Source organism: Vulpes lagopus, chromosome 14 (assembly GCF_018345385.1).
Source record: "Vulpes lagopus strain Blue_001 chromosome 14, ASM1834538v1, whole genome shotgun sequence".
Classification (NCBI taxonomy): Eukaryota; Metazoa; Chordata; class Mammalia; order Carnivora; family Canidae; genus Vulpes; species Vulpes lagopus.
The window spans coordinates 18,446,184-18,580,098 of NC_054837.1; the positions used below are offsets into that span (position 1 = coordinate 18,446,184).

The 133,915-nt window shown below is 45.4% G+C and overlaps 5 protein-coding genes across 8 annotated transcripts in view; 1 reads left to right on the plus strand and 4 right to left on the minus strand.

The window, feature by feature from the left end:
- TMEM119 (transmembrane protein 119) overlaps positions 1 to 6,010 on the minus strand; it is a 17,088-nt gene extending 11,078 nt beyond the window's left edge. Inside the window, exons 1-2 of one of the 2 annotated variants that reach the window (XM_041729230.1) lie at positions 5,860 to 6,010; positions 1,175 to 3,205 (exon numbers count right to left, since the gene is read on the minus strand). The gene's annotated coding sequence lies outside the window, so the exon portion shown is untranslated. The remainder of the gene's footprint in view (positions 1 to 1,174; positions 3,206 to 5,859) is intronic. The other variant, XM_041729231.1, reaches the window with a different exon arrangement.
- Positions 6,011 to 11,626: 5,616 nt separating this feature from the next.
- Positions 11,627 to 24,852, minus strand: SELPLG (selectin P ligand). Its single transcript, XM_041728778.1, has 3 exons — positions 24,641 to 24,852; positions 21,760 to 21,904; positions 11,627 to 13,835 (listed from the first exon to the last, which is right to left on the minus strand). Exons 2-3 carry the CDS (start codon positions 21,767 to 21,769, stop codon positions 12,496 to 12,498), a joined length of 1,350 nt encoding a protein of 449 aa, XP_041584712.1. The 5' UTR covers positions 21,770 to 21,904; positions 24,641 to 24,852; the 3' UTR covers positions 11,627 to 12,495.
- A 9,432-nt stretch (positions 24,853 to 34,284) lies between these two features.
- CORO1C (coronin 1C) lies at positions 34,285 to 108,575 on the minus strand. 3 transcript variants are annotated; one of them, XM_041728775.1, is made up of 11 exons: positions 108,426 to 108,575; positions 81,714 to 81,913; positions 61,259 to 61,381; positions 47,699 to 47,828; positions 44,871 to 45,052; positions 43,623 to 43,742; positions 42,553 to 42,657; positions 40,455 to 40,600; positions 38,247 to 38,304; positions 37,902 to 38,147; positions 34,285 to 36,718 (listed from the first exon to the last, which is right to left on the minus strand). In XM_041728775.1, exons 2-11 carry the CDS (start codon positions 81,906 to 81,908, stop codon positions 36,599 to 36,601), a joined length of 1,425 nt encoding a protein of 474 aa, XP_041584709.1. In that variant the 5' UTR covers positions 81,909 to 81,913; positions 108,426 to 108,575; the 3' UTR covers positions 34,285 to 36,598. The 3 variants fall into 3 exon arrangements, with proteins under 3 accessions (XP_041584709.1, XP_041584710.1, XP_041584711.1); XM_041728776.1 differs by lacking the exon at positions 108,426 to 108,575 and adding an exon at positions 107,687 to 107,807; XM_041728777.1 differs by lacking the exon at positions 108,426 to 108,575 and adding an exon at positions 85,698 to 85,721.
- A 1,795-nt stretch (positions 108,576 to 110,370) lies between these two features.
- LOC121475302 (cytochrome c oxidase subunit 8A, mitochondrial-like) lies at positions 110,371 to 110,665 on the plus strand. The gene has a single exon (XM_041728489.1). It carries the CDS (start codon positions 110,371 to 110,373, stop codon positions 110,578 to 110,580), a length of 210 nt encoding a protein of 69 aa, XP_041584423.1. The 3' UTR covers positions 110,581 to 110,665.
- Positions 110,666 to 117,229: 6,564 nt separating this feature from the next.
- Positions 117,230 to 118,804, minus strand: LOC121475590 (actin-related protein 2/3 complex subunit 2-like). The gene is given in 3 exon segments (XM_041728975.1): positions 117,230 to 117,712; positions 117,933 to 118,552; positions 118,555 to 118,804. Coding segments are annotated over 3 exon segments (900 nt in total). The 5' UTR covers positions 118,796 to 118,804; the 3' UTR covers positions 117,230 to 117,673.
- Positions 118,805 to 133,915: the final 15,111 nt, after the last annotated feature.

Sequence of the window (133,915 nt, forward strand, 5' to 3'; positions counted from 1 at the left end):
CAAGGAGGCAGAGTGGGCCTCGTCTGGGCAAGCCAGAGCTCTGGGTGGGCTGTGAAACCTCCCTGGGCCTCAGTTTCCCCACCCGTAAACTAGAGAGGCTCACCCACTCCCCAGCTCTTTACTGGGCACCTCCTTGTGCCAGGATCTGTGCCAGCCACAGAGAGCTGTGAGACAGACACTGCCACCTTTGCTTGGGCCGTCCCCTCTGCCTGGTGCATTGTCTTCGACACACACCCCCCCTTGCCTGACCACACCCCTGCATATCTCATAGCTTGGTCATCACCACCTCCGGGAAGGCCTCCCTGATCCCATCCCCTGGAGCGGGAGCTCAGCAGCCTCCTCCGTGTCCACTAGGCTCCCCACTCAGAGCGCTGAGAACACTGGGCCCTCATGGCCTATCAACACCGGACTCTAGACTGTCAGCTTCTCAGGTCCAGAATCAGGGCCCTCTTCTGTGAAGGTATCCCCGATACCTGTGTCTGGACACAGCAGATGCTCAAAAAATGCCATCCACTGGCTGAATGACTTTAGCAATCTGCCCATGTTACAGATGTGGAAACTGAGGCCCACACTGACTTTGCACCAGCTCGTGCATGGGAACAAGAGAGACACCAGACCCCTGCCTGGGAACTCCTAGTAGGGGACACAGATGAGGCACAAGTCAACTGGCAAATCAGAAAGATAACCCACCCCTGTAGGATGCTATCAGGGAGACAGAAAGGAAACAGAGTAGCTTAGAAGCAGGTGAGGGCATGTGGCTGGGCAGCTATTTTAGCAACGGGGGTCAGAGACAGCCTCCGCGAAGAGGTTTCTGAACTGAAGCCTGCAGGGTAAGAGAAAGTAGGCACTCGGGGTGCAGGAGGAAGAGCTCCCCGGGTCAAAGGAACAGCAAGTGCAAAGGCCCTGAGGCAGGGAAGGGCGTGGCATGAGGCCTCTTCCAGGAAAACAAGACTAGGTCCTGATCTGAAAAGACCAGGCAGTAGTTAGAGCTTGGAAATTGGGGAACCTGCATCAGCTCCTGGCTCTGCCCCCCACACACTGTGTGACTCGGGCCTCAGTTTCCCTTCCTGGATCAGGAAGGAGCAGTGGAGGCTCCCCCAGGCTCTGCCATTCAGTGATCCTAGGTAAATTTTCCACTTGTTTGCACGCCCCCAGCAAACAAGCGGACGCTCACCCACTACGGATGGGAGAGAAATGGCACAGCCTCTTTGGAGAACCGTCTGGCAGTTTGTACCGAGTTCACCGTCCGCGTCCCGGCCGGCCCAGCAAGCCCTTCCGTAGGTACCTGCCCAACAGAAATAAAGACACGCAGCCACACAAAGACCAAAATGCCCGGAAGTGCTCTAATCCATCAGAGCAAACAAATCTGGAAACAACCCCGATGTCCACCAACAGAGAAACGGATGCCCAGCCCGTGGAGCCTCCGACGGGGGCGCTTCTCAGCAGCGAACGGAGAGGCCGGAGACCCAGCGCCAGGAGAGGCCCCGTCGACAGGCCCAGCGGAAGAACTGGACCCCAGAGAACACACTCAGGGTGATGCCATTTACGTGAAATTCTGGAACAAATGCAAAACCAAGCTATGGGAACAGGAGTCAGCGGGGCAGTTAGTTATCCTTGGCGATGGAAGTTTCTGGGGCTGGAAATGTACACTGTCTAGACCCGGGGGGTGGTTGCCTGGGTGCATGTGTTTGGAAAAATCAAGGTGCACGCTTCAGATTTGTGTCTTTTGTGGGGGTGATAAGTCAATTAAAAGTTTTTTTTTAAAAAAGGCCTCTGTATCCCTCTTTTTTTTGAGGGGGGCGGCGGGAGCCCATAGGATCTCGGGCTTCCTGTGGCCGTGGTGGCCCCGCCAGCTGCACGCGGCCTTGTAAACATTTACATTTCCCCACACGGTGCAAGGAGCAGCTTCGTTAGCCCCACATGGAACCCATCCCGGAGCGCAGGAATGTAAACACCCGCTGCCATGCTGCAGACCTGGTCCCCCTCTCCCCGTCCGCACGGCCCACTGGGTGCCCTCGGGGGCTCCCTCCCCAGGAGGCCCGCGGCCCCCGCCCCACCCGCTCCCCCATCATGGGGAGGAATCCGGGGATGCTTCTGGATTCCTCCTCAGCACTGTTGGACTGACTTTGAGCAGAGGGGTGCTGGCTGAGAGGGAGAAGTGGGGAGGGCTGTGGCTGAACTTCAGGGGGTCCTGAGTCACCCAAACATCAGTCCATCACCCCGCACGTCTTCTGCTTTCTTTCTGCACCTCTTGCTTTACACTAGGACCTTCTGTTCCATCTTCCTTCTCTCTCTCCTTTCCTCTTTTTCTCCCTCCTCTCCTCCTTCCTTTCCTCCCTCCTTCCTCTCTCTCTCTCTCTCTCTCTCATTTTCCCTCTCTCAACATTTATTGAGCACATACTATGTGCTCATACTACGCTTTCCAAGCACTAGGGCTACAGCAGAGAACAACACAGATAAAAATCCTTGTCTGCCTGGAGCTCACATCTGGTGGGACCAGCAGGACAATTAAAGCGATAACTTATATAATGTATATATGGTGTGGCATGAAGAAAAGTCAGGGAAGGGTGACATTCCAGTAAAGTAAAGCCCTGAGGGTGAGAGAGAGTGGGTCAGAGATGATGAGAGGAAGAGCATTCATTCCAGGCAGCGCGAAGAGCAAGTGCAAAGGTCCTGAGGTAGGGGACACCTGGCATTTTCAAAGAGTGGAAAAGAAAAGTGTGGCCAGAACACAGAGAGTGAGGGGATGGTGAGAGGAAGTGAGGCCACAGGGCACCGGGGCCAGATCATGCGGGGGCCCCGCAGGTATTGGCAAGTGTTTGGGCTTTTATTGTAGGTGAAGACGGCCAGCCATGGGTCCCTGTGTGTGCAAAACCCTCCACCACTTCTCTCCTTGCACCAAACCCTTCTTCTCTTTACCCACCCCCAACGCTCTCTCTCTCCAGGACTCTGACCAAAAGATGGTTCTAGATCTCATCTCTGGGGAAGAGAAGGGGCTCTGTATGAGGCCCCCACAGAAGCCACACAGATCCCCAGCCCTTCCCGTGGCTCCTTCCACCCTGACCACCAGCTTCTGACTCAGCTGGGACCAGAAACTTGGCTGTGGGCACTGCTGAGAGCCTCCTCCTCCCGGCAGCCGCCAGTCTTCTGCAGCTGGGCCTAGGGACATCCTCACAGAGACGGTCTTCTCGACATCCAGATCCACCTGCCAAGTGGAAAAGCCCCACATGCGGGTGAAAGCGAGGAGGTAAACCCCACCTGCCCTTCAGGGACCTCTGGGTCCTGTTGCTTTGAAGCTGGGTGACCTGGGGCTAGGTTACTCAATCACTCTGGGCCTCAGTTTCCTCATCTGTAAAATGGGAGTAATGATAACACCTGGATCCCCGAGTTATCATGAGAAATCCATGAGCCTTGGCACCTGGCACTAAATAAATATGCTGATGATAATAATAACAGCAACCAAGTGACACAGGGACTGAGAATGTTAACACACCATCTGGACAGCAGTGAGCACAGAAGCCTGGCATACAGCAGGCGCTCCATCAGGCTACCGGATGGAAAGGGGCAGGGCGATTAGTCCCCCCACCCACCCTCCAGCAGGTGAGTCGGCAAGGGGGGCCCCCCATCCTAGGAGGGGTGTGCGCACCGACCCAGGGCTCCCCTCCACACCCCTGCACCCGCCACGCAGCGGGGGCTCCTGGGTTCGGGTGGTGGGTTCCTCTCCCCCGGGGTTAATTCAGCCCTCCCAGGGCAGGGACACAGGCAGGCGCTGGCTGGGGGAGATGGGCCCCGACAGCTGGAAACATCTGGTTTGAATTGTCGGTTGGAAGCACTGACCAGGGAGCCAAGGAATTTGTGAGCTAATTTTAGGCCAAAAGAGAGCTCAGCAGGGTGGGGGTTTGCTCCCCAAACCACAGGGACGGGGCTTCGAAGCTTGGGGGGCAGGGAGGCCTGCATGGGGCTGCTCAGGTGGCCCTGGTCTATCCCGAAGCCAGGGACCATCTCTCCCCACCCAAATGAGCCATAGCTGGGTGCCTACGACGTGCCAGCCACATGCGTGGCCACATCCCACGGCCTCACGGTTAGCAAGGACTCCTCCCCCCAATTCACAGGTGTGGAAGCCGAGGGCCCCAGAAATTAGAGAGCTGCCCACCATCCTGCAACAGGGAAGCAGGGGAACAGGATTCGAACCACGGCTGCCTGGCCCCAAGCCTTACACACACACACACACACACACACACACACACACACACACACACACGGCTCCGTTGGTCTCCGCCCCCCTGTGCTTACACTCTTGTGGGTCCCCTTGCTTTGTCTTCCTCCCCACGTCCTCACAGAGCCTCCCTTGCTTTTTTTTGCTCATTCAGTAAATGTCCCCTGAAACTCTACTGTGAGCCAGGCTCCGGGCAGTGACGAGGGGAGACAACGAACGTGAGGGACAGGGACCCCTGCCCTTGCACAGCAAAAACTGGCATCTCAACATTATCCCACAGTCATCGGTGCCTTGAAGGGAAAAGGGGATTGTTGGTGGGATGCCTGGGTGGCTCAGTGGTTGAGCATCTGTCTTTGGCTCAGGTTGTGATCCCAGGATCCTGGGATCAAGTCCCACTTTGGGTTCCCCGAGAGGAGCCTGCTTCTCCCTCTGCCTGTGTCTTCTGACTTTCTCTGTGTATCTCTCATGAATAAATAAATAAAACCTTAAAAAAAAAAGAGCAGGGGGATTGTTGGAACAAAGACCTGTGGGCAGGGCTGCAGAGAAGGCCTCTCTGAAGACTGACATCAAGCTGGGACCAAAAGGATGAGACAGTGCCAGCCAGGAGGACATCTGGGAAGAGAACATCGGGTAGGGGAAACAGCAGGTGCAAAGGTCCTGAGGCAGGAGCATGTGGAGAAGAAAAAGCAAGAAGGATGGGGCCAGAGCACAGTGAGAGGGAGAATACGGTCCTTTGTGGTCATTTGTACCCAGCGACTGGCTGAGGCACAGCCGAAACTCCGCAGGAAATCACTTGAAGCCTCTCCCTCCTGGGGGCGCCCAGCAGCTGGACGACAGGGTCTCTGCAAAGAACTACCCCAAGTGGGCAGGGGGACAGCCCGGAACCAGAGCTGAGACTGGAGGGGAGTGTGGTTCACCAGCACATGGCTTCCCTGGGAGGGTTCTTGTGCCTTGAAAGGGGTCTGCATCTGTGCCCCTTTGGCACCTCTGTCTGGCACGGGACGTCAGGAGGCCCATTTCTCTCTCCTTTCTTGAGAAAAGCAGCCCTGAGCCCGACCCACCCAGAACTCAGCAATGGCATTCTCATTCCTCCGACCTTGGGCATGGGGGTGTTCCGCAGGCTTGGGGGGGCAGGCCAGGGGGCCAGCTGGGGCTACAGCCTTCCAACCCCCAGGACGTGTGGGACACACATAGCAGTGTGCACTCGGCACTGCTGGCCTTGCGTTCCAGACACTTCGGGCTGGGGGGTCTGCCCTGCGTGCTGCAGAGGGTTAGCAGCAGCCCCGACCACCTGCTAGATGCCAGGGGTGCCACCAAAGTATCCGCTGCCGTGGCCAATGTCCTGCGGAGGGCAGAGGCGCCCCCAGGTGAGGACCATGGGCTCAGAGCCTTCGTGTGCAGGCAGCAACAAGCACTGAGCGAGGGGCTCCCGGGGGGCTCAGTGCTTGAGCGTCTGCCTTCGGCCCAGGGTGTGATCCCGGGGTCCTGGGATCGAGTCCGGCATCGGGCTCCCTGCATGGAGCCTGCTTCTCCCTCTGCCTGTGTCTCTGCCTCTCTCTCTCTCCCTCTCTGTGTTTCTCATAAATAAATAAATAAATAAAATCTTAAAAAAAAAAAAAAGTATAGAAGGACGGTTTACTCACCAGCCGGAGATTCTGGGCCCCAGAAAAGTCTGAAAGAAGCCAATAAAGCTCCCCTACGAGCGCACACCGGGGGGCGCCCCTCTCAGCCATCGTGGGCTTCCTTCTAAGCTTCCCACCTCCGCAGCCCTAATAGCAGCCCTTCCTCTCTTCCAGCCTCGCCTCCGTCACCCTCCCGACGCCCCCACCCACCCCGCTATTGCGCCATTTCGCGGAGGCGGAGACCAGAGGCTGAGAGTCCGGGTGACCAGGCCGCCCTTCGGAAACACTCTCATGCCCATTTCCAGCCGTGGGGACAGTCCCCGAAGGCTGGCAGGTCACCTGCCGGGTCACCTGCCCGGGGACATGCTGGAGGCGGAGGCGCTATCCCCACCCCCTCACCCCCCCCACTCCCCCCACCCCCGCAAGCAGGCCCGCATCCCCCGAGCAGGAGCCCAGGGGCGCCCACAGCTGTCTTCTGGGCAATCTCGGTGCAGCCCAGCTTCAGGCCGCACCTCCAGGCAGATATGCCCGCGCCGCCTCAGGCCCTCTGGCTCCCCAGCTGCCTGGGGGTGCCCTCACTGCCCACCAGGTCATCCAGGGCCGCTCCCCACCCCATCTGCTTCCTGCCCTCGGAGTTGTCCCTCCGGCCAGGAGCTAGTACAGGTGCTCCCACTTTACAGATGGGAAAATCGGGTCTCAGAGCCGAGTCCGGGCTGGGGCTGAATTAGGGAGGACCTCTGTGCTCACGGATCCCCCGCCCCAGCACGGCCCCTGCAGCCCCTGGCTCTGCGTGGGCACCGAGGAGCAGAGCCCAGGGGCTGCTTCCCAGCACAGGGTGCCCTCCACCGTGGCTGGCGTGGGTGCCCAGCGGCCCCCCCGGAGGACTCCGCTCTGTCCCCGAGGGGCGGTCGGGTGAGGCGTGTGGCTCAGAGCAGTGGAGATCATGGGGGAGCTCCTGGAGGAGCCGGCCTCTCGGTGCGCCAGGGCAAGTCTAAGGGCTAACCCCAGATCTGTGGTTTTTCAAGCTGCGTGGCCTCAGGCAAAGCCACCGAACCTCTCTGAGCCTCAGTTTGTTCATCTGTAAAACAGGGTTACAGAGAGGCCCTACGTCCCAGGGCGAGGATGAAACCAGCAAAGGGAGACAACAAATCTAGCACAGAGTAAGTCAAGGTTGGCCCCCCAGGAGTGAGCGGCGCCCCCACTTCCCTGCCCCTGCGAAGGCTAACAGGCCCTTACTGTCCGCGGTTCCTTGGGGTGCTATGACCATGCCTGTGCTGCAGATGAGGACTGGGAGGCTCCGAGAGGCACGCGGCAAAGACCGGGGGAGCACCTCTGACCTCTGACTCCTTCCTGAGCCTTCTAGGGCCTGAAAGGTCTCGCCGGGCCCTGCCTCATGCAGCTCCCACCTGAGCGGGAGGAACAGGGACGTGAACAGTGGCTGCTCGGGCACGAGCAGACACGCGGACACCCAGCTTCCCGATGGAGAGACGGAGGCTGGGAGTGGAGAACAACCAGAAGTTATCTTTTGGTCAGCCAGCCTGGGCTCAGGGCGAAGAACCAGGAAGAGGAGGGGACAGCACACAGGGAGCCCAGAGGCATGGCTGGGTCACCCGGAGCTCAGCAAGGCCTCCAGGGCTGGGGTCGCTGTGCCCCAGAGAGAGGGAGCAGAAGGGGGCGATGACTCGGGCAGGAAACGTGTGTGAGAGTGAGGAGTGATGAGGTCAGTCTGTCCGGCCCCTGAAACGTTTAGGTCAACAGGCAGCAAATGACAAGACTGGAAACTTCTTTGGTCCTCGGGCACCAGGGAGTCATATATATATTTTTTTTCACCAGGGAGTCACGGATGGTGTCTGAGCACAGGAGCAGCCAGCCGCTGCAGGAAAGGAGGGCTGCATCGAGGCAGGATCCGGGTGGGGATGCGGCCCAGGAGACCTGGCCTGTCCCCGCCGCCCCAGGACAGATGCCCCAGCCCCCCACCGTCACACACGCTCCTTCCCTGGAGCAGACCCGCAGACATGCCAGGCTCAGCAGCCCCCCTGCCTGCTGCACCTTCCCTCACAGTAGAACGAGAGCGGTTGAGTGAGCTCCGGGGGACGACGAGCTCGTGTGACCAGCACCCACACCAAGGTCAAGCATGTTCCCATCACCCCGGAAGCCTCCTTCCAGCCCCCTCCTCCATCATCCCCAGCGACGGTAACCACTGATCTGATCCCCACCACTATAGATTGGTTTTGCCTCTTTCTGGACTTTTTACCATCGAAGCCACAGAGTAGACGAGTAGCCCTTCGGGTGTGGCCTCTAACTCCGCGTGCCTTTGGGAGTCATCCACGCTGGTGCCTGTGTCACCTGTCCACGCCTTTTTATTCTGAGGAGTGTCCCATTGTTCACTGGCCCGTTCGTTTCCTGCTTTTTGGCCATCATGAATAGAGCGGCCGCGAGCATCGCGTTCGGGTCTTTGTACGGACGCACGTCTTCATTCTCTTGCGGAAATACCTAGGGAAGGGAAGTCGGAGTTGCCTGCGTGTGCGACGTGGTGCGATCGTGCAATACGGTGAATACGCGGCTAACTTTATAAGAAACAGCCACGCTGGCTTCCAAGGTGGCTGTGCCTGTTGCACCCCCACCAGCACGTGTGCGTGTGCCGGCTTCTCCGCATCCTCGTCAGCACGCGGTAGGCTGGGCCTTGAACTGTAGTCCTTCTGGCGGCGCAGGGTGACATCTCAGGGTGGCCGACATTTGCATCTCCCCGATGGCTAATGTCGGGGAGCATCTTTGCCAGCAGCCTCCTGACGCTTCCGCCCGGAGACTGAACAGGCCCTGGAGACTCTTCACGGCCGAAGCCCATCCCACCACCCGGCCTGCTTCTTCCACCGATGACACCCACGTAGGAAATGGGATTTCAGGTTTTTTCCGCCTCGTCATCACCCTGCCAAGGCATCACCAACTCCAACGCTTCCTCCTTCCCAGTTCTCTCTCTATTCCTCCCCTCTTGCACCCTCCACTCTGGCCCAGGCTCTCTTATCCTCACACAGGCCACCTCCCTGAAGCCTCGCTGGCTCCCTCCCGCTGCCCCAGCCTTGTCCTTTCTCCCAATGCCCCCACCCTGTTCTCTACACTGTTCTCCATGCCTGGAACATTCTCTTCTCCACACCCACCCTCAACAACTCTGCACCTTTTCCAGCCTCCAACATTTTCCTGACTCCTCCCGCGGCCCCAAGGTCTGGCCACATTGCACAGACTCAGAGTCCCCCAGACCCCCACCCCTCCTTTTGGGCTCCGGGTCCAGCCACGATCTCCTATTTTTCTGGGTGATCGTTTGGTGAATCTCTTGCTGTCCCTCCAGGCCCTGAGCCTCAACAGGCATCCCCGGGCCCCTCTTGCCCACATGGCATCCTGGGACCTAGCACGGTGGGCCTGGCACAGGATGGACACACTGTGACACTCAAGTTATGTGGCCTGGCTGAGCGGAGGTGGGGTGGGATATAGAGGGCAAGCCTGAGGAGCCTCTGCCCAGATCAGCCTTCAGGTGAACCCCCACAGGGCTGGCAACCCAGCCCGGAAGACACAAGAGAACTTAGTATGCATCCCCTCCCACTGCCACCCCCACCTCCATTTCCTGATGTCCTGTCTACCCTCCTTCCTTCCCCACCAACAGAGCTGAAGTCAGCAGAGTCTGCTTTCTCAGCAGAGCAATGTGCTAGAGCAAGTGACCCAGCCTCCTGAACCTCAGTTTCCCCAACAGTAAAATGGGATAATAAGTATACCCACGTCCCAGGGTGGCTGTGAGGCCTGATAGATCTTGCAGATGAAGTGCTGGGTGTGCGCTGGATGTGCACTCACTGCCCAGTACATGCCGGCTCCGTGCCCCCCTCCCCTCACCATTTCTCTTTGTTGGACCCCAGCATTACCACGTCCTGCTCTCTGCAAGGAGGGGAGCTGGCTTCGACCCTGTCACCTTCCCAAGTACCAGTGCCTTCCCTCCGCCACTGGAGCCACAGTGTGACTGATGGGGACTTCCAGGCACCAGGACAGGTCAGCAGCAGGGAGAGTTTGGGGCATGGCATTCTCCCAGAACCCCCACAGGGGCCGCAAGGGCAGCATGACATTGTGGTAGCAACATGGTTTTCTGCTCCAAGGCTGGATTCCAGTTCCAGATCCTGTGTGTCTCCTAAGACAGGTGACTTCGCCTCTCTGTGCCTGTTTCTTCTGCAAAACGAGGAGAATCTGAGTCCTCCTTCCCAGGCTGTTGGAGGGGCAGGGAGGGAGATGTTGCAGATGCTTGCGCTTGGAATAGATGTGCTGAATGGATGAATGAGCGATTCAGGCAGGGGTTCAAGGCTGAGAGGAGGTCGGGGCAGGAGGAGGGCCCAGGGGTGCACAGGAGCCAGCCTATAGCCATCTCCCAGGGCCAACTGTTAGATTTTCAGAATTCTGTAAGCCAGTTGTGCCATAAGTTAAATTATATATATATATATATATACACCTCTAATACTCAAAACTCATCACTTCCTAATTATTTTACTACATTCTGCTCCTATGTTCTTGAGATTATTTACGTCTGTTGTCGCATTTACTGTGTACATAGCTGGCTGCTCAAAAATCAGCCCTGGGAGTATTTACACCAGCGACATTGGCAAGCACCGGGCGGCTGGGGTACCAGGCCACCAGGGAGCCGGTTGCTCCGCCCTCGCCAGCCCCCCCCCCCCCCCCAGCCCCGGCCTCTCACGGCCCCAAGAGCTGGTGGCGGGCGCCCCCTGGTGGCTGCTTCGAGCACCCGTCTTCCTTCCCGAGCCTTGGAGCGCGAGCCGGGGAGGGCAGGCCCTTGGGGGGGTCTCAGTGTCCTCCAGCGGCGAGGGGGGGTGGGGCTGGGGACGTGCTCCCTGCCCAGAGGATGGGATGACAAGACCCCACGGAGGCTACTCAGATGTCCCCCAAGTCCTTCAGGCTTCGTAATATCGAGCCCCTCCCTTCCCCCCACGTCGTCGTCCCCCCCCCACCCCGCATGATTTTTCTCATCACTTGCAAAGAGCAAGCAAACCCATGTTTCTCATAATGTGCAATCCCGCCTTTTGCAGGGTCAGCTGTCCCGGCCCAGGGTGGGCACCCGTCTCCCACCAAATCACCTTGATCACCTTGCTCGTGGGTCACACTCGTTCTAGAGCGTCAGGGGGCGGGGCCGACATCCCTGCACCTCTCTGACTCTGCCCTGTTGGCCCAACGCCTGCCACCTTGCCTCCTGCCTGTCCCCGGGTGTCCCCTCTCCAGCTGCAGCCCACACCTACCAGGACTCAGCCCTGTCTTTGAACTCTCCGCAGGCCACAACCCAAAGTGAAGGGGTCCCTTGGCTCCCCAACAGGCCACAGAGGTATTTTTCTAGAAGAGAGAAAGTCCTGCAAGGTGAGCTGCATTCCTCTCCCAGAAGGTTGAACCGTGTGCCTGAAGCCTCCCGTCCTTCTCCTGATACCAAAGTGACAGAAAAGCATCGGGAGGTGGAAGATCCCGGGTCTGAATCCCGGCTTGGCCACTGGGGAAGCCACTAGGGAAGCCTTGACTTTCGGATCTGCCCCTTGGGATCAGTGTGGGTCCAACTGCGTAAGGTGGGCACACGGTGAGTGTTGCTTGAATAGGGCGGCGGACTGTCCCCATTTGCTGGGGCTGAAGAGTTTCCCCCAACCCGGGGCTCCCAGCATTAAAATCACACAAAGTCCCACACAAACCGGACCATCTGGTCCCCCAGTGCTTAAATCAGGGGTCAGCAAACACAGAGCCTAATCCAGCCGGCTGCCTGTTTGGAAATCAAGTTTTATTAGAACCCAGCCAACCCCTTCTTCGTTTGTGACACATTGTCCCATCACCACATTCCACCTACGAGGACCCGTGGGGCTGAGAAGTTGCAGCTGAGACCACGTGGTCTGCAAAGCGTACAATATGTTCGGCCATTTAAGGAAAAGTCTGTGGGCCCCAAAGGACCAGCTCCCCACCAGGAGGAGTCACCCCGATACCCTGAAACTTTCTGCCATCATTTGTTCATCAAAGATTTATTGAGGGTCTGTGCCAGGCCCTGGGCTGGGGAGTGAGCAAGTCAGAGTCCACCTTAAAATGTGGACACAGGAGCAGTTGAGAGAGGGCAGGATGGGGGTTACTCCTGAAGGAAGCCCATTGGTACACATGGTCCCAAAGAAGGATAGAGCCCTGGGCTCTCCAAGCCCACCCCAGACCCCATGGGCTAGGATCTCACCCTGGGTTCCCTTGAGAGATACCCAAGAAAACCCAAACTGCCTCCCAGTGGGGGGCAGGGGTGACCAGGAATGGCCTCAGGAACCTGGCACTTCTCCCCCCAAAGCCTCCTTCCTGTATGGTGACCACAGCCACCAGAAGACTCTGGGTCTTCCTTGGTGCACCGGGACGAGACCTCAGCGGCGGAGGCCCTAGAGGGAGCCCGGCCAGGCGTGAGCCAGGGAGGCAGGAGGGAGAGCAAGGTGGCTCGCCCACCGCTCACCGGTCCTGCTTTGGCTGTGGGAGTTCAGCTGCTTCACGTCCTGGGGGGCAACCGCCCTGTCCTAAAGCTCCCAGGTTCTGCTCCCTCAACGGTGGCCCGGAGGGGGCCTGGGAAGGCTGCAGAGGCCAGGGGGCGCTTGGGTGGTGGAGGTGGAGGCCTTAAGGGAGGAAGCTCTGCAAGGTGAGGTCGTCCCCATCCCGGCCCTCCCTGGGCTCCGCCCTCAGGCCCTGGCTCTTGGCGTTGGGCAGGCCCCCGTTGGCCGCCGCAGTGGGCGCTTCGCCCCCCTCGGGCAGCAGGGATGAGATGCAGACCATCTCGGTGGGGGAGTAACCGCGCACGGGGTACATGTGAGTCTTGCGGGAGAGGCGGACGGCCAGCACTACGGTGCACACGAGGAAGGTCGTGGCGACCAGGGCCAGGACGAGGATGGCCAGCAGGCACTGCTTCACGGGGATGCGGTCCGGGCCCTCCGCGGGGGGCGGCACCGCGGAGCTCTGGGGGGGCAGGCCCTGACTATTTTTCCATCGTTTGATGAAGGCATCAGACAAATCGCCTCCTGTCACATTAGTGCTGTTTTGAGGATCAGAGGGCACAAGGACTGTGGTTAGGTGCCCTGTGGAGGCAGGTGCCGTGGACGGGCCCTTCATGGTGGCTGGATCTGTGGACGGGGCCTTTGTGGCAGCGGGCTCTGTGGACAGGGCGTCTGTGGCTTCTGGCCCCGTGGACAGGGTCCCCATGACAATAGGCTCCATGGACTGGGCCTCCGTGGCTACGGGTTGCGTGGTCAGGGCCTCCGTGACTTCTGGCCCCGTGGACAGGGTCCCCATGACAATAGGCTCCATGGACTGGGCCTCCGTGGCTACGGGTTGCGTGGTCAGGGCCTCCGTGACTTCTGGCCCCGTGGACAGGGTCCCCATGACTATAGGCTCCATGGACTGGGCCTCCGTGGCCGCCGGTTGCGTGGTCAGTGCCTCTGTGGCTGCTGGCTCTGTGGACAGGACCTCAGTGGTGGCCAGCTCTGTGGTTGGAGCCCCCTCTGTGAGTGGAGTCTCCGTGGTGGGAAGCAGTGTAGTGGCCGGTTCTTCGGTCAGAAAGTCCAGTGTGACAGGAATCCCCTGTGTGGCCACTTCCATGCTCAGGTTCCCCATGGTCACCCCTCCTGCGTCCAGGCCAGCAGAGTCCCCTGTGGCCGCCTCCAGAGTGGCTGGCTCTGGAGTTCCATGCCCCGTAGAATTCCTCTGCCCCAACATTGCCATCTCAGCCAGAAGTTTAGGGGTCAGGGGCACAGACTCAGGGGTGAGAAACTCTGGGGCGTCTGTGCCTACTATGGCGTAGTCATATACGTCCAGTTCTAGCTCCTCATCCACTTGCCTCCTGCCCCGGGCAAGCAGGAGCTCTGGGGCCTCCTCCGTCCCACTCCGCTGTATCTCCCACGGCTGGAGGCTGTCGCCAGAGCCCAGCAAAACCAGAAGCAGGAGGACTTGCAGAGGCATGGCACCTGGAGGGAGACACGGACAGAAGGACATCAGGACAGCTTCCCCCCGGGCCTGCCAAGCACCCTCTACTGCAATCCTGGACTATGTCTGATCTGGGGCAGGCACTTAGCGTTCAGCACCCTCCTGACCCAGTGCACAGTAGCTCCCCAGCAAACAGCAGCTGTTATTGTTTCTCCACATGAATAGATCCATCCAGAGGGCTCTGCAACTCTCCTTTTACGGTGCATAGACATAGTTTTTGCCTTCCTCTCCTTTTTGATTAAAACTTTAAAATTGTGGGCAAGGCAGGCCACTGGGGTATAGAAAGAAACTCTTAGAGCTTCGAGTTATATTGTTATGTCACCCCTTTGCGATTTCAATTTTTGCACACATTTCTAATCTATCATGAGCCCAGCGGTACCTGCTTACAATTCATAGATAGATCAATGTACATGCGTTGTCCACCGATGGGGTCCATGAGCCAAAGAGTTTGGAGACCACAAGTCTACAGGATAAAGCTGCTTGTTTGGACACTTGAGGCCTTTGGAGTCCGTTCCTGACCCATCTCTCCGTGTCCCTCTGCTCTGCTTTCCTTCGTCTTGGCTCCCACCCTATGTGGCAGCCTATCTGGCCTGTTCCTCAGATTCTCAGTTTTTCCCATCCTCTCTCGGTGTCTCTGCTTGGTCTGTCCCCTTCTGTCCTCTCTTACACAACTCGGATGACAGTACCTACCTCATAGTTTATTGTGAGGTTGAAGCAGGTAATGCCTACCTACGGAGCCCTTCAAACTTTGTTCCCATTGCAAGCCCCAGCAAAGGGCAGCTACTTTGGCTCCATCAGTAAGCCTCTCCTGTAAGTCCTCCAGGGCCCAGAGCCATCAGCTATACCATCCACAGCCAGGAGAAACCTCTCACCTCTTCAGACCAGTCCTGCCCTCAGGGAGTTGGCAGTCATCTCACCCGCCTGGGGGCCATTCTGCTGTGACCCTTCAGCCCCTTGACCAGCAGCCAGAGAGGGCAGAGCCACTCCCTGCAGTCATCTCCTTGGTCCTTCTTCCTGGCATTGCGAGCGCCCCTGCTTTTTTGATGGCTCTCCCTCTTCTTATGCTCCCCCTGGCCCTGGTTGGTTGTTCATGGGATTCAGAATCATGCACTTAAGGATCCTGTGGTGAGTGACAGCTGTGTTCTGGGCCAGGATTCGGGTATTCCTGGTTTCCTCGGACATAACAGACCCAGCAGCATGCAATCCCACTCTGTCGGGGGCAGAGCCCAGATCATTTCCCATACTTTTCCTTGTACTTCACATAATTCAGAGCAGAGACCAGTTGCTCATCAGTGCTTGAGTGACTATAACTTACTCGTAAGCCCCTGAATTTCTAGGCTCAACTCAATCCCCAGTCTGATCATGTCCTAAAATAATTTTTAATATTTTATTTATTTAATTGAGAGAGAGAGAGAAAGCACAAGAGGTTGTAGTGGCAGAGGGAGAGGGAGAAACAGACTCCCCACCGAGCAGGGAGCCTGATGTGGGTCTTGATACCAGGACCTGAGGATAATGACCTGAGCCAAAAGCAGATGCTCAACTGATTGAGCCACCGGGCATCCCTTAAAATAATTTCTTAAGCCAAACTTTATGATATTTGCACCAGACACATCAGGCCTTTACGATTATCTTCATTTTACTATGGAGGGATAAGGCTCAGAGAAGTAAAGCAACTTGCCTGAAGGCACACAGCTGGCAAGTGGCAGAGATCAGACTGGAACCCAATGACAATTCAGGAAGACTTTGTGGAGAAACCTGACCTGGCTGAGGGGGCAGAGGGAGCAAAGCCTTGGAAGAGATCTTCGCTTATTGTGTCTGTGGCTGGGGACCCAGATGAGAGAAGGAAGGCAGAGTAAGAACAAAGAGGACCTTAAGGCACCTGGGTGAAAACCTCTTGGGGTCTTCCTTTTTGCATACCTGTATTAAGCTCTTTATTCCACTAGTGAGTTTTTGAAATTGACAAATACACTAAAAATTAATCTCAGGCTCTGCTGTTTGAGCTGAAGTCTGTTGTGTTTTCTCCTTCTGCAGGTCTGCCCTTTTTCTTTCTTGTTGGAAAATAGTATATTTATGAGAAAAACACTTTTTAAAAAAAGTAAAAGAAATAGTTATCCAAAAATCACCATGGAGGGGTCCCTGGGTTGCTCTGTTGGTTAAGTGTCTGCCTTTGGCTCAAGTCATGATCTCAAGGTTCTGGGATCGAGTTCTGCGTCACGCTGGGCTCCCTGCTCAGTGAGGAGTCTGCTTCTCCCTCTGCCCCTCCCCCCGTTCTTTCTCTCTCTCTTTCTCTGTATCAAATAAAGAAAAAAATCATGGGTGGCTTGGTCGGTTAAGCATCTGACTCTTGGTTTTGGGTCATGTCATGACCTCAGGGTCCTGGGATGGAGCCCTGTGTCAGCTCCGAGTTCAGGGGGGAGTCTGCTTGAGATTTTCTCTCCCCCTCTCTTTGCCCCTCCCCCCTCAAATAAACAAGTAAATCTAAAAAAAAAAAAAAATACCTTGAAAGCTATCTCATCCAGAAAGGTCAGTCCCATTTGTACCAGGTGCTATTCAGGGCATGGGATTGAGAACACAGTCCTTGGGGTGAGACACAAAGATGTTCAGGTCCTAGCTCTGTTCCTTGTAAGCTGTAGGACCTTGAATTTCTCAGCCTCAATTTTCTCATCTGTAAAGTGGGGATAACTATCTGCCTCTATCTCATCCAGCTGTTAAGGAAATGCAACAAGATGATGGACTTGAATGTCCAGGCTTGCAGTAGGTGCTTAATAAATGCATCACAGACACACACACACACACACACACACACATTCTTTGCCTCCCAACCTGCCTTTAGGAGGCAGAGTGTCTTTGCACACGGGTGGAGTTCCTGCTTGGGGGTAACCTTGGCCCTGCTTTCCTGGGGGAGGAGCAGGGTGGATTTTAAGAAGAAGCCACCAGGTTGGGTCCGTATTTCAAAATCATGAAGACTTATACCCACCACCCCCACTGAGGCAGTTCTCGGTTCCTGGAAGGCAGAGCCCTCAGCACTTCCTGGAAACAGGGAGGGTGGGGACGAGAACAAAGGCCCCACCCACTGGTTCCTGGCTGAAGGAGGCACCTTGATGATTCAGGACCTTTTTATTTTTTAAAGATTTTTATTTATTTATTCATGAGAGACAGAGAGAGAGAGGAAGAGGCAGAGACAGGCAGAGGAAGAGGTAGGCTCCCCGCGGAGCAGGGAGCATGACGTGGGGCTTGATTCTGGGACCCTGGGACCACGACCTGAGCTGAAGGCAGAAGCTTACCCCCACCCCCAGCCACCCAGGTACCCAGGACCTGACTTTCTGCAGCCCAGAGGCTGGGAAGGAAGGCATGGAAGGGGCTCTCCCCAGTGACTGCCCTCTCCCTGTGCGCGTCCCCACCATCCCCTGCATGCAGAGGCAGCTTGGAGGAGAGACCACTCAGCAGCTGTGTTTGTAACCTGAGCAGGTTGCCTCAGTTTCCCTATCTGTAAAATGGACGGCCTTGCTTCAAAGTCTGGTCCTGAGAATCAAATTACATGCTGCAGGGAAGGTCCCCCATAGCTGGCACCCAGCAGGGGGTGTTTTACTGGGGGAGTCTTTTCGGGGCTGTGGACAGAGATGCAGAGGAATGAGCTCAGAGTCGGGGAGGTGGATGCGACAGCCTCCCTACCTCCCCCTCCTGCCAGGAGCAGTGAGGATGCTGCAGGACCTGAGTGAGAGCAGAGACCCCCCCTCCACTGTGTGTTGAGATAAGACAGGGCACCCCAGGAAAGCCCCATCTCCCAGCCCAGGTCTATTTAGGGAGACCGTCTCGCCCAGGATGTTCCTGTTGTTAAGTGCTGAAAACCTCTCAGCCCCATACCTGGGCGCCAGGCAAGCCAGGCCGGCCGGTCACCCCAGCCTGGTGGCTGTCATCTCACGGGCTTCAGGGAAGAAGGACCACAGACCCCACGGCCACGAGCCAGGCTGCGCAGGTGGCAGGGAGAGGGGCGAGCGCTGTGTCCCGCAGGTGGCAGGGAGCCTCAGTATCTGCTGAGACAAGTGTGTGACCCAGTGAGGGCAGCGAGGTGGACCCTTCCCCACGGCCATGGCCACCGTGCGGGGCAGGACAGCGAGGCCCAGAAGGGTGAAGCCGCCTCCTCTTATGCCTTTCTGCCCCCAGAGCAGGAACAGTCACTCCCCACAGGAGAGGGGCGCTGGGAGAGGGGCAGAGAGCTGCTACATCGCATCTGTCTTCCTGCTTGCCTAACACGGTAGGTCAGATGCGGCTCATTTCCTGTCCCTTAGCCTAAAACCAGGTTGCTCTGCCCTTGCGCCACCCAGGCCGCTGTACCCTGCTCCAGACAGGGAGCCCGCGGCCGCCCCGGGACGCCCAGGAAAGACACCAGGGCGCTCCAAGAAGCTTGGGACCCCCATTCAGAATCTTGGATCCGGGAATCCCGGCATTCAAGGGTTTGGAAGCAGAGGATCAGAAGGACTGAGCATCAGGGCACCTGGGTGGCTCGGTCAGCTAAGCATCTGCCTTCAGCTCACGTCGTGATGGTGATCGGATCCCCGAGTCCTGGGATCCAGGCCATGGTGGGCTTTCTGCTCAGCGGGGAGTCTGCTCCTCCCTCTGCCTCTGCCCCTCCCCTCCCCTCCCCTCTGCTCGGCACTCTCTCTCCCTCTCACATAAATGAATAAAATCTTAAAAAAAAAAGAAAAAGAGAGAGAGAGAGAAAGAGAGAGAGAGAGAAAGAAAAAGAAAGAAAGAAAGAAAGAAAGAAAGAAAGAAAGAAAGAAAGAAAGAAAGAAAAGAAAGAAAGAGGGATCCCTGGCTGGCGCAGCGGTTTGGCACCTGCCTTTGGCCCAGGGCTCGATCCTGGAGACCCGGGATCGAGTCCCACGTCGGGCTCCCGGTGCATGGAGCCTGCTTCTCCCTCTGCCTATGTCTCTGACTCTCTCTCTCTCTGTGTGACTATCATAAATAAATAAAATTTAAAAAAAAAGAAACATATCCAAGAAATCATTACCAGCCCAAAGTTAATAAGCTTTCCCCCTATATTAAAAAAAAAAAAGAAAGAAGAAAGAAAGAAAGAAAGAAAGAAGAAGAAAGAAAGAAAGAAAGAAAGAAAGAAAGAAAGAAAGACTGAGCATCTCAGGGCATGGGGTTGAGCTGCCAGCCAAGAGAAGAGGAGGCTCCAAATCAATAAGTAGGTCAAACCGAGGCCCAGGTGTACCCCAGGGCTCCAGGGCAGTTCTCGGCCCAACTGATCCAGTATCAAACCAGATCCAGGCCCAGGTCTGGCACGCACAAGCTGTGTGACCTGGGGCAGCTGAACTCCCCTCTCTGGGCCACAGATTCCTCATCTGGGATCAAAGGACAATCATAGCCCATACACTTCGTGGGGTGGCTGTGGGTTGAAGTGAGCTGGTTCAGGTTGAGTGTTTAGCACGGTAAGTGCTCAATAATGGCCATGTGTTATCTTTGTCCTTCTGCATTCAGGGCCATATCCCTGAAAAATCCCCCACCCTGGAATAGCTTTGACACGCTTCTAATCTTGACAGTCAGAGAAGGCCGGAATGGAGAGTCCTAAAAAACCATCTCCACAGCAAGCCCCAGGCCATCCCTGGTTTGCAAACCACAGGTATCAAGTGTAGACCATGTTCCAGAGACTGATCTAAGAGCTATGCATGAATCATTAGTTCAGTCAGGCCCTACCACCTCCTCTGTGACCCGCATGTGAAAGATGGGGAAACCGAGACCCTCTTGGCATCTAGAGTCACGTACCCAGTAAGCGAGGGCTCAGGAACTTGAATCTGGGTGCTCTCGCTCCAGATGCACCTCACAGTCACAGCCTTCTATTTCATCCATTCTCCAGAGCTGAGCAAATAGGCACCTTCTCCAAGAAGCCATCCTGGGTTGCTCAGGCACTACTAGTCATTCCCATTGTTTAAACCGCTTAAAGTATTGTTTACTGTCTAAAACTTCATTCCCATTGGACCCTCAACTTCAAAAGGACAGAACCACAGATGTCTTGCTGCTCACACCCCATGTCCAGGGCTTAGCGGACAGGCACTTAGCTGGCATTGTGACATTTGCCCAGTGGAGCGCAGGCTCTGTGGCTGCCCACTGCAAGCTTTTACAGGGCACAGTCTCAACTGGGTCCCCAGCACCCTTGGGAGCTCATGAAAGGCCTGTTGCAGGAGGGGACCTGTGAATGGGAGACAAGCAACCAACCCGCAAGTGCACAGGACATGCGCCTTAGAGCTTCTTGCACTGGGCCTGCCATCCTGCACATCCCGAGCTTTTCTCATCATTTCCCTGACCCCCATCAAGGAGCCCTTTGAGATTGTTTTTTGTTTTTGTTTTTGTTCTTTACCTAGTGACCACCCGTCCCCACACATTTTAATACCGCAGATACACCTGTTTACTGTTCCATAGCTCTTTGCAGGAGCACAAGCCACAGTGATGGCTAAGATTTTTTTCTGCTCCCTCCTCATCAAAATAACCCTCACCAACTTTCACCTTCTCAACCCCAAATTTCCCAGCCTGGTACAGAGGAGGCAAGATAATTTACACAAATGAATTTAAAGAGAACTACACCTGGTTTTAGTTTAACACCTGATGCTTGTCTGAAGAATTGTCTGTGTAGACAGGCAGACGGACAAGCACACAGACACACAGACACACTGCAGCCGTCCTATGTCCTTCCAGCCTGAGCCCCATGCCCCACCACCAACTTCTTGCTCAGGTTCAGCAAAGGGGACCAAGGGACCTGGACCGGGGTCAGGCTGGGGTCACGCTGGGCCCCACGAGGGTCCTGCAGCCAGATGGGGCCGCCGCAAGTCCAAGCTCAGCCACCTCCCAGCCAGGCCACGATGGGCAGCTGCTTTTCCCTTCTGAGCCTCGATTTTCTCATCTGCGAAAAGGGGGCACAGCATTCTTGGAAGATTCCCCAGCCCCTCTGAAGGCCCTGCTCCTGCCTGGCCAGGCTTCCCAGGGGGTGCTCAGCCTGGCAGTCCAGCCCCTTCTGCCCTCTGGGTTTCAGTCTGCCCTGGCTGCTGGCCAGGTCTGATGAGGGAGGCATCTACCATCTCGGGTGTGGCCAGGCAAGCCCCGGAGGAAGCCACGGAGGGGTCTGGGGCCAGGAGAATCACCTCCTGAGTTCCCCGCCCGCCGAGAGGCCTGGTCTTGGGGCTGGGACTGGAAGTCAGAGATGGGAAAGGAAGAGAGTCCAGGAAGGAGGAAGAGAATTCGAGGCGACTGGAGCCCTGATCATTGTCTATGGGTGTTGATGGGTGTAGCACAAGCAGGGGGAGTGGCATGGGGAGATGGAGAAGCAGGCTCTCCACTGAGCAGGGACTCTGACTTGAGGCTCAATCCCAGGACCCCAGGATCATGACCCCAGCCAAAGGCAGCCGCTTAACCGACTGAGCCACCCAGGCACCCCTCGACTTTTTAAAAAGTGTGAAGAACGTAACTTTGGAGACAATATTGTTGTGGATCTGTAGCTACGAGGCTTCGACACATCCTGCACCAGCTCACCCTTTCGAGAATCGCCTGGACCCAACCCCAGCACCGCTCTGAGCAAATCTCTTCACCTCCCTGTGCCCCACATGAGAGGAGGGGGTAGCATGATTTCTAGAGAAATGTTCCTGATTTCTCTGATTTTTCAAATTGATAAATCCCCCCTCCTCAGGCAGGGGCTGCGGGCAAACCTGATGGGGATGGTGGGGAGGCTGGAAGTCGAGGTAGCAGAATCCAGAAGAGATGGCAGCAGAATAAGGCCACCATGTTGATCCGGAGCCCCCGGGGCCCTAGTTCGGAGTTCGGGTCCTGCCCTGGCCTGCCCCATGCTGTCACGCAGGCCTGCTGGTCCCAGGGCCACCACCCAGTGTGGTTTTGCGAGCCAGTACTTACCGTGCTCCATGCTCCGCAGAGCATGGGACAGCTGCCTCTGGGCCCCGGAGAAGCAGCTTCTCTGCCTTGGCGACAGGGACCAGGCCCAGATTGTCCGAGCACTGCTGTGGCACCCCGGCCGTAGTCCCCGCCAACCCTCAACGGCCTGCACCAAAGGAGGAAGCGAGAATGTGGTTACTCAGACACAACCACGTGACGGCCCACACCCCCTTGTTTGTGACAACTCAGTGACAGTGTGGATTGAAATGGAGCGGGTAGTGGGACACAGGGCCCTGCTGGGCCCAACATCACTCTTGGGTTCCGGTAATCAGGTGCACGCTGAAAACCACACGGCAGCTTTCTGCTGGGAGAGGGGTGGGGGGGCTGGGTGAAGAGGCATGACGCCACGGCCATAGAGTCGAGGTGAGGGGCCCCCACCCTGGAAGGAAGGGAGTGACTGCATGCAGATAAGGATGGTTCTAGGTTCTTGTCCAAGAAGGGAATCAGGGGGGTGGGTGGGGGGAGAAGCCACGGAACACAGATCTTCCTGAGGTCTGCAAATATGACGTGGCCATTCCTTCAAGATCCATCTCTAGGTGCACAGGTGGTCCTTTTCGCCACAATCAGTGACTGGAGCTACATTGCAAATTCCACTGGGGCAAGACCTGCTTTTTTTTTTTTTTTTTTTAATTATTTATTATTCGGGATCCCTGGGTGGCGCAGCGGTTTGGCGCCTGCCATTGGCCCAGGGCGCGATCCTGGAGACCCGGGATCGAATCCCACGTCGGGCTCCTGGTGCATGGAGCCTGCTTTTCCCTCTGCCTATGTCTCTGCCTCTCTCTCTGTGTGTGTGTGACTATCATAAATAAATAAAAAAAATTAAAAAAAAAGATTATTTATTATTCATGAGAGACACAGAGAAAGGCAGAGACATAGAGGAAGAAGAAGGCTGTCTGTAGGGAGCCCGATGCAGAACTCGATCCCAGGACCCCGGGATCACGACCTGAGCCACAGGCAGATGCTCAACCACTGAGCCACCCAGGTGCCCCAAGATCTGCTTATTTTGTTTCTCTATCCTGACTCTGGTTGTGCCAATTCTAGTATCCCGGGCTGGATGCTCTGAGGTCCAAAAGGCAAGCAGTTCCAGGCTCTGGCCCTCCCTTCCTCTGGCAGGGAAGCCAGCAGGTGAACAAGTAAACAGATCATGAGGCATCGTAATGTCACCCTGTGGTGAGCCAAGGAGGGGCCCCTGACCCACCCTGGTAGGGGAGGGAGCCGGCAAGAGAACCTTCCAAGAAGTGGGTACATGAGATGACAAGTAGGGGTGCACTACCCAGGAGGGTGGGCAGCCCAGGAGGAAGCTAAAGCCATCCCAGGCAGACAGCACAGACCAAAGGCCAAGAGATGTGAGAAAGCACAGGGCTCTCAGGGGAGTGAAGGAAGGCGTCATCTCCCAGGGTCTGGCCTGTGGCTTCGTACAAGGTGGGATGCAGGACATATGCAGAAAGGGGTTCACACCCTGCCTTACACACAGGTTGTTCTAAAATGATAATGGGGGACACCTGAGTGGCTCAGTGGTTGAGCGTCTGTCTGCCTCTGGCCCAGGGGGTGATCCCGGAGTCCCAGGATCAAGCTCCTTATCAGGCTCCCTGCAGGGAGCCTGCTTCTCCCTCTGCCTCACTCTCTGTGTCTCTCATGAATAAATAAATAAAATCTTTTAAAAATATATAAGTAAAATGATAATGGGGATGGGGCACCTGGGTGGCTCAGTCAGTTGGGCGTCTGCCTTCAGCTCAGGTCATGATCCTGGGGTCTTGAGATCGAGTCCCACATGGGGCTCCCTGCGTGGAGCCTGCTTCTCCCTCTGCCTCTGCCTGCCACTCTGCCTGCTTGTGTTCTCTCTCTCTCTGTCAAATAAATACAAACTTTAAGAAAAAAATAAAATAGTAATGGGGAGACTGTGTGGGTGTACACCATGACAGAACTTCTGTTTCAGGGGTGCCTGGGGTGGGTGGGTTGGCCATGCGGGGGTGGTGCAGATGCAGAGCCCCACATCCTGCAGATGCATCCCTTTCTCCCCGCGTCAGATGCAGCCACAAGCTGCGTCTCAGGAGGGCCGGGCACAGCCTGCGGAAAAGGAAACTGCACCACAGACCCACCCCTGGTCCTGTACGCCATCTGTGAGCTCTGAAAACCATCCAGGAGCAGGGCCCTACGGGAGACAACCTGCAAGGCCAGAGGCCTGATAACTGGCCTCCCACCAGCTGTGAGACTGTGGGCAGGTCGCTTCTCCGGAGCCTCGGCTTCCTCGCCTGCAAAGCTTCGTAATACAGACGCTTAGCATTGCCTTGGCTCCCGCACACGCCAGGTGCTGTGCATCAGATCAGCTCACGTAACGCTCAGAGCAGTCTTGGGGGGAAGCTGAGACCCAAGGCGAGGCTGTGCCTTGCTCAAGGTCACACAGAGTAGGTGGCAGAGGCAGGTCCAGGTGGCCGGAAGATAAGCCCCTATCTCAAGGCCTGGCCTGTGTGGTGCCGGCTGAGCGCCCGCATGCAGGGAGTCTTCCCTGCATTCTAGCAAGTGCTCTGTGTAAGGGGAAGGGGTGACTCCGTGGCGGGGAAGCAACTTCAAGGTAAGGCCTGCGCGGCTGGATGTGCCTCACAGAAGAGCAAAGATCGCTAAGAGGATCCGGACTCGTGTCGTCCACGAGAAGACCGTAAAACCACATCTCGTGACACCTAACACCTGTGGGACTCAAGCATTCAAAGCGAGCGGGTTTCTACTTCTACAGGCGGGAACCGCCCCCCCCAATGCTCCAAAGATGCCTTCAGAGCTCAAAGCGATGATACTCAATGTGAGAGAAACACTGGAAAAAACATCCAAGTGCCATCCTAATGGAAACCTGCTGCTCGGAGTGTGACACAGACGTGAAAGCCGCACGTATGTTGAATGCACACGCAGCACTCGTGCCTCGAGAGCGGAAAAGCAGGTGTAGAGATGCATAAACAGGTACGCCCAGCTGCGTGCGGTTCCCGGAGGACGCGCTGCCAGAAATGCTCACAGAGCTTGTCTCTGCGTGGCCCTTCCCTTTCTCATACGTCCTCCTCGGTATCTTTAAATAGAAAAATGCGTGTGATATGTCAGCTTATTATCAGGAAATAGGTATTTTAAGCAGCGCAAGGACTTTGTAGATACCCTAGATTTCAGGATGACTAGACTTACCCCTCTGTCGGTCCCCACCCTTCTGGGGTGTTCGGGGACTGCCCCTCCCAAGCCCCAACCCTGTGTTTCTCAGTGCTTCTAAGTACGGTTTCCCAAGGCCCAGTGGCCACAGTGGTGGGGCCAGTCACATCACTTCCTCAAGTGCTCCTCAGTCTGGTTCTGGAGGGTTCTCTGGAGGCGTTTAGGAACCTACTCAGACATCGTAGACTAACGGCCTGAGGGCAACTCCTTCCCTAGAATAGGACCAAGGAGCTTTTTCTGTAAAGGGCCAGAGATTGAATCCTTTCAGCTTTGTGGATCTGTCCCAAATACCCAACTGCGCGGTGATAACCTGGGAACAGCCATAGTCTATATGCAATAAATGGGTGTGGCTGTGAGCCAATAACATTTTCATTGCAAAAAATAGGCAGTGGGTCAGATTTGACTTACTGGCTAAAGTTTACTGGCCCCTGACCTAGAAAAACGAGAGACACTGGCAGTAAGGGGAACCAAATTGCAATAAGAAGCGACCCACCAGGTCCCCACGAATGGGCAGAATGAAACATGGGTCCCCTTAAGACTATGCCACTGGCTTTCTCAATGAACGACACGTGTACTGAGCCCTGAGCGCCAGGCACTGGGATGAGCCGCACACAAGACACACTCTGTCCTTGCCTCTGGGCGCCTATAGATTAGTGGCCAGGGCAAACGCCACCATCCAAGGCCATTGAACGTAGCCAGGTAGAAAAATACAGGTCTGAGAACGAGAATTGGATCCTTGCCTCAGGCCTGCTGTGTTTAGGGAATTCACTTGACCTCTCTGAGATCGTCTCATCTGGAAAATGGAGGCATGAAGGCTTAGTGCAAAATAATGCAAGGAATCAGTAAAAGTCTAAGAGTAGATAGGGCTGCAGATGTAGCAGAGCCCAGTCACAAAAACCCACTGTGGGTCTCCGGCCCCCAGCCCTCCATGTATATGATCCTTGCTCCATGTGCAGGAACACTCTCCCTATGCAGGATTCAATGACTCCCCATTGCTTTTAGAAGACTCAAATCCCTGACATGGTGGTCAATGCCTTAACCTCCCTTCCCCTCCAGCCTCATCTCACTCCCAGGCCTCCTTGTTCTCTGCTCCAGTGCCTTCTTTTAGCTCCTCTCATGTTTCCTCCTAACACAGGACCTTTGCACGTACAGCTCCGGCTGCCTGGAGCATTCCTTACTGCTCATCACCTGAGTAACTCCTACTCACAATTCATACCCAGTTCACATGCCATCTCGTCGGGAAAAGTCTTTCCTGACCCCTGACCCCATCCATGATCTTAGAACACTGTGACCCTCTCCAATGTGCGTGTGATTCCTTGATACCTACCTCTCTCCTTGGAAGTTCCAGAAGACACCCGTGTCTGTTTTGCCCACCATTGCATCTCCTGGGCCAAGCATAGTGCCTGGCATATAAGAATCAACAATGGCCAACATTTATCAGGTGCATCTTCATGGCAGGCACTGTCCTAGGCTCTTGACACATTTGTCACAATTAAACACCCTGGTAATTTGCCACAAATAATTGCCTCATGAGGAATTATTGGTATTCCTATTTTGGGATGGAAAAAGGTCAAGGCCCAGAGAGGTTAAGTAACTCACCTGAGGTCACACAGCCAATAAGTGAGAGAGCCAGGGTTTAAATCCAAGCTGTTTACTGAGCCTAAATTCAATCACAATAGATGTTTGTTGAATAAATATGCACATTATCACTGCTTCTCCAGGCAGACCCTGCCCATTATGATTGGTCTAAGGGGATGCAATGCTCCCCACCACTCTCCAGTAGGATGAGCCACTGAGTGTGAGGTTTCTCTCTATATATGGACCCCCAGTGGTGGGGCTCTCCTTGGAACCAAGGGTCACTTATGGGCCTTTTGGCCAACATGTGCTCCAGGGAGTTCACTAACCAATTACTGCTGGAGCAGCCCCATTTTAAAGCTTGTTGGGCCCCCACTTGGACAACAGAAGACTTGCTCTCCAAGCAGTCTACTATCTCCTTATACCTGGACACTCCTAAATGGTTGTCCGTGCACTAAATGCAGTTTTGCTTATGTTAGCCGATGGGTGAAAACCCTGGTAGCTGCCACGTGATGATGTTTACACCAGCTTAGCGGGGATGAGGGGATGGGGGGCACCTGTCAGTTGCATTTCACTCCTCTGTTGTTTCTGGTGGGGAGTGGAGTGGGCAGCTGTTCACACCAGTGACCAGTACAGCTGCAATGAAACTCAAACTGCAGAGACGCAGAAGCCAGCGAAGCTTAGCTTCGACCTGGTGTTCACCAGGTGTAAGCTGGTCGAACCATGCATTCAACAATTGAGGGACATGAGAAAAAACATTAAACACCAGTGGAATCCTGAGATTTCGTGGATGGGTAAGGACTGTGTCTGACAGGCTAGCTAGAGCTGAGATCTGAACATCACTTTGTGATTTGCTCGAACTCACCGTGGCCCCTCCTTGCCCCTCCCCCCCAGATGCCCATTTACCTGAAAATGGTGCAGAACTGTGGGGGAAACGGTGTTACATCTAGAATCATGCCTGCCTTTTTTTTTTTTTTTTAAGATTTTTAGAATTTATTTATCCATGAGAGACATGCAGAGAGAAGCAGAGGCATAGGCAGAGGGAGAAGCAGGCTCCCTGCAGGGAGCCCGATGTAGGACTCAATCCCAGGACCCCAGGATCACAACCTGAGCCAAAGGCAGACACTCAACCACTGAGCCACCCGGGTGCCCCAAAATCATGTCTGCCTTCCAAGGTGGCCACTCTGCCTCCTAAGGAAGTGAGGCTCAGGGAAGGGCCCAGGTGGATTTGAGTCCAGGTTGACCAGACCAGACCACAAAGCCTATAGCTTCCCTACCAAACAAGCATCCAAATGGCTGTGCCCCGTTTCTCTGGGGCAGCATTGGAAAAGTAGCCGCCATGGGTATCATCTTTGTTCAAAAGAAAGCAAAGATCCTTCTATAGAGAACAGAGCTGCTTTAATGAAAGGGAGGTGGTGGGGGTGGGGTCACACCCAAGGGCCTGCCCTCCCCCCTTCCCCAACACACACATCCTCTTTGATTGAAGGGAGGGCTCACAGGCTGTGATCTGCCAGTCTGAGCCATTGAAAGGGGAAATGGCCACTTTGGGGCCCACCACAGCTGGGATGCAATTCCCCTTCTCAAATGGGAACAGAACCTTGGGGAGTCCTGGATTCTGGTTGTCATTCTGGGCAGCCCCAGAAGCAGCTTCTGGGGTGAAGGCCCTCAGAGTGAAGCTGCTCCTCCAGAGTAAACAGAACAGGGGTCAATGGCAGGGGCTGGTCCCAGACCTGGAAGGTCAGAGGGTAATCAAATATAGAAGTGTACTCCAGGGGGGGCATCCGGGTGGCTCAGTGGTTGCTTATCTGCCTTTGGCTCAGGGCATGGTCCTGGGATTAAGTCCTGCATCGGACTCTCCCCGCAGGGAGCCAGCTTCTCCCTCTGCCTGTGTCTCTGCCTCTCTCTGTGTCTCTTCATGAATAAATAAATAAAATCTTTAAAAAAAGTGCTCCATTCTCAGTGATTTTTCCAACACTAGCAGTTGAAGGAATCAATGCCTCTGATGGCTACCCCGAGCACTGGGCCTGGTGATACAGTGATGGCAAACTCTGGAACTCAGACCTCAAGGGGCTCTGATAAAGGAGGAATACTGGCATGAGGAAGGAGTCTTGGTTGCACACTCATCTCAAACTGGCTTAAGTGGCAATAGGATTCCTGGGGTATCTCATAGAATTTGAGGTTAGAACTGTGGCTGGATCCTATGCATGGATTCAGTGAACTAAAGGGACCCAGAAACCTTTTCTCCACCACTGCACACCCGCTCTGCCCGCTTGCTCCCTAGAATCCCCAAGTCTCTGGCCTCTGCAAAGGGAAACTCAGATTTGGCACCATGAGAAGTGGAGCGTTGATTGGCCCAGCCAGGGGAAGGTCATATTCTGGAAGCAAAGTACTGCCATGCAGACAATCCCATCAGTGTCCCCATTCTCCGAAATGTCTCTATTTTCATTTATTTTAAAATGTAAGATATTTTAAAATGTAATCTGCCAGATTCTAGGGATAACAGTGAATAAATGAGTTCTGTCTGTGGAGTTTACATTCAATTCAGGGGAAATAGTCAAAATCTCAAATGAAGTTGATAGATCTGGTGGAAACAAGGTGTTATGGGAAAGATGGCAGGAGAGGAGGAGCAAAGTGGTGAGCCTCACAGAGGAGGGGTGTTCTGGAGAGAGCAGTGCATGGAAAGATTAAAGGTAGGAGGCCTCCCCGAAAACAAGGGGACATGAGGAGAGGAGGTCAGGGAGACAGCAGGCCCGGCCAAACATGCGGAAGTCAGCTTTAATTCTGAGTGGGAAGAAAATCCTATAGAGAGTTTTGACTCAAAATACGGGGTTTGCAAGCTTTTTCTTAATGGGCCAGATTGTACATATTTTCCAATCTGTGGTCACAGAGTCAACTCTGAATGTGTAAAGAAAAAGCAGCCATTGATGTTGCTTAAACAGGAATGGCTATGTTCCAAGAATTTTATGCTAAAACTTGAATTTTATATACTTTTTACTTGTCATTCTTTTTTAGTTCCCCCCCCCCACCCACTTAAAAATGTAAAAAAAATCTATTCTTGTGCACTCTACAGAAACTTCCAGTGGGGTGGATTTGGCCTGTGGGCCTCAGTTTACTCACTTGTCTTACTACCTTAAATGGTTACTCTGGCCACTGTGTTGAGAACAGACAAAAGTAGGGAGCAGGGCAGTTGGTTTGGAAGCTGTGATAGTCCACTTCATGTCAATTTTACTGGACCATGGGGTACTTAGATTATTTGGGCAAATATTCTGAGTGTGTCCATGAGGGTGTTTCCCAGATACTAACATTCTAATCCTTAGACCGAGGAAAGCAGATTGTCCTCCACAGTGTGGGTGGGCCTCACCCCAATCAGGTGAAGGCCAGAAAAAGAACAAAAATGGGGAGTTTAAGAGGGACCTCCTTGACTATCCTTGAGCCTTTTTTTTCCCCATTGTCTTTGGACTCAAATGGAAACATCAGGTCTCCTGGGTCTCCAGCTTGCTGAAATAAGACCTTGGGACTTGTCAGCAACCATAACTATGAGCAAGTTCCTTATAATGACTTTATATATGTACACATCTGATTGGTCTTGTCTCTCTGGAGAACCCCACTGCAGAAGCTCAGTTCGCATCAGAGATGGCAGTAGTGGTTAGCAGTGGCAGTGTGAGAGGCAGCCACAGCCAACAAGAGTAGCTGAGTCTGTGGTGGGATATGAGAAAGGAGATGGGAATCAGGTGGGGTGGGAGGCAGGCGGCAAGTTCAGGGGGCAAGTTCAGGGGGCAAGTCCAGGGGGCAAGTCCAGGGGGCAAGCCCAGAGGAGGCTGAAAAGCATGGACTTCATTCTGGAGACAAGGGGAACCTTGTGCCCCCTCAGGGGTCTTGACAGATTCTGTTCTAGAACACATCACTCATGAAGCAAAAAAGGGAACAGGTGGCTGGTGGTAGAGGAACCAGCTACAAGGCTGTTCAATGCTCTGTTCTCTCTACAAGGGGAAGTTTCTGGCAGGTGCCCAGATGCCTATATGGGATTCTCCACCCTGTCATCTTTTGTGGCATTTTAATCCACAGCCCCTAGTAGAAACTGGCCAGGGTGGTAATTCATTTTACTGTTTCGGGGGCTGTAGTTGATGGAGGGTGGCTGTAAGTGGTCCTGCAGGTTTGTTAACCATGAGGTGCCTCTTCTATCTTCTACAACCCAAGTATCATCTTGGCACGGAAATGAACCTGCAACAACTTCCTGTTATTTGTGGGGCAACTTCCCAGTTCTCAGACCTCTCAGTGCAGCCCAAAAGCTTGGATTTTGTTGCTAAAATACTGGTGGTTGATTTCTTGATCCTCAGGGCACACAGCTCCTGTCTGAACCCCAAACACAGCTGGACCACTTAAGTCATTTGCTCAACTACATTTTTTTCCAGGACTTTCAAAACTTCACAGGAAAAATAAGTATTTACCCAGTGAATGCCACAACAGAATCATGTCTAGTGTGTGTGTGTGTGTGTGGTGGTGAAAGGGGTAATGGGCGGGGAGTAGAGGTTAGTCATGAGAAGACAGCAGGGCTATGATAAAGGCCAAGGCCTACTGTTGGGGACCAGAGGCACCACTCATCTGGCAACCCACCCCCTCAAGGCCCCCAGGCACCCTGTGCTTCACCCCTTTACGCTGCAATCTACTTGCATCACCTGGACCAGTTGGCAGTGAAGGTACTTTATTTGTAGCTGAAGCCCAAGCACAGCAACTGGCACCTGATGAGCTCCTTGCTCCTTCCCTTTGCAATGCTGATGACTGCACATTTAAAAATATATATTTTTTTTATTTATTCATGAGAGAGGCAGAGAAAGAAGCAGGCTTTCCACAAGGAGTTTGATGTGGAACTCGATCCCAGGACCCTGGGATCATGACCTGAGCCAAAAGCAGATGCTCAACCACTGAGCCACCCAGGTGCCCCTGCTTGCCTCTTTCAATCGGAAGCTTTCCAAACAACCCACCAACTGGCTGCTAGGTCTTTGTCTGATTCCTCTCTCTCCAGCACTGCCGCAAACCCAGCACTGTCATCCTGTCCAAAAATATCCATTCAGTCTTTGAGCCAGTGTGAGAAAGCCTCTCCACTTAAAAAACAAAAAACTAAGCACCCCGTGGTTTCAGTAACAGATCTACTTGCTTTCCGGCCTCCTGAGCATCCTGCAGTGATTCACTTGTCTCCCATCCCAGACTTTCCCCGTCACCTGAGCAGCTGTGCTTCTCAAACACTACCCCCCACCCCCCATTTACGAACTCGGGCCCTTAAAATCTGTTTTCCTACCTGGTTGCATTTATGTACAAGAACAGTAAAGCTACGCTGAACTGCAGATTCTACCAGCTTCTCTAAACTCACTGCCCTCCACTTTCCAGCCAACCTAACAAACTCAGAAGCTACTAGACCCTTGGGTACCTTTGAATCTGGAGTTTCTCTCTCCCCACTTCTCCATTTCACCTTTTCCAGAAACTTGCCATTGAGAAACAAAGCTCATTCTGCCTAGTGTTGCCCAGCAATCTCCTTCCACCTCTGTGATGAACAGCTTGCCAACAGCCTGAACTCCTGGGGGCAGAAGGAATGCCGCTGGTGGCACACCCCACCAGGGAGGTGAGATCACCTCCATTTCAAACAGTGCAGGCAGCTGGAACGCAGATGAAGCATACTAAAATATATTACTTCGGGGGGCACCTGGGTAGCTCAGTAGTTGAGCGCCTGCCTTCGGCTCAGGGTCCTGGGATCGAGTCCCACATCGGGCTCCCCACAGGGAGCCTGCTTCTCTCTCTGCCTGTGTCCCTCATGAGTAAATAAAACCATATCTATATATGATATATATATCACAGATATAAATATATATAAACATCTTACTTCATATCATATTGGTTGGAAGTCTATTTCCCAGCTCCCATGACCTTTCACTTTTGACATATTAAAGTTTTATGTAATTGGGTTTTTATGGAGCCAATCTAGCTTTTCCTCTGAGATTTAAAAGGCTTTCCCCAGACTTAAGCCTAGATAGAAAAGGATTTTTTTCTTCTAAACTTGAAAATCAAGTTTCCATTTAACTACTGACTCCATCCGAACACACACTGGTGCCGCTGGGCGGTTGGCTATAGAGTCCCTGCCCCCAGGGATACTTAATGTCGCTGCACCACTTTCTCCCAGCCACTGATTTAGGATGCTTGTTTCAATGTATTACTATTTCATCATTCATACGTTGACTTTAATAACTTTTTTCTGGGAATAAAGACAGTTATGGGAAATACACAATTGAGTAAAATCTAATTAAATACAAATTTCCCACACAGCTGGTACCTCCACAGAGCAGTAACAAAACTTGTGTTTACTCTACACATAAATATACACTGCATATGCATACATCCTGAAAGAGGGCTTGCCAAAAGCAATCCATCCTGGGCTGGTTAATTAACCAACCCCCACCACACTGATTTTTCCTCTAATTCCTGAATGGATCTCCCACTAGTTTGCCTGGGCCAAAATTCCCAGAGGTGAAAACTCTGGGCCAGAAGGCAGGAACATTTAGGACTTCAGATATAACTTGTTGCACTGCCCCTGGGAAAGGCTGTGCCAGTGTGTACACACTCCCTTCCAGTCTTGCAGGAAAGGACTTTAAACAAAGGGCACGGTCCCATATTGCCTGTCTACTGGAGGAAAGTGTGTCCTTGGCCATGACACATGTTTGAGTCCACTGATGGCTTTAGGACATGCTAATATGCTAGCAGAAACAGAAGGGTCACTGAGAGTTGACAGATTCTTAAGAGCCAACAATAAGTTTTTCTGGACACCAAGAGCACCAAAGGAAGTAGCCTTTAAAAAAAAACAGAAGTCCTCCCTCCACTGGGCCTGGCTGGCCGTCTGGGGCTGACATGGTGACCTGTGGGTTTTCTGGCATGGACACAAGGCAGCGGAAGAGAGTCGGTTGTCAACACTTCACACATGCGTCTGCCCCCTGACTGTGGGCACAGAGGGGCACAGACAGTATCTGCTGCTCGACTTCCTGCAGCCACACACGGGCTGACCACAAACCCGGCTGCCTTTCTCCTCACTGACTACAGCAACTTTAGGAGACTGCATTTGAGGAGGGGGAGCTTTGTGCCAATTATTCATCATGTCTACAAACCTTTAGAAAAACCAAATGGTGGGGAATTCTTTGCTACAAATCACTGAAATGTCATGAGATGGTATTTTGGTATAAAAGAGGAAGCTAAAAGGGCCATGAAGTTCAAATGACCCTGAAAACCCTCTGTTGGAATAAAAATCACAGCTAAGCTGAGAAGGCTGTACTTGTACTGAAGAAAACAGTGCTTTCGAAGGCACAGTCAGGGACTCAGCAGTCACAATAACAATGCCAGCCATGCGGTAGTGGCAAGGGCTCTCAGTACGACCGGGCGCAGGACCTCTCTTCCAAATGACATGGGATTCGTATCCCTCCTTCAGAGCAGGGAAAGAGATGCCCCAAGATTAGATCTGCCCCAGATCCCACCCCTGGTAAAGGCTAGAGGCCTAACTGGAGTCTGGCCTGTAGCCCTCACCCTGCTACACCCCACCCTACCTCCCCCTGTGCTGGAGGGCAGCGGCCTACCCACACTCACCCTGTACTCACCCTGAGAGAGGAACAGTCGCGCAGCTGGTTCCACTGAGTCAGAGAGGCTGTGGGCTGCCTCAAAGACAGCTGAGGTGTGAAATAAACACGGACACCATTTTGTAATCAATGATTTTTTTATCTTTGAAAATGGAAGCAAGTGTTTTGACAGAATACTATGGCCGCTCTATAAGAGCCGATCTAGGAGTAATTCACTGGTTTTCCTCTGGGATAGCACGGCTTTAAAAAGAAAGAAAAGAAGAAGAAAAGAAAGAAAGACAAAACAGGAAGGATAATCCACAAACTTCAGGCGCTGACTTTGAGCCTGGCTGGGCACCCGTTCATTAAATAAGTCATAAGCTACGCACTAAGATCAGGATAATTTCTCCTTGCCCTCCGTCTTCTCTTTGAACCACATTCCCTATGGTGTTCCACCACCAACAATTTTGTTTACTTAATTTGATATCAGAATCTTAAAACATTTCTGAATCTTAAAAATGAAGGTCCTCAGCAGATTACGTTGATAAAGAAACATGTACAGATTTGAATATAAGTCATTGCGATTATTGTTTTCCTTATATTTCATTATCCACTCCAATATCACACACACACACACACACACATACACACACACCAAACACTCAGATGCCCGGAAGTTGTGGAGACAGAGATCCCAATACTGGGAAAAAACATGGTACCTTTCCTACAAAGACATCAGCCCCAGCTTGGCCGTAGATTCCAACCCGCTGTCACCACACTCCATCTCCATCCTGATTCCCGGTTATAGACATTCCCTGCCAGTTCCCTTCCACATCAGCAGGAATAGGTGCCAAGAGCCCTCAGGGGGGCCCATTGGCACCGTCTGTTCCATGTTCAACCACACTCACTCAGCTCTTCCCCGAGATTCCTTAAATCTTGCTCCTCAAGCGTGCAAAATGAAAACATGGAAATGGGAGAGAAGCTAACTTGGTAATGGAATAGGTGTTCAGAGCTCAGTCCCTGGCCCCTGAGTCTGGGGAGCCTCTGTGGGAGCTGGAGGGGCAAAGCATGTTGGTTTAGTGGAGGGGGCAAAGGGACAGGTTTGTACACATTAAAGCTACAGCAGAGGCCTGTGCTCCTGGTTTTGCATCATTCTAGACCGTTCTCCTCAGTCTCAATATTCAATAGCACCCTCTGGCCTCCTCTTAGCTGAACGTGGAGAGGGCTGAGAGGCAGGAAGGACAGAAGGACTGGCTGGGGGAGCCCTGAGAGAGATGGCTGCATCTGGGAGACTGAGGGGAGGGCAGGGGCTCTAGTGGCGCAGGGAGAGCCATGCTGCAGGCAGCACGGCACAGAGACAGCATGGGACGTTTGGAAGAGCAGAGGATCACGTGGGGGCACACACTCCCCTCCAGCTTCCCTAGGTCTTAGTCTCCTACTGTACTGAAGAGCTAGGCAAGCTGCTGAAATGGGCAAGAAGGAACACTCCACAGTGGCTTCTGTGGCTTCTTGTCCTGGGCCCTTATCAAGTATTGACCAAAACCTGAAACATGATGTTTAAAGTGATCAATGCAATAGATTCTATGTGTATAACAAAACTGCAGAAACACATGCTAGTTTAGGTTAGATTATAATCATCTGAAGCACAGGATAACCAAGAAGTGAAATTCCATCTGGTACAACCACCCAGTTTCTAGAAAAGAGAAAGAAAGGAAACAATACAATAGGAGCTTTTTTGATCAGAAGACTCCATGAAAGGAGAGGGTGGTGATCGAACCCACGTGATTTTTCAAGTCTTCCTTCTGTACAGTCATGAGGATGACCAGGTTTGTGCTGCAAACGAGCCAGCACCATGTGGCTACTGCTCTGATTGTTCTCAGATGAACGTGTATACAAAATAATATCTTATCTTCATTTAGTTTATAAACATACACAGTGCTGTCCCTTTCAAATTAAGAAAAAAAAAAAAAACCACACACAAATACTGCAAAGTAGCAAAATACAAGGGGGGAAAAAGCTACTTTTGGTTTTGGCAACATTAAAAAAAAAAAGAAATATAAAAAGCAATGTGGCATTGGTCCCTGTTTATAAAAAAAAAAAAAAGGTACTTGGGCACGACACTGAATCAGAATTGGTTGGTTTTCTAAAATTCAGAATATCTGGGATTTTAAAAGTAGCACTTTTGTCTTTTAAAAGTTCGACAAGTCACATAACACTTAAAACATCAAAAAAGCTTTCTGATAAAAAGCTCGGCTTTTAAATCACATTATGTTTCTGCAAATTTGAGAGACGAATTGAGTTCTTACTGGAATGTGGCCTATCGCTGGTTGACAAATGTGACCCGGAATGTCTCCGAATGGCAGTGCCTCCCTTTCGCCCTCCCTGGGACCACGCCAACAACCAGCTACCAAGCACAAGTTCCTGCTCCCATTTTGGGGGTGGGGGATGGACCTTCAGGCTGCAATCTTCGCCATCTGCTGTTCTAACTTGGAAATGCGTTCGTCTTGATTGCAGATTGTGTCTTTTATAGATTTGATCTCTTTTAAAATCTCATCCAACTTGGCTTCATTTTGCTAAGGAAACCAAAAAGGAGGAGGGAGAGGAAAGAGGTTGACTAAAATGCAGTAAACGAAGCTTACCAAAGTTGAGAATTTATAAGGCATACAATCTAATTTTCTACTTTGGAAATGCAAGCCATAGTCACCAAGTTGGGCCTTCTGAGAAAGTAACTGCATGCTGGTCAGTCCACCTGCCCCCCACAGTAGAACCAGGGTCCCAGTACTCCCCACTCCATGTGCCTCTGCACTTACCTGGACTGAGACTCAGAACAAGTCAAACTGTGGGATAGGACCGATCCCTTCAGGGCTGCCCCACAGCCCAGCCACCCCATGCAATACCATCAGGAGTAACTTTTATGTGACCCAGGTCAGGAGTGAACTTCCAGAGACTACAGAGTTCCTATTATCTCCCATGGAGGGTCCTTCTTAGGAGCTAACCCCCTTGCCATGCTTGCTCACTCTTCTGAAGAGGGCTCAGCCTCTGCCACACGTGGAGCTGATTCTTTTGGAAACCTTGCAATCCACAGCACCTCATGTGGCTACCTCAGTCATGGTCAAAACACCAGCTCTTCCAGGCACCTTGCCTCTTCATTCCACTCACGCTCTCACTGGCAACTCACTGCCTTCCCTCTGGCTCCCTGGGATCCTGTTCTACTCCTGCCAACTCCCCATGCCCTCTCCTCCCTGGCTGGACTCCGCTCTCCCAGGAGCAGCACCCTCAGTGGCCATGTGGGTCTCCAACATCAGGTTTTGGTTCCCACCACTCCACTGACATGGTTCTTGCCAATAGGCCCAAGATCATCTTTGCTGCTAAGTCCCACTCACCGCCAGATATTTGTGTCTCTGGAACATTCAGCAACACCTGAACCCTGTCACTACTCTTTCCCCTTACTTAGGCCCTTTCTTTCCAGGTTCATTTCTACCCCAATCAGAGATGAATGTAAACACTCTGGGTGGGGAAAGACCGCTAAGAAAACACCCAAGCAGCTCCTGTATACTCTCTCAAAGAGAGTATATGTCTCTCTCAGACAGACTTCTATCCTGGTCATTATAAAAATTGCAGCTAAAAGAGCCAAAGTGGCCACAAGCTCATAAATGTCATATAACCAAGAAGGTTCTTACAAATAGTACATGTCCTCGTTTACTAAAAGCCCTGAGCCACAACCAAGCACACCCCTCCACCTCTTGCAGTCCTCACCACACTGGCCGTGTCTGGAGTTTTCTTGGGGACACTGATCAGGTCGCACTTCTTATTTGCAGTGGGCTTGCTATCCAGAATGTTCTTCTTGACCACCTTGAGATCCCTGTTTTTGCCAGGGATGTATCCGTGCTTTAAGGAGATGAGGACTGGGTCTGCATTTTTCCCCTCAAACCACTCCTCTGCCTCCAGCGCTGCTTCAGGCCCCGCTGTGTCAGGATACAGGTCATCTTGGAAAAGGTCAGACTATAAGAGACATTTGGGAAAACGCTTAGTTAAAGATGACAAGCCTGAAATTTTAAGAATCTTTTTAATCGTGGATTGCCCAGGAAACTGGGCACTTACCTTCCTGGGAACAGTCATGATAATAGGCTCACACTTTCTCTCATGAAGTTTGAAGAATCTTCAAGGGAGAAATAGAAATAAAAACAAAGTTGTATTAAGTGAAACAGGAGGCCAGGTTAACAGGCTTCATGACTGACGGCTAGTCTTCTACACTGCTGTCTGGGGCATGAAACGCTCTGCCTATCACCTGAGCTGATCTACTCTGGGGAGCAGGTACAGTGTGTGCTCCCATTTTCCAGAGGAGAAATGCGAGGCAATGGGGGACTGGAAACAAGAACCAGGAGCAGAAGTCTTTGCTTCTGGGGACAGCCCAACTCTGGTCATCTGGGGGCTGACCAGCCATGGGGGAAGAAACACCACTACTGACGATGATTCACTTCTGCAAAAGTGACCAAGTCAGCAGGCAGGTGAAAACAAATACCTAATATTAGACAGATCTAGGACCTGGATGCCAGGTCTTCTGCCAACTAGAGGTGGCTGAATATTTGTCAGCATAAATGGGATTTTTAAAAGGGAAAAGAAAAGAATCCTGAGATTAAAATTTTGGCATCCAAGCAAACCACATCACGTCTAACATTCAAGAAAAATTTGAAATTATCCGAAATGTGGATAAGACTGGCACCTCTGCAGTCAGCAGAGCAATAACGAAGACTGGCCTGGGTTGACACCCAGCTCAAGTGCTACAGTGCCCGAGTGTGTGGCAGCACATTTAGCACAGCATCCAGCATATAACGAGTGCTCAATAAACAGTAAGTAGGAGGTATCCTGAATGGTTATGCTTGTAGTCTTTTAAACTTTTAGATGACAGTAAAATTAATGCTTTTCCAAATACTGGAGGCAACCTTACGTTAGGATTTGATCAGTTTTGAACCATGTTTTGATGAGACTAGTTTAAACCATAATTTTGACTTATCTCTGACAGCTTTCCTTCACCACTCCAGGTGTAGAGAAATGTATTTTTAAGAGAAACTTATAATAATATAAAAAGGGGCCTCTAAAAAATTATCTTTAAAGATGTGTTCATTATTGCGTGACCAGGACAGCAGAGTTAGGCAGATACGTATGTAGTGTTGTGGGGTGCCTGCGAGGCTCAGTCAGTTACTAGTGTCCGAGTCTTGATTTTGACTCAGGTCATACATGAGGTCAGGGTTGTGAGATCGAGCCCTGTGTCTGGCTCTGTGCTCAGCGGGGAGTCTACTTGAGATCTCTCTCTTTCCCCTCTCTCTCTCTGCCCCTCCCCCTGTGCATGCTCTATCTAAAATAAATAAATTAAAATTTAAAAAAGAAACGTAGTACTGTACAAATGTGTGGTAGGACCACAGGCCTGATGGTGCAGTGCTAGTCATTCTGTTGTTTAAAATGGCCAGTTATCCGTGTGTCTCATGGACTATCTTTTGTCGACCAGGAGAAAACAGGTCCTACTGTTTAGGAAGACCACTAGGCATTATGCAATACAAATTTTTTTTTTTAAACCACAGTAGTATATTTTATGTATTTTTTTTTAATTTTTTATTTATTTTATTTATGATAGTCACAGAGAGACAGAGAGAGAGAGGCAGAGACACAGGCGGAGGGAGAAGCAGGCTCCATGCACCGGGAGCCTGATGTGGGATTCGATCCCGGGTCTCCAGGATCGCGCCCTGGGCCAAAGGCAGGTGCCAAACCGCTGTGCCACCCAGGGATCCCTATTTTATGTATTATATAACACAGCTGAACTTCCTACATCAAGCTAACCCAACAACCCAGCTATTGGTCTTTGGCTTCTCTAGTTTAGGATCCATGAGGTCTACAATCCAGTTTGGAACCTGTTCATCTCCCTCAGGGCAGGAAAACCATCTCTTCTGTCCATCTCAGCAGCAGGCTCTCCCTGCTTGCCTCCCAGAGGACACTGGGCACAGACTCAGCCTGAAGACAAGAGATGAAGCCTTCACTATTTAAGTGTACAAAATCTGCCTTGGCTACGCCACTGCATCACAGTTATGTGGTCCAAAGAATGAGGAGGGGCACAATTCAATTACAGGATTTTGAAAGGCTCTTCACTATTCTAAAACTCCACTTTCCTAAGTGTGAGAAGGAAACGAGATACCAATTCTACAGGACAACAAAGGGTAGATAGACTGGCACTATGGCATGACTGGTAGTTGTACTGCTCTTGTGTAACACATGTGGCACAAACAATCTGAATACTTTATGATACCAATTCTTTACCTGGCAATCTCGCATTTGTTAACATCAAGACCCCTCTTGGGCATGTAGCCCATCCCTCTCTGAGGCTCCTTGCTGCTGAATGTGTTGAGGTAGTGGACATATGGGGATTCATCTGTGATCTCAAAATAGCGGATACTGCTGTCACCCTACAAGAAATCAGAGACAAATTTTCATTGAATGTTACCTGAAGTATCTGGTTAAAGTGGTATCTCTCTCCCCTATAAACCCAGAATTAACTGGGACTCTGCTTCAGTGGCCAACCTCAGCTTTCCCTTCAGAGGAAGAGGATACAATGGTTTCTCTTGTTGGCAGAGCAGGCAGGCCCTCACTTATCAAATGCTAGCATAGCCTTTAAACAGTCTCTCCTCTGCCTCCTACTGAAGGCTCAAATTTTACACTGCTGAGCCTAGACATCAAGTTGGAGTCAGAGCAAAAGCATTAACACCTCTGGCCAAGCAACTGCAATTCCAATTCAACTTCAAAAACCAAACACAAGTCTAGGAGGATCTCAGAGAAGGCAATGACTGATTTGAGTACTCTCACTGGCATGGAATAGTGTCATTCCCAAACCCAAGGGCACTAACATGGGACAATCAGACGATGATAAAAAATAAGATTTTTATAATTAAGAAATATTAAGAATAAATAGTTCTTAATCATTCTTATTTCATAATTAATTCTTAACTCATAATTCTTAATTAAAAAACTCACTAAAACATGAGTATTCTTTAACTTAAGAATATAGTACTATCTCATTGCAGTGTATCAAATTCTATGATAATTTTGCCTAGAATGTTCAGATGTTTTTGGAGGTCTGAAGCACATGCTAGCTTGTCCAAGTATAACTGTCACACAGTTCTACCAACCTGAAAAATGAAGGCAGGGCTGCCTGCTAGTGGGGGAAGTATGTATATAGATAATCAGGCAGTATTATGCCCTTCAAGACTCTTATTTTGCATAGTTTCCATTTGTTTCAATGATGTAAATATCTAAAGCAATGGTAAAGAAGCTAAAACACAGACTATTTGCTCACTGCATATTCAAGAGTAATGTTCTGTGTTAATAATATATCTGGGTAACCGCTCCTGTTATTTGTTTTGATGTACTCTATGGCAATTGTGAACATCTGAAGTAAAATGACTTTCAAAGAAACAGACAAGATCTCAGTTTCTAACCAACTGACCTATGACAATATAAAGCATTCTCAGCCAAATATGAGAACTGAAACATCTCTGGCTTTACCTAGCAAGGGGCTATCTAACAGGTTTAGGGGAAATACATCAACAGCTCCAGCTGCCTTAGTTCATTTATTCCAACTACAAAAATTCTAAGGAAAATTGAACCTACAAAAGAATAAGGAATATTAAGGTTACCAGTCCACTAAAATAAGTCATCATCATCATCAAGCTAGAGACATCATAGTTAGTTAGGGAGAGAGGCTCATAAAGCAGGCAAGTAGGCTCTCTGATTTTAGTGTGGGGTCTTCCTGTAACAACTGTCACCTCCTGAAACTAGTCAGACCACCTACTTTCAAGCAGAGGGCCCTAATGCTGAGCTCCTCCAAGAACACCCTGGGGAATATCTGAGGCCTTCAAAAGCTCCTATCCGCAAAGCACCATTCTCTTCACAAGTCCATGGCATGTGGTGATAAGTAACGACATGCCAATAAAGGGCTACCCAGGGGATTTCAGTGTTAAATGTGGCAACCTGGTTACTCATTTGTCATACCATTACAGAGCAATCTAAAATCCTGGATGGCACTAGAGGTGAAAGGACAACAATGTATCCTTTTTTCTCACTAAAACGCCCGAATGAAGATGTCCCTGTCAGCGTTTGCCCCAATGCCAGAGCCCCATACCTAATGCAGTCAGAAGTCCTGAACACAGTGTGTTGTTACCACACAAATGACAAGTTCAAAGGGTCCAGTCTCAAGACTTAAAACACACCAAAATCACCAGCCCTTACTTTAGCTCAAGGCATATACACAGAGATCAGATAAATTAAAATATTAAAATGATGTAATGCACGGCCCACCTACTAAATTTTTTTTCCTCTTTCAAGACTACATCTAATATGAAACATTAAAACGACCGTTTACCTTTCCACATAAGTAGATGATACTGGTGTCAGGGTCATAGAAGGGCAGCAACACCCCATTGCTAGTGTCCATTTCATGAAGAGCGATTGGTTCCTGCATATTTTTCTGGGGAAAAAAATACAAAAATATATATATTTGCATATACAGACACATTTACAAGATGAATCATTCATACATAATTATGGGAGCAATTTCCTAGAATAATGAAAGGTTGAACAATGCATATATAATACTTATACAAGTAAATACCAATTCATACAGGTAAATATCAATTTTCCAACCCACTGAAAACTGTCAATTTGACAACCTCATCAATGTATACATCAGTGTGATTCCATGACAAAAATGAGACAGCTCTTCTCCTTTATGATTTTGTTTCTTTTATTTTTTATTTAAACTTATGTATTTAAAATAGGCTCCACACCCAATGCAGTGGTTGAATTTATGAGCCTGAGATCAAGAGCCATGTACTCTACCAACTGAGCCAGGGAGAAACCTTATTTTCTTTTTTAAAAGAAATCTTTCTTATTATAAATATACACTCTTTAAAGTTACAGGAAGACTATAAAAACCATCCCATATTCCATAATCCCACAGTCCAGTGGATGGCAAAAACAATGACCGTTTTGGTCTACTGACTTCCAACACACACACACACACACACACACACACACAGATCATACCATATATTCAGTTTTGTTATTTTTTCACTTATGCTATTCTCAACATATTCCTAAGCGTGACTACTGTGACTTTAACATTTGATCATATTCTTTATAATACAAAGTTCAGAACTTGTTTCCCAAGTCCCAAACACTGGCTTCTTCGTGCAGTCTTTTAAAAATATATAGTTAACACAGAGTATTTGAGAGTATCAAGAATGCATTTTTCTAATACATTTAAGCAGTAAGTCTCCAGTGACGACGAGAGTGTCACATCCAATTCAAGTCAAGCAGGAGTTCAGAAAACTACACTAAGAATCTTATAATCCACCTACCCACCCAAAGACCTGCTCAGAAAAGAGAGAAAGCTCAAGTGTAAGCCAGTGGAAAGGCTGGGAAGGGGCATACCGGATTCCAGAGAGCCAGCTGCCGCTCACTCATGCGGCTGAAACCAGTGGTAAAGACATTCCCATCAGCCAGAAAGATGGCTCTCATGGGTCTTGCTCCTTCGTGTGCTTTCTCCTTCTCCTGGGAGATCAAGAACAACAGGAATATTATATCCAAACTGCAAGAAAGATGGAGGGCTCATACACTGAATCTAACCCATGCCCACCCCCATGCCTTTCAGATTACCAGGTGTGTGTGTGTGTGTTTGTCTCCTCTGAAGATGAGAAACCAGAGACACTATGTAATTTGGCCAAGGTCCCTCAGCTAGTTAGCAAGCAGAAATGCCAGGAGTTGACTCAAAAGCCTCACTCCTTCCACTATGCCCTGCTGCCAACCCATGCCCATGCTCTGCAAAAAGAAAACATGAAAGGACTCTGCCAGATGTCTGCTTCTCAGGAAGATAACCTGAAAGTTGGATATATCCTTCAGTTTCTACCAATTTCATTGTACAGAAGGCTGTATGGTTCAGTTAACCCTTTCCTTAATCTCACTTGTCTACTGAGAGTGCACAAGCAGTGAGCCCTAGAAGGTTCTAGTGGAGAAAGCACTTTGTGAAGGGCTGGGCGAGTCCTCAGTGCTTGAGAAGCACTAGCCACAACCACTATCCAACTCTTAAGAAGTAATACTGTCCAAGAATCAGCACATCCCAGAGAAAGGTAAATGCAGGACCACAGAGCAGGGCTGATGCAAGACATTCTGGGATCCAGCATCTGCCATTTCAACCCCAGCTCAAGTCCCAAATGCCTATCTTCTGTCATGCTGGGTGACCTGGCAAGGCTGAGTTTGGGTGGCAGGAACTAAGACATGGGCTGAAGAGATAGCCAGCGGCATCTCTGTGAGGTGCTCTGATGATGGTTACAGGAAGGGACAGGGATCAATTAACCAATACTCAGCACTAAGCCAGGAATGCAATTAACTGTTTAGGTTAGCTGATCTAGGTTTGTAAATTCATGAAGACTCCAGTGAACTGATAAAAACTTTGTTTCTTTATGAAAAATGGTCACCAAATGAGAGAGAAGGCTCATGTCAATGCTGGAATGCACAACTCTGAAGGGTGGCTGGGAGGCAGAAACTTGTACAAGGCTTTGTGGATTCGTGGTCTGCTGTCTGCACACAACGAGGCTCCACTGACCAGGGAGCCTTAACAAGCAAAGTTCACACTCACTGAAGTGCTACAGAGATGGAGGCACTTGTCCTAAGCATACTTACAGCAACGATCTCTTGTTTTCTAGGATCAATTACTCTCACTTTCTTGTCTTTGGAAGCTGTGCAGATCAGACTGCCATTCCGGTTCCAGCTTACGTTGTAAATCATGTCTGAATGCATATCATCCAAGTTTATAAGGGCTTCCCCTGTCCCCACATTCCAGATGATGATGGCATTATCACAGCCTGTAAGCAAGCAAAGCCACACCCCTCAGAGATTAGAAACACCTGAGATTAGAAACACTCAGATTAGAAACACTTGAAAGCTACAAATGCAGTGAGGAGACAAATGCACAGAAAGAATGACGCTGATTATAAGTGGCCTTACTTACTTGCTAGAAGTTAAAAACTCAAGCGACAAAGAAAAAAGACATCTGTATAAAAGAAATGTGGTAAAGGTAAAATATGGCTTGCTAAATTCGGGTTCATATGAAACAAACAAAAAGCAATGACCAAAGAACTCTAAGAAAATACAATTCTATGTTTTTTGAGTTAACTGGGGCTGGTGGACCCCACGTCATCTTAAGCTTCCTTTTCCAGTAAACCAACATCAGAATGGATACAGTTTATTTCTTCTCCGCAGCAGAACTAAAAATGAAGAGTTTAAATAACTGTTTAGAATACTCAACAGAAATGTGGGACAGCACGTTATTCAAATCAATAATGCTGTAAAACATGGTCTTCCATTAAAGCATGGTAAACCAAGTAACCAGAAGGTAAATGCATGTGCTCACAACAGATCTTTATCTTTTAAAGGGGAGAAAAATAGGTCAAGACTGGGCTGATCTAAGAAGCCCAAACTGTAACCTGCTGAGCATGGAGCCTGATGCAGGACTCGATCCCAGGACCCTGAGATCATGACTTGATCCGAAACCAAGAGTTGGATGCTTACCTGACTGAGCCACCCAGGCGCCCGACCCTAGATTCCTTTAAAAGGCGGGTGCCAGGGACACCTGGGTGGCTCAGAGGTAAAGCATCTGCCTTTGGCTCAGGTCGTGATCCAGGTCCCCAGGAGTCTGCTTCTCCCTCTGCCTGTGTCTCTGCCTGTGTCTCATGAATAAATAAACAGTATCTTTAAAAAAAAAAAAAAAAAAAAAGGCAGGTCCCATTTGTTGCCTTCCAGGACATTAGTTCAAGGATGAAGCCAAATAAAGGATGGATATCCTGAAGATAAATTCTTGTCAATAAGCCAATTTTGCAAGCATTTCAAAAAACTTAGCCACTGACACCCAGACACCTAAGCTGTCTAAGGGCTAGAAGCAGGAGACTGGAGAAAAAGCATGCACAACAGCAAAGCTGCAGCTGAACCCTGGGATGAGACCCGACCCTTCTGCCTTGTGCACCACAGGCAAACAGGTAACTTCAGCCACCATGGATGGATCATGTAGTCTTAAAATATGCACAACACTGCCATCAACCATTCTCCTTTGCTTGTAGAAGGCAGAGTGGGAAACAGTTGGCTGATAATGCCCTATGTTCGACCTCGATGACAAGGGGCAGCAGGACAATTTCCATGACAGAATGCCACCTTTGGAACTGTTTTCTCTCCTTATCAGACTGAGGAGAACATCAGGAGGGTTCCCAGGTATAGTTATTTGTGATTTTAGATAAAAGAGAGAATTCTATATAGCGTCATTTTTTAAAAGCAGCCCTTGATTTCAATAGGTACCTGGTAAAATCACCATAAAAGCCCTCTATTCCTACTTAAAAGCTCAACTGCCTCCTCCCTTCCTTTTTTTTTTTACTGGTGAGAGGAAATATCTTTAAAATTCTACCACTAGCAGTTTTCATAAATCACTTTTATTAAGGTATAATTTACATACAATGCAATGTTTCCATTTTGAGTATACATTTGCTAAACTTTGACAAATGTATATATTCATGTAGCCACCAACACAATCAAGATATAGAACATTTCCACCATCCCAAAAGGCTCCCTTGTGACCTTTGTATTGTTCCTATAAAAGATAAAACCTCAACTTGTAGACCAAGGACAAGATTTCTGTAGGATAACACTTGGAAACTACTCTAGTGGCAAAGCAAGAACACTAGGTCTTGGTTTGATACACTGTAGTGCTGTTCAACAGTGTAAAAAAATGCAGAAAACCTCAGTGTACTGAAATAGGGGCCTAATTAAATAAATGAAGGTATCCAAGTATTGGTAGCATTGTTAAAAATATCACAGGAATAACATTTAATGGCACACGGAGAGGACCACAGCGCACCACTAAATACAAAAAGCAGGTCACATGTAAAATGTCTGAACCCATTTTTGTGGGTAAAATCATTTATGTATGTTAGCATAAGTATCTTCTGGAAAGAAATATCAATGGTGATGGACTGGTAGCATTACAAATGATTTTATTTTCCCCTTTTATTTATATATTTTTTCCTATAACATACATGTATTATATGTATAAGGAGAAAAAAAATCAAAGTATCTTCTTTAAAGGAAGGAGGAGATTTGCCTATCAGGACCACCCCAAGATTGGCAACAACATCAGAGCCTGGCACCCAGGGCTCCCACCAGGGATCCTCCTGCTGTATCAGGAATAACTAAAACTGTGGTCCATGAAGGGCCCCAGCAGGAGCCATGAGTCTGCTGGAATTCTAGGTAAGCATGTTCATTTCTCTAGGCAAGAAGTCTCGAGTCATTGGCCTTTTCACACAGACATGTGCATGTCTGCAGGTGGGCTGGGGAGCCGCTGCATCTTAGCCCCTCACCATGGATTCCCAGTGAGCTGCTTCAGAACTGCACAATGCACAAACACATTGGCCACTGCACAACGCATGGTCAAACACATTGGCTCTTACCCACCACTTTGCTCCTACCTGCACTAAGAAGTACATTGCGGGCAGTTGGATGCCAGGCCACAATGCCAACTCTCTTCGAGTGGCCTTCTAAAATCACCACAGGTTCGGTCAGGGAAAGAGTGAGTCCGTTTTCTGGGATCTGCCACACCTGTAGGGAAAGGAAGCAAGAGGGTCCATGTGAGGGATGACCTTTTCCTGTGACCATCCAATTTGCAGACTTGCTCTGCAGAAATAGAACACACACTGGTCTTTGGACAAAAGGCAGAATATTGTACAATGACTACATCTATGGAGGTACTTTTAAAATGGAGGATATTAAAGATCAGAACATTCATCAGGCCTATGAAATATTGCCTCTCCACTTTTATTTAATAATAGTTCAGATTTTATTTAAAATTCCCTGTTAAGTTCAAAACTCTCCAGCTAGAAGCGTGAGAAAAAAAAAAAAAAAAAGGAAAGAAGAATAGAAAACAAGTGAAGCACCTGTGAGAAGCAGCACTGTGGGACAGCACCCAGCTAGGCCCACAGTTCTGGAGGGGGGAGCAAACTCTGCCCACTAGGGCTCCTGAGGGATGGTGCAGTTTTTAAAACAACATGTTTTCTGTGTTTTACATTTGGAAAACAAAAATATACATAATAAATTCTGTAACATTTATCATAGAAAAATCTTGTGAAGAAAAAAAGATAAACTGGGCCTTATCAAAATTAAAAACTTTGCCTTTCAAAGGACACGATCAAGACAATGAAAAAGAATATATAAAGGACTCTGAACAAATCAGTAATAAAAGGAAAATAATCCAATTTTCAAAATAGGCAAGGAATCTAAACAGAACATTTCTGTAAGAAAGATACATAGTTTTAAGGCACATGAAAATATGCACAATATTATTAGTCATTAGGGAAATGCAAATCTAAACCACAATATAATATTGGCTCATACCCCCTAGAAGGCTATAATCAAAAGACCATGAGTGATCCATAAGGATGGGAGGCAATCAGAGCCCCCCCCTACACCGCTGGTGGGAATGGAAAATGGTGCAGCCACTTTGGAAAAATCTGACAAGTTTTCAAATGATTAAACATAGAATTGCTATATGCCCCAGCAATATCACTCCTAAGGCAACCCAAGAGAAATGAAAATCTATGTCCACACAAAAACTTGTATGTGAATGTTCATTGCAGCATTATTCATAAAGGCCAAAATGCGGTAACAACCTAAATGTCCAGTAACTGAGAGAGATAAACAAAATGTGCTATCTCTATACATTGGAATGTTATTTGCCCACACAAAGCAACTGAGTACTGATTCATGCTACAACATGGATGAAGCTTGAAAATATTATGCTAAGTGATAAAAGTGAGTTCCAAAAGACCACACATATTGCAGGATTTTGTATACATGAAAGGTCCAGAATAGAAAGATATGTAGAGACAGAAAGTAGATTAGTGGTTGCTTAGTACCGGGGACTTGGGGGGCAGTGATAGTTAATGGGTACAGGGTTTCTTTTTTGAGGTAATGAAATGTGCTAAAATCATCTCTGGTAATGGCTGTATGTATCTGTGAAATTAGGACCACTGAATTGTACACTTTAAATGGGCGAACTGTATGTGTATTATAGCTCAATGAAGCGGTTTAAAAAATCGTGACTGGCAAAGACACACAGAAGATTCGCCATATCTTCCTGCAGACATGCCAGGGTGGCAGAGGGGACAGGGTTGCAAAAAGCATCAGACAGAAGGGACAAGAGACTATGACAGTGAAAGGAAGACCTTTTAATAGGCTAAGAGACACCCTCTGAGAAGAAAGAACGGAGTCACCACTAAGCTGAGTCGTAGAATCCTGTAGAAAACCAGATATTAAGTAACATTAAATTTGTGGAAAAGCTAAAGTTTAAAATAATGATCTTCTTACATACGGAGATTAAAACACATTAAATACTTTAATATATTTTAAACATACAGATATTAAATAATATTAAATAATATCTGTATGTTTAAAATATATTAAACAACTCAAATGTATTATTAAATAAATTTACCACCAAAAAAGATTTTAAGGAACTAGTTCATGAAAAACTTAGAACTTGCCATGAAAAACTTAGATCATACTCAACAGTGGAACAAGTGAGAAACAAAATTTTCCTTTGTTGGGGATTTTTAAGGAACAACTGTCTGTTTTCAACTGCTTAGTGGAAGGCAGAGGTCTGGATTAGATGAGTGTTTAAGGTTCAGTTCAGTTCTGGTGTCCTGCAAAAAATTAGAAGAAAAAGTTTGCCATCCTGAAGAATGAGAAAAGTCACGAATTAAGTGATCATTCTTACAACTAAATTCTGTCCAGGCTAACTACAACCCCTTACGTCAATCACGGCAAAACAAAGGTGCCTTCTGAGGGTCTGAGTTATTAGGATATCACCTGATTTCTCCTTAACCCTCAAATTTAAACAATGCAGGTGTGAGCAAGCATAGACAGCAAAAGAAAATCTACCTTGCCTCTCTCCCCCAGGGGTGTGGCATCTGCTTGCCACCCCCCGCATTATAGGTTTGCTTTTATCCTGATATACACTATTTTTAGTCAAGGCTTTATAAGTAGTCAAACAGCTCCAAATTGAACTTAACTATCTGAATGTAGAGCAGGCCTTGTTTTGTTTTGTTTTATTTTATTTTATTTATTTATTTATTTTTTTAACAGAAGGAACGGAAAACAACTACTGATTTGATCAAAGCATGAAGTCACAGAGAAACAATTACAAAATGGGACTTCAGTGACTCAACTGGAATGCATTTTCCAAGTTGAATTCTGACCCAGGCTTAGAGCTGTTGGAGCAGTAACACCACCTGCCATCTCCAGATGGCACCACAACCATGGGCTGCTGGTTTTCACTCATACAAAGGACTGGAAACCTCTGCACCCTGTATCCAACTCTGACCACAATTAAACAGTGTGTTTTCTAAATCCCTAATGAGGCGTGGAGTGATAGAAGGCTTTGTTCATAGTCAGCATTTCCAATCTTAAATATGAAGGTGGAAGCAGAGCCCAGAATGGGACATTACCTTTTCTTCTCTCTAGCTGCTCCCTCAGCCACATTTTTCCTTGGACTGCAAGGAAATTTTAATGATGAAGCAAAACACTTATTATGTAATTTTTAAAATGAGGAAACTGTTCCTTTTTTATCTCACCTTCGCAGATTTTGCCACCTTGGTCGCTCATTCACACACCTCTCTCAAGTAGCCTCTGTAAGGGTGGAAGGCGGGGGGTGGTGGGGGGTGGCAGGAAAGGGGACTATATACAGGCTCTGCTTTCAAGGGGTTCAGAGTCTAATAGAAAGCAGAGACTTCTAGAAGACCAAAAATCAAAGCAAGTGGTATGATGTAGAGGCTTAGGGCATGGGCGCCAGAGCCAAACAGACCCTGGTTCAAATCCTGCCTGGGCCACTTATAATGATGGTCCTGGGCAAACAACTCAACATCCCTATGCACAGAGGAAACATGAGTACTTATACTTTCTAGGGCTGCTGTGAGGATTAAATGAGTTTGTAAGCCCTAGAACAGTGCCCAGCAAACAATTAGTGCCCCCCAAATGCAGAGACACAACAGTGAAGTGGCTAAGAACAGGGGCTCCAGAACTAGACTAGACTGCTCAATTCCTGATTCTGCCGCATAGCAGCTGCATAACCTTGGAGATACTGACCTAAACTTTCAGAGACTTAAGATTTCCTTATCTGCAAAATGGGAATAATAATGATTCTGCTTTCATTACAGTTTTGAGAAGCAATGTGGTAGTAAGAATCCAAAGTATTTAGAATAATGCCTGTCATAAGACAAGCTCTTCCTAAGCATTAGCCATTGCTACTGCCTGTATTATGTGCCAGGAAACCACACAGTGTATGTAACCAAAGCTACACTGGTATAAGTCAGGTGCTGCATGAAAACTCAAGTGTCATAAGGTTACCTTCTTGCTATCCAGTCTGGTGCAGCCAGGAAGGCTCTCTGAGGGGATGACCTCTAACAATGAATAGGAGTTAGGTGACAGGAAGAAGAGAAAAAGAAGGAAGAAGTAACATAGGCCTGAGGATTTACAGTGGGAGGTCAGTGACTGGAAAAGTCTGTGAAACTCAATGAAAAGATGGAACTCTTCTTGTCTTTGCTGATAAGTAAAGGTGGTGGTGTTCTGCATTATGGACTATGGAAAAGAGCTGGAAGATCTATCTGTAAGCTTTTCCACATAAAGCTTGCACGTCCTCTGGCTGGTGCCCACTGGCCCAACTCATGGCCTGTGGCTCTGTCCTTTGTAGTGTTTGTCTGAGGCTTCCAGGCAATGGCCTTCCTGTTTGGACCAAAGAGATCTTGCCTCCTAAAGTACAGGGACAACAAAGCTGAACCCCGACTTGGTATGTGTTTAGTCTTCTTGTAGTCTGGGACGTAGCCTGGTGTGGCAGAAAGGACGCTAGCCTAGATGCCAGAAGACACCGTCGCCTGACAGAGCTAGGGTACTAAGTGGTTGTGTTAATATTAAGAAGGGACTTCACTTCTGGGAGCTTCAATTTCCTTGTTTGATATGGGGCCAGCATCAACTCTACTTACATGCATTACTGGATGCATGAAAAGAGCTAAAACATTCTGTATACCCGAAGCATTTCCCTGTCGTGAGATGCTGTGAACAGGGTGACCTTTGACAAACCAGTTACTGCCTGGGCTGGTGTTTCCTAGGCTGTAAAATGAGACATCCTCTTGTCTTACTATGCTGTTATAATAATTAAATATAATCATGCACATAAGGGCTTATAAAACATGGCTTGGCCAAAAAACCACAAATGCTTACTGCGTTCACAATTATTTTTCTTGCTGTTTGCTCTGAGTCTGCATATATTTTCAAGCGTGAACATCAAGATTTCTTTCATGAGCCTCATCTTCAAATTAATTCAGCACTGTAACCAACTACCTAATTTACATCCAAGATATTACGTGTGAAAGCTCTAGTATATATGCCTACGCCCATCAGCACAAATGAAAACAACTCTGATGTCTATGCAGAGACATGGATAAAAAACCATGTCTAAAACCACTCTAAAACCAATAGCTTTTTCAAAAACATGTCAACGAGTAGAGAGGAAAATAGGTGCCAACCATCCTCTGCTATGCCCAAACTGAGCATCCCAGCACAGCAGGGATAACAAAACAAACTCTCTCTCTCCTCCACCAGATTTTTGCTTTGTTTTTTTAATAATAATTTGTAGTCCTGAAAATTTTCTATTTGGACAGGACATTGCTATGGCAATGTTTTGTTTTGAAAAAGAAAAAGAAAAACAAAAACAAAAAACACGTAATCAGCCCCAAGGGCTTCCAGATGAAAAAGCAAATCAATTAGTAAAAACCCATCATGGTTCTGGAAAAAAATAACTTGAAGCACATGTTCAGGAACTTATGTATCACTGGAATCCTTTTCAACATGTGAAATTCTGAAAATGGAAAAAGGACAGCTCAAGAGAACAGTTCCAATAGGAAAAAAGTGATGAATGGGGCACTTGGCTGGCTCAGTTAGAGGAGCATGAGACTCTTGACCTCAGAGTTGTGAGTTCAAGCCCCACACTGGGTGTAGAGGTTACTTAAAAATAAAATCTTTGAAAAAAAAAGAAGAAAGCGTGGTGAAAATAAAGAAACTTGGGTTTCTCTCAAGGAGTAATTTTTATCCAATTCATTAATGGTGGTGTTTCTCAAACACAGTGCAAATTTAAAGCACACACAAGCATTTCTAGACACTGCTTCCCTATTTTAATTACCTCTCTTGAACTTGCTACTGGTCTAGCACTAGAGTTACAGTCATAAAAAGGGTATTCCCCCCCAAAGGCCGTATTTTTTAAGTGCTAAGGAAACGAATTCCAAAGGGAAAGTGAAGAAGGAGATGATCTTAAGAGACAGGAAGAAGCTCACAGAGTCTGTAGCAGTTACAGAGCAGCAGAAACTGCCCCTACAGAAACTGCCTAAATAAACCAGGCCATTAAGAACATTAGTTTCGGGCAGCCTGGGTGGCTCAACAGTTTAGAGCCGCCTTCAGCCCAGGACCTGATGATCCTGGAGACCTGGGATCAAGTCCCACATCAGGCTCCGTGCTTGGAGCCTGTTTCTCCCTCTGCCTGTGTCTCTTCCTCTCTCTCTCTGTCTCTGTGTCTCTCATGAATAAATAAATACAGTCCTTTAAAAAAAAAATTAGTTTTGGGAAAATCAAGAACTGAGAGCTCGCTTCTAATGTGCCCAGGTTATAACACCTACTGGCAAATGGCCCAGATGCAATCTGCACAAAACGGAAATGACATGAAGCCCTGCAGAATGACTGAGGAATTCACTCTCACTAACTACAAAGTCACTTCCATTTTTATTTCAAGGCAAAAGCTGTATTAGGAAAATCTGTCACAGAAACAACAATGTGCAAAACAGGGAGTTTATTTCTGTTGACAGAAGTGTAAGACCGACTTGGGAGAAGGGAAACATGTCCATTTGAACTTCTTTTGGAACTGGTGAGAACATCTAGCCAGAGACTAGGAAGACAAATACTGTTTCCAAGATCTTTCCCTCTCCCAGACTCTGGGAGAAACAATGATTGCAACCCACTGTTTGAATTGGCCATTTTTTGCATTTATGTTTGATTACTCCCTGCAGATAAGGAACAACGGTGAATCAATGTCATTCACTAAACTTAACTTGGCTCCTCTTTGTATTATTTAAAATAGTAAGATTTTCTTGAGCTAAACTTTTCCCAAGTAAAATACTTAGTAGCCACAATCTTTAAAACTCTCTATGAGAAGATATTGTTGGAGAAAAGTACAAAAAGTCTGAAAAAACCTAGAAGCAGAGCACAATTTCTGGGAAAAGTTTATATATAATTTATATATAATTTATATATAATTGTTTTCTGCCAGGATAAGAAACTGCTAAAAATTATATAATTTATATATAATTGTTTTCTGCCAGGATAAGAAACTGCTAAAAAGGACATTCAGGGACACCTAGGTGGCTCTGGGACGCCTGGGTGGCTCAGTGGCTGAGTATCTGCCTTTGGCTCAGGTCATGATCCTGGGGTCCTGGGATTAAGTCCCCCACAGGGAGCCTGCTTCTCCATCCCCTGTGTCTCTGCCTCTCATGAATAAATAAATATAATATTTTTCTTAAGTACACTCAAGGTAAGATACACCAATATAATTTACTTTTAGGCTGCTTAAAGAAGCCATTTATAAAAGATGAAGGAATGTACCAATAGCCTGGCATTCCTTTTCCTAAACCTACAGTCAAAGAGATATCACTGTTACTGAATCGATGCTTGCAAAATTAACAAAGCAATGCTTAAATGCTTAGGACTTAATAGAATTAAAACTATAAATACAAAAAGCAGTTTTAAAAATAAGTTTTTAGGGACACCTGGGTGGCAAAGTCATTGAGCATCTGACTCTTGATTTCTGCTTAGGTCATAATCTCAGGGTTGTGTGATGGAGACCCTGCGACAGGCTCTGTGCTAGGCATGGAGCCTGCTTAAGATTTTATTCCTCTGCCTCTCTGTGCTATATTCCCCACCCCGACCCCGTCAGGTGCTCTCTCTCTAAAAAAAGAAAAAAAAAATCTCAATTTAATTCTTTTATAGTTGGGATGTCTGGGTGGCTCAGTGTTTAGAGTCTGCCTTTGGCTCAGGGCGTGGTCCTGGAGTCCCAGACCAAGTCTCACATCAGGCTCCCTGCATGGAGCCTGTTTCTCCTCCCTCTGCCTGTGTCTCTGCCTCTCTCTGTGTGTCTCTCATGAATAAATATTTTAAAATAAAAAAATAATCTCGCTCTCTCTGGATGAATAAATAAATCTTAAAAAAAAAAAAAAAGGGCAGCCCCAGTGGTGCAGTGGTTTAGCGCCGCCTGCAGCCTGGGGTGTGATCCTGGAGACCCGGGATCGAGTCCCACATCAGGCTTCCTGCATGGGGCCTGCTTTTCCCTCTGCCTGTGTCTCTGCCTCTCTCTCGCTCTCTCTGAATGAATAAATAAATAAATCTTTAAAAATAAAAAAAATTAAAATTAAAAATAAAAAATAATTTACAGTTCATTTGACAAAGTGGTTCTATTTTATTTTTTTAACAAATATTTGCTAAAGATATTCTTACTGCTATGAATCCAAATAGTAACATGTTTTATATTTATAGCTTCCTTGTTGTTTTTATTATTTTATCTGTTGTTGTTGTTATTATTTTACCTATAAGGTAAATGAGGTTGAGAGCATGTAAGTGGCCTGCACATGCTCCAAAATCCCCATCTTTGGACTTTTCTTAAGACTCTTCTCTTACTAGAATGAAGTCTTGTCACACTACCTACTATTTGAGCTCCTGGGTTACTACCAACAGCCTAGGCTTGGGAAACTACTGAAAGCATTTCTGTTTTTAAAAAATAGTACTTGGGTGCCTGGCTGGCTCCATCAGTAAAGCAGGCGATTCCTGATCTCTAGGTCATGAGTTTGAGCCCCACAGTGGGTGTGGAGATTAGTTAAAAAATAATAATATAGTAAAAATAAAATTTAAAAATCGTGTTATGTCTGAAATGGTTTGGTCTATCATAGTGTTCTTTTACCTTCAGGGGAGCAAAGGGAAAAATGAGGTACTGAGAAAATGCAGTTGGAGATAATCAACTATTTCTTTAAAATTTCATTTCAATTGCTAAGCTATAGAAGCTTCTTGTAATTGCCCTAATAATAACAAATGGGGACGCCTGGGTGGCTCAGTGGTTGAGCATCTGCCTTTGGCTCAGGGCATGATCCGGGATCCGGAATGAGACTCACATTGGGCTTGCTGAGGGGAGCTTGCTTCTCTCTCTGCCTGTGTCTCTGCCTCTCTCTGTGTGTCTCTCATGAATAAGTAAATCTTAAAAAAAATTTATTTGGGGGATATTAAACAATTAAAATATCAGTGCCACACTTAAGGGCTTAAAAAAGCAAACTAAGAGGAGGATTAATCTCAAAGTATTACTTAATTTACAAAATGTTCACTCTGGCAATACCAATATAAGGTCAAGGTCAGAAGATTCTGAAAGGATGGTGGTATCAGTGGCAAGCACAGTTTTGGGATCTCCTCAAGTCTCTCTGTAAAAACACAGAGCAAACAAAAACCCAGAACTACATGATAACCCCCAAATCCAAGTGGGAGGAGGAAAACTACCAACAGCCATATGACCTGTGTATTAGGGGTCTCTGTGTGGAAAAATCATGGGGTAGTGATGGGGTGCTTCACAGACCTGACAGCAATAGGCCAATGTAGAGGCAAGCAGTGGAAACTGGGAAGGGTTTGCCCTCTCCAAGAGCAAGCAACGATAGGGACCCGAAATACAAAGGTCTAAAGGGGCTTGAGCAGTCTAGACCCCATACTCTAGAAGTGAACCATAAACAGCTCCCTTCCAAGACAGGCTCCACAATGAGGATAAATTCCAAGGAATGCAATCAAATCAGAGGACAGAAATAACAGGGAGAAAGACCAAATAAAAAGCAGGCCAGGAAATCTCAGAAAGCAAGCCACCACGTTTCTGAACACTATCTGAAAAGGACAGAAGGGGGAGCTCTGTGAAGTTAGGTTGGCTGTGTAAACTGAGCCACCTTCAGAACAATTAAATGCATATCAAAAATAAGAAAAAAAAGCCAAAGCCCCCCAAATTACTATAAGAATCAAAGAGAACAAGGTATAGAATAGCATCCCAATAGACAACAGAAGAACGCTAAGAAGTGTTTTTTCAAAATGAGAAAAAAACCATCACTACTTCAAAATAAAATCAGAACTTGAAAACTCAAAAGGTAGCAAAGTTTTTTCGGAATTAAAGAAAAATCACTTTAGAAATGAAGACAAACCAAGAAAGAACACATTATCAAAAACATAATAATGCCCCCAAAGAAATAAGAAGTAAAAAGCAGAAAAAAAGATTAAAGTTCTGAAGCTAACGTAACAAACACTGTATGTCAACTATACTTCAATTAAAAAATAAAATAAAAAAAATAAATAAAAAAATAAAAAATAAAATAAAATAAAATAAATGAACATGAAAAAAAGTTGGGAGAGAAATTGACCCAATATTGAAGACAGGTAAAGATGACAAAGCAAATGGATTAACAAGTGTCCCTGAAAAAAAAAAAAAAAAACCAAGGCAAGAAAACAGAACAAATTCTAAGGACTATAATTGGAGAAAATATTCCTGGGAGGGGGAAGAAAAGACCTGAAATTCTACATTGAAAGAACATACCATCAACCTAGGAATGCCAACTCAGAATAACCAACAATATTCTAGCACGATTACTGTATTCTAAGAAAAAAAATCTTATGAACATCTAGGCAAAAAGAACGTATGGTTTATAAAGGAGAGAGAATTAGATTATCTGATTTTTTTTTTTTGACAGCAAAACTTTATGCCAAAAGAAAATGGAATAATATATTTAGATACCTGAGGAAAATCTCTGAGCCAATGATTTTATATTCAGAAAAACCACAAAATCTGTAAAGGTCACAGACAAGGTATTATCTATACAGAAGGATTTTTTAAAGTACTGTTCCCATGAGCCTTTTCTACTTGATTCCATTCTTTTTGCAATCTCTCCTCAGGAGGCCTGTCCCAGAAGGGAGCACTCTCTGGTTGAGTTCTAGCATACAAGGGTCTCAAATCTACTAGGGAAGGAAGCTTAGACTAAATGAGGAGAAGTAGATATAAGGACCTATGGAGAGCACTAACTACAGTGACTTACGGAACTAAGGAGAGGTTGTTATATGTAATGGCTTCATCATCTTGGAATAGAAAGTATATCGTTTTTAAAGCGGGAGAACAGAGAGAGCATAGATTGAAAAGCTGTGGTTCTTTAAAACTACTTTCTGTAATCATCAACTGGTAGTCATAATAGTATTTTTGCTCTGAGTTTTGCTCTTAGTTGTATCAATAATATGATAAAGCACATGAGACAGATCAAAACAGTCTAATTCACCCTCTGAGCCCTTTAGGACCTGGATTCTCAGTGTGTAAGAAGAGAGATAAAGATGCAATGTTCAAGAGGTTAGGTTAAAACTAAACAGTCCAGAATTTAAATAAGGAGTATTAGGATGAAGTCACAGGGTATTTTATCCTTAAATATGTATGTATATTCTAGTCCCATTTACTGCAAAATCTTAAAAAAAAAAAAAAAAGATCACCATGGTAACAATGAACATTCCTAGCATCCAGACTGATCTAGAAATTCCATTTTCCATTAAAAGAAGCCAGAGCTTCTGAGAGAAGTGGCTGATATGAAGTGTGTGGGTAAAGAGATGTCCAAGACAAGCCTGGAACACCTTAACATACCAAATAGCAAGGAAACTATCAAAAACAACTAGGGTATGTCAAAAAAACCTCAGGAAATTTGAAAAAGTTCCCATTAACAAAGACTGGATGACCTAAGCTTTGAAATAAGAATTGTAACGAATCAAAACCCATGAAATACATTTAAATCCACAAGCTCAAGATGAAATGAAAGTGGGGTCAGGGGTAGAGAACCTAACTCGTCATTTTCTGAGAAAGACAGAGAACCAATTCATTATCTTGAAAACTGGGTAAGTCAAAGGAAAAAATGAGCATCTAGACTACTTTCCTATATGAACAGTACTACTAGACAACCAAATAGTAGATAAGAGGGGGTTATCACCTTTCAATTTTTACCAGCTAAGAATGGAAAACAAAATAACAGAATTTAACATTACCATATTGTGACCCTTAGGATTTGATGGATCTAGGTACTGAGCATTGATAACTGCACAAATCAAAAAAGAACAAAGACCAGATTATCTTGGTATCTATCATGGGCCTCTAGACTGAAGGACATAATAACACTAGCTATAGTCTTGCCAAAGGGACTGAACCTGAATCTGATCACACTTCTGGATCCAGCTGCCAATTTGTAGGGAATTCAAAGGACAGGCAAGCATGTTGAAAGTGCACCATGAGCGTGCCATCACCAAAAACTAGACAGCTGAAAGATGCAGGTCAAAGGTCAGGCTTCTTCATCAGATTTATTGTTAAGGACAAGGAAACAATGGAGGAGGAAGATACAGATTACAAAAGACTTAGAAGACATCAAGTTCTTTAAACCGGCAAGACTAAGTTAGAGCGTCTAGAAATACACGCTTGGGTAATTAAAACCACGAAGAACAGAAATTGAGTATTCGAAGAGTAGAAGTAGTGGTTACCACAGCGAAGGAGCGCATGGAAGAGTCTGAGAAGAAAATGTTCTATTTCCTACCCTGGGTGGTGGTTAGAGGGTATTCACTTCACTGAACTTCCTTCCCTGTTTAAGTATGTTTTATAATAAAAAAGGCGTTTTCTTAAGATGAATCAAACCTGCTTCTTCAGAAGAAGTTAAGGTTTAGTTGAAGATTTGGCATCAGTGGTCTAAATAATATTCCTTTCCCTTAGCAAAATGTGTCTGCAGCCACGAAAATGATCAATTTAGCAATGAACACTAAGCAGAACAATTCCTTTTAACAGCAGCATATTTCTTTATAATGTGACTTGGCTGCCAAAATTATGAGATCACAGGAGGAGTTATCCTTAGCCAAAAGTCCATGAGGAAAAATGAGTAAATGTTTAAATGACACAGTTCAGGAATTAATTTGTGTTTATGTAAAATCATTTTAATTAATAAAACCTTCCAAACAATGTTTCTAAGTCTAGCTCAGTCCACAGAAAATGAAGAGGGAAATAATAGTAGTGAAATAATAATAATCTCAGACATGAGATTGCCTGCAACTGACATAGGGACCACTTTCACTTATTTCTACTCTTAGCACATTATTCCCCATCCGTGCTTATGGTAGCCTTTCAACATATTTTGGACTAGGATTAAGAATTGATCCAAACCAATAATTACATTTTAAGCCTAAGAAGAACATAATCGAGAACAAGCAGCTTTGCATTAAAAAGTATCCCAAAGCCTGGTTTCACACTAACCTACTCTTGGAATCTAAATGAGGGAATATAAAGAACCTACTTTAAATATATTTCATGTTGTGTATCTGCATAAAAAGGACTTTCTTAACAGGGTTCAACTAGACAGAACACACCTTCTGATATTATCTTGGAAGTAAGCACTTTATTTATTGCAAAACTTACTATTTCCCAATATCTGTTACATATCCCATTTTTTACATATAACCTTTCACTATAATGTACCATTCATGCCAGCCGTGTTTTTTCTCCTTTAGAGGAGTGAGAGGAATTGTGGATGAAGGGCATTCACAGAAGTACTGGAAAGCCATTCTGCTTTCTCCAAAATCTTCCCACAGAGCAGATGTGACAACTGTCATTAAGCATGTGGACACCCATACAAAAGAAGAAGGAAGACAATATAGTACGTCTTTGATATAAGCCCTGGGCTTATATCACAGTTATGTTTATATCTATATCTATAGTTACACTTTGTCACTAAAATATTGTATAATCCAATGGACAATCAAAATTGCTATGACCTTCTGCTTTTCAAGCCTCTGCCCACACTTTTTGGAAGGAGTAGGTGGGTCTCACTGGCGTTTGTGCATGCCACACCCTGAGAGCTTACCATAACCGTGCAGTCCTCTGAGCCACTGGCAATGACCTGATCATTATGTGGGCACCAGTCTATGTCAAGCACCGGTCCTGTGTGGCCACATACTGTAGGGTAGGATTTGTCAATCCGACCAGTCTGAAAGAAAAGAGAAACAAATCTACTATATAACACCAACACCACAGAATCTGTATGTTTTCTCAAGCCCATTTTTTCCTTTGTTACCTCCACCCCAAATCCAGAGTCTATATATAATGACATTCACATCGGTCAGTGTCAACTAGTAGGAACTGTCAATTTGCATTTCTAGAAATAACTACTCCACCAAATCAAAAGGATCCAAACTTCTAGAACCACAGAGATTTTATTTAATCAACTGCATTATTAGGCATAGCCAACGAAAATATAAAATCTTTTCACCAAAACACAATTTGTAAATTATAGGTGTGTTTTTACTATTAAAAAGCCCTTGGTATTATTCAAAATGTTAAATATAACTTTTAATATAATTAACTAATACCCTTGAATATAACAAATTACCAGTTCTGGAGGTGAATGGCATTGTGAGCATACAAAGTTAGGATAATAAAAAGAAAAGCTTTATCTATTGCTCAGGGGTTGAAGGACAGACTTTATTTTAATGTCTCAGTCTCTTCACTGTCTTCAATCAACAGAAGAGCCATCCAGACCACCTAATTGACACCAGCTTGGATCCTACCCATTATCCACTCCACATCTCATTAAGAATACTATTTTCAACACTGATTAAGTAGACATCACAATATGCTCATGTTATACATTTGAATCTAACAAGTCAATCTGGCTTATCAAGCCCATTTTTGTGTTAACTAATACAAAGACTACTATAACAACAGGTATATAAAAGCTCTTTCCCTTTTTAAGCAGGTTAATACCAGTCCACACTGAGGTCCTATACGCTCTAAAAGCAGGTCTACAAAGATGAATCACTGCCAAGCAACACTGAACCTATTCTTTGTAGCTGTTGTTGTTTTCCTATTATGGCAAGTCATCACATCACTGGGGTGAGGCGTCTCAGAAATTTTTCAAGATCAAGAAATTCTGTAATTTCTCTACTTTAACTCAATTGTGGAAATCTCCAAAGCAGCAGTATGCTAAACGCAAAGACCACAGTATCAGAGTCAGACACATATGGGTTCAAAACCAGGCTCTACTGCTTCAACAGCAGGTGACCTTAAACAAGTCATATAATCTCCTTGAGCTTCATCTCATCATCTGTGAAATGAGTAACAAGAATACTTACCTTCCAAGATTACTGTAAAGATTAAAGTTTTTTGGCAAACCATAACTTAGTATTACAATTGTATAAAGTATGTAAAAAAATTAATTTCAGGTGTACCTCAGAGGTATTACAGGTTCTGGTCCATATCACTGCAACTAAAGCAAGTCAAATGAATTTCTGATTTCCTAGTGCACATAAAAGTTATATTTACACCATACTGTAATCTATTAAGTGCACAAGCCTTATGTCTAAAACAAATACAATTGTAAACCTTAATTAAAAAGTACTTTATTGCTGAAGAATGCTGTCAATGAATCGTAATCACTGATCACAGATAAACCTTAACAAATATACTAGTTATGAAAAAGTCTGAGATATTCCAAGAATGACCAAAATGTGACAAAGAGACATGAAGTAAGCAAATGCTATTGGGAAAATGGCATCAACAGACTTGCTCCATGCAGGATTGCCAAAGATCTTCAGTTTGAAAAAAAAAAAAAAGACATGGTATGTGGGAAGGGTAGTAAATGAGGTAAGCCTGTATAGTGCCTGGAATATAGTAAATAATAAAAAAACTGGATCCCTGGGTGGCGCAGAGGTTTGGCACCTGCCTTTGGCCCAGGGCACGATCCTGGAGACCCGGGATTGAATCCCACATCGGGCTCCCGGTGAATGGAGCCTGCTTCTCCCTCTATGTCTCTGCCTCTCTCTCTCTCTCTCTGTGTGACTATCATAAATAAATAAAATTTAAAAAAATAATAATAATAATAAAACTACTATCACTTATTAGTTCTATATATATGTTAGCATAATATATTAATTTACTCTGCCATTAAGAACTACAAATATGGGGATCCCTGGGTGGCGCAGAGGTTTAGTGCCTGCCTTTGGCCCAGGGTGCGATCCTGGAGACCCGGGATCGAATCCCATGTCGGGCTCCCGGTGCATGGAGCCTGCTTCTCCCTCTGCCTATGTCTCTGCCTCTCTGTCTCTGTCTCTCTGTGTGACTATCATAAATAAATAAAAATTTAAAAAAAAATTGGTAAGAACTACAAATATGTGTCCTTTATGAACTTTTAGGGGCCAGACACCATACTAAGTACTGGGGGTACAAAAGTTTACAGGGCAGTCCTTGAATTGGCTGAACATGGAGTCCATTAAATCCCCAATTCCAGTGCAGTGTGAGACACGCTCCACCAGGACAGGTACAGGGGGGCAAGGACACAGAAGGGAGACATTCAATCAGGTCTGTGGGGGTAATAGTCTTTGGGAAGGTTTTCTGCTGAGAAAGAAGAACTCTAAACTGAGGTGTGGAGATGGCCTGTCCACAGACCTAAAGCCTGGGAGTTTCACATGCTCATTTCCCCTTGCAAATCTAATTCAACCCCATTTGGATCTTTAGAATTGCATTACCAAAAAAAAAGAATACTAGAAGAAAATGCCAATGAATACCATATGATATAGAATGTGGTTGTTTATTATAAGGAGGGCCATACAGACAGGTCATTTACAGGCAGCAAAGCACAAGGGACTGGGAAGCAGACTGCCTGGGCTGGCGTCGTGGCTCCATCCTTTTTCAGCTCTGAGGCCCTGGCCAAATGACTTCATCTCCCAACCTCATTTCCTCATCTGTAAAATGAGAATGTTACAACTCCTTCTATAAGAGCTCATGTGAGGATTAACTGAAGACAATCAAGTAGGGGACTTGGTACTTTCCCAGCACCTGAAGGGATCAATAAATGGTACCCTAAATTAAGCAACTGCTGGGATCCACTCTATCATATCCCTGATCACAGCTTTCTTTAAAGAGGTAACTGCTACAGAGCACCTAGCCAGCTGGTTTTCCCTATCTCCCTCCCTGCAACTACACAGAAACCATGTGAGTAACCCAGCCCTGAAGCTACTGCCTGCCACCCGGTAATATTCTACTGCTGAAGCAGGTGGTAGCGGAACTCACAGGTGTCCATTTTATAATAATATGATGATATACAGAATACAAAATAATAATATGAACATTAAATCCAGCAGTGAAAGGCATGTCTCAGATTAGATTAAAATCAGCTACAAGAAATGTTTAAGAAATAATAAAGCAACTAAATTAAAAACTAAAAAGGTCACTAAAGGAGGAAACATAAAAATATGTAACAGCCAACTGGCTAGAACAAACCAACTTTAAGATGCAATGCATTATTAAAGGTTAATGTCACTACGTAACATTTAAACAATTCATTGGGATGCTATGGGTTCTATGAACTCTTAACTCCTCTAACTACATAGATTAAAAATAATTTAAAAAAAATAATTATAGCGAAATCTGACAGAACTAGGAAGAGAAAAGGACAGAGCCATAATCTTAAGAGATGTTAACAAAGACTCTCAAGCAAACAGACAAAAATTAGCATGAATATAGAAGACTCTAGCAAGTAACAAGCTTGATCTAATGGGCCAATCCAGCCTTGGAGCCAATATTTCAAAAATTAACTTTTTTTCCAAGCACACATTAAGCATTACCTTTTTAAGATGACCAATTAGGATACCACAAAGCAAATCTCACAAAATACCAAGGAATCAATATCCTGTACAATGCAATTCAATTAAAAAATTAACAGAAAAATATATAAACCCCATATTCCCAAGGCACCTGAAAATTTTTTTTACTTTACCAAATAATTCACACAAAAAATTATAACGGCCAATAGAAAAGGCTACAAGTGATAAACACATGATGTTTCAGAATTTGTGGGACAGAGCTACAACAGACCTCCAATGGAAAATCAGTAGCCTTACATGATTATACAAAAAGTCCAAAAATTAAGGAGCTAAGCACGTAATATGAGAAGTTAGAACATACAGAGCACACCCACAGAATGTAAAATTACAAGAAGAAACTAACAAAAAGGGGGGTGGGGGTGAATGGGTGATGGGCACTGAGAGGGGCACTTGAGGGGATGAGCACTGGGTGTTATTCTGTATGTTGGCAAATTGAACACCAATAAAAAATAAATTTATTATTAAAAAAAAGAAACTAACAAAAATAAATAACAAGCCAAACTGACACAATACAAGAGATTTGGAAAAGAGAGAAAGCACAAATACCAGGAATTTTAAAGGGGACATAACTTATGGTGTAAACTTACATGATATGACAATACTGGGAATAATATCTGATAATAAATTTGAACATCCCAGATTGAACTGGCAATCTCCCAGGAAAAAAAGATAGCATACCAAAACTTTTTCAATAAATAAAAAACCTGGGGTACCTGGGCAGCTCAGTCGGTTAAGCATCTGCTCTCAGCTCAAGTCATGATCCCAGAATGCTGGGACTGAGCATCAGTTCCCCCACTCAGCAGGGATCCTGCTTCTCCCTCTCCCCACTGCCATTCCCCCTGCTTGTGTTCTCGTGCTATCAAATAAATAGATCTTTTTTTAAAAAAGGTAAAAGATATAAAAAAATAAATAAAAAACCTGAATAGACTCATAACCATAAAAGAACCAGTAACAAAAGTCCACATATTACCCACGTCCCTATCAGTCAATCATGTAACACCAAGAGTCACTAGGCCCAGATGGTTTTACCAGAGTTTTACCACTCAAGGAAGAGATCATCTCAGATAAAACTTCCCAGAGAACAGAAAGAAGAGCACCACTGAATTCATTACATACGGAATGTACCACCCTCACACAGAGGACAATATAAGAAAGGGAAACTGATGCCTGTATGACATAAATATTGATGCAAACCTCCCTCAACAACAACAAACTCAGCAGTGTGGGTTGTTCTCAAAAAGAAAAAAAAAAGCAGAGTGGAAAGACAAGTTGCAGACAAAAAACACATATGCAACATCCATACTAGACAAAGTCAACAAACAACCTACACAGAATGACAAATGGTACGAGCACGGAACTCACAGGGAAAGAAACTCAAACACCCTAGAGATGTAAGAAAAGCTACTGGTCTCACTGGTAATCAGGGACTACAGATTAAAATAGTGAGGTAACACTTCACAACTATTAAAACTGGCAAAAGTTTGGAAGTTGAAATACAAGTGCTGCCAAGGATGTCAGGAAAGAGGAACTCAAAAACACCAGGCATAGGAGTTTCTCCTGCTACCATACTTTTTGAGAGCGATCCAGAAAGGTCAGGTGGGGATGCCCACTCCTGAGCAATACCGCTTCTGGGTAGTCTGTGGAAGAGCAAGGCTCCCATATTTTACACAGAAAATATATTAACTGAGGCACCACAGGGAATAGTAAAAAAGCAGAAGCAATTTAAGTGTCCTAAGTATGGAAACAAACATCACTTAAGTAGAGGTATAACACATATAATATTATAACCTATGCATAGATAGATACACACGTGATAAAAGTACACATCCCAACTTTGAAGAAATGGTTACCTCTGGTGTAAGAGAAGAGGAGAGAAGGGTATTTCAGCTACATCTGTTATGCTTTATTGTTTTTCAAAAACGGGAGGTACGAAATAAACAGGGGAAAATATTAACATCTGTTTAATCTTGTGGGTAAGTACATGAGTGTTCTATTATTTTGCTTCCTATTTTTAAAAAATAATTAAAATATATAAAGTTGAGAAACGCATCAATGTATGGTTATTCACACATACAAACAAGACAAATGTACTGTTACTAACTTTACATTAAAAAATTTTTACTCTAAAGGAAAAAAAGTTTTTCTATCTGAAGTGCTTTATCTCGGGAGTCTTTGCATCCTTACACTCTCCCCAGCAAACCACATCTGGCAGCTTTGATGGCAAAGTACAGTCACTTAACTCTGAACTTCTAAGGACACAAAATAATTTTTTCCAATCTGGGCTAAGAAGAGCTTTTGCTCAGATATACAGTAATTTTGAGGGCAATCTGGAAGTACTAATATAAGCTGTTCTTAATTCTACTGAGAAGCTTACTAAATGACTTTCTTTTTAAGGTGAAAATTATACAATCCTAGCTTAAAGATACTGGCCAGTAGTGTTCAGTCATGTCAGACATTTGAGAGGAGGAGTTAGCCTAGCTTCCATTCTCAGCTCAGTGCTGACAAGTCCATAGCATTAATATACTAAGAAGCCTAACATTTTCATAGGAATTTATCACTTAAAGAGCTACTGCACTGCCTTCCTATCAAAAATAAGTAATAATAAAAATAGCTAACACTTGGGGTATCTGAGTGGCAGTTAAGCATCTGACTCTTGGTATCAGCTTAGGTCACAATCTCAGGATTGTGAGATCGAGTCTCAAGTCAGGCTCCATGCTCAGCGTGGAGTGTGCTTGGTCCCCCCTCTCCCTCTGCTCCAACGCATCCCATCCCATCCCACCCCGCTGCCTGCACACTCCCTCTCTCAAACAAATAAATAAAATCTTTAAAAAATAGCTAATACTTTCAGAGTGCTTATATTACATGCTAGGAACTATATAAAAGACCTTTAGATCCTCATTCTAAGCTGCTTTTTGATATATCGACTTTATTTATCCCCATTTTCTAAATAAAGAAATGGAGCGAAGAAGCAGAGCTCTAAAACATCACTGATCATCCAGCCATACTAGATTTCCATAGGGAAAGAAAATTCCCACTAGGCCACGGGTTGTGAAAAAGGCACAAAAGTAATGTTAGAATTATTGGCAGCTGGTCATCAGAAACAGAGGTAATAAAAAATGATATCCTGCCAACAGCTGTTTCCTCTGGTTGTAACATCATCACAAATCCTTACACCAAATAAAACAGGGAAAGTAGCATCAAATTTCAGCAGAACAAAAAGGGAATTGACTAAATGTCTGATAGTGATAAAGGAACAAAAAAGAAGACATGGGAAAAGAACTAGCATTTTAAATGTGCGTGGACTGTTTTACATACAGGATGCTCACCACACACAATCCAGGGTCAGCTATCTTGATTTCAAGGGCTTATACCCCTGAGTATCTTCTTATCCATAACAAAATTAATCAAAAGAAAAGCACATCTTTTACCCAGTGGGTATATGTTATTAAAGAGGTAGAGCTGGGCAATTATAAACTGCTGAGAGCTCGACTACATGGAAACTGCAGGAAACCATACAATACTGGCCTTATATGGTAAAGATGTGGACGCAGTGTTTCTCAGAAACACTCTGCACTAGGATCTAATGAAAATGCATTTCTTGTTCATACCCATGACACATCCTCATTCATCATGCAGTGAATAAACCAAGGAATCCATGTCTAATCGCTGGCTTGTGAAGGACCACTCAGAAGAGACATCCATTGCAAGTCATGGTGACAGCACAGCTCACCTGCACCTCTAAGCAGCAAATATAAGTGCATGCTGAGGTCAGAAAAAAAGAGTTACAAGAACTTTTTTTTAACTAAATGGTGATTTATTTTAAGTTCTACCTATAAGTTTTCCAATGTTTACATATAGAGTAATTTCATTTACTAAAAAAATCAAGTTGCTGTCTCATTAAGGATGTGTCACACCTCAGCTTCATCATCTAGAATATCACTTCTTTTCTAGCATGGAATTAAAAGTTTAGCTGAGAAAAGTCAGTCACCATTTAGGCTCCTTGCTTTGAATAATGTTTAAAATTTTACTGATTACTTATTAGTTCCTGCCACTTGTCACAGGAGAGCTCTTATTGTATCCCTCTAGCTAAAACTCCCAAGTGGTGGGAATTGCCAGCAAGTCCTCAAGTGGCAAAATGACCAAGGTTACCAACAGAGCTGGCTCCATGCCTCGTAAACTTGTGAAATATTAGTGAAACAGGTCAGGGCACTGGCTTATGGACTGTGATTATCTAAAAGAGCCAGTGGCCTGCCTGGGGCCCAGCAACATGAGCCCCAGGGAAAATTCAGCCTCCAAAGTGTGTGTACAGCTGGCACAGGGGAGAGGTGTGACAGCACAATTTCCATGTGGCTGGCCCGAGCTGAGGCTGATGGCTTTGACATGTTCCAGCCAGCAACCCTTATGGTGGCAGAAAACCACCTAGACACTAGCACTATCATTTACTTTGGGTTTGAGGAAAGTTCTCAAAAATTTCAAAGCAGCCACAAAACTCAACAGAGCTCCTGGAAACTGATGCCTCAATTAAACCCAGAGTTAGGCAACACTTTCCTCCAATAGGCATTTTTGGGGAGGGGAAAGTAAAAATCAAAATTTAAACACCAGTAAATACATTATCTAGCTGTTCTCTAAGAAAGAATGTTTGTAATTTTAAATAAACCTGCAAACACATTCCTCCTGAGGCATAAATAATTCAATGTAACTCTTATGACATATTTCTAATTATTAAAGATATTTTCCATCAATTTTGGTGGAAAACCATAACTTCTCCCACTTACATTTCACAGTGTACTTTATTTCTCACATCTCATGTCAAAAAGGAATCCATACTTAGGGAATGCACTCATCCTATATGCCCAGGGCAGTACCGTTGCAATCAAACAACTCTAAATATACACGAACAGAAGCATACAGATGTCTTCTTACAGATTTGCTTCTATAAAGGAGCTCCACACTGCAATGTTTTTAAAGGAGATGATGGTATATCACAGATGAGCCCGCAGACATTTTCACCCTCTCAAACTCTCAAAATTCAACATTGGGAAGCTTCCCATAAGACCTCTGCATTATATAGAAGATCATTCAGAATGACTTTTTTTTACTGTAACAACCATCCCTCACAGGATAACTGTGTTCAATCCACACATTAGCTTGCTCAATATTATGCTGAATATGCTACCAAACTGGGGCTTATGGGAGCCTCTAATGGGTCCTTCAAAATGTACCGTTTTGTTAAAGCCACACAGCACTTTACTCGGCAGGCTCACTCTTTTTCACAATAACCTAGGTTTCCAACAAGTTAATAAACTTCCATGGTATAAAAAAGTGACATGTGTTTATTTTGCTAGTCAAATAAAGTATTCCCCTTTAAGAGGCTCCAAGTGTTCCACATAAGACGTCTTTCTAGCTGACAACCCAGAGTTCAGTCATGCACACCCAGACTGTTCCGGGGGGGCGGCCTCTGACCACAGCCCACACCGTCCCCCTCATCTAGTCCTTTTTTTTTTTTTTAAGATTTTATTTATTTATTCATGAGAGACACACACACACAAAGAGAGAGAGAGAGAGAGAGGCAGAGACACAGGCAGAGGGAAGCAGGCTCCATGCAGGGAGCCTGACGTGGGACTCGATCCCTGGTCTCTAGGATCACGCCCTGGGCTGAAGGCGGCACTAAACCTCTGAACCACCAGGGCTGCCCCTCCTCATCTAGTCCTGCACAGCAGCTTCCCAGAGCCTTAACCAGCTTCTGACCTGCAGTCATCTTATTCAGTCGCTTCACAATCCATCATTATAATCTGTGCTTATTATCCAGACTGACTTCACCAACCTCGGATGTAAAGGCCTGAAAAGTCCCTCCCTCTCCTGACTCAAGGAACAAGAGACCAAGATTTTCCAAACTGTCCATCCTTACTTTATATAAGCTTTTATTTTAGGAAAAAATGCTGATCAAAACCACTTTATATGCCCCAAGTTCACTAACTTTGTCATTCTGTCCATACTTTAAAAGATCTTTTGTGAGGCACTGATAATGACTCCTAACTGGCCTTGGAGTAATACACTGAAAATTCTTGAACTCTCGGCAAGGAGAATGGTAAGTCAAACGTGCTCGGAAGCAAGGGAAAAGTTTTCATCCCAAGCATAGTGGCTCCATTCACACTGTGTAGAGTTCAAAGGAGTCCAAAAAGGATGCCTACCGAAGTTTTTTTCAACTTCCTTTTTCTTGTATCAGTGTTCTTTATGTGGATATATGCTCTGTTGAAATCTCTTCGGGCCCCGTTGCGCCACATGAACAGCTCTGGTGTCTACGATCATGGGCCGGGGCAAAGTGATGACAGGGACTTCTTCAGCAGTCTAGAAAGACTGAGGCACACACAACAGGACTTGTGGACAGGCCGGCCACCGAGAGTGACTGCTCCTGACCCAGGACTAATACATTCTGTGGAGGTTTTCTTTTAAGGGAACCAAAAATACCCACCTTGAGGATAAGTGGAGGCACCCTGGAATAAAACACACAGGTTGGGTTACTCAAGACTGTAAAGTAAGCCAGCTCCTCGACCTGCCAGGGAGAGGCAGTGCAGCTCTGCACAGGGCTCACCTGCCTGTGAGCGAACAGCAACACAGAAAATGCCAAGCAAATTACTTGGCAGCACGGGTTCTCTTTAACACCTGGGTCTAATACCATTTTAAAAGTCCATTAAGAATGTGAGGGAAGTGACTATAAAACTATGGATTTCATGATCAGAAAGCAGAAAAGAGGAAGTTAACATTTCCTTGCTCAACCACGCCTAAATATGCAACAGTGCGCAGACACGCTATGTCCTAACTTAACAATTTATAAAGTGAAAACCTCATCGCTACAGACAAATAATTCCATAGACTTCTGGTGTGAGAATAAGCAAAAGCTAGGAACACAAGGTGAGGCAGAAACTAGTCAAAATAAAACTCCGCTCGAAAGCAAAAGCTGAAAAGCAAAATTGATGTTAAGTGCAAATATAGGAAATGAAAACAAATTGTTCAACTTCAAATCAGAAAGGAGAGTAATCAGTTCCCTAACCCCTTGTACTCAGCAAATGACCCTGTGGATTTCTCCCCTAGGACCTCCTGTGAATGACAAAGAGCTCCAGAGCTACCAACCTTTTTGGTCTGAGCTTTACACTGGTTTACACACAAGCTTCAGAAAAAAAAATCTGGGACACCTGGGTGGCTCAGTGGTTGAGTGCCTGCCTTCAGCCCAGCGTGTGATCCTGGAGTCCGGGGATTGAGCCCCACATCGGGCTCCCTGCATGGAGCCTGCTTCTCCCTCTGCCTATGTCTTTGCCTCTCTCTCTCTCTGTGTGTCTCTCATGAATAAATAAAATCTTAAAAAAAAAAAAAAGAAAGAAAGAAAGAAAAAAAATCCGCCCTCCTTCAAGTTGAGATGAAAACCAGAAAAATATATAACTTTTTTTAAAAGGTAAATGCCTTGGGCTCCATGGCAGAGGCCATTCCCATCTTGCAGCAGTTATAAACAAGCAGGAGGATGGAAGTATAGACCCAATTCAGTAGTGTGTATCATTTACTCATGACTTAAAGCTCAGCCAGAAGCCCAAATCACTGTTCCTCTAAGAAAGCCAACACGTGCTCCATCACTCAGTCTCCCGGCTCAGTCTCCCCTGGATTCAACTCAGGTCCCACCCTAACCATACAGATATTCAACTTGGCAACAGAAAATTTGCTACATATGGTTATAAAGGAGGCTTCTGGACAAAGCAGGACTGCAGATATTTGTCCATCAAACCTTGGGTCTATTTCAGAGTAATGTGTTCGGAAAGCTTTTCTTTGATTTCCCAGACTTAGGTTATAATGTTTACATGGTGAGGGCTTCCGCTAGCAGCACTTGCCTGTGCACACTCTACACAGGCTCACACTCCAAAAAACCAGCAAAGAGTTAAACGTTCTTTGCACTTGACTCAGTGGCTTCCCTTCACCACACACTCCCAGATCCCACCATTCTCTGAGCCGAGCAGCCAATCAAAGCAAAGGAAGGAAATTATCCTGGCCAGCTGACAGCCCCAGAGCTCTGATGGCCATATATGGTAAAAACCACTGTCAGAGCCCTGTCAGCCCTACAGGCCGGCTGCTGTGGACATATCAGTAAACTGCAGCGGCAGGAGAAGTCGGCCAAGGAAACGTACAAAGGACAGGCTGCCTGCTCATCTCCAGGGGAGGAGGGTGCAGAGGGGAGGGGGAAGCCGGCATCTGCCAGGGCACACTCTGAGTCACAGCCACTCACTGTAATCAAAAATAGCCCCAGGGTACATTGTGAGGTTCGTTCTGCCAGGACTTTGTGCTTCATTGTTAAATGGGGGTGAGCAGGGTATCCCCCTTAAAAGCCCCCATGGCAGGACTGTGGAAAACAGTCCCTGGGAGAAAATGAAAGGGCCCTTCTGTGGCACTTCATGTGGTAATGAGGCCGTGCAGTGCTCGTGCTGCTGGCAGCTCGTGACATAATTTGGAAGTCATTGTTCTGCACCTGGTGCCGTCCCCCTGCATCCCTCCCACCCCCACCCCGTTGCCTTGCAGCCTTTCACGGCCCATACAATTGACAGTTCAAGGTGCTCAGCGCATCAGACAGCGTCTATTTCAGGAGGCGGTGAATGGGCATCCCGTGACACATCAGGACACTGGCAATGAATAAAATTCCCTGCCGTAACACCAAAGCGACCATGTGCCAAACGCCCACATCTGTACAAAGGGCTACTGGCACCGCTCCCCTTGTCCAAACTGGAGCACTGCTATTTGTGGGAAAGAAAATTGCCTGTCAGCAGAGTACAGTAAGGGGAGTAAGGGGGAGATGCAGCCAATGCAAATCCAGCAGGTGCTGGCAGTGACATGGGGGCGGGGGGGGGGGGGGTGGGGATGTCACAGAGAAAAGCACCATCGGGAGACTGCCATTCCTTTTGAACCAGTCCATGAAAAGAAGGCACTCATCAGCACGGTGCCTGGCGCTTTAGCAGAGCCCTCCATAATGCAAAGTGCTGCAATTTCATCACTCTGGCTGTCTCCTTGAGGCAGGGTATGGACCCAGTACCTTCCAAACCTTAAGATAATTCTCTGAGCTTACAGAGCCAAAGCCCTGGCAAGCTAGTGTTTTTTGTTATTAACCCTTCTAATCCCAGAGAAAGAATGCCAAGGATTAAGTATCAATGAGACCACAGTTTCTATATGTCCCCCCCTCAAAAAAATCTTTCACACTAGATGGGGAAAAAATGTTAATCAAAAATATACACGTACAAATCAAATAAAGACTCAGAGGCCCACGTACAAATCAAATAAAGACTCATGAAAGACCCCACAGCCCCGAGCAATCACTCAGTCTGAGCTTCAATCCCTGCACCTGCAGAACACAGGGAGGACAGCAAGCCCACCCATGCAACAGCTAAGACCATTTATGAAGGGGACCCTCCAAGCACACTCTGACGTCATTTTGGAGTTACATTTTTATGAAGATGACATGAAAGCGTTGCCTTTTCCTGAAGAAGACACAGGAAAGATGCTTTGTGGATCCAGTTACAACAATAATCCTAAAATGCAGGACAGTGCTGCTTATTTTCTCGTTCTTCTCCATAAAATGATCAAGGAAAACACTAATTTTGCACTATTTACACTGGAAGCAACAGGACTAAAAGGACAAAAGAAAAGGTTTTTCTACCAAAAAGCTATTTTCACCCCCTCTTAATCCTTCCAAACATCCCATTTGACCAGTTTCACCAAACACTCATCTCCACACTCAAAGATCCTAGAATCTGAGGGGGAATGTAGCTCCCACCTCATTCTCCATTCTCCTGAGAACAGAGCACCTCTTCAAACTCATCAGTTTAGCAAATTGGCTGGGCTCCTCTTCTGTTTCATCCCTAGCTCCTACATATAGGAGAAACCTGAATTCCAATAGAACCTTCTCTGTGATATCTTCCTTGACTTATGAGCCTCAGATGGAACACATCTTTCATCAGTGTGTCAAAAGAACTTTATGTACACACATAGCTCCCTATCAGACAGATCAAGGTCAACTGTTACCAAAGCTTTTTAAGAGCAAAAACCCAACACAGGTCCTGGCACAGAGCAGGTACTCAAATGTCTAAGGAAGGAGTATGTGAATGAATAAATATGACTTTTTTTAAAGTACTGTTTTAGACTTCACTAAAGTTTAAAGAACAATTAGCTCTTTATACATGCCCTGATAGCACTACTGATAATACTTTTTAAAAAATAACCTTTACATGTAATAAATTCATTATAAAACATTTTGAGAAAAAGCACAGTAATCCTAAAGTAGAAAAAAAAAAATCACCTTCAGTCCCACCATCAATGTTAACACGCCACACTTCTTCCCAAAAACCATTAACATAATTTGAAGTTACACATAAGACAGTGACTATAACCTTATAATACATTTTTTAGGTTATATGACTGTATCATAGAACATAGGTTAAACAAATCTTGCCATATAACTTTTTCTTGTAACTGTACAGAATCCCTCAATTATCCATTTTAGATTTTTTTTTTAAGATTTTATTTATTTATTCATGAGAGACAGAGAGAGAGAGAGAGAGAGAGAGAGAGGGGCAGAAACACAGGCAGAGGGGGAAGCAGGCTCCATGTAGGGAGCCTGATGTGGGACTCGATCCCAGGACTCCAGGATCACGCTCTGGGCCAAAGGCAGGTGCTAAACCACTAAGCCACTCAGGGATCCCCCATTTTAGATTTATTTAACAATGTTATATACCTATATATATTTATATATCTGTATAGATATTTTAAGATATATGTGGAAAGAGCACCTAAAACTACCAGAGGCCTTTTAGGTCACTGTAAGTAACTAATTTATTTATGCATTGTGTGACCCAACAGTATGAGTCAAGTGCTACATTCTGAGAATACATGAATCAGTTCTCAAGTACTGCTTAATAATTACCCTAAAACTTAGCTGCTTAAAATAATCATTTATTATCTCATAGTTTGAGGGTCAGGAGTTCAAAAGTACCTTATCTGGGTGGTTCTAGCTCAGGGTTCTCATGAATCATGTGTCAGCCAGGGCTGCAAGATGCACTTTCAAGACAGCTCCGTCACAGGGTTGGTTGGTTGACACGGACTACAGCAGGAGGTCCTGTGGAACTCTCCACAAAACTGCTCGAGTGTCCTCAAAACATGGTACTTCCCAAAGAGACAAAGTGGCAGCCAACATGCTTTCATGACCTACTCTCAGAAGTCACACTCCAGGGACACCTGGGTGGCTCAGTGGTTAAGCATCTGCCTTCCGGCCCAGGGTGTGATCCTGGAGTCCCGGGATCAAGTCCCACATTGGGCTCCCTGCGTGGAGCCTAATTCTCCCTCTGCCTGTGTCTCTGCCTCTCTCTATCATGAATAAATATATAAAATCTTAAAAAAAAAAAAAAAAAAAAAAAGCTGTCACACTCCATCAATCCCACCATATCCCAGTGGTTACATCGTTCAGGCCTATTAAATGTGGAAGGGACCCAAACTACAGCATGAATACAAGGAGGTGGGGATCCCTGGAGGTCTACCACAGTGGAGTAAGGCCAGATTTTGGAGAACCTTTATCAAGAGCTACCATACAAGCAGCCATCTGGTTTTGCATCCTCCAACCAAGTCAATGTCTAGAGATCAATATAATTATAATCATCCTCCCCTTATCTGTTAAGTGGCTAAGAACACAATTATATTGCAATGTGATGACACATTTTGTGGTACCATGAGCATGCACAAGCAGCTAAGGGAACCCAAAAGATGATTTTCACTGACTCAGTGAATCAGAGGTAACATTTGAGTTGGATACTGAACAGTAAGAACAGGTACTTAGAATACTGACTAAAATGAATCAAGATTTCTTCTTCAATAAACATGACAGAAAAAACTCTAAAAGTGGCTCTTATCCACCCAGGTTCTATGAGAAAATGAAGTCCTCACATTCTAAGGCAGCAAATGTATGTAATGAATTAATTTCTCTCCTATGCATCCAGAAGGCATAGCATGTCCCATCCTTGAGAGAACTAAGAAAATATTTACTGAAATTATTTTCTGTAGGATTGAATTCTTTCAGAAAACCCTAGTTGACAAAGACTACAGGATCAATTGAAAAGAGGGCAGACAGGGTGGCTCAACACTTTGGTGCCGCCTTCAGCTCAGGGCCTGGTCCTGGAGACCCAGGATCAAGTCCCACGTCAGGCTCCCTGCATGGAGCCTGCTTCTCCCTCTCTGCTTGTATCTCTGCCTCTCTCTCTTTTTCTCTCTCTCTCTCTGTCTCTGTGTTTCTCATGAATAAATAAATAAAATCTTAAAAAAAAGAAAGAAAAGATAGTTCACAGACATAAAGCCGTGTCAGAAATATTCCCACAAACAGTTCCTAAACAAATGGGGGAAACATAACTGCGTACAAGAAGGTACTGTACAACTATACCACAGAAGCTAGAAGAAGAGGAGATAGTGACCCAAAAGAGTAAACAGAGGCCTGGCCACACCCAGCCCATACTGGCCCAGAGCAGAGCTGTCTCACAGGCAACTACTGGGAGGATGAAATCAGCCATCACTCCAATAACCCGAAGTAAAAATAGCCCAGGGGGAAGGGAGAAAGTAATGAGGGAAGACAGGAGCCCTCCAATGTGCATCCTCCACCCAAGTAAATGTTAAGAGATCTAGAGCACAAAATTCGAATTCCTCTCACTCTGTTTTAAGTTGGGATTTACAGGTTCACTGTGACCTGAAGCTTTAGTGTGTATGTGCATGCACATACATGAACCTTCCCATAAACACAGGTGTGTATGAACCACCACAGTTCACGACAGTGATGGGAATGCCTCATCCCACATCACCAGTGCAGCTGCTCCACAGAGGGGAGGCTTGTTCGTGCCCACATGGTACACTGACCACAGGGAACTAAAATCTGTATGCTCTCCATATGCGGCAGGTTGTGTAATTGTGGGGGGAAAAATCCCTACAGCCAAAACCACAAAGCCAACTTCTGTTCTGCAAGACCGCTATTATTCATCCTCTGAAAGACCAAATAATAAGAAAATGTATTAAGCCACACCTTGAAAGTCATGACAGCATGGCATGCCACAGCTTGATGGGAGCATTACAAAAGAGATCCTGAACCACGTGTGCTAATCTAAATCACCCCACCTCAGAGCTGAGTACTTTCTGTAGTCCTCTAGCAGTGACCTCCTACAATCCCACCTTCCCTAATAAAACCTTAATGAAAACCTCACAAATCATACACTTAAAATAAATATACATTCATTCCTAAGATTGCTTCTTGCTATGTATGTGTTTTAACTTATTTGTCCCTACTACTCTCCTTTTTAAGTCTATAGAGATCACAATTTTCCCCAGAATCTAACCACAGCCTCATGAAGTAGCAATAATGAGCCCAATTTACTGCTTACACTAACGAGCTTTGAAGAGAAATTCACAGAAGGCCATGTTTGTAAATAGAAACCTTTAACGAAGAGTCACAACGTATCTTAAGATCAATACATGCATATTCAAAATTAACATATACAGAGAGCTCCAAAAGCATCACCAAAACTCACCTGCCCATTTGTATCCAGAAAAAAAGGGGGCAAGGGAGACATCAATAGAAGTCTCTGAGAGGTTATTAAAAACCATGGCCATCTCCTACAGTTCATGTTTAGAGGAATCCCAGACTGCTATCAACACATACTGGAGCCCAGTATACACCTAGAGTATCATTTCATGCAATCTTAATTTCAAGCATCACTTCATATTGTATGTAGGAGCTTGGTTTTTCTTTGCTTTAAACCAAAGCAGCACCTCATTATAAAACTATTTCAAAGTTGTCAAGAGACTAAAGTTATAGGAAGGATATCCATGTCCCACTAGGCTCCCCAGTTCCCAGACCCATGTTCTTCTATGCCACACTGACCCTAAAGGCAAAAATATAGACACTTTTAATACACAAAAATCCCACACAGTACATGTGAACCCATCACTTATAAAACTCATTAACACTAAGTACTTCTAATGGTTGGGCTTAGTTTATGCCAATGTCACCTCCTCCAAAATAAATTAATATTTTAAATATTAATATTAAATATTAATATTTTAAAAATATCTTGATTGATGAGAGACACACAGAGGCAGAGACACAGGCAGAAGTCTCCCTCAGAGAGGACTCCTGCGGGGAGTCCATTGCAGAACTTGATCCCAGGATCACACCTTGAGCCGAAGGCAGATGCCCAACCACCAAGCCACCCAGGCGTCCCCAAAATAAATTAATATCTAACGAGCAAAGCCTCATAGACCATATTATAGTCTGGGAAAAAGACCCTAGAACCTCCTCCAAAAATTACCGCTTCTTCCCAACATGGCCTTTTTTAGAGCAACTTCTTATACCTTAATTCCTATACAACTGGCAAAAGAACAAAATACTAACACAAGTGAAAACCAAATCTTAAGATCCAGGTGGCTCAGGAACTACATACAGGTCTCCCTTAAATGACATAAATGAAACTCAAAGCTTCTGTGGTTTTTAAAAACCAAAATGGATTCACAGAGCCTTCTGTGGATGTGGAACTTGAAGAGAACTATCTGAACTCAGAGGTAGATTAGCCATTCAAAAGTTTATTTGGGGCTTTACTGGCTTTGAAGCAAAATAAATAAATTAGTAAGTCATTCTTAAATGTATTCCTCAGTCTATAGAATAAAAACTCAAACTCCCAAAACACATCATGGTGCTCCAGTGCCTGATCTCAGTTGACAAGCTGAGGTGTCCTCTCAGATGGCCACCGTAAAACCCACCACATGCAATTGACATTAAATTCAAACTCCCACTGTAGAATCAGGTAAGCAGTTACAATACAGTATGTATTATTGCCCCTGCATTTTCTCCACAGAAACAAAAGTATCCGAGTGGGTGGGTGCCTGAGGGGCTCAGTTGGTTAAACATCTGCCTTTGGCTCAGGTCATGATCTAGGGGTCTTGGGATCAAGACCCACATGAGGCTCCTTGCTTGGTGAGGAGTTTGCCTCTCACTCTCCCTCTGCCTGCCACTTCTCCTGCTTGTGCTCTCTCTCACTCTCTTAAATTAATAAAATCTTAAAAAAGTATCCAAGTAGAAAATTAAATTTCGACTTCATGAAAAGATTCTCCTTTAAAATATAACCAACAACTCTGCCAGTAAAAAGGTATGTTTGGGAACGCTTATCAAATTTGTTCCCTAAAGGCATCCATCTACTATTTCTGTAGTAAGATGGTCCTATTGTATAATATCACATCAATCTGGCCACTGAAGTAAAAATCAGATGTTAAAATAAGTCAGTCATGAGCATCCGAGAGGAAGTAAAATATAGGGGAACTGGGAGTTTTCCCAAGGGAAAAAAGTCAAAATATAATGGGAAACAACATTTTGACAGAAACTCACTTTACTGTAACCACTTTCAGAATCACACGGTCCATTATGACAAGATGTACCCCTAATATACATGGCTCAGACACATGGAGACCCAATGTTCTCGGCAGAGTGGAAACAGCTGTAATGTGACCCAACACCTGCATCCTCACCAGTACTGAGCCCTTATCATTAGAGCTCAGGACCTACCAAACTTATTTTCCTCCTAGAAGCCAACTAGAAAATGATTCTTTCCAGGCTCACTCTTTCTCTCTTCACACCCTCCGTCCCACCCTCCACTTATCTACCATCCTGGGATTTCCTGTTAAAGCAAATACTAAGCTTTATCTACAATATTCAAGAACAGTCAGAAATTCACAGATCTATGTTCTCCCCCATATTGGAGAGGGCTCTCTGGAAGAATAAAGTCAGGAGACTGGGAAGACCAATAAGGTTGAAGATCACATATTACAATTTTCAGTAAAGATCCTTTATTTCTACCACTTATTTGCATTGCTCAGATTCTATGCTGAAATTTAGTCTAGTCCATACTTGAAACCTGCATTGTTTGGGGACATCTTCTTAAGGTCTCATCCCACTTACCATTCAAAAAACCAAAAAGTCTCAGTCTTTATGACTTCACAGGAGGAGGAGAACGAGAAGAAAAGAGGAGAAGAGGAAGAAGATTAACTTAAAAATCTCTGCTCAGGTGCCTGGATGGCTCAGTCAGTTGAATGTCCAACTCTTGATTTTGGCTCAGGTTATGATCTCAGGGTCATGAGATCAACCCCTCGTGAAGGGCTCTGAGCTAGGCATGGAGTCTACTTGAGACTCTTTTTTCCCCTCCCTCTCCCCTAACCCCCTCACAAGTGCACGTGCTCTCTAATAAAATCTTAAAAAAAAAAAAATCCTGTTTACTTTAACAATTGAACTTTTGGGAAAAACTTTTGTGAAAAGTGGATGATTACTAAGCAAATCATAAAATGCCTGTGCCTGCCCATGCTCATAGATAGCATCGCTATAATAATCTCTTCATCCAGGGAAGGCAACACCCAGAACAGAGTTCACCATTTTGTTTAATGATTCTGTTAGAGAAAAACTGATGTGATTAGTGAAGCATGTGGAACTAAACCTCAATAACATCAGTCTAATGGTCTCCATAATCACACAATTCTTAGTAAACTGTCAATTCCCAAAGTCAATCTATTATAAAATAAATCAAGATTACCAAGAGAATAGTAAGTCAGTTTACTTACCTTGTGCAAAGGGAGCACAAGAAACGCTCCTCCCCCACTTGCTTCTATGATTATGGCAACAAATCTGGGATTGACAGCGCAAAAGGAACTATCCCAGGTCACTCGAGAAACCCGGATGTCATCATAACACTGGTCATTTTTCACTGCTTGTCCAAATACATGCCGAAACTTGCTCTGTCGTACCACTCGCCTCATTGTGTCTATGGAAGAGCAAAAAGTAGTACATTAATCCAAGAAGGGGGAAAAAAATCAGAATGATACGGCATTTTGTCTACTCTCCTAAAAAGTAGCCAAATGGCAAATCCAAATTTCCTTTAGCAGAACATACCCAGAGAAAACTGCAAAATGCGTCAGGGAAAGAATTACAAAGAAATGAAAAATTCCTAATTCAAGATCCAGAAACTGCTCATCAGTTTTAATTTCAGGAGAAAGATCAAGACAAAGAATGAAAGAAAATTAGCCTTTCAGGGTTGGGTGGGGGAGCTGAAAGACAATTCACTCCAACCTTCTTCTTTAATAGATAAGGAAACTCCAAAGTGAAGTTATCTGGTGAATTTGAAGCTAAAGCAAATCCTCCACAAAAATTATGATACTATGGCTTTTTCCTCAGTCTGTCAAGGTACTTTTTTCAGTATTTAAGCATTTTCCCCAGATACTGGCACTCTGCTGAGGACTGTGCCTGCTTACGAGTGTTTCCATAAGACCGGCTACGTGTAGTGGCAAATTCAAGAGACATAAGCAACAATCTTTGTCTTCAAGAGCCTTCCGGAATAGGAATAATATCAGAGCAACGTAAAACAAGACTTCTGGTGCTAAGTGCTAACAGCAATCTAAGGCAACAGAAAGGTCAAAAGCCAGGTCTTAGAAGAGTAGCAAAGATTTAAATAAAAATAGTGTGATAAAAGTGCTACTATTTAGGATGACAAGAGGTCTAACTAGCATACTGGGCATATATTTCTTAAAGATTTTATTTATTACGAGAGACACAGAGAGAGAGAGAGAGAGGAGAGAGAGAGAGAGAGAGGCAGAAGACACAGTCAGAGGGAGAAGCAGGCTCCATGCAGGGAGCCCGACGCAGGACTCAATCCCGGGACTCCAGGATCACGCCCTGGGCCGGAAGGCAGATGCTCAAACACTGAGCCACCCAGGAGTCCCTCATATTGGGCATATTAGATAGAAGAAGCTAGAAGCAAGGTCCTGGCTGAACTATGGGAGTAAACCAGTCTGAGACAGTCCCAGAATGATTACGGCAGTAGTAGTCAGAGGAAAGGAAAAACTCAGGGAGGGGAAACAAAATCAGGATGGGTTTTCATGTCAGAGCTGATCATTCACCAGAGCTACTTCCCAAGTAAATAGGGGACTGGGGAAAGGGAAAGTGACACCAAGCTGCTGTTCCTGGGCTTCCTCATGGGTCACTTCAGACTCCAAATTCCACTAGGTATCCCAGAGACATGTGCATGAAAGCTTCATGGTTTGGGATCACCAGACCTCACCTAATCCAGGTTTCCTAGACTGCAGCCAATATAATTTTCCTGTCTGCTAATATGCAGGACATTCTGTTCATATTGGCTAGGATAGAAGGAGCCTAGAGAAGACAGAAGAGGAAATGGAACATGGTCAAACCTGCCAATTCAGCTGAAAACCAGTACTCCTGATCATCATGCACAGAGGAAAGCTAACACCTGTCTACTTGTGCCAAATAGGACACATGGTGGGCTGTTGCTAATTCCTTCCCTCTGATTGTCTTCTTCATGGCTCTGGGCCCACTGGTAAATGCAGAGGGAGATCATTTATATTTGCCAGAGCCTCCTTCTACCCTTCCAAGGCATGTGCAAAAGTGGCCTCTTTCCAAGCCTGGGGCATGTGGCTGGGCTGAGGCAACAAACGCTTGGCAGGCAGCTGAGCACCCGTGTTCCTCAGCCCAGCTGTTGCCAGACCTTTCCAGCTGACTACCAGGACCATACATTTAGAGTATCTGGTAGAAGAAGATGGCAAATGATTTGCTTCCACTTGGCCAGAGAGTGTTCATTTGTGAAACAGTATGAATATTTCTCAAACATGAATGGATAAGACAGCTTCCATGAGGTGGTGAAAACCAAAAGAAAAGAAAATCACATCCATACAAAAGTCAATGTACAACCAGCTGGTCTCAGGATCTACTTCCCTATACAACCATCTGTACAAGTTAGTAAAAACTGGAATCCCCACTGATATCTTCCAGTGAGTGTTCAAAAGTTAACAGAGAAGAAAGGAAGGATTGCACCGTATGTTAAAAAGAGTGAGTTGTTATTGTTATCTCATATATAAAGTTTTTACAGATTCAAAACATGAAAATCCCAAAAGAAAATTATACAAAGGATATGAAGAGGTAATCTACAAAAGAAATACAAATGAGGGACGCCTGGATGGCTCAGAGGTTAAGCACCTGCCTTCAGCTCAGGGTGTGATCCTACCTAGAGTCCTGGGACTCAACCCGCATTGGACTCCCTGCATAGAGCCTGCTTCTCCCTCTGCATATGTCTCTGCCTCTCTCTCTCTGTGTGTCTCTCATGAATAAATAAACAAAATCTTTTTTAAAAAATTACAAAAGATATTTATCTCCACTCTTTTCTGAAATCCTAATAAAATGCCAGTAAAGGAATAAAAGTAGGTAATATGAAACGACAAGAGAAAGAATGCTAGAAAGAAGCCTACAAAGGAGCAAATGTGGGGGTGCCTGGCTGGCTCAGTGGTGGAGAGTGTGGCCCTTAACCCAGGATTGTAAAAGTTCGAGCCTCACTTTGGGTGTACAGATTACTTAAAAAAAAAAATTTTTTTTTTAAAAAAAGGAGTAAATGTGACAAGAAAATCTGGGAATACAGAATGCAATGTGACTGACTGAAATGTGAATGTTCTGCACTCAGTTGAGTGCCCCAGGAGGAGAGGCTCACAAAAGATGCCTGCCAAGGCCCACTGCGAATCCCCAGAGCACTCAGAAGAAAAGCTGTATGTCTCTAGACAGGGATGTGGAAAACAGGCTGCAGAGAAAATTGACTAAAAGCCTACATTAAGAGCAGCTAGACATTCAGATACCTTCCTTCCAGTGCTGCACGATCACGCAATTGCCCCAAGCCAGCCTCAGCAGAAGCCAGGCTGTTGGCCCTGGATAAAACAACACCTAGCAGAGGTGAGCACAGGTATGAGCAGGTACCACTGACAATCTGGGTCTGTACAGTGAAGCCTTGGGCCCTTGCTCCTGGGGCTCCCAAAACAACTAGCTGCCAAGCCTGGATACCACTCACCCACTCTACAGGAAATGAGACCTCACCTGCCTCTGTGAGCTCTACCACTCAATGGGCCCTTCCACCCACACAAGGCATCAGGTCAGCTTTTTGTGCCTCCCCTGAATTGTGAATGGGCATTTGAAGAGGACCTTTTTTTTTTTTTAAGATTTTATTTATTTATTCATGAGAGACACAGACAGAGGGAGAAGCAGACTCCACGCAGGGAGCCGGATGCGGGACTCGATCCCAGGTCTCCAGGATCACGCCCCGGGCCGAAGGCTGAGCCACCCAGGATGCCCCTGAAGAGGACCTTTAAGTAAAAAATGAAGACAAGGGATCCCTGGGTGGCGCAGCGGTTTGGCGCCTGCCTTTGGCCCAGGGCGCGATCCTGGAGACCCGGGATCGAATCCCACATCAGGCTCCCGGTGCATGGAGCCTGCTTCTCCCTCCGCCTGTGTCTCTGCCTCTCTCTCTCTCTCTCTCTGACTATCATAAATAAATTAAAAAAAAAAAAAATTAAAAAAAAAAATGAAGACAATTTTTCCTCTTTATGCAAATAGGCTAGATACCATCTAATCTCACCAACAATATGAATATTAATATAAACATGTAAAGTGCTTTGAATGTCCTCATTGAAAGACATTATGTAAATCTGCTGGCTGATGTCCACATTAAAATACCTTTAAAAGTCATTTCTATATTACTCACAGTGACAACTTACTTTTATCCTGACCACATGGAGTCAAAATGATATACAGGTTCTTTCGCTACAACCAAAGAGAAGAGTGTCAGTTACATAGCACAGTGAGAAAAGGCAGTAGTACTTATACAGCACTATGCTGAATGAGCCAGGTATGTCCAAGTGGAACTTGAAGGGCGGTGTGAGCCCATTCACATCCAAGGTCGAACCTGACCTGGGCTCAGCCGCCCACATATGGCACAGTTGCTTTTACTGCACACAATAGAGAAAAGCAATTAAGAGGGTAGGCTCCAGAGTCAGACAGCCTCCTGAGTGAGAAGCAGAGCTGTATCATTTGTTTCCTGGCCAAGATTCAGTATGGCAAGTTAGTGTCAGATTCTCTATCCGAAAATGGGTACAATACATATGAAGCTATTACTAAATAAGCACCTGATGTGGGGATTGTAGCAGGAGATTAACGTCAGAGCACCTTGTTTGGTTAGATACATAACTACGAGGTAAATGTCAGCTATTGTAACCATCCTAGAACTTGACATAAAGCCATTCGGATTAAGATCCCTGTTTTGCCATTTATTAGTGAATTATTTAACCTTTCTGAGCTTCAGTTTCCTCTTCTATAAAATGAAGGGAATGACACCTATAAGAAGAATTAAAAACATCTGACTAAGCCCAGGTCCAGATGGTTTCACCACTGAAGCCTATCAAACATTTAAAGAATACCAATTCTTCACAAATGCTTCCAAAGAACAGAAGAGGAGGGGACACTTCCAAACTAATTTTATGAGATTATTACTCTAATACCAAAAATCAAAGAAATATATCCCAAGAAAACAACACCAATATGTCTTATGAATACAGTTGCAAAAATCCTCAACAGAATACTAGATCAAACCTAGCAACCTATGAAAAGGATTATACACGATGACCAAATGGGATTGTTCTAGAATTGCAAGGCAGAGTCAACATATGAAAATCAAATAATGTAACATCAATTGAATAAAAACAAAATCAATCATCTCACACACATAAAGCATTTGACAAAATCCAACACTTTCATGATAAAAACCCTCAACAAAGTAGGAATACAAGAAAATTTCCTCAAAACAAAAACAAAACTTCCAAACAAGACAAAATTCCCACAGCTAACACAATTTTCAATGATGAAAGATGCTTTCCCTCCAAGATGGAGACGCAGACAACAATGTCTAATCTTACCATTACTATTCAGCAATGTGCTACAAGTTCTAGCCAAAGCAATTAAACAAGAAAAATAAAAGGCATTCAGGTTGTAAAGAAAGAAGTGAAACTATCTCTGTACACAGATGACATGATCTTACATATAGAAAATCCTAAGGAAGCCACCAAAAAACTATTAGGATAAGTTCAGCAAGGTTGCAGGATAAGAGATCAAAACACAAGAATCGACTATTTCTATACACTCCTAACAATCTGGAAATGAGGGACGCCTGGGTGGCTCAGCAGTTGAGCATCTGCCTTTGGCTCAGGGCGTGATCCTGGAGTCCCAGGATCGAGTCCCACATCAGGCTCCCTGCATGGAGCCTGCTTCTCCCTCTGCCTATGTCTTTCTCTGTGTCTCTCATTAATAAATAAATAAATATTTTTTAAAAAAATGGATCAAAGACATAATCATAAAAGAATTAAAACTATGAAAGTCTTAGAAGAAAACAGAAGTAAATCTCCATGATCTTGAATCTGACAAAGGATTCTTAGATATGACACAACCAAGCACAAGCAACAAAATAAAAAGTAGATAAACTGGATTTTCTCAAAGTTAAAAACCTTTGTGCTTCAAAAGATACCATCAAGAAAGTGAAAAGACAATCCACCAGAATGCAAGAGATTTTTTGCAAATCATGTATCTGATAAGGCACCTGTATCTAGAATACATAAGAATTCCTACAATTCAATTAGAGAAACTTAGTATATGTATTCATAAATATGTGAAACTTTCACCACAGATTTTAGAACATTTTCATACTTTAGAAACTCTGTACTTGTTAGCTCTAACGTTTTATTCCCCTGTGTCATCTCCCCTCCCCCAACCCCTACTAAGCAACCAAAACTGAATTCAATTTAAAAGGGAACAAAGAAATTGAATAGATTTTTTCAAAGAAAATATACAAATGTCCAATAAGCACATGAAAAGATACTAGACATCATTAGTATTAAGGAAATGTAAATCACTACCACAAAGAAATACAACTTCATGCCCCACTAAGACGGCTAAAATCAAAAAGAGAATAACAAGTGTTGATGAGGATGCAGAGAAATGAGAACCTTCATACACTGCTAGTGAAAAATATAAAATGGTAGAGCTGTTCTGGAAAGCACTGGTGGCAGTTTTTGAAATGATTAAACAGTTACCAGAGATCCCAGAAATTCACTCCTAGAAATATACCCCAAAGAACTGAAAACAGGTATTCAAGTATCTGTACATGAATGTTCTTAGCAGCATATTCACAATAGCCAAAGGGTAGAAACAACCAATAGGCTGGATACCCTTTAGATGAATGGGAAAACAAAATGTGGTGTACAGTTAAGTATTATTTAGCAATAAAAAGGAATGAAGTAGTAATATATGCTACAACTTGGATGAACCTTAAAATTATGCTGATATAATCACAAAATCTCAATCCCCAAAGTCTACATAGTATGATTCCATTCACATTGAAGTCCAGAATAGGCAAATTGACAGATATAGAAAGTAAATTAGTGGTTGCTTTGTAGGGGGTAGGGGAAGGGAGATGACAACAGGGGAATAAAATGTTGCAGCTAACAAGTACGGAGTTTCTTTCTGAAGTATGAAAATATTCTAAAATTGACTGTGGTGATAGTTTCACATATTTGTGAATATGTATACTAAAAACCATTGAACTGTATGCCTTAAATGGGTGAATTGTATGGTATGTGGATTACAGTCGACCCTTGAACAACATGGGTTTCAACTGCATGGGTACACTTGCTGATTTTTTTTTCCAATACATACAGTACAGGACTGTAAATGTATTTTCTCTTCCTTATAATTTTCTTAGTAACACTTTCTTTTCTCTAGTTTACTGTAAAAATGCAGAATATAACATATACAAAATACATGTTAATTGACTCTATTCTTGGTAAGGATTCTGGTCAACGGTAGGGTGTTAATAAAGTCTTTGGGGAGTCAAAAGTTATATACAGATTTTTTTTTTAATTTTTTATTTATGATAGTTACAGAGAGAGAGAGAGAGAGGCAGAGACATAGGCAGAGGGAGAAGCAGGCTCCATGCACCGGGAGCCCGACGTGGGATTCGATCCCGGGTCTCCAGGATCGTGCCCTGGGCCAAAGGCAGGCGCCAAACCGCTGCGCCACCCAGGGATCCCTATATACAGATTTTTGACTGTGCAGGGTGTCACTGCCCCTAACCTCCATGTTGTTCAAAAATCTACCCTATATCTCAACAAGATGTTTTTAAAAATATCTGTCAAGTGGGATGCCAGGGTGGCTCAGAGGTTGAGCATCTGCTTTTGGCTCAGGACATGATCCAGAGTCCCACATCAGGCTCCCTGGAGGGAGTCTGCTTCTCCCTCTGCCTGTATCTCTGCCTCTGCGTGTGCCTCATGAATAAATAAATCTTTTTTTTTTAATTATGTTCTCCTCATAAATACCTCAGCATGGTACTTACTATACTTCAATTTCCCCTCAAAGGAAAAAAAAAAAGACCTATCTCAACTTCTCAACTCCCCTGCATTTTTTTAAGGATTTTATTTATTTATTCATGAGAGAATAAATAGCACATCTTATCAATTCATCTGTTGAAGGACATTTAGGTTGTTTCCAATTCTTGGCTATTATAAATAATGCTATAATGAACATGAGGATAAACACCCAGAAGTGGAATTGTTGGATCATAAGGTAATTTTACTTTTAATTTTCTGAGGAACTTCCATAGTGGCTGCATAAATTTACACTTCCACAAAGATTTCTAATGAGTTGATAATATACTCCTGTTTTTGCTTCAAATAAAGAAAATCTAAAAGCTGACTACTGACATTCCCAATGCTTAACAGTTTATCTAAGGAAGCAAAACACACACACACACACACACACAAAATTTTCTTTACATGTTGGGTCATCATCTTAACCAAGAACAAGCTGTTAAAAATAAGGTCTATCTCTATAGTTTAGGGACTTATTTTAGTTTTTAAAGATTTTACAAGTAATCTCTAGACCCAACATGGGGCTTGAACTCAAAACCCTGAGATCAAGAGTTACATGCTCTACCGACAGAGCTGCCCATGTGGCCCAAACTTATTTTATAAGTGTTAGAGGAAAGTTTGCTAAAAATCATACTTAGAATAAAATTTGCATCTTACAGCCAGTTAATAATCTTCAACCTCTACGAGAGTGTAGTCTTCTGGTCCTGCCAAGCTACACCTAGAAAATTTATTCCATAGGCCATACAAGAAATGTGTTGGGTGTTAGGATGAAAAAATGTAGACAAGACAGGGTGTTTATACTGTAATGGTACCAAATAAAATACACTCAACACACCTGAGTAAATGTTACTACATTTTCTCTATTCTCTACTTCCATCAATCTCATAAAAAATGACCACAATTTTGACATTTTCCTGTTTATTGAGAAGTTATCTGTTTAAAGATTCCAGCAGATGTATTTCTATGGTTCATATGAAAGGAAACACATCCTGCTAGGAACACATACAGGAAAACCCCTACTAGTAGTAAAATCCTGCCCAGCACATTTACTGAGACTACTCCAGAGCATCAATTACTCCAGTGCTCACAGAGTGTTCCCTAGCCAGCAACAACTGCAGGAAGACTCCAGAATATCCCAACAGGGAAAGAGCATGTTCCCTCTAAATTGTTGCTTTAATGGCAGGCATTTTTCAACATGGGAGAGATTGGATGCATTATTTAAGAGAAACTGACAAGTAAGATCGCAGATGAGGATATGTCCTAAAATCAGCTTTTAAATGGCAATACAAAAAGTTAAAACTGCTTTTAAGAATGTCAGAGTTCATTCTAGAATATGTACGCTTACAGAGAATACACATCCAGAGTTCATTCTGGAATATGTAAGCCTATGTAGAATACACATTCACAAGAGAGCACACATCCAAAGCAAATATGGGAGGTGCTCCGATTAAATACAAAAATTCAACATTCATCATTTCTGGATATGAGATGGCTGAGCTGTTTTTAATTTTCGTTCTTTTTTTTTTTTTAATTATTTAAGATTTTATTCATCCATTCCTGTGAGACAGAGAGAGAGGGGCAGAGACATAGGCAGAGGAAGAAGCAGACTTCCTGCAGGGAGCCCAGTACAGGACTAGATCCCAGGACCCTGAGATCACGACCTGAGCCAAAGGCAGATGCTGAGCCACTGAGCCACCCAGGCATCCTGTTTTATTTTTTCTTAAACAAAAATCTACCAGTGACACTAGAATTCATCTGACAAATCATTTTCACTGCATCCAATTCCTTAATTAACAGATTCATATGTGACATGTTCCAAGAAAAAAAAAATATGCCTAATTTACCTACTTTAATAGAAGTTGTTTTAAAAAAGAAGAAAAAAAGGGGCGCCTGGGTGGCTCAGTGGTTGAGCGTCTGCCTTTGGCTCAGGTTGTGGTCCTAGGATCTAGTCCCAATTCAGGCTCCCTGAAGGGAGCCTGCTTCTCCCTCTGCCTGTACCTCTCTATGTCTCTCATGAATAAATAAAACCTTTAAAAATAAATAAATGAGAATTTTAAAAAGGAAGAAAAAAGGCCACATGCAACATTTCTTCAAAAGCACAACAGAAAGTCAGATACACAACAGACCTCATTACACAGCAGCTACGGCTCAAAGAGATGTGAACTCCCCTAATGACACTGAGGTGCTGGGGAAAAAATGGTTTTTCTCTAGAAAAATAGCTGACCACTTAAGAGAACTGACTACAAGTATGGAACAACCTTGATGTTGGTTCAATTTATTATGACATCAAGAATGGTAAGAACAAAGGGGGAAAATTCATCCTTATTCCTGCCTTCCAAGTAGTTTCCTTCCATTACCATTATTCATCCAGGTAATAGGCAGAATGCCAAGAAGGAGGCATTAATTATAAATGTGCTTTGTTTCAATTCAATGATCCATTATCATTTTAGTTTTTAAATCTTTCCAAGAATAAGAGAAAGAAAAAAAGAAAGAAAGAAAAGAAAGAGAAAAGAAAGAGAGAAAGAGAAAGGGGGGGAGGGAGGGAGGGGAAGGGCAGGGCAGACACACACGCACAAATAAGATCCACCAAGAAGCATCCAGGCTCACTCCTCACAGCAGCCTAGAGTGGAAAAGGTTTCAAAGCTCATCAATTCCAGGCCCTTCATTTTCGGCACAGAAACATTATGTGACTTGACCAAAGATAAAAGACTTTTCTGGAGAGACACAATGACCTTGAACCACAAAGTACAGGCCAGTTCAACCTTCTACCCCCATGAACTTTCATACTTTTTCAATGATAAACTCCCCATCACACATGCAATTTGGCTTTCCCACATCAGCCAATAATGCCACTCAGAGATCTTTTGTGGGGGTGCTGCTTCGACAGTTCAAGGTTCCACATAGCCTGCTTGTGTAATTTAAGTATGAAACTGCATTTGCTCACATTTTATAAAATATAGAAACTGGCTGTAAACATTCAAAGACAGAGAGACAAACAGCATTAAATATGCCAAAAGAAGCAAATCTTTACTTCTGATTGAAAACCCTTAGGCTTAATGCCAGAGGACTATGCACTCTATTGTCTAAGAGAACAGCACAAAAAGACATGGGTAAAAAGCTAGAAATCTATATCAAGGACCATTTCTCAAAGGTGAGGTAAAATGAACAGGTTTGTACTTTTTAAAGCTTTCTAAGCAAAGAACTCTTTCATCTTTTGCAATTTTGTATTCATTTTACCAACTTGCTTCGGCTCAGGGCCTGATCCCTAGATCCGGGATCAAGTCCCACATCAGGTTCCCTAGGAGGAGCTGGTTTCTCCCTCTGCCTGTGTCTCTGCTTCTCTCTCTGTGTCTCTCATGAATAAATAAATAAATCTTAAAAAAAAGTAATCAGCATATGAACAGCAAAATACCAACATATAAAGGTCCCAAATTCAAAAACTAAAAATTTTCAAATTAACTCTCTCTTGCACTAGAGAAACTCATTATTAACTAAAAGATGCACTCACTAATAGGACCTGTAACTCACTTAAGATATAATAAGTAATGACATTACAGAAATATTACAGTTGCTAAATCATGAGATTATAAGGTTTTAGAGGTCATCTCTGGCTCTTCAATGACAGAAATATATTTTTATTATTGCACCATCAAAATAAGCAGATTCTTTTCCTACGATCATATGCAAAGATAATCTGTTTACTATCCTTCATACTCTTCCAATTTGCTGCTTATCACCAGCATCTTCTTAAATACAACCACCTCTCCCCATCCTGGAGCTTTGAAAAAGAATTGCGTGAGAAACCTCCATCACAGAGACAGAGAGGCAGGCCCCCTACCTGCCAGAACACTATGGATCAGATTCGAGGCTGCGCCATCTCCCTCAAGTGCACCACAGGAGACTAATCTCAGAAGCTGAACCTCTTCTCATCAAAGAGCCAAATTAATCCCAAGAGTTCTCATATCAACAGCAGAACTTTTACAAACATGACTGACCCAGCAATCTCACTTAAAAAATTAATGATGAATGTGTTTTGAAATACTCTTTCTATACCAATGACCTACTTCTCTTATCAACAACTGGTAAAAAGCACACCATGTATGACTGTTCAAACTTGTTAAGTCTGTTTCTACCGCTTAGTCAGATGGAGTTACTCTTGGTATAAAATTCTAACAATTCTTTGCCATTATACTTGTACTAGGAAATGAAATTACTGGACTCCCAGATCTTTTGGGGGTCTTTAAAAGACATTTTTGGGACGCCTGGGTGCCTCAGCAGTTGAGCATCTGCCTTTGGCTCAGGGCGTGATCCCACAGTCCCAGGATCAAGTCCCACATCAGGCTCCCTGCATGGAGCCTGCTTCTCCCTCTGCCCATGTCTCTGCCTGCCTCTCTCTTATTGTCTCTCATGAATAAATAAAATCTTAAAAAAAAAAGAGACATTTTTATGAACATTCTCATAGGGCTGGTCATAGGCAAAACTAGCAATGTCAAAAGACAAAGTAATCACCTTTCACTGAATAATCTGTCTTCCCTTTTTAATACCCTATACCCTGGGCGGTAAGTAAACATATACTCCTGACAATGTTTCAAGGGAACAGAGAGACAAGGAAAACTCTGGCTTAGATGTAAGACACAAGTTTATCCTGACATAGTCCCTTAACCACTAAATTATTTTTGTACTATGGTTGTTGGTTTCTTCATCTATAAAATGGACAACTAACAAAAGATGTTATTCTAGAGATCCTATTATAATCTAAAGCCTACAAGTGGATATGAAATGTTTCTTTCACTGGGATCCAGTCCACAACCCATAAAAGACACACAATTCACTGAGAATTCAGTTACTAGCACTCACAGGGTTATACACACAGCACATACACTCAACTGTGAATGCTGAGTAGGTCTTTAATCCTTGTCATTCATCATGCATTTATTCAAGTATTTATTAATCTTTGACCACATGCTTGGCATCATGCTAGACATGGCAGACAATAGTGAGCAAGGAGACTGGCCCTAGCTCTCATGCAGCTTACAATCTGCTGGAAGAGATGCATCATAATCAAATAGTCCCAATACTATTAATGTGCTGCTGTGACAAATGTTGGGACACAGAAAGTGCACCCAGAGGGAGTCAAAAACCAGGGCAAAGAATTACCTCTTAGTAGTAGCTCCAAAGAGCCTTCTCTCTGCAAGTAGTGTTTGAAAGAAAAAAAAAAAAAATTAGGGGAAAAATTCAAATTACTTATTGTACCTTTTCATATTAATAACTAGACTCATGGGGGATCAAGACCTCCACTCTTGAGGAAAAAACATCATACATCCCATCTCACCAATAAAATGAAAATACCTCCAGGGAAGTGAGACAAACAAATAAAGCACTCTTTGAGGAGGAAACAGTTGGGTTAAGTATTTTGGGAGTGAATATTCCATTACAAGAAGCTTTTAGTAGCCTCAGCTGGCAAAACTGTAACACAATCCTCCCATTTCTATTTTCATTCCAAACTGTATGAAAATTTGAAAAGAAAATCGTAGTCAATTCTTTATGTTAAATTAATTGGACTATATAATAGTAACTAAAAGAGAAATTGTATATGCCTCAAAAGAAAGTAGAAAGAATCCTCAGAGAGATGTTCTATTCACAGGAATCTCCTTTTAAAAAGTATTAATATTGAGGCGCCTGGGTGGTTCAGTTGTTTAAGTGTCTGACTCTTGATTTCAGCTCAAGTCATGATCTCAGGGTCATGAGATAAAGCCCAGAGTCCAGCTCTGGGCTCAGTGTGGAGCCTGCTTAAGATTCTCTCCCTCTCGGGATCCCTGGGTGGCGCAGCGGTTTGGCGCCTGCCTTTGGCCCAGGGCACGATCCTGGAGACCCAGGATCGAATCCCACGTCGGGCTCCCGGTGCATGGAGCCTGCTTCTCCCTCTGCCTGTGTCTCTGCCCCTCTCTCTCTCTCTCTGTTCACTCATGAATAAGTAAAATCTTTAAAAAAATAATGTTTGAATGAGTTTTTAGAAACCAGACAATCAAACCCTTCAAAAAGGTAATGACAAAAGAGAGAGGTCAATTATTTCTCATTGTTTGAGAAAAAAAGGGGCTTTTCTGGTAAGAGTTTATAAGGGAATAGAAAAAGAAAGATCAGTGCCTAGCTCTAGCCAGTACAAGCTGACCCAATTTATAGCCATTACCCTGCCCTGATCCACTGCTCAAAGGTCACAGAAACCAAGATCATTGGCTAAAACCTAACACCCTTTCATGAGTGGTTTCCAAAAGGCAAGAGAAAAAAAAAGGGATCATGAATGTTGGGGGAAAGGGGAGAAAAGAAAGAAAACTTAGCAAATTAAGTATCTCAGAGGTAACAGAAAGAAACTTTCAAAAGCAGGCAAGGCCTCTTCCCGATCCCAGGTATCAGAACTAGCCTCTCTGTTCCCAGGTATCAGAACTAGCCTCTCTGTATGTGCTCCCCCGATCCCACATGCCTTATTTAACTTTCCCCTTGAAAACCTTGTTATGCAGACTGAATGCCAAAATTTCAGAGAGATGTTCTATTCACAGGAATCTCCTTTTAAAAAGTATTAATATTGAGGCGCCTGGGTGGTTCAGTTGTTTAAGTGTCTGACTCTTGATTTCAGCTCAAGTCATGATCTCAGGGTCATGAGATAAAGCCCAGAGTCCAGCTCTGGGCTCAGTGTGGAGCCTGCTTAAGATTCTCTCCCTCTCGGGATCCCTGGGTGGCGCAGCGGTTTGGCGCCTGCCTTTGGCCCAGGGCACGATCCTGGAGACCCAGGATCGAATCCCACGTCGGGCTCCCGGTGCATGGAGCCTGCTTCTCCCTCTGCCTATGACTCTGCCCCTCTCTCTCTCTCTCTCTCTCTCTCTCTGTGTGATTATCATAAATAAAAATAAAGTAATTTAAAAAAAAAAAAAAAGATTCTCTCCCTCTCGGGATCCCTGGGTGGCGCAGCGGTTTGGCGCCTGCCTTTGGCCCAGGGCACGATCCTGGAGACCCAGGATCGAATCCCACGTCGGGCTCCCGGTGCATGGAGCCTGCTTCTCCCTCTGCCTGTGTCTCTGCCCCTCTCTCTCTCTCTCTCTCTCTCTCTCTCTCTCTGTGTCAAGTAAATCCAGAGCTCCAAAATGTTCTTTACAAATAAAGCATGTTTCAATAAATAAATGTGTACATATACACACACACTTTGCTTACAGTATTTATAATGAAAATTATTGGGTTAGATTACTGTAAAATTATTTAATAAGCAAATGTTTACAATTAGCAATCCTTCTACACCACAGAAAATGTCCCCTTCACTACTTTTGTCTTCTAATAAAACGGGAAGACCGACCATCTCTATCACAAGTGTATCACGTAAAACTGAAATTCAATTATTTAACTAACATTTTCTGAGCACCTATGTGCCAGGCAGCATGTTGGGGAATGGAGGCACAGAAAATGTAGGATATTCCCTGCCTTCAGAGAACATGGAAGATAGCAGTATTAGTGTTTACTTTCACAAACTGAAAAATAATTCCCTACAGGTATTTACTTTTAAATTTCTACTCATTTAACCCAAAATATAATATTAGTAGAAAAATCATTAACACTAGTGACACCCACAAACTACATGTTCACCTACCTTTGTAACTCCTATCTAAGCTATGTTTATATTTTATATCCATAGAATGTATATTCTGTTATCATGACTTCTCACAACCTGGGCCATATCTTATGTCCATCTGACATTCGTCCTCTTCTATTACACCTATTCCAAATCAGCCAAGTGCTATTTTGTACACCTTAGGGCCTCAGCCCATAGATACTGACTCTCCAACACCTTATCCTCCCAACACCCATGGAGCTCAGTCCCCACAGAGAATTCAGTATCAAGAATTACACTTGAGGAGCACCTGGCTGGTTCTGTCAGTAGAGCTAGGACTCTTGATCTCGAGGTTGTAAGTTCGAGCCCCATATTAGGTGTAGATATTACTTTAAAAAAGGGGGGGAGGGATATGCTAGAGGAAGGTTATAACATATTTTTTAAACTATTACACATTTTAAAAGCAAATAAAATACTTAATACATAAAAATGTTTGAATGATGGGACGCCTGGGTGGCTCAGCAGTTGAGTGTCTGCCTTCGGCCCAGGGCATGATCCTGGAATCCTGGGATCGAGTCTCACGTCAGGCTCTCTGCGCAGAGCCTGCTTCTCCCTCTGCCTATGACTCTGCCTCTCTCTCTCTCTCTCTCTCTGTTCACTCATGAATAAGTAAAATCTTTAAAAAAATAATGTTTGAATGAGTTTTTAGAAACCAGACAATCCAAACCCTTCAAAAAGGTAATGACAAAAGAGAGAGGTCAATTATTTCTCATTGTTTGAGAAAAAAGGGGCTTTCTGGTAAGAGTTTATAAGGGAATAGAAAAAGAAAGATCAGTGCCTAGCTCTAGCCAGTACAAGCTGACCCAATTTATAGCCATTACCCTGCCCTGATCCACTGCTCAAAGGTCACAGAAACCAAGTCATTGGCTAAAACCTAACACCCTTTCATGAGTGGTTTCCAAAAGGCAAGAGAAAAAAAAAAGGGATCATGAATGTTGGGGGAAAGGGGAGAAAAGAAAGAAAACTTAGCAAATTAAGTATCTCAGAGGTAACAGAAAGAAACTTTCAAAAGCAGGCAAGGCCTCTTCCCGATCCCAGGTATCAGAACTAGCCTCTCTGTTCCCAGGTATCAGAACTAGCCTCTCTGTATGTGCTCCCCCGATCCCACATGCCTTATTTAACTTTCCCCTTGAAACCTTGTTATGCAGACTGAATGCCAAAATTTCAGAGAGATGTTCTATTCACAGGAATCTCCTTTTAAAAAGTATTAATATTGAGGCGCCTGGGTGGTTCAGTTGTTTAAGTGTCTGACTCTTGATTTCAGCTCAAGTCATGATCTCAGGGTCATGAGATAAAGCCCAGAGTCCAGCTCTGGGCTCAGTGTGGAGCCTGCTTAAGATTCTCTCCCTCTCGGGATCCCTGGGTGGCGCAGCGGTTTGGCGCCTGCCTTTGGCCCAGGGCACGATCCTGGAGACCCAGGATCGAATCCCACGTCGGGCTCCCGGTGCATGGAGCCTGCTTCTCCCTCTGCCTGTGTCTCTGCCCCTCTCTCTCTCTCTGTGTGATTATCATAAATAAAAATAAAGTAATTTAAAAAAAAAAAAAAAAAAAAAGATTCTCTCCCTCTCCTCCCTCCACGCTCCTGTCCCCTCTCTAAAACAATAATAATATTATTAATACTGTACCTCTGAAAGGGTAAAGGGATGTGAGGAAAATAACATAATTAAAGCCTATAGTCATCCTAGCACTGATTAACAGTGGTAGTCCTGTAGTGACTACGGCCATCCAGGAACACATTAGTAGAAATGAATTTGAACCATTTATTTTACTATTTAAAGGAGATCAGTTTAACCAGGGGGAATAGAAGTGTCAAATTAAGAAAGGAGAATGAAGCACATGGAGGGCTGCCAGAGCAAGAGGCCACAAGATGCCAGCACAGGCGGTAGGGGTAGAACGTGGTACCTTCCCTCTGTTTCACAGGACTCCACTATCACCATTTAAGAGGCAAAAAACCTGTGCTGCGAATTAAACAGATTTCTTCAGACTAGCCTGGGAACTTACCCACCACTTATAATACTGAATCTATACCACAAATGCCATTTAAATTCCAAATAACTGAGTTCAACTTTGGAATACAACCCAGTTCTGGATTGAGGACTAAATGTACACAGTGCCTACAAAATGGAAACTGTATCTGGGCTCTCAACCATTCAGTCTTTAAAAATTGCATGGTTCACCACCATTCTTTATGGGTAATATGCATTATTTTGTTCCACTTGACAATGTAATTCAGCCCAGTGTATGCAAGCTATCTCTATACTGTACAAGAACAAAATGAAAGCCTCAGTGTTAAAAACAAACACACACACACACACACACACACACACACACACACAAAACTTCTAACTTATCTTTTCTTATAACAGCACTCCAAAGCAGCAATGGCTCGAATAAGAAAGAAAGCCTAAGATTACTCTATTTCTAAAACAGACAACATGCATCTTATTAAATACCACCCCAAAGAGCTATGGCCAGCACTCCTTGGCTGAGGCCCCTCTCTTACTTGCCAAGAAAAACTAGGATGACAATGTTAAGCTAAATACACTACTAGTCACAAAATTAATTCACCACCTAGCTTGTAAAGTGATGAGTCTCCCAATAAATCCTTCTGCTTAAGGGAGAAGACAGCTCAAGTTTACACGTGTTTCTCGGTCACCATCACATAGCGTTTGAGTTTTTATATTCGTAAAATAGCCTCAATTCTTTAAGTTCCTAGGAATGAAAGGAATTAGAATCTTTAACTAGAAAAGAATGCTTGACCATTATGAAAAGGAATTTAAGTATCTTTCATATGAAGTAAGCAAATAATGGTGATTAAACATTTGTCCTAAGGAGGGGGTGCTTATGAATTCTGTCAAGAACCCCTACAATATCAAGAGTGGACAATACCCCCTCAAAGGCTGCACTCTCCCAACACTTCCTTTCCCACATGTGTTCATGGCCTTTTAAAAACTGAAAAACTACAACTCTGTTGATTCAGGATGAAGACCTCAACAGTTCTCAGAATATGGAGACACACATCTGGCTCCACAATGGGGCAAAACAGGCTCATGCACCAAACTGCCATGTGCCCAGATTCCCAGTCTTAATTCTGTGGAGACAGAATGACACACTGTGAAGCTGTGATCAACCTCTGCTAATCCTAAAGGGTTTTCACTATGCCTGTTACAATCAGTGTCGTTCCAGTACCTGGTATGTGTTGCTCCTGTCAAAATTAACATCTCCATATGCATATGGCATAATGGTGCTGATTATTCTGGCAAGATGCAATGTGAAGGCCTTTGGAGTATTAATTGGTCTTTGAAACTTTCGAGATAAATTCCCACAACCACTGCTTACTAATGGTCAGATTAGAAAACTGAGGAAATAAAAAAAGGGATTTTTTTTTTTTTTTTTTTTTTACATTAAAACTAAGAAATCAGGGCTCCAGGATGGCTCAGCCAGTTAAGTGTCTGCCTTCAGCTCAGGTCATGAACTCAGGGTCCTGGAATCGTGCCCCCCATCAGGCTCCCTGCTCAGCAGACGCCTGCTTCTTCTCTCCCTCTGCCACTTCCCCTGTTTGCGCACACTCTCTCTCTGTGTCAAGTAAATAAATAAAATCTTAAAAAAAAGAAATCAAATCTATAAAAGGCTTATCCAAGAGGTTCAGTATTTTTGAGTTTCTGAAAAATACATTGAAAAAAACCCTGAAAATCTGGACCAAGCTTCATAGTATAAAATACACATACAATCTAAAGATGTGAGAAAACACACAACCATTGGTACAAACTACTGATAGTGGTGATAAACAGAAGAGGCAAACTCTGTAAGCAGATCTGGCAAAAGACCGTGCTGGAAGGTTAAGAGGGAACTAGTGCATTCGGTCAAGGACTAAAAAGAGAAAGCACATCAGGTTCACACTGTTTAAAAAAAAAAAAAAAAAATTTCACAAGACACTATAAAGACACAACCAACGCTAAAAATGAATTTCACACAACACATGGAAGGAGGTGGAAAGCAGTTGGGGGAGGAGGAATGGAAGAGTTAAGTTCCTGATCTTGGGCAAGTCTCTCATGCTTCTATGACAATAGTCCCCTCACCCGTAAGATGAGGAATAGACCAACAAGGTACTTTCCACTCTGGCTGTGATTCAGAGTCACCGGGAAGCACAAACCCAGGCAGCTGTATTTATAAAGGTCTACAGCTGATCCCCACTGGGCAGTCAAAAATGAGGTCCCCTGGACTTGAGAAAAATAATACCCCCAACACCCTAAAATGACATAGTCTTAAAAAGGTGATGACTGGTGCTGTGTACGATCCATTTTAATAATTTAAAAAAAATAAATGTAGACAATTTCATAACCAAAGGGGGAGGATATGTATTGTGAAATTATTGCCTTCAGTGGTACAAAATATAAGCCTCTCTACACCCATTTGTATTCCAGTTTCTCTCACTCCGACCTTTGCATTAATTTAATTTCTCTTTACTGTGGAAAACAGTTCGAGGAACCGTTTTTGTTATTAATGTGAAATCCAAATGACAGGCCCAATTTAATATCTCATGAAGCTACTGAGGCTCTTGCCCACACAGAATGTTCGTTTTATCACAATGCTGCCATTCACATTGTAACCCCGATGAGGGTCTCAGACACTGTAGCACAATCTTCCCAACCCTAAAAAGATCAATTTTCTCCAGGAACTAAATATTTTTTCTTAAAATAGATTGAATACAAAGGAGGCCTAAATAAGAAAAGCTTGTCTAGGGATCCCTGGGTGGCGCAGCGGTTTGGCGCCTGCCTTTGGCCCAGGGCGCGATCCTGGAGACTCGGGATCGAATCCCACGTCAGGCTCCCGGTGCATGGAGCCTGCTTCTCCCTCTGCCTATGTCTCTGCCTTTCTCTCTCTCTCTCACTGTGTGCCTATCATAAATAAAAATTAAAAAAAAAAAAAGAAAAGAAAAGCTTGTCTAAATAGACATTTCCAATTCATTTTTTTAAATTAATTTTTATTTATTTATGATAGTCACAGAGAGAGAGAGAGAGAGAGAGAGAGAGAGAGGCAGAGACCTAGGCAGAGGGGGAAGCAGGCTCCATGCACCGGGAGCCTGATGTGGGATTCGATCCTGGGTCTCCAGGATCGCGCCCTGGGCCAAAGGCAGGCGCCAAACCGCTGCGCCACCCAGGGATCCCGACATTTCCAATTCAGATAGAAGGCAAACAAAACAAAACAAAACAGAAAACCCTGCCTCATCTTTAATATTACCTTCCTAACCTACATTTCTTCCCCCTTCGGTAATTCAACTTTGATTCGAAGTCTAAAACGTTGAGGTAGGAGTGGAAATCCATACGTTAATAGCTTAGTTTCAGAAATAAAATATATTAAACTTAGTCTGTTTGATTCTCCCTAGTTCCATTCATTAAGAGTGAAGACAGAGGGAATACAAACTTAGTCACAGTCTACCCTGATAGCCCAGCAAGGCATCATTAGCATCCCTATACTACAGAAGAGAAAACAGGCTCAGGGAGGTGAGATAACTGGCAGTCACAGCTAATTAAGAAGTGGAGCCAAGAGTGAAACCCAGCTCAGTCTAGCTCTAACGGCCTGCATCTTCCATTGCCTCAGTTTCTCTAAATATAAAACTCTCTTAGAGCAAAAAACTACAAAGGTAGGGACGGCTCACTGAGCCTAAAGAGACAAATTTGAAATTATTTTTTTTTCTTTACTACCTTACCATAATCCAACCACTTCAATGAACACACATAAAAAAGAAATGTTCCCTAAATGGCCAACCGGTTTCTTCTAATTCTCAAGATACTAAGTGAGGGAGCCTGAGTGGCTCAGTCAGTTGAGCATCCAATTCTTGATTTCAGTTCAGACTGAACGCCACATCAGGATCCTCACTCAGCAGAGAATCTGCTTGAGGTTCTCTCTCCCTCTTCCCCCTCACCCAGGCACTTGTTCTCCCTCTGTCTAAAATAAATAAATAAATCTTAAAAAAAAGAGTATTTTCTTTTTCTTTAAGATTTTATTTATTTATTCATGAGAGACACAGAGAGAGAGGCAGACACAGGCAGAAGGAGAAGCAGGCTCCATGCAGGCACCCTGATGTGGGACTCGATCCCGGGCCTCCAGGATCACGCCCTGGGCCGAAGGCAGGTGCTAAACCGCTGAGCCACCCAGGCTGCCCAACAGTATTTTTTTTTTCAGTAGAGTATTTTCAATGAAACTATAAAGAGTGAACACAGGAGCACAAAGCATAAAGACTGGTAGACTGGTAGAGTCAGATGCTCTGAGAGAAGCAAGAGAGCATGAACAAAAGAATGAAAGACAAGAATGTGTGTGCCCTGAAAACCCAGTTTACACCCATCATCGGGTGTACACAGGAGTGGTTCCAGTACCGATTGACTCCATATCATCAGGGCTGGCCTGCTGCATTTGGTGTGGCGAAATCATATCAAACCTAAAAATGTACCCTGCCCATCTGTCCTACTGAGAAGCTGTGCACCAGTCATCACTGTTCATTAGGGGGAAAGAACCTGGACAAGAAGATTCTGCTCTCAGGAAAATATTTCACATGCTCAGTTTTACATCTGAGCAATTTTTTGGCAAGAGCTGGGTGTCAGAAAGGCAGAGGAGGAATCACCCCAGTACTTCAGGTTACTTCAACACACACAATAAAGATGTAATTAATCAGAGAAACCCACTGAACTCAAAATCTTTCCAATTAACTTTGATAATCCTTCATTCAGCAAATAACCCAACAGGCACTCGAGACAAAGCTGTGAGCAAGGCAATCTCAGCCTGCCTTCCATGTGAACTTCTCTCTCATTCTGCCTTCTGTGGAAGGTGCCTTTCTGACACTAAGCTCAAGTTCAGGTCCAGTTCCTGTAGCAGACAGTAGGATGACAGGGACAATGTCTGCCTGCAGGGATGAGGAGGTTTCATGGAGGATCCCAAAGGACAAGTGGGATTCAGCAGATTAGGGGGTAGGTTCGTAGTAGTAAGCTCATTATAAGAAGGTCTGAAGGCTGGGAAGTTTCAGGAAGTGAAAAACAGGAAGGAGTGTAGTGAGAGAGGAGGCTGCTGAAATCAGAGACACCTTGATCTACAACCACATGAAGAAGCCTGGAGTTTAACCAGAGAGGAGGCAGGAAGCCGCCAGAGAATTAAACAGTGGAATGATATGTTCCTGATGAACCCTTTATCATCTAGAACTTTTAAATCTTTCCCTAACCCTTTACATTTGGTTTCTAATCTATAGAACCAAATTATTGATGAGGATGTGATTTAAGGTCCAAGTAACTCCTAACTCCATTATCAGTTGACTCCATTATGCATAAATTGGATTTCAACAATATTAAAAACTTCTGTGCTTCAAGGGATGCCATCAAAAAAGTGAAAAGGCTGGGAAGCCCGGGTGGCTCAGCGGTTTGGCGCTTGCCTTCGGCCCAGGGCATGATCCTGGAGACCTGGGATCAGTGGGTTCCCATGTCGGGCTCCCTGCATGGAGCCTGCTTCTCCCTCTGCCTCTCTCTCTCTCTCTCATGAATAAATAAAATATTAAAAAAAAAAAAGTGAAAAGGCAACTCACAGAATTAGAGAAAATTTTGCAAATCACACATCTGATAAGGTACTGTAAATCTAGAATATATAAATAATTCATAACTCAATAAAAAGATAATACAATTTAAAATTTTAAAAAACATCTGAATAGAGATTTCTCCAGAGAAAATATACAGTTGTCTGCGAATTACTTTAGAAGATGCTGGATATCATGAGCCATCAGGGAAATGCAAATAAAAACCACAATGAGATACTGCTTCACACCCACTAGGATGGCTAGTCAAAAAGTAAGAGAATAACTGTGTTGACAAGGAGATGGAGAAATTGAAACCTTTATACACTGCTGGTGGAATTGTAAAATGATGCAGCTGCTTTGGAAAACAGTCTGGCAGTTCCTCTAACAGTTAAACACAGAGTAACCAATATGACCCAACAAGTCCCAAGAGAAATGAAAACATGTCCACACAGAAACTTTGTACAGGAATGTTCACAGCAGCATTATGCATAGCAGCCAAGGGGGAAACACCCAAATGTCTATCAACTGATGAATGGACAAACAAAATACTGTATATCCATGCAATGGAATATTATTCGACCATTAAAAAAAGAATAAAGCAGGGACGCCTGGGTGGCTCAGCGGTTGAGTGCCTGCCTTTGGCTCAGGGTGTGATCCCATCCTAGGATGGAGTCCCACATCAGGCTACCTGTGGGGGAGCCTGCTTCTCCCTCTGCCTATGTCTCTGCCTCTCTCTCTGCGTCTCCCATGAATAAATAAAATCTTATTTAAAAAAAAAAGAATAAAGCACAGATACGTGCTACAACATAAACCTTGAAAACCCTTATACTTAATAAGACAGACACAAATGACCACATACTGAATGATCCCACTTATATGAAATGTCTAAAATAGGCAAATCCACAGAGACAGAAAATACATTAATGGCTGCCTGAGGACAGTGAATAGGGGGGTGGAAGGACAGCTATCAGGTATGGGATTTCTTTTTGGACTGATGGAAATGCTCTAAAACTATGGTGATGACTGCACAACTCTGTGAATATAACAAAAACTACTGAGTTGTACACGTTTAAGTAGTGAATTACATGGTATGTGAATTAAATCTCAAAAAGCAGTTATAAAACAAAAAGGATTCCATTATGCATTACTGAAGTACAAATAAGGTCTCAAAAAGGAGTAGAGAATCGTGCTCACTCATTTTATTTTAAAGGATCCAAACTAGGGCAAAGAAAACCCAGAGAGATTCTATTACTTAAGATTCTAGGTACTAGGTCATACTGAAATATTCATGAGGATTTCCATGTTTTAATACAGAAAAGGCATCTTAAGTTGAAAAAGATGTAGAAGTGTCAGAAAAAGAGTTTTTATAACTCAGAAACAGGATAACACAGAGAAGTCATCAAATGGAAAACAAACATGGATTTGTACTCTAAGAAAAAGGCACCCAAGTTTATTACTGTTCTACCTCTGAAACAGTTGAAGTTGAAACAGCCCAAATAATGTTTCTAAAGCACCAATTTGCGACAAATCAAAGTATTAAGAAATAATTTGCCATTCCTGGTTACATAACCAAGAACTGATAACCTTTTGAACATTCCATTTCACAGACATTGGAGTGACTCTTCTCCTCATGGCTGAAGTGGATCCCAAAAGTGACAGGTGCCTATTTTAGACATTTTATCAAAAATAAAATAAAAATCAAAAAATCCAACAGTGTTTTAAAAAGTACTATGTGTCACCTACTAACACAATCTAATCCTGAACTATGTAAAGTCATAGACATAAATGCTAATTAGCCCAATCTGCAGGCAAAGTAACAAACATGAAAAATTCAATACTGTGTGCAGTGTGATAGTTCACTGGTATGTATCTATTAAAAGTCATCAGGCTTCAATGTACCTTTCACAATAATCAAAAACGAATATGGGGGCAAGGCACATTCTGCCTTTGTCAAAACGGTGTGTACCTGACCTTTATACCAATCCTAGTTCAGTCCTCCGTACCCATGACTATCACCTACCACACAACACTGCATGTCTTGGAGGCCTAACATACAATGTAATTCCCAGTTTTATTTTGCTTCTGCCCCAAAGTATTTACGCAACCTCTCAGAGCCCAGGGTTACTAACTAGACTTCACATCCAAACACTGTGTCTGAAATGTACCTCCACTCTAAAACAATAATAATAATAATAACAACAACAATAAATAATTACTTTCCTTAAGTTAGTTCTCTGAAATATACGGGATCAAGTCCAAAACAGATTTTTCCCATTTCTTCAGATTTACAGGGAACCCAGAAAGTGAAGTTATATAAACAGATAATCTATTTGCCTTCACAAATGAACAGCCGGTACAAAGCAACTGCTTATACTTAATCATGTTTTTGTCTATGCTTCCAGGCCCTGGTGTCAGGAGAGAGTTCTGCCGGGTAAGGACAATGAAATGCATTATTATATAGAGTGACTAAGAGCCCTACAAGAACTGTTTTAGAATGCAACCCCAGGCAGGAAGACTGCAGTAAATAAAAGGGCCTAATATTCTGTGATAACTCTTACCAAAAGTAAAGACCTTCGCCACCCAGTACCAGTTTAAAAACACGCACTACATTCGTTTTCTGTTTAACTGTCTTAAAGGAAGGAAAGGCCTTTGTATCTTGTCTTCCCATCCTGGGGGAGATGAACAACTTGCAATTTGCTCCGCACGCTGAATCCCACGTTTGCGACACGGAGAGCAAGCACTCGAGACGCCACAAAACAAGGGCAGCCTACATTAAGGCCAAATATAGGATGTGATTCTAAACCACCATGCAGTAAAGCCTACGTTTCCTTTTCCAGCCATCAAAACCCTTTGAACACTCCCAAAAAAGGACGGCAGGGCCGGCGCCTCCCTCCAAGAGGAAGCCCCTTTCTTCTCGGCTTTCCCTTGCAGCCTGCCACTTCCCCCGACACACTCAAAGCATCGGGGAGCCGGGGAGCTGGTGCGTGCGCGCCTCTGCACGGGCGGGAGAGCTGGGTTCCTGCATCTCCACCCTCCACATCTGACCTCATCCCCAGGCATCTGGGCGCCGCCGAGCCCCACCTGCACCTCGCTCCCGCTGCCCGCGTCCCTCGCCGGCTGCTCCGCTCCTCCCGGCTCACTCGGGCGCTCCAGGGCCCCGACCCCGCGGCGTCCCGGCTGCGTTCTTCCCCCGCCCGGCTCGTCCCGCGCCCAAAGGCGCCCCCGCCCACGTTACTCCGGCTCCGGCCGCGCCCCGCCCTTCCCGGCCCGGGGCTGGCCTCGCACCCACAGCCAGCCACCCTGCGGCCGGCCCGCCGCCCCCCGCCCTCCCACGCGGAGCCCCAGCGCGCCCTCGCCCCACGTGAGCCCGGCCCCCCACCCACTCGCCCCCTGCGGCCGCTCCGGCCCCGCCCCCGGCCCCGCGCCCCCCGGCCCCCCGGCTCGGCGCCCCGCCCCGGACCCCACCCCGCCGGGCGGGTCCCCGACCCCCGAAGCCCTTCCTCGGCAGCCCCGCGGCTCCTCACCCCGCCGGGAGCCCCCCCGGGGCAGCCGCCCCCCACGGGGACCGCGGGTCACCCTCCCCAGGCCAAGCGGTTCCGCCCCGGGCCTCCGGCACCAGCTCCGGCTCCGGCCCCTGCACCTCGGCCGGGGCCGGGGGGGCCCAGGGTCCGCGCCCCGCGCGCCGCCGCAGCCCACTCCCCTGCACCGGGCCCTGCTCCACGCCCCGCCGGCTCCTGTCACCGGCGCCGGCACATGCCGAGACGACCAGCCGGCCCGCCGCCTCGCTCCCGAGCGGCCCCGCCAGGCGCGCGCCGCTCACCAGGGCCGAGGTGCCTGAGGCGCCGCCGCCGCCGAAGTCCCCGCTGCACAGCCCGGCGAAGCCTCCAACCGCTGCCGCCTCCCGCCTGGCACTGAGCGCCGCGCGGGGGAGGGGCGCGGGCAGCCGCCGCCGCCGCCGCCGCCGCACGTAGGCCCCGCCCCCGCGCCGCGCCGCGCCCAACCCGGGGCCTCGGGCTGCGGCGCGCCACGCCCACTTCCGGGAGGGGAGGCCCGCCTCCCCCTCGCCCCCCGCCCCGCCCTCCTTAGCGCCCCCTGTGGTCGCGCCGGGGGTGCGAGTGGGCTGCGGAGGCAGGCGGTAGCCGAGCCCACGCCCCGCCCACTGCGAGTCGACCCCCCCGGGCCACGCCTCCGGGCGCCCCCGGGCCACGCCCGCCGCTCCTCAGAAGCGGGAGGGGCGCTCTCAGAGCTCCGCCCTCCGGCCCGCCTGGCCCTGCGGGGCCGCATCCAAGCTCCTCAGACATTCTCGCAGAGCCCCTCAAAGCCGAGCCGCGGCGCCCCCGAGCCCCGCCCGCTGCCCCTGCGGCCCGCGGCCCGCCGCCCCTCCCACTGCTTCCGAACCGACCCGAAGGCGCCGCCAAGCCCCGCCCCGCCGCCGGAAGCCCCGCCCCCGGGCCTGACCCGACTCTCGGCCTCGCAGGCCCCGCCCACTGCCCGGGTCGCCCGCGACCCTCCAGGCCCCGCCCCGATTCTCCGACTCCCGCCTCTGGCTGCCGAAGCCCCGCCCCTGCCCGGGTCGCCGCCGCCCACCCCGCCCGCCTCCCCGCCCGCCGCCCCGCCGCCTCCCCGCCTTCCCAGCGGAGCGTTCCCGGCTCCCGCGGGCCGCCCCTGCGCCGGCTCCCGGCTCGGCAGGGAGCGCCCCTGTCGCCCGGTTCCCAGGTGCGGAGCAGGGGCCTCCCTTCCTTCTGCGGGCCACGGTCCCCGTTCGCTTCACAGCCGGCGGCCCGGCCACAGCACCGGATTCGAGTCCCAGCGTTGATGCTGTCAGCCGGTGCGTCTTGGGTCAGTCTCAGGCCAGAACTTCCTGATGGTCGCGTGAAGCTGTCCTGTGAAGAGCCAGAGCCCCTCTGCGGAAATACCACGCTCTGGAGCGCCAAGATCTGGGGGAACGACCTGAAGAACTGCAGGAGCAGAGCAACGCCTGCCTGCCCAGGGGTGGCCCCTTCCCCCAACGAGGCTCCTTTGCAGTTCCCAGGGGGAGGGGAGGATTTTTCATTTACGCTTTAGCCTTAGAAATATGTGTTATGTAGGATCCCCGGGTGGCTCAGCGGTTTAGCACCTGCCTTCGGCCCAGGGCGCGATCCTGGAGTCCTGGGATCAAGTCCCACCTCAAGCTCCCTGCATGGAGCCTGCTTCTCCCTCTGCCTGCCTGTGTTGTGTCTCTGCCTCTAATGAATAAATAAAATCTTTTAAAAATATATATGTATTATGTAAATCATGGTCCACCTGAACCCAAAGAGCCATGGCCGCAACCTACGTATCTTCTCTAGGGCTCAGTTTCTTTATCAGTAAAATAGGAACAGTAGCAGCTACTCCTGGAAGGATTCTTCGAGCTTAGTAATGCACTTGGCAGGGTGACTAACTTGTGATAACCCCCCCACACACAAATGGTACCTGTTGCTGCTAATTTCTGGGCCTCAATAAAAGGGAGGGGTGACCTTCGTTCTGCCTTCAAGCAGCCACCATCAGGAGGGACTGAGCACTACTTCCACAGCAAGGCTTGGCTTGGCCACTCCATTTAAATGAGGTGAAGGTGAAGCACCTGATGCAGAGCCAGGCTTTTGGCGATGCACAAAAAAACCATTGGCTAGTGTCACGATTCCAATTGTTAGCGAAGCAAGGGCATCGCTAGCAGTGGAGCTCTGAGTGGATTTGGGGAAATGAAGGTTGATGCAAACGCTTTGAAAAGGAACGAGGGCTGTGCGGTCATGTCTGTGCTGATGCCGCAGCTGCTGAGGGGCCTAACAGGCTTCACCCGGCGGCTCCTGGTGCAGCGTGCCCAGATCCATTCCAAGCCGCCACGGGAGCAGCTGGGGACCATGGATGTTGCTGTTGGGCTCACCTCCTGCTTCCTGCGTTTCCTCCTGCCATCGGGCTGGGTCCTGTCACATCTGGAGAGCTACAAGAAGCAGGAGTGAAGGGGGCTGTCCTGTCCCTCACCCTGTGACCTGACCACCCCTGGCCTGTCCTGATCATGTCGGCTGCATTCCTGGCCGCCCTTCCATGGATCATGTCCTTCAATTACAGTGACCCCTTCTACAATCCATGGTGACATCCTGGGACCAAACATATTGGTTTATAAGGCCCCACTCAGCCCTCCTTGTCACAATAAAGTCTATTTAAACCTTAAAAAAAAAAAAAAAAAAAAGGAACAGGGAACCAAACTGGCTTATTCTTTGGGAATGGATTATTGCTAACATTTAACATCACTTATATATGCCAGGCACTACCTGAGTGCTTTTTGAACACAAAATCTCCTGAAATTCTGCCAACAGCCCAATGTCAACAAAAACAATTCTTCTTTTTCTTAAGATTTTAATTTATTTATTAGAGAGAGAGAAAGAGCACGAGTAGTGGGGAGAGACAGAGGGAGAAACAGACTTCCCACTGAGCGGGGCTCCATCCCAAGACCCCCAAATCCTGACCTGAGCCTAAGGCAGATACTTTGTGGACTGAGCCACTCAGGTGCCCCTAAAAAAAATGATTCTTAATCCTCATCTATACAGGTGAAGAAAATAAGTTAATTGCCCGAGGCCATTCAACTTGAGTTAGTCGGAGCTAATAAGATAGAACCCACATCCCCCTAATGGCAGAATTTGCACCCTCTGCCAGTTAGTCATTTCATTAAACCGCCTCTATGGCAGCAAGAAAGAATAGAAAAAACAGGGACTTTGGATCTGGTGGACTTGGCCTTACCTTCAAGCTCCTTTTCTTATCCACTGTGTGACCTTGGGCAAGTCATTTTCCCTCTTTGGCCTTACTCTCTTTATCTATACAGTGGGATTCATCAAATGCTTACTTCGGGCTGGGGTTTTAAAGATTCCAGGGTTTATGGGCAGCCCGGGTGGCTCAGCAGTTTGGCTCCGCCTTTAGCCCAGGGTGTGATCCTGGAGACCCGGGATCGAATCCCACGTCAGACTCCCTGCATGGAGCCTGCTTCTCCCTTTGCTTGTGTCTCTGCTTCTCTGTGTGTGTGTGTGTGTGTGTGTGTGTGTATGATGAATAAATAAATAAAATTGTAAAAAAAAAAAAAAAAAAAGATTCCAGGGTTTAAAGTCCATGAATTAAGGCATGGCAAAGCAACCGGCACAGTGCCTGTCACACAGCAGATGCTTAAAACTTGTTAATTCGTTTATCTCATTTTTTAAATGATGAAGTTAGGGGTAAAATTTTCCATGACACCAATTTTCCCCCAGGTGACACCACCATAGAGCAACCATGGACTATAATGAGAAAGAGAGATCCCAAGGCCTTTGCCTTCCAGGTTCCTGCTTTGATTCCTAGTTTTATTCCTGGTTTGGGAGTGGTGATTCTTGCACAAGAAACAAGGCCACCTCACCACCTCACCCCACCCCACACCTGCCTTGAATGTGGTCAGCTGAGAGCTACTGACTCCCAGAAACAGCAGGAAAATTGCATAACCCTTGACTGGAAGAAAACCCTGTATCTCCCTGTTCTTGAATCCACAGCAATGCCTTTGTGAACCTGAAGGAAATCTTGGCTCTGCCAAGCTGGCCCTTAAATGATAGGACTCTGGTCCAGGTGAGACGCTGGATTTTAGAGTCTTTTACCAGTGGTTTCTGAAGTGACCTACAACACATGCTAGGTGAAGAGGAATTTTTAAGATTTATTTATTCATGAGAGACACAGAGAAAAAGGCAGAGGGAGAAGCAGGCTCCCTGTGGGGAGCCTGATGTGGGACTCGATCCCAGATCCTGGGATCATGCCCTGAGCCGAAGGCAGATGCTCAACCACTGAGCCACCCAGGCAGGTATCCCGGTGAAGAGGAATTTAATGATTGGGAAAAATAAGAGTGATTCCAAATCCTACCCACTGCAGGTGCCAGCTCATGTATGAAGAAGAAAGGATTATGAAACCTCCATTTGGAGCCCTCAGCACATCATTTTTCTGGTTTCTCTTTGTACCAAATGGGGACATTAGTCTTGGGTTGCCAGGGCAACCTGGAAGCTGAGTGAATTAGCCCTGTGGAAGCATTAACAAATAATAATAATATTAAATAAATGAGAGACTGGAAACCTCTAAAGTAATCTCAGCAGGCAAGACCCCTAATTGAGTGACAGAAAAGGACAAAGCTCAGAGAATATTAGAATTCACGCTACAATGATACATCTTGATTCTCACTGCTTTGAGTGCTTCTTCCTACAAACCAGGAACTAGAAATGCTTGGCTACAGATGGACTGTCTTTTTTAAATTAAAATTTTTATTTTGAGACAATTGTAGATTCACATGCAAGTGTAAGAAATAATAGAAAGAGATCATATGTACCCTTTACCCAGTTTCCCCCAGTGATAATGTCTTATAAAATGATAGTACAATATAACAATCCAGATGTTGACATTGATACAGTCAAGATAGAGTATTTCCAAAACCACAAAATCACTTCCCCTTTTCATAGCCACACCCACTTCTTTCCTGCCCTGCCTTAACTCCTGGCAGCCATTCATCTGTTCTCAGTTTCTCTAATTCAGTCATTTCAAGAATGACATGAAATTACGTAGTATGCAAGCTTTGGGGATTGGCTTTTATCATTCAGTATAAATTTCTGGAGATGTACCTAGGTCGTTGCATATATGAGTAGTTTATTGTTTATTACTACTAAGTGGTATTCCATGGTTGGTATGGCTACATCACAGTTTAACCATTTGTCCCCAGTTTGGAGCAAACTATTACCAAAAAAAAAAAAAAATAAAACCAAAAAAATAAAACACTGCTATATGCTATAAACATTATAAATATTCGTATCCAGGTTTTTGTGTAAATATAAATTTTTATTTCTCTATGGAAAAAAATTTGCCCCATTTTACAATGGCTAGGTCATATGGTAAATGTATGTTTAGTATTTTAAAAAACTGCCAGACTATTCTCCAGAGTGATGATACCATTTTATACCCTTATCAACCAGAAATCTACACATGATCCAGTTTTTCTGCATCTTCACCAGCATTTGGTGTTGTCATTATTATTTCTTTTTGCCATTCTGATAGGCATGTAGTGGTATCTCATTGTGGTTTTAATTTATATTTCTCTGATGGCTAGTGATTTTGAAATCTTCTTTTTGAAATTTTATATATTTATTTTGAGAGAAAGAACAAGTGCAGGGGAGAAGGACGAAGAGCAGAGGGAGAGAAGCATACTCCCAATGAGCACAGCACCAGATGTGGGGCTCAGTCTCATGACGCTGAGATCATGACCTGAGCCAACAAAATCAAGAGTTGGATGCTTAACTGACTGAGCTACCCAGGTGTCCCTGAAATCTTTTCATATGCTTACTTACCATCTCTTTGTCTCTTCCTACCTTTTGCCCATTTTTTAAATTGAACTTTTTATGTTTTTGACTGTTGGGTTTGAGAGTTCTTTGTATGTTCTACATACTAGTCCTCTTTTGGATATGTGGTTCAAAATTTTCTCCCAGTATATAGTATTTTTTCATCCCCTTAATGTAGTCTTTCACATACACCCCCAAAAAGAAAAGTTTTAATTTTGATTATATTCAACTTGTCAATTTTCCTTTTTGGATCACTTTTGGTGTTAAATCTAAGAAGTACATGATCCATATTGAATTATTATTTCTTTAGGTTTATTTATTTATTTATGCGCCCAAAGCAGCTCAAACTCACCACCCAGAAACCAAGAGTCACACCAGCCAAGTGTACCTTTGTTAAATTATTTTTTTTAATATTTCATGTATTTATTCATGAGAGACACAGAGACAGAGAGAGGCAGAGACACAGGCAGAGGGAGAAGCAGGCTCCATGCAGGGAGCCCGAGGTAGGACTTGATCCTGGAACTCCAGGATCACGCCCTGAGCTGAAGGCAGATGCTCAACCACTGAGCTACCCAGGCGTCCCATTAAATTAATTTTTTGTATAAAATTTGAGACATAGGTTGAGGTTGTTTTGTTTTTGTTTTTGTTTTTGCCAACAGCTGTACAATCACTCCAGTGTCATTTATTGGAAATGCTATCTTCCTCCGTTGAGTTTTAATTTTGCATCTTTGTCAAAAATCAGTTGGGCATATTTATGTGGGTCTATTTATGCTTTCCTACTTTGTTGATTTATCCATCTTCTGCCATTAACACACAGTCATGATCACTGTGGGTCTATAATAAATCCTGGAATTGGGTATACTGTTTCTGTCCACTTTCTTCTTCTTTTTTTAAGATTTATGTATTCATGAGAGGGTCAGAGACATAGGCAGAGGAAGAAGCAGGCTCCCCGCAGAGAGCCTAGTGTGGGACTCCATCCCAGGATCCAGGATCATGCCCTGAGCCAAAGGCAGATGCTCAACCGCTGAGCCACCCAGGCGTCCCTTTATTCTTCATTTTGTTTTATTTTTTTATAAATTTTTATTTATTTATGATAGTCACACAGAGAGAGAGAGAAAGAGAGGCAGAGACACAGGCAGAGGGAGAAGCAGGCTCCATGCACCGGGAGCCCGACGTGGGATTCTATCCCGGGTCTCCAGGATCGCGCCCTGGGCCGAAGGCAGGCGCCAAACCGCTGCGCCACCCAGGGATCCCCCTTTTATTCTTCATTTCAAAAAATGTTTTAGTTATTCTATTTTTTAAGATTTGAGAGAGAGCCAGAGAGAGCAAGCAGAGGGAGGGCAAGATAAGCAGACACCCCACTGAGCAGGGAGCCTGACATGGGGCTCAATCCCAGAACCCTGTGATCATGACCCAAGCAGAAGTCAAGAGCCAGATGCTCAACTGACTGAGCCACCCAGGCGTCCCTGTTTTAGTTACTCTAACTTCACTATTTTACATATAAATTTTAGAATAATCTTGTTTATATCTCAAAACAAAAATCTCTCTGAGATTTTATAGGAACTATTAAACCTGTATATCACTTTGGGGAGAAGTGACAGCAGCTTTACTTTGTTGTTTTCCAATCCATAACGTCATATTTATTTCTGCTTAGATCTTTGATTTCTTTCATCATGTTGTGTAGTTTTATTATATACAGTCCTGAGAGATTTACCCCCAAGTTATTTTTTTACAATTATAAATAGCATTGTATTTTTGAAACTTTATTTATTTATTAGAGAGAGAGAGAGAAAGAATGAGCAGTAGGGAGGGGTAGAGGGAGAGGGAGAAGGAGACTCCCTGCTGAGCAGGGAGTCCGATGCAGGACTTGATCCCAGGACCCCAAGATCATGGTCTGAGCCAAAGGCAGACACTTAATTGACTGAGCCCCCCAGGAACCCAGTATTGTATATTTAAATTTCAGTGTCTATGAGTTCCTTGGTAGTGTATTGAAACATAATTGATTTTTTTTGTATGTTTAACTTGTATCCTGCAATTTTGTTGAACTCACTTATTAGTTCCAGAAAGTGTTCTGTAGATTCCTTGGGATTTTCTTGGCAGACAATCATGTCCTCTAAAATAGGGATAGTTTTATTTCTTCCTTTCTGATCTGTATGCCATTATTCCCTTTTCTTGCCTTATTGCACTGGCTAGAACCTTCAGTACTATGTTGAATAAATAGAGCAAACATCTTTGTCTTTTTCTGACTTCAGGGGGGAAGCATTCTGTCTTTCATCATTAACTATATTGTTAACTATAGATTTTCTTTGTAGATATTCTTTATGTTTCTAAACTAATGAGGGATATTGGTCTATAGTTTCCCTTTTTTGCATTCTTTGCCTGGTTTTGATAAGGCAGAGTAACACTGCCTTAATAAAATAAGGTGGGACACATTTTCTTCTCTATTTTCTGGAGAGATTGTGTAGATAACTGTTAATACTTTAAATGTTTGGTAGGCTTTTCCAGTGAAACCAAATGGATCTAGACATTTTTTTGGGGGGGGAGGAGCTGTTAAATTACAAATTCAAGGGGTGCTTGGCTGGCTTAGTCAGTTAAGTGTCTGCCTTCAGCTTAGGTCATGATCCTAGGGTCCTGGGATCAAGCCCTATGTCAGGCTCCCTACTCAGCTTCTCCTTCTCCACTTCCCCTGCTTGTGCTCTCTCTCTCTGTCAAATAAATAATAAAATATATTTTTAGAAATTAAAAATTCAATGTCCTCAATAGTTACATTGCTTTTCAAATTATCTGTTCTATATGTGGTGACTTATGGTAGTTTGTGTTTTTCAAAGTATTGGCCCATTTCACTTAAGTTGTTAAATTTATGTGTGTAGAGTTGATTGTAGAGTGTTCTTATTATCTTTTGATGCCTGTAGGGTCTGTAGTAATAATTCCTGTTTCATTCCTGATATTTGTAAGTTGTGTCTTCTTTTTTTTATTGTTTTCTTGGTCAGTCTTAGAGAGTTGTCAATTTCACTGATCCTTCTGAAGAACTACTCTTCATTTCACTGATTTTCTCTATTGTTTTTCTATTTTCCATTCATTGATTTGTGCTCTTTATTATTGCCTTCCTTCTGCTTAATTTGTGTTTATTTTGCTCTTCTTTTTCTAGGTGTTTGAAGTAGGAGCTTAGATTATTGACATGAGACTTTATCTAGTATATGTATTTGGTACTTCATTTGTAATATATGCATTTAGTACTACAGAATTTCTTCCCAGTACTACTTTAGCTATGTGCCACACATTTTTTTTTTTTTAAGATAGAAAGATTTTCTTTATTAATGACCCCAACTGTATTTCTTTAGATACAGGAGTTTTGAACTCAAACACTTAGGAGAAAACAAGTTAAGATTGCATTATCCTGCAACTCATTACCAGTAACATATTGCAAAGCGCAACAGCTTGGAAGAGGGGGAGGAAGGCAAGGGGAGTGAGGGAGGGAAAGTAAAGAAAAGGAATTAAGTTGATCAAGTGGAATTGTTTTCCTTTTTTTTAATTCTTGAGAACTATGAAGTCCTTGCAAGCACAGCTCGTTTCTGCAGATTGTTTTCCAAACGTATACAAAATGGAACCCAAATGGAGAATCCCTTAAGAACCTGGAGAGGTGCAACATTAAAAGCTACGATTATCCAGTAGCAAGTGTTCCAGCCTTCAGCTGCCAGCCGCCGCCTCTTCCTGTTCCCCAGAGTTAGCGGGACGAAAACGTCTTCCCCGTGATTGTTTTCATTTCTTTCTTTTTTTTTTTTTTTTAATTTTTTTTTTAATTTTTATTTATTTATGATAGTCACAGAGAGAGAGAGAGAGAGAGAGAGGCAGAGACACAGGCAGAGGGAGAAGCAGGCTCCATGCACCGGGAGCCCGACGTGGGATTCGATCCAGGGTCTCCAGGATCGCGCCCTGGGCCAAAGGCAGGCGCCAAACCACTGCGCCACCCAGGGATCCCTCATTTCTTTCTTCTCGGCATCTGGGCGTGCACGGTTCAGCACCTTGAGGAAGTCCGATGTTTTTGCCCGCATACGTGTGTGAATATAGGCCTTAGAGCACTTGATGCGGTGATGCAGGTAGTCCCGGAACGTGTGGATCGGGTTGATGGTGTTGTCTCGAGCGCTGGCATTGGTGTGCCGAGGGAACGGTACGAAGGTAATGTCGCCAATGTTGTCGCCCACGGCAGCATCTGTGTCTTTCAGCTCCAGAGGAGGTTCCCTGTGGCTAAAGAGGACCTGTGGGGCTGTGGGGCTGGCTCTGCGGCCTTCTTTGAACTCCTGCATGAACACGTTTCCAATGACCACATCGTCGTCATCTTTAAACACTGTGCTGAAGACTACTGTGACTCTGTCCTTTTTAGATTCAACATACATGGTTTCATCGTCCCTATAATGGATAACTGCTCTGTTCTCTCCTTCCTTGCCCTCTTCTTGGAATTGGAAATATTTCTCAAAGACAGAGGCGAAACAATTTCGTTTCAACATGCCAGCCTGATGCACAATGGAATCCTTGGATGCCGGCAGATTTTCAAGGTCATATAGCAAAGAGACATTGTATCCTGATTCGGGATTTACCAAGAAACTCCGTACACCCTCTTTAATAACTCATCAGCACCATGTGCCTGAAGTTCCTTGTAGAATTTCAAAGAAATACTGACCATCACTTTTGTTTTGTCTCCATTAGGATTTGAAATATGATAGAGAACTCCATCAAAATCTGCAAATGTCACTTCTACTGCTTCTGGTTTGTTACCGGCGGCCCCGTTCTCGAACTTGAGCGCGAGCGTCTCCTCGATGATGCGGTTGTTCACCTCCAGCAGGATCATGGCAGCGGCTGCCCCGGGCAGGGAGGGAGAAACAAGGGCTGTGCCACACATTTTGATACTTGTTTTGTCATTCAGTTCAGTATATTTTCAAATTTCCCTGAAGACTTCCTCTTTGACTCATGAATTATTTATAGCTGTGTTGTTTAGTGTTGAAGTGTTTGGAGATTATCCTGTTATCTTTCTGTTATTGATTTCTAATTTGATTTCATCATGATCAGAGAACACACTGTATGGTTAAATTTGTTGACGTTTCCTTTTTTTTTTTTTAATTTTTCATTTTGATTAAGTAGGCTTTCATTTTGATTAAGTAGGCTTAATGTGGGGCTTGAATTCATGACCCTGACATCAAGAGTCATATGCTCTTACTGACTGAGCCAGCCAGGTGCCCTGATGTTTTGTTTTGTTTTGCATTTTTATAAAACTTGACCAAAGAAAAAAATAGTATTTCAGGGGAATCTGGGTGGCTTAGTCAGATAAATGTCTGCCTTTGGCTCAGGTTATGATTCCAGGGTCCTAGGATCGAGCCCTGCATTGGGCCCTCTGCTCAGGGGGAAACCTGCTTCTCCCTCTCCCTCCTCTGTGACTTCCCCTGCTTGTGCTCTCTCTCTCTCTCTGTCAAATAAATAAATAATTTTTTAATAAATAAAATTAAAAGAAATAGTATTTCAGGGGCACATGAGTTGCTAGGTCATGGTCCCAGGGTCCTGAGATCGAGCCCTGCATCAGGCTCCCTCTCCCTCTCCTCCTCCCCACAGCTTGTGCTCTCTCTCAAATAAATAAGTAAATAAATAAATAAATAAATAAATAATCTTTTAAAGAATAGCATTTCAAATTGTACGATCACCAGAAGTACATAGTCAAAAAGTACATGCTTCACTTGGCATCTTCTGAAATTTATTTCTAATGGTCCAGGATATAGTTTGTGTTGGTATGTGTTCTATGAGTACTTGAAAAGAATGTGGATTCTGTTATGGTTCAATAGAGTGTTCTAAAAATGGCAGACAGATCCTATCAGTTAATAGTGTCTCTATTGATTTTTTTTGTCAAGTTGTTCTTTCGATTGAGAGAGGAACATTGAAAACTTAAACTTGAACAAATATGGATGGATTTATTTCTCCTTTCAGTTTTATCAGTTTTTGCCTCACATATTCTGCAGTTCTGTTGTTTGGTATATACACATTTAGGATGGTTAGGTCTTCCTGGTGGATCGAGCTTTTATCATTATAGAGTGTCCCTCTCCACCTGGTCATTTTCTTTGCTCTGAAATATATTCTAATATTAACATGGCTATTCCTGAATTATTTTGATTAATATTTCCATAGTATACCTTTTTCCATCCTTTTTAAAAAAGATTTTATTTATTTATTTATGAGAGACACACAGAGAGAGGCAGAGATGTAGGCAGAAGGAAAAGCAAGCTCTCTGTAGAGAATCTGATGTGGGACTCGATTCTGGGACCATGGGATCACGACTTGAGGTGAAGGCAGATGATCAACGTGAGCCACCCAGGCATCCCTTTTTCCCATCCTTTTACTTTCAACCAGCCTATATGGATATATTGAAGTGAGTTTCTTATAGAGTTTATTGGTTCGTGTTTTTTAATGCCAATCTCTGTCTTTTAATTAGTGTGTTTAGACCATTTACATTTAAGGTCATTGTTGATACATTAAAGCATAATCTGACATATTGTTTTGTGCTTGTTTTACTTTTCATTTGTCTTATTTTCTTTTTCCTGCTTTCTTGTGGGTTACTTGAACATTCTTTTTTATAATTCCATTTTGATTTATCCTCGTGTGTTTTTTTAGGAGTTTTTTTGTTGTTGGGTTTTTTTAAAAGATTTTATTTGTTTATTCATGAGAGACAGAGAGAGAGAGAGAGAGAGAGGCAGAGACACAGGCAGAGGGAGAAGCAGGCTCCATGTGGGGAGCCTGATGTGGGACTCAATCCCAGGACTCCAGGATCATGCTCTAAGCTGAAGGGAGATGCTCAACCATTGAACCACTCAGGCATCCCTATCCCTAGTGTTTTTGAGTATATCTCTGCGTATAGCTTTTATAATGGTTGCTCTAAGTATTACATAGTAGGATAAATCTATACCTCTGTATCTATATCTATATATCTACAGATATGTTCACAGTCCACTGGTGTCATTTTACCAGTTCAAGTAAAGTACAGCGAACTTATTTCTCTTTACGTCCCCTTTGTTTGCAGTATAATTGTCTTAAAGATTTTCTCTACATACATTTAGGACTATATCAGATGGTGGTGAAAGTCCTGACTCTCTACTATGCCTCCTCTTATGCCACCCTAGAGGAGAGAGACAAGTACATTTCATCATGTGGGGGTAGAAATCCTGGCTTCTCCTGTGGTCTCTACTGATACCAGTGAGGTGAAGGCTGCATGACCACTCGTGGACATGAAAGTCTCACTCCCTACTCAGCGTCCTCTAACATCACTTCATTATATAGGAATATCCATGAAAAAGTGCAGCTTGCACACCTGGCTCACAGCCCAGCACATGGTGATGGCTCATCCATACATGATAGCCATGATGGATTGAGCTGATGGCAGAAGCCCTGGTGTAATGACTGGCCCTGCTACTGGTCCTCCTAGCCCTGTGATCTTGGATAAATCACATCACCTCTCAGAGTCTCAATTTCCTTATCTCTTTACTGGGAAAAAAAAGTTATACTAACCTGACATTATGTTTGTGAGAGCACCTACCACAGATCTTTAATACAAATAAATACTATCATGGAACTGGTACTTATTAAGCACTTACTGCTTAATAAATACCACAGCCAGTGTTACCAACTTGTCAGGCACCAGCTCAAGGAATATTCCTCCTAAGATGACAAAAACTAATATAGTTTTTCTAGATCTCCATTATACAGAGGAAACAGGTTTGCTGCACAGTAAGAGCTAACCGATATAAACTCAGAAGACTTCAGTAGGGCAATTCTACTTAAGCTCAGTAACTCCATTCTCAGAAATTTATCCTAAGGCAATAATTATGATTCCATGCAAAGATGCAGTCAATTCTCATTACTCACTATTGTTATACTCTATAATAAAGTCACCATACTTTATTAGTGAATACTGAATCATCGCACCTAGGGGAAATACAGAGCTAGGTTCCTGCAGGCCTCTTGTGATGACATTTTCATCAACCAATCAAAATACAGCCTTGTTTCATGTGTGTTTCTGTTTGACGGCACCTTACTTAATACATATATTGTTCATTAATGTATATTTGTATCTTGATTCATTAACATCAAACTCACAGCCAATAGCCCAATTACTCATGTCTGAACAAAGCTTATCTCTCTTTTTTTTAAAGGTTTTATTTATTTATTAATGAGAGACACAGGCAGAGGGAGAAGCAGGCTCCATGCAGGAAGCCCGATGCGGGACCCAATCCAGGACTCTGGGATCACGCCCTGAGCCGAAGGCAGATGCTCAACTGCTGAACTACCCAGGCGTCCCTTATCTCTCTCTCTTTCTTTCTTTCTTTCTTTCTTTCTTTCTTTCTTCCTTTCTTTCTTTCTTTCTTTCTTTCTTTCTTTCTTTCTTTCTTCTTTCTTTCTTTCTTTCTTTCTTTCTTTCTTTCTTTCTTTCTTTCTTTCCTTCTTTCTTCCTTTCTTAAGATTTTATTTATTTAGGGATCCCTGGGTGGTGCAGAGGTTTGGCGCCTGCCTTTGGCCCAGGGCGCGATCCTGGAGACCCAGGATCGAATCCCACATCAGGCTCCCGGTGCTTGGAGCCTGCTTCTCCCTCTGCCTATGTCTCTGCATCTCTCTCTCTCTCTGTGACTATCATAAATTAAAATAAACAAATAAATAAAAAATTTTTAAAAAAAAGATTTTATTTATTTATTCATGAGAAACACACAGAGAGAGAGGCAGAGACATAGGCAGAGGGAGAAGCAGGCTCCCTGTGAGGAGCCTGATGCAAGACTAGATCCCAGGACCCAGAATCATGACCTCAGCCAAAGTCAGATGCTCAACCACTGAGCCACCCAGGTGCCCTTGAACAAAGCTTATTTAACACAAGTATTTTCTCCCTAAGGCACATCACAGCCTCCTTGCCACTTAGGAAGTCCAGACTGCACTTGAGCACTACACCTGGGGGCCATTTGAAATAGCAGATCATGCCCTAAATGCACATAAATGCTAAAATTGTGCACAAATGCTAACTATACCATGAAAGGACGCTTGCTTACATTATGAGAGCTGAAACAAGAAGGCAGAGCGTTGCCTAGTTTGACCTCAGCTGGCAATGTGTGTGCTAGATGACTAACACTTTCTCTACTCTGCTCATGCACATGCCTGTGAATAACTATAAAAGCACTACAAATGTGACTTTGGGGGTTGCAAATAAATTTTAACAAGATGTTGAATTTGCGAATATGGAGTCCGCAGATGATGAAGATTGACCACATACATGTAAGGATGTTTGTCCATGTTTGCTATGGAAACAATCCTTGACGGAAACAAGAGCGGATAGGTAAATACATTCCAGAGTAGTAATTGGACAGAACGTGATAAAGGAGGGGTATGACCAGAAAGACAGACTGAGGCCAGGCTCTGGAAAGAATGAACAGCAGCCAAAAATGTCTGTACCTCACCCTAGACTTGGATCCTGACTTCCCAGAATCCAACCTCTGCCCGGACTTCAGAGCCTGCGTTCTCCCCTCTCCTGCATGAGGTCTGTGGTCCCTGGCCCCCACATGCCCAGGTAACATCTGTAAGGGACTGGTCTGTCACAAACCATGGGATATGGCCTCGGCCTTTCCCCTCGTGAAGCCTGCCTATTCTCAGTCCACTGGGAACCACAGGTTTTTAAGCAGGAAATATAAAAAAATTTGTGGAAGACAATTATTGCTTAATGATATGTAAAGATGTCCCAGATATACAGTTAAGTGAAAAAGGCAAGTCAGAAAGCTGTTATGTCCCATTTCTACACACACACACACACACACACACACACACACACAGTAATAGAAATTATCTCCAGGATCCCTGGGTGGTGCAGGGCACGATCCTGGAGACCCAGGATTGAATCCCACGTCGGGGTCCCGGTGCATGGAGCCTGCTTCTCCCTCTGCCTGTGTCTCTGCCTCTCTCTCTCTCTCTGTGACTATCATAAATAAAAATTAAAAAAAAAAAAGAAATTATCTCCAAGTGACGGATTTCAAGTTATAAATGAGTTTCCTTTTTCTATTGCCTGTTCAGTACTTTCTCATATTTCTGTGAAAGGCATTCAATGGTTTGAAATTTTAAAATGTTACCTTTTTGAAGAGGGTGAAGGAATTCTGTACATTCTAGGTGTGCTATCAAGACCCCCGAGATCCTTAAAGATTTTTCAAAATTCAAATAGGGATCTTGGTACAAGGAGCACTCTCTCACCCATGTAAATCTCGTCCTTGAGGCAATAAACCTTGCAACTGCCTGTATCATCTACAGCAACATGAGCTACAGCTTTCAAGGTCTTACCTTGACAAATCGGGTCACAAATCAGATGCCTCCACCTCACATGATAAGGGATTACTGTTAATTAATAACAATGATAAAGATTGTTTATCATTTAGACCAACAGTTGTCAACTGAGGCCAATTATACTCCCCACCTCTGCTCCCAGGGCACATCGGACAAGATCTAGAGACATTTTTGGTTGCCACAGCTATGAAAGTGCTACTGGAATCTAGTGTGTAGAGGCCAGGAATGCTGCTAAATATAATGCAATATACAGAAAAGCCTCTGTCCCACCCCACACCAGAGAAGTATTAGACCCCTATTAGATGCCAACTGGAGCGAGGTTGGGGAACCCTGACTCAGACACAGGGAGACTTTACTAAGTCTTACTGGGCTCAGGTTTTTTGTTTTTAAGATTTTATTTATCCATGAGAGACACAGAGAGAGAGAGAGAGAAAGAGAGAGAGAGAGAGAGAGAGAGGCAGAGACAGAAGCAGGCTCCACCCAGGGAGCCCGAGGTGGGACTCGATCCCGGGTCTCCAGGATCATGCCCTGGGCTGAAGGCGGCACTAAACCACTGAGCCACCCGGGCTGCCCTGGGCTCAGGGTTTTACAGGAAAGATCTCATTTGATCCTCACAGCAATCCTAGGAGATAGGGCCTATTATGATTCCCATTTGCAGAAGAGGAAACTGAGTCTTCAGGAGGAGAGGGGAGTTGAGATTATACAGCTGTATCTCACGGGTTTCGGACGGACTTCAGAGCACTGTGATCTCCCCTCTCCCCCGTAGCCTCTGCTTCCAAATTATTGAGTTATTGCTATTCCCGTTTTTTTGAATCATGGAAACTTTCAGGTATAAACAAAAGCAAAGCAACCAGTTGAGCGAGCCCATAGGTTCCCACGCTCTAGCTTCAGGGCTGCCCTTGGCACCTCCGGGACATGATGCTCCCCTGCAGCGTCAAGAATCCCTGAACACGCCAGGGTAAATCACACCAGGCTTGGGCCCACGGGGGCACATGAGCTCCTCTCTCAGGTGGTTTGGAATATGTTCCCTTTTCCTTTACAGGTTTTTTTTTTTTGTTGTTGTTGTTGTTGTTGTTTTAAGATTTTATTTATTTATTCATGAGACAGAGAGAGAGGCAGAGACACAGGCAGAGGGAGAAGCAGGCTCCTTGCGGGGAGCCGGATGTGGGACTCGATCCGAGATCCCAGATCACGCCCTGAGCAGATGCTCAGCTGCCGAGTCACCCAGGCGTCCCCTTTTACAGGTTTTGACCATAGCCTCCGCCAGCTGTTGCCTTTTCCAGCAGAAAAGCTAGGTAGGAGATCGTCTGTTCTTCTGTCCCCTCCCCAAGGGAATGCCACGTCCTTTTCTGAGACGTGAGAAAATGGTTTTTCCCAAAGGAAAGCTCCAATGGGGGAAAAACTCTCTGAAAGACACTCTTGCCACCGGGACTGTCAGTAGCAGGAAGGCATTGTTTGCTACGTGGGGCCAAAGCGGCTCTCTCTGCGTCTGCATGCAAACACAAGTTCTTAGAGGAAGAGGAGGCGATATCCTTTATGCAGACAAATGCTCTCTGGCTTCCACTTTCTGCCAGGCTCAACTCACTCTAGTTCTGAACTACAGACAGCAAGCACTAGCAGCTGGCTTCTTTCATATGAAGCCAGACCTTCATGGTAAGACAGGAGAAACCAGGTTTGAAACCCAGAGCAAGGCTTCTTGGGATTCCTATTAATGTCTGGACTGAATTACCTGTTCTGGGAAAATGGCAGCAGGGATGGCTATGAACATGAGCTTTGGGTTCTGAGTCCACCTGTTTCAAGGATTAGTTGCATGACCCTAGTTAAATGATCAACTTCTGTGAACAAGAGTTCCCTCACCTGGAAGGTGAGGATTATTCATGCAACACATTTTGAGTCCCTGCTATGTGCTAATAAGTAATTTCTATTGCTACTGCTGAGAACCATATCATTTTTCATTTGTTCTTGTCAATATCCCTGCCAGGGACACTGAGGTAAGATTGCACAAATGGCTACAAATTTTTCTTTCCTAGGGGTACCTGGGGGGCTCAGTGGTTGAGCATCTGCCTTTGGCTCAGATTGTGATCCTGGGGTCCTGGGATTGAGTCCCACATCAGGCTCCCCACAAGGAGCCTGTTTCTCCCTCTGCCTATATCTCTGCTCTCTCTGTCTCTCCTGAATAAATAAATAAAATCTTCAAAAAATTATTTTCTATCTAGTCACACCTAAGCAGTTGCTCTCTACTCTGACTCAGGTCTTGACCACGGGACTGGCTTTGGCCAATGGGACATGAGCAAACATGACACATGCAAAGACTTGCAAACTTGCTGTACTTGGATCCAGCCACAATGTGAAAAAGCCCAGGATGAAGAAGCTAGCCTGCTGGATGTGACAGTCCCATGACCCAGATACATCTTGTCATCCCAGCCGGCAGCCACCAATCATCAGACATTTGAGTGAGGGCATCCCCTAGACCATTCAGCCATGATCAACCTTCCAATTGACCACAGATGCAAAAGCAAATCCACACCCAAGCTAAATAATATATTGCTTTAAGCTGCTAATACTTTGGGGTTGTTTGTTACACAGCAGTAGGTAACTGCTACATCGCCCTTATTCTACCACTTTACAGACAAGGAAATAAATGGAAGCTGGGAGAAGCTTGCCCAAGGCTATGGAGCCAAGGCTCAGCTTCTTTCTGCTACATCATGCAGTGAGGCCCCCTCTGTCGTGTCTAGCCCCTAAAGCAGGACCAATTATTAATAAGACACCCGATGAGGGCTGCATTCACAGCCTCTGCTCAGTGGCCTGCTGGGAGACCCTGGCCTTGCCCTTGGCCTTGTTAACCTGGTGGACATATAATTGGCTGCTTGGAAGCTCTGTGGAGATATGTCCAGCCTTGAGCATGGCAGGGGACTCACACAGCAAGCTAGAGGTTGCAGGCTCTTTGAGAACTTACCATTCACTGGGTGGGGGCGTTCCTCAAGTGTTCACCCATCCCCTCTGTGTCCTGCTCTATGTAATGGCCAGCAAAGGAAAGAAGTATGTATGACCCTTCTAAAATATGTAACAATGAACAAAACACCTTCCTTGAACAAGACAGCCTCGCAAAAAAAACGAAACAAAAACAAAAACAGAAAACAACAAACACACAAACAAAAATAGTAAAAAATGCCAGGAGCTCCCTTTCCAGGGCATACCACATGTAGATTGTGGACTCTGGGTTTAGCACTTTACGTGTGTGTCATCTGATTTCATCCTCCCCTAAACCACATCATGTGGCTATAAAGCAGCAGAGCTAAAAAGTTCAGAGCACTGGCTGAGGATCTTGCCTTCCTGGGTTTAAAACCTGTTTTAGCCAATCACTAGCGAGTGGCCTAACTTCCCTGCGCCACACCTTGCCCATCTATAAAATGGGAATATGATAATAGCACCTATTTCAGGGGACTGTCACCAAGATTCAGTGAGTTAATGAACATAAAGTACTTAAAACAAGGTTCAACACAGTGGGCACTCTGCGTACCAGCTGTCATCACTGACAGTATTTTATAGTTGAAGATGCTGAGGCTCAAATGGGTTAATGGCATTGATCAGTTTCTCTTGGCTAAGTCAATGGTGGAACTGAATTTTGGACCTTGGTCGGACAGACTTTTTTTTTTTTTGGTTTTGTTTTATTTGTTAGAGTGAGAGAAAGAGAGAACAGTTGGGGAGGGGAGGGCAGAGGCAGAAGAATAAACAGACTCTCCTGCTGAGCAGGGCACCCGATGTGGGGCTCGATCCCAGGACCCCGAGGTTATGGCCTGAGCCAAAGGCAGATGCTTAACCAACTAAGGTACCCAGTCACCTCAGCCTGACAGACTCTTAACAACTCCATTGCTCCTGGAAGTTCCAGGATCACCAGCTCACCACACAAGGTCCTACCCCTGCAGCCGAGGTTCCTGTTCCAGTCAAAGGAGGACTGAGGACTCGTTCTTTAAGGTCCTATTACACAAATGGATTGCAAGCTGGTTCCTCAGAAATCCACACCCAGCCTCAAAACCCATGTAAAGACCTTTTCACAGCATTTATCACACTGTATTGCAATGGTTTGCTTTTCTGATCACCTTCCCTGCTAGTAGAAATAGCTGCCCATATTTTGGGTCTCCTGCAGGCTGAGCACCTAGAGGCACACATTGCCTCATTTAATCTGCACAACCATCCAGCAAGGTACATGGTGAGACCTTTTTTTTACAGATCAAGAAGCCAAGGTTCAGAGTGGTGAAGGCATTTGATCCATGGCACACACTCGAGGTTCAAATATGGGGCTATTTGTCTTATTTTTTTTTAACATTTATTTATTTGAAAGAAAGAAAATGTGAGCCAGAGTGTGTGAGGGGAGGGGCAGAGGGAGAGGGAGAGAGAGAATCTCAAGCAGACTTCCACTGAGTGTGGAGCCTGATGCGGGACTCAATCCTAGGACCCCGGGATCACAACCTGAGCCAAAATCAAGAGTCAGACACTTAACCAACTGAGTCGCCCAAGCACCCCAGAGTCTGTCTTATTTGTGATATGGGTTCATCTCAGGCACCGTAGGACCTTTCACTATTAACAATAATACACTCTGCAGTGGTTAAACCCATGCAGAGCTCTAAGACCAGTTCTAATCGTTCCACATCTATTTCTCCTTCAATCTTTAAAACATTGCAAATATTGCTATTATCTTTCCCTCTACTTTTTAAAGATTTTATTTATTTATTCATGAGAGACTCAGAGAGAGAGGCAGAGACACAGGTAGAGGAAAAAGCAGGCTCCCCACTGAGCTGGGAGCCCGATGAGGGACTCAATCCTAGGACCCTGGGATCACAACCTGAGCCAAAGGCAGACGTTCAGGGATGCCTGGGTGGCTCAGCAGTTGAGTGTCTGCCTTCATCCCAGGGCGTGATCCCATGGTCCCGGGATCGAGTCCTGCATCGGGCTCCCTGCAGGGAGCCTGCTTCTCCCTCTGCCTGAGAGTCTCTGCCTCTCTCTCTGTGTCTCTCATGAATAAATAAATAAAATCTTAAAAAAAAAAAAAAAAAGCAAAGGCAGACGCTCAACCACTAAGCCATCCAAGCATCCCTATCTTCCCCTTTTAGGAGAGGAAAACTGAGGCTCAGAGAGGTATAGAAACCTGTCCAGGGTCACACAGCTTATAGGTGGTATAGCTGGGACTTAACACCTAGTATAAACAACCACATCTATGGACCTTTTACTCCATTTGCTGCATCTGTGAACAATCTCACACACAAAGATGGTGGTTTACACTACTCTGAATGTTCTCAACAGTGTCTGGGATGCTAAATCAATATTTATCAAATATACTAGTGATTAAGTGAATAGAACCCTCAATGCTACTCCAAGTACTCATGCAGGTTCCTGGAGTCTGCGCATCACGTGGGAGAGCTTTTGAGCATGTGAGCCAGAGAAATGGGAGCTGACTCCCTCACCATAACCCTCATCCTGGTTGCATGACTTCTAATGAAATATTCTTCCGTGAGCCAAGTGTTTTTGCTTACACTCCTTAAAAAGTTTCTGAGAATCCAGAGAAAGAAAGGGGCAGTTAACTTACAACAGGCCAGGCTTGGGACACTTGGGTGGCTCAGCGGTTGAGTGTCTGGCTTTGGCTCAGGGTGTGATCCTGGGGTCCTGGGATCAAGTCCCACATCGAGGTCTCTGCATGGAGCCTGCTTCTCTTTCTGCCTGTGTCTCTGCCTCTGTGTGTGTGTGTGCGTCTCATGAATAAAATCTTTAAAACAACAACAACAAAAGGCCGGGCTTTCTCTGTTTCCTGGCTTGCACTATTAGATGGAAAAACTGGGCAGAGAAAAAAAACTGGAAGTTTTTTGGCTGGAAGTGCTCACAGCCACAAATCAGAAATCAATCTTCAAGTGGGAACAGCATGGAGAGAGGCCTGTTGGTCACATATATTCAAAATATACTCCACATCCCTAGAGCAGAGAGGAACTCGCATCGGGAGGTCACTTTAGATCATCAAACCAGTTCCATGTCAAAGTGAGAACTGATAATCCAGCAGAATTAAAAGGAAAGAAGTAATGGCATTCTCTGTCATGAGTCCTAAAAGTGCTCTGGTCTTCGGTGCTGTCTACTAGGTACCTATGGCTGCAAAACAAATTGCCCAAAACGTATTGGCTTAAAGCAAAATCATTCATCATCTCTTGCAAGTTGGAAATTTGGGAACCACCTAGTTGTGCGGTTCTGGGTCAGGGCTTCGTAGAAGGTTGCAGGCAGGGGCCCCAGGGTGGCTCAGTGGGTTAAGCATCTGACTTGGGGGGTTTGGCACAGGTCCTGATCTCAGGATCTTGAGATCAAGCCCTGTGTCAGGCTCCACACTCAGCGGGGAGTCTGCTTGAAGATTCTCTTCCTCTGCCCTCCCCCACACTCACTCGTTCTTTCTCAAATAAACCTTAAAAAAAAAAAAAAAGGATTGCAGTCAGGTAAAAATGGGGCTGCAGTCTGTGGAAGGCTTGATTGAGACCCCACTCCCCTTCCCAGTTGGTTCGCCCACAGCTAGCAAGCTGGTGTGGCCCTTGGCGGGAGACCTCAGTTCCCCATCACATGGGCATCCCCTCTGGCTGTCGGAGTGTCCTCAGGACACGGCAGTTGGCCTCCCCAGGCGGTGAGACTCCAGGGCCCAAGGTAGAGGCTGGAGTGCCACCTATGATTTAGCTCTGAAAGTGCCAGCCTCGGTTCCATCCGGCAGGTAACTTCCTAAAAACGTGAGTATGAGGAAGCATAGATTGCTGGGCCCCCCTTGGAGGTAAGGCTATCACTTCTGAGAGCCTGGTCTAAGGAAGGCTGGCAGGGGCTACAGATGCGTTAGGCAAAAGGGTGGTCCCTGCAGCGTTGTTTACAATAGTAAGAGCTTGGAAACCACCTATGTATGCCTCCTTCTACGGGAGAAGCCACACGATGGAATGACGATTATCTGCACGCATATGCCCAGAGAAAGAACCAGAAGACGTCATCAAGACATCATCACACTTTGAGTCCTGGTTATTGAGTCACAGGGGGCCTGTGAGTGGGTAGCATCGGTAGCAAACTGAGGCTCAGGGCGCCCAATAATGGGGCCAATGAGGGAAGGACGCTGGCCCTTCGTTTCTAAATCCATCCTGCTGGGCTGCTCTCTCCTCGAGCCTTCCAGAAAACTGAAGCTGAGCATTTTGGTTTCTGAGTGCCTGCCTGGCTGAAATACCCCTTTAGCCAGGCTGGCTTCCAACCAGAGGTTTAGCAGCCACTTATAGGATTTGATTCCAAGTAGTAGATGGTCCAGCTCGGTGGCAGTGATTGCTTCTCATTCACCTTCCCAATCCTGCCACCTACACCAATGAGGACACGGGGAGAGTCTTCTGGAGCACCCAAGACAAGGAAGGGCCACACAGGTATTACCTTGTCCTGTAAATTAGAAACAGACATTTGTCCCCCGGCCCCTTCCACTCCACCAGTTCAGTGAGAAATGTCCATTTTTTTCTTGACCCTCAAGACATTAATTATCCAGGGATTGCAAAGAAAATGAGACCATTTCTGGAAGAAATCTATGGCTCCATATGTCCCTATTTCCCTGAGGCTCACAGGACTCAAAAAGCTTTTAAAGGAGCTACAGTTCCCTGGTAGCCAGCTTGCCACCAAGGCCTTTTCCAGGGCCTGGGAAGTGATATCCCTCAGGGAGAAGAAGCTGATGGCGTGAGAGGACTGGATGCTAACTCTTCCCCCGCCTTGGCTGGCAAGGCAGAAGTGATGGAGAAAAAGAGCAAGACGTTCTGCTGTCATTTGAGCACCACTGGAGCACTTTGGCTGTTGAGCAGAGCCTTGGGCAATGAGCAGCCCCCCTTTTGATTGCCATCTCTGCCAAAGACATGCAGTGTGGCCTTGGGCAAGTCACTATGCTTCTCTGTGCCTCCATTTCCTCACCTTTAAAAGGAGAGACGGAGCAGCCCGGGTGGTGGCTCAGTGGTTTAGCGCCTGCCTTCAGCCCAGGGCGTGATCCTGGACCCTGGGATCGAGTCCCACGTTGGGCTCTCGGCGTGGAGCCTGCTTCTCTCTCTGCCTGTCTCTCTCTCTCTCTCTCTGTGTGTCTCATGAATAAATAAAATCTTTAAAAAAGAAAGGAGAGACTAAGGGGGCATACCTCTCCTGGTTGCCGTGAGGTTTCACAAGGTCACATTTAAACGCTTAGCAAAGTGTAGGGCGCGCAATGGTGGTGTCAGGATCACGCTACCGCAGATTCCCCAGACTGGCCGCAAGAGCAGGGCTGCTGGCCTAGATGGAGCCTTTGTGAAATTAGGAGAAGCTGGATCAGTAAGACCTCAGATTTCCCGTCTCTCGAGTGGGGATACACAAGGCATACCCATGCCGCCGGGATGTTGAGATCAGCTGGTGGATCTAGCGTAGATGGTGGTGCAGCTTTCAAAGCCTGCCTGTTGGACCTGACTGCATTAAGTGCACCTGCTCTTTGCCTTGGCCTTCAGCCATGCCCTGCCCCCATCCTCCAGGAGCTGGAGGCTGGTGGGCACGCAGGCCTGCGCTGGGACCCTTGCACTGGAGGCCCTGCCCACTCTCCTCCAGACTGTGTCCCGCAGGCTCAGGAGGAGGGGGGTGGTCCCTGGGGTCCCTGGGAGGAGGCCAGCAGTGCTGGGAGGAGGAGGAGGAGCATCCTGTGGGAGGGCAGGTAGAAGACAGTGCTGCCCAGAGCCCATCCATCTGGCCTGGAGCGACCCTCTGTGCCCCCAGGGCTGCAGAAGTATCCTGACACCCTTTGGCCACCCCTGAGATGCTTCTGGACCCACAGGAGGAGGGGGCATGGGTGACAGGGCCCTTTCTTACCTGCACTTTGGAAGCTTCTAATCACACCCCAAGCTGACCTTGTGTTTCCTTTCACTTCCCTTTCCTGGGGAACGGGAGGCGGATTGAACTCCTGAAGCCACAGGACTCACTGTGTGTCCCTGTATTGTCCACACTCACTTCCTTCTTCCAGAAAACAGACTTGGGGCTGTGGTCAAGGGCCTCCGGGGGCTGGGGATATGAACTTCCCTTCTCCACTGTATGCTTTGGTAAGTGACAGTCACCTTTCTGAGCCCATGGTCCCTCAGCTGTTAAATGGGGACAACAGCATTTCCTTGGAGTTCTTAGGATTTAATGAGAAAACAAGGCCCAGGATAAAGGCCTAAAATTATTGCTGTCCTCCACCCTTCCCTAGGGCCTCCTCAGGCCTAGGAGACCCCTGCTTGGTCTCCCCAGAAGCCCAGCCCTGCTGATTGTTTGGGGGCACAGCAGCGAGGATAGCTAAGGCCACGGGTGGATCCAGCAAGATCCATGCTGTGAGAATTTGGACATGTCACTGGCCTCTCTGAGGCTGAGCTTCTGCATCTGTGAAAGTAGGAGCTTCACTCCTAAAACTGAGACCGCAGTGTCTGTCCATTCGTCCAGCGCTCACTGTATGATCCAGCCTTCATTGCCTTGTCAACCATTTCATGGGCACTAGTGCCATAGACAGCCCCTGGTCCAGGAACCATTGCTCAGAGAGGTGGAGTGACGTGTCCACAGGCACCAAGCTAGGCATAGTGATGCTATCCTGAGCCTCACTCTCCTC

Excerpts from the sequence above, each read along its gene's own strand:
- CORO1C (XM_041728775.1), bottom strand. The coding sequence starts at position 81,908 with ATGAGGCGAGTGGTACGACAGAGCAAGTTTCGGCATGTATTTGGACAA. Across the intron at positions 43,743-44,870 it reads GAAAACAAGAGATCGTTGCT|GAGAAGGAGAAAGCACACGA; the intron begins GTAAGTATGCTT and ends TTGATCTCCCAG. Across the intron at positions 42,658-43,622 it reads AGCTGGCTCTCTGGAATCCG|AAAAATATGCAGGAACCAAT; the intron begins GTATGCCCCTTC and ends TTTTTTCCCCAG.
- LOC121475302 (XM_041728489.1), top strand. The coding sequence starts at position 110,371 with ATGTCTGTGCTGATGCCGCAGCTGCTGAGGGGCCTAACAGGCTTCACC.